Source organism: Lactuca saligna, chromosome 7, assembly GCF_052625555.1.
Source record: "Lactuca saligna cultivar CGN05327 chromosome 7, ASM5262555v1, whole genome shotgun sequence".
Lineage (NCBI taxonomy): Eukaryota > Viridiplantae > Streptophyta > Magnoliopsida > Asterales > Asteraceae > Lactuca > Lactuca saligna.
The window spans coordinates 4,891,320-5,035,498 of NC_136423.1; the positions used below are offsets into that span (position 1 = coordinate 4,891,320).

At 34.5% G+C, this 144,179-nt stretch overlaps 9 protein-coding genes, 1 long non-coding RNA gene, 6 other non-coding genes and 1 pseudogene across 19 annotated transcripts; 11 read left to right on the forward strand and 6 right to left on the reverse strand.

The window, feature by feature from the left end:
* Positions 1-35,117: 35,117 nt before the first annotated feature.
* LOC145005029 (uncharacterized) lies at positions 35,118-44,790 on the forward strand. The gene is made up of 4 exons (XR_013662490.1): positions 35,118-35,274; positions 42,728-42,799; positions 43,959-44,126; positions 44,215-44,790. It is a non-coding gene; the product is annotated as an uncharacterized LOC145005029 (long non-coding RNA).
* On the forward strand, positions 35,317-35,401 carry LOC145007829 (small nucleolar RNA Z199). The gene has a single exon (XR_013663191.1). It is a non-coding gene; the product is annotated as a small nucleolar RNA Z199 (small nucleolar RNA).
* LOC145007672 (small nucleolar RNA SNORD18) lies at positions 35,465-35,542 on the forward strand. Its single transcript, XR_013663045.1, has one exon. It is a non-coding gene; the product is annotated as a small nucleolar RNA SNORD18 (small nucleolar RNA).
* On the forward strand, positions 35,647-35,748 carry LOC145007830 (small nucleolar RNA R64/Z200 family). The gene has a single exon (XR_013663192.1). It is a non-coding gene; the product is annotated as a small nucleolar RNA R64/Z200 family (small nucleolar RNA).
* Positions 35,842-35,935, forward strand: LOC145007831 (small nucleolar RNA Z221/R21b). Its single transcript, XR_013663193.1, has one exon. It is a non-coding gene; the product is annotated as a small nucleolar RNA Z221/R21b (small nucleolar RNA).
* An 8,230-nt stretch (positions 44,791-53,020) lies between the features above and the next one.
* On the reverse strand, positions 53,021-55,703 carry LOC145006468 (uncharacterized). Of its 3 annotated transcripts, none has more exons than XM_078965548.1 (7): positions 55,456-55,703; positions 54,642-54,966; positions 54,128-54,221; positions 53,918-54,039; positions 53,607-53,765; positions 53,433-53,525; positions 53,021-53,299 (listed from the first exon to the last, which is right to left on the reverse strand). In XM_078965548.1, exons 2-7 carry the CDS (start codon positions 54,948-54,950, stop codon positions 53,270-53,272), a joined length of 807 nt encoding a protein of 268 aa, XP_078821674.1. In that variant the 5' UTR covers positions 54,951-54,966; positions 55,456-55,703; the 3' UTR covers positions 53,021-53,269. The 3 variants fall into 3 exon arrangements, with proteins under 3 accessions (XP_078821674.1, XP_078821676.1, XP_078821675.1); XM_078965550.1 differs by having other exon boundaries at positions 54,642-54,931; positions 55,456-55,701; XM_078965549.1 differs by lacking the exon at positions 55,456-55,703 and having other exon boundaries at positions 54,642-55,441.
* A 5,028-nt stretch (positions 55,704-60,731) lies between these two features.
* Positions 60,732-64,088, forward strand: DGD2 (digalactosyl diacylglycerol deficient 2). 2 transcript variants are annotated; one of them, XM_078963705.1, is made up of 6 exons: positions 60,738-60,887; positions 61,496-61,704; positions 61,800-62,182; positions 62,614-62,880; positions 63,040-63,389; positions 63,461-64,088. In XM_078963705.1, exons 3-6 carry the CDS (start codon positions 61,901-61,903, stop codon positions 63,951-63,953), a joined length of 1,392 nt encoding a protein of 463 aa, XP_078819831.1. In that variant the 5' UTR covers positions 60,738-60,887; positions 61,496-61,704; positions 61,800-61,900; the 3' UTR covers positions 63,954-64,088. The 2 variants fall into 2 exon arrangements, with proteins under 2 accessions (XP_078819830.1, XP_078819831.1); XM_078963704.1 differs by lacking the exon at positions 61,496-61,704 and having other exon boundaries at positions 60,732-60,887.
* Positions 64,089-64,348: 260 nt separating this feature from the next.
* LOC145004725 (elicitor-responsive protein 3-like) lies at positions 64,349-65,852 on the reverse strand. Its single transcript, XM_078963706.1, has 5 exons — positions 65,744-65,852; positions 65,574-65,639; positions 65,351-65,480; positions 64,695-64,809; positions 64,349-64,611 (listed from the first exon to the last, which is right to left on the reverse strand). Exons 1-5 carry the CDS (start codon positions 65,808-65,810, stop codon positions 64,546-64,548), a joined length of 444 nt encoding a protein of 147 aa, XP_078819832.1. The 5' UTR covers positions 65,811-65,852; the 3' UTR covers positions 64,349-64,545.
* A 503-nt stretch (positions 65,853-66,355) lies between these two features.
* Positions 66,356-66,778, reverse strand: LOC145004990 (umecyanin pseudogene; annotated as a pseudogene).
* Positions 66,779-72,110: 5,332 nt separating this feature from the next.
* On the forward strand, positions 72,111-73,199 carry LOC145004158 (uncharacterized). Its single transcript, XM_078963049.1, has 3 exons — positions 72,111-72,367; positions 72,740-72,886; positions 72,990-73,199. The coding sequence occupies exons 1-3, from the start codon at positions 72,158-72,160 to the stop codon at positions 73,131-73,133; spliced, it is 501 nt and encodes a 166-aa protein (XP_078819175.1). The 5' UTR covers positions 72,111-72,157; the 3' UTR covers positions 73,134-73,199.
* Positions 73,200-89,357: 16,158 nt separating this feature from the next.
* LOC145003761 (uncharacterized) lies at positions 89,358-90,655 on the forward strand. Its single transcript, XM_078962673.1, has 3 exons — positions 89,358-89,648; positions 89,936-90,082; positions 90,186-90,655. The coding sequence occupies exons 1-3, from the start codon at positions 89,439-89,441 to the stop codon at positions 90,327-90,329; spliced, it is 501 nt and encodes a 166-aa protein (XP_078818799.1). The 5' UTR covers positions 89,358-89,438; the 3' UTR covers positions 90,330-90,655.
* A 524-nt stretch (positions 90,656-91,179) lies between these two features.
* TRNAG-GCC (transfer RNA glycine (anticodon GCC)) lies at positions 91,180-91,250 on the forward strand. Its single transcript has one exon. It is a non-coding gene; the product is annotated as a tRNA-Gly (tRNA).
* Positions 91,251-95,575: 4,325 nt separating this feature from the next.
* On the forward strand, positions 95,576-95,646 carry TRNAG-GCC (transfer RNA glycine (anticodon GCC)). Its single transcript has one exon. It is a non-coding gene; the product is annotated as a tRNA-Gly (tRNA).
* An 832-nt stretch (positions 95,647-96,478) lies between these two features.
* LOC145005115 (E3 ubiquitin-protein ligase At1g63170-like) lies at positions 96,479-99,874 on the reverse strand. Its single transcript, XM_078964165.1, has 5 exons — positions 99,012-99,874; positions 98,784-98,903; positions 98,551-98,683; positions 97,129-97,293; positions 96,479-97,022 (listed from the first exon to the last, which is right to left on the reverse strand). Exons 1-5 carry the CDS (start codon positions 99,611-99,613, stop codon positions 96,846-96,848), a joined length of 1,197 nt encoding a protein of 398 aa, XP_078820291.1. The 5' UTR covers positions 99,614-99,874; the 3' UTR covers positions 96,479-96,845.
* A 27,931-nt stretch (positions 99,875-127,805) lies between these two features.
* Positions 127,806-130,517, forward strand: LOC145007157 (Tetratricopeptide repeat (TPR)-like superfamily protein). Its single transcript, XM_078966140.1, has one exon. It carries the CDS (start codon positions 127,961-127,963, stop codon positions 130,394-130,396), a length of 2,436 nt encoding a protein of 811 aa, XP_078822266.1. The 5' UTR covers positions 127,806-127,960; the 3' UTR covers positions 130,397-130,517.
* A 423-nt stretch (positions 130,518-130,940) lies between these two features.
* On the reverse strand, positions 130,941-135,129 carry LOC145007564 (shaggy-related protein kinase epsilon-like). The gene is made up of 12 exons (XM_078966476.1): positions 134,820-135,129; positions 133,778-133,966; positions 133,610-133,702; positions 133,170-133,502; positions 133,006-133,080; positions 132,856-132,912; positions 132,557-132,697; positions 132,391-132,441; positions 132,220-132,315; positions 132,013-132,096; positions 131,618-131,720; positions 130,941-131,451 (listed from the first exon to the last, which is right to left on the reverse strand). Exons 1-12 carry the CDS (start codon positions 134,877-134,879, stop codon positions 131,384-131,386), a joined length of 1,350 nt encoding a protein of 449 aa, XP_078822602.1. The 5' UTR covers positions 134,880-135,129; the 3' UTR covers positions 130,941-131,383.
* Positions 135,130-139,675: 4,546 nt separating this feature from the next.
* On the reverse strand, positions 139,676-143,688 carry LOC145005350 (putative pectin methyltransferase QUA3). The gene is made up of 7 exons (XM_078964428.1): positions 143,062-143,688; positions 141,991-142,194; positions 141,652-141,862; positions 141,325-141,586; positions 140,355-140,726; positions 140,172-140,267; positions 139,676-140,104 (listed from the first exon to the last, which is right to left on the reverse strand). Exons 1-7 carry the CDS (start codon positions 143,491-143,493, stop codon positions 139,882-139,884), a joined length of 1,800 nt encoding a protein of 599 aa, XP_078820554.1. The 5' UTR covers positions 143,494-143,688; the 3' UTR covers positions 139,676-139,881.
* Positions 143,689-144,179: the final 491 nt, after the last annotated feature.

Sequence of the window (144,179 nt, forward strand, 5' to 3'; positions counted from 1 at the left end):
GACAAGTCGACTCCATGAATCACCTCCATAGCCATCAAGCATGAAATCCCCATTACCCTTCAAGTCCAATCGCCTCCCAAAAATCCCGCTCCGCTAGTCTCCAAAAAATCTGCAATAATGCTCAAGAAACTAGAAAGTACCCGAAATGGTCATAAAAAATAACAAAAAAAAATATGCATAGAAATTAAGTAAAATGCGAATGAAATGTGCTAAAAAAACTATAAAAAGAAGTAAATAAAATGAAGCTATCAGTTATCACATGAGTTTAGCCTAACACAAGGAATCATGGATCATAGTCCACATTATAAAAATGAACGATTTACACAATCAATCCCTATTTATTTAATTAGTGTCTGTTGATCACAAAATTAATTCCAAACTAATTCTTGATAAATACTAATTAAATAATATAATTTCACATTGATATATTATAACTTATAATGTATTAATAAATCATAAATATCCTATTCACAAAATTCCAAATTGTTTCGGTGAAGTGCAACCCAAATGGACCATGCTAAATCGGGTCAAGTATATACCAAATATAGTTATGGACTTAGACACCTTATCCAACAGTCTCCCACTTGGATAAGTCTAATAACTATAGTTGCAAGTATGACTTCAGGAACCGGCCAACAATCATAGCTCTTAAAAACCTTGTTGAACTAAGACACGCTAGTTTAGAAAAGTGGTCATATAATCCTCTATTCTCAAGATACTAGCCAGACAAATACAGGGAACAACGGCATACTTATTGTCCAGCAGTTTGCTTCCCGATTTCTGATTTGTTTAACATAGAACTTAATCGTCACATCAATTAAATTATGATCGGGCCCGACACATAAGTCAAAACAAAATCATTGAGGGGCCCAAGACATCGTTTTTAATCATCCAATGACTAAAAGGAATGGATAAACTTCAAATCATATGTTTGTACTAACTATTCGCCAGATCATACACAACAGTACGTTTTATAACATCAAGTTACCGATGCATTTTCGTATTATCAATGCACAACCAACTTATAGTCAACAACTCCTATCTATTGGTTTGAAGACTTGTATGATATTATCGTCTCACGATTACTCGAGATGAATTCCATGAAGTGATACAAGTGAGCGTGGGTTTAATCCAATACTCAGAACTTATGAGCATTCAAGAATATTATAGCAATGTCTAAGAATTTCAGACAATCTACAAGCCAAATTCATGATAGTCTTGATTCAATACCTACTCCCAAAGTATGATCGACTGTGGATTGTTTGAATAATTTTTTTATTCTGGAAGTCAAAACATGCAAAATAGAAACAATAGTAACCAATTAACACAATATAGTAACTTTACTCATAAATAAACAACAACTTTTATTTAATGATCAAATGTCGATTATATTTTATCTATTACAAGTTTCAGAAAAATAGCTATCTAATCATTAAAACTTATATCGTCTTTCAGTCCGACGCGTCTCGCATGCTGCAAATGCTTAACCCTATCCAGTCCCTTCGTGAGGGGATTTGTTGGGTTCTCCTCTAAGTATACTCTTTTGCTACGAGGAGTCCTTCTTCTATCTTGTGTCTTATGAAGTGATATTTTTATGTCAATGTGTCTGGATCTACCATGATCCCTTGGTTCCTTGGCTAAGGCAACCGCACTGTTGCTGTCTCATAAAATCTCCATAGGCTCCTTTATAGATGGTACAAATCCGAGGTCTCCAATGAAGTTCTTCAGCCATATCACGTAACGACCCAAATTTCATGATCAAAAATTTCATTTTTGATTAAGTGATATGCACAACATTTGTATCAAAATATCAACCGATCATATCATTTAATAAAAGCATGTCTCGTATCTGAAAACCGAATCGTAAAAACATAATAATGTTAGAGTACAAATCCCAGAATAACTCATAATGAGGAAAACAAAGAGTGTGTGTATGATGTGCTGCTACCGCGCCAGCTCCTTCCCTTTCGCTGAAGAGGTACCTGAAACCAAAACTGTAAACTATAAGCACGAAGCTTACTGAGTTCCCCCATCGTACCACATACCATGCAATCACATAGCATACATACTGCCGAGCAATTCTGGGGTGCCCGACCTACCCGGTACGACCATTATAGGGTGCCGACCTACCCATGCGCCCATTATGGGGTGCCATCCTACCCATGCGGCCATTATGGGGTGCCTTCCTACCCATGTCAAGCCATTATGGGGTGCTGACCTACCCGTTGGTCCTAACAACCGACCCTCGGGGATTATTCCACCCCTTACTGCTACTATCACATATATCACAACATAAACATACTATCAGACATATCTGGGGCGTCCGACCTACCCTTCAGTCCTAACAACCGAACTTGGGGACTATTCCCCTCCTACTACCGCTATCACATATAACATATCATGCCAGCATATAAACATATCAGCACATATTATCAGACATATATGAGGTGTCTGACCTACCCTTCGGTCCTAACAACCGAACTCTACTACTATCACATATAACATATCATGCCAGCATATAACATATCAGGTAGTAGCAAACCTAGACAATGTCACAAAGACAATCATCTAACCATACAACTCCTACTGATGGGCCAACATTGTGGTCGTAGACCCACCGCTATTGGAAGGTAACTCACCTCGTAGTAGCTACTAATCTGTGTGGGAATCCTCTGACTGTTGCCGCTGCTGCTCCGGAAATCCTCCGGCTATAATTCCCACAAAACACTTAGTCATACACTGCTAACTGTTCTTAGGGTAAAATAACCATTTTACCCCTAACTAAATAAAAGTCAAAGTCAACTTCTAGTTGAACTGACTCGGCGAGTTGGCTAGCCAACTCGCCAAGTCCCTATCCTTCCATTTGTCCTTATACCCATCTCTACTCGTTGAGTTAGGCGATGACTAAACGAGTTTTCCTTCTAAATGAACATCGACTGAATCCTCATCCGACTCGCCGAGTTGTATGAACAACTCATCGAGTTTATCTTCAACTGATACATAGGTCCTATCCTTGACTCGCCGAGTTGTATGAACAACTCATTAAGTTCATCTTTATCCTTAAGAAGTTTGCCTTGGACTCGCCGATTCTGCTCATGCACTCACCGAGTCCCATGAACTTCCAGAATAATGGTTTAGTCCATAACGCTGGGTCACTCTCCGGGACCCCCCTTAAAACCTTTCCACACTCAACTGGGTCCTTATGACCCTCAACTGATATGGGGATAGAAACCTTGGACTCACCGAGTCCAAGAATGGACTCGTCGAGTTGGTCACATCCTCTCACTAAATCTTTGATTTCTGATGTACAACCCTTAATCAAAAGATAGATCTATGCTTCTACAATCGATCTAGCACGTAAAGTTACAACCTTTACATGCTTGCATGGGACTTTGAGCTCAAAAGGTCCTAAAACAAACTTTTACAATGCATGGGGACTTCTTTGAGTGCAAGAGTCACTCCTTTCTGCCTTGTAACCCCTCTAATGCCTATATCTGAAACATTAACCCCTAACCATGCTTGCAATCATGGTTGGTGACCAAAATGGCTTAGAAAAGTCCTAAAACTCCACACAATGGGATCTATCAAAAGAACAAACAAGGTATAGACTTTATACATTCCGAAGACTGCAAATGATGCTCAAAATCGGATCCTTATAGCCTTCTCTTGATCCTTCAAGCTTTTCCTTCCTTCCTTGGGTCACAAAAGCACCAAAATCACTCCAAATGCCTTAGATTGCTTCAATAACGGCTAGGGTTTGCTATGGGGGTCTTCTGGGAGCAAATGGGATGAAGGAGGCCGAGTTAAGGTGTTTAAATAGGGTGCAAACCCTCGGGTTATGGTTTTTGTCCAGACAAGGCCTACTCGCTGATTCCGGGACCCGACTCGTCGAGTCCACTGCTTAAACCCTGCATCTCATCCCGCTTCTACTCGGCGAGTTGGTCCTTTAACTCACCAAGTCCAAGGAGAAAATGCAAAAATATTAATAAAAGAATACATACCAAGAACCAAGTGCTACAAATCTCCCCTACTTATTTTAGACTTTGTCCTCGAAGTCTGTTGCTCGATCCTGAAATAGCTCGGGGTAATGTTCCATCATCTCGTCCCCCGGCTCCCAAGTCCACTTCGACCCCTTCCGGTGCTGCCATTGCACCTTCACGAGTTCCACTCTTTTGTTCCTCAAATCCTTCGACTTTCGGTCGAGGATTGCCACCGGTTGCTCAATGTAGTTCAGGCTGTCATCAACTTGAATGTCCTCCAAGGGTACCACTACTGAGGCGTCCACCAGGCACTTTCGCAGCTGACAAACATGGAAAGTGATGTGTATATGACTGAGTTCGGCTGACAAATCTAGCCTATACGCCACTTTGCCCACCCGGGTTATAACCCTGAACGGTCCAATGTACCTGGGGCCCAACTTGCCCCGCTTATTGAATCGGATAACGCCTTTCCATGGCGACACCTTCAGGAGAACCATATCCCCGACCTGAAACTCCAGGTCTAATCGGCGCTTATCGACACAACTTTTCTACCGACTCTGAGCAGTCTGAAGCCTGCTCCGAACCTGCTGAATCTTCTTTGTCGTCTTGAGCACTACCTCAGTGCTCCCCATTACCCTCTGGCTAACCTCGTGCCAACATACCGGGGTCCTGCACTTCCTCCTATATAGCATCTTGAAGGGAGGACGATCAATGCTCGCATGATAACTATTGTTATAGGAGAACTCTGTCAATGGAAGGTAGGTATCCCAACTACATCCGAAGTCTAATACGCATGCTCGCAGCATATCCTCCAGGATCTGGATGGTCCGCTCGCTCTAACCATCCGTCTGTGGGTGAAAGGCGGTGCTAAAATGCAGACGAGTACCCAACTCATCATGAAACTTCCTCCAAAACCTGGAAGTGAACCGCACATCCTTATCTGAAATCACAGAAACTGGCACACCGTGTCGCGCCAACACCTCCCGGATATAGATGTCGGCCAACTTCTCGACCGAGATTGTGACACTCGTCAATCTTGAGTCAAGTCAAATCATCAAGTCAAGACCAGTCAACTCGATTAAACCTTGTGTATTAGGGTTTGTGTTATGTTCATACTGTATAACTTGCTATATTAATGGGAAAACATCACTTGAGAAAAGTCTTGTGTTAAAAAATTCCTAAACCCTAGTTCTAATCAATGAACTAGAACGATAAAACAATGTTGCATACTCATCGGGAGTGTGTAAGATCCTTAAACAAGGCTTAACAGGGTTCACGAACCATACATTTCGATGCCGGACACTCACAACTATCCCACATGAAACCTCTCTCAATCGTTTCCACACTATCTCTCTCTATGTCAAACCTCTCCCAAATCTCTCCAAGTATGCGAAATCTCTCTCAAATATCTCTCTGTATTAGAAATCTCTCCAAGAATGTCAAATCTCTCCCAAATCCCTCTAAGTATGTGAAAACTCTCGCAAATATCTCTTTGTATGAGAAATCTCTCCAAGAATGTCAAATCTCTCCCAAATCTCTCCAAGTATGCGAAATCTCTCTCAAATATCTCTCTGTATTAGAAATCTCTCCAAGAATGTCAAATCTCTCCCAAATCCCTCTAAGTATGTGAAAACTCTCGCAAATATCTCTTTGTATGAGAAAATCTCTCCAAGAATGTCAAATCTCTCCCAAATCTCTCCAAGTATGCGAAATCTCTCCCGAATCTCTCTCAAATAGTTCCCATAACTTTTTAGAATCATTCGGGTCATTCCGACGCTTAACCGTGTCAAAAACAGCTTAAAACGGGGTGAAAACGAGAAAAATAGACATTAGGAACCGAAACCAAGAGAGAAGCTTCTTAGGACCCGAAGGTCCTCTTAGGGACTGAGAGCAAGAGGAGCCGCACCGAACCCTCCTGAGCCGAACCGAACCCTCCTGATGCCGAACCGAACCTTCCTGATGCCGAACCGAACCCTCCTGAGCCGAACCCGAAGGTACTGTTCACCACTTACCGAAACTGAACCCTGCTCAAGAGGAACCGAACCGAAAGTACTGTTCACCAACCGAACCGAAGGTACTGTTCACTACAGTACGTTCGGTTCTGACATTCTCGCCTCTTATTCCCGAACCGAACCCCACTGACCCTTCGGACCGAACCCTCGCCCATCGCTTCTCGCGTCTGACTCGCCCCTTTCGTTTCCCCTCTGTTCGTTTCCGGCTTCAGTCCTCAGCGTGGACCGGGTCTCGGCCTAGGGACCGAACCTCGGCCTAGGACCGAGAGGTCTCGCTGGGAACTCATTTTCTCCCGGTTTTCGCGTACTTTTGCGTTTAAGGCCCGTTTTTAATTATTTTAACGTGGGAATTTCACCCAAAATCATATTTTAACATAATAAACCCTAAATATTCACAATTTAATCATATTTTCATAAAAATCTTTATTTAAATAATGAAAGCAAGTGGGTAAAGTACAAAGAGGTGGAGTGTTGACTTTGCTTTACCTTATAACACAAGCAACCACTCCCACACCCACTCTATGACCAGCCACACCCCCCACCTTACCTAGGTCACATCAATGTCTTTTCCACTCAATTATCCCTCTTTCCCACGTTTTTGAGTGCTGAATATTCATCCTCTCTCCTCACTTCTCTCATTTGCTCTCATTTCACAAGAAGATCAAACTCTTTCCTCTCTCACTTTCTCTCTCTAGAAATTCGAGATTCAAGGGCTGATCTTGAGTTTTTCCTCCACATTTGGTAAGCATAATCCATTCTATTTATGATTATCTCAATTATTTCCACTCAAATCATGGATATCTTAGACAAACTCTCTCATAATTGTGTTAGATCTTCGAATCTTCAAGTGATTCTTCAAGTGTTCTTGGGTTGAACACTTATCTTCTTCAACACTTACCTACTGAAATCACTTAAGGTGAGTTCATACCCCTACATTTTCATGTTTTCTCAAGTTTCCAGGGGGGGAATACAAGTTAAAACACTAAGAACGTATTTAAATTTTTCTAACAGCCTTCATCAGAAAAGTTCAACTCCATTCACGGACTGTTTTGGGCATCTTAAACATTTTTGTTTTCAAAACTGTACAAGGTGCAAATAGTTCAAGTTTGTAGCTTTAAAATGACTACTTGCACATCTCCATACGATTTTTCTACAATTTATGGTGAATTTTACAAAACTGCCTATCATTTCAAACAACAATCCGGACCAGTCTGTGATTATGGACATTTTCACCCAAGTTGGAGGTCATTAAAAATCGTGATAAAAATTATGAGTAAACTAGATACATTTTGTGAACTCTCAGAATTTACGGATCTAGTTTTCGACTTCGTATGATTTTTCTATGATTTTTACAAAACTGGGCAGAATTGCTAAAGTTAGCCAACAGCATGTAAATATCATAACACTTTGTAATATGTTGAGCAAAGTGTATAATCATAAGTTCTAATATTTGAATGTGTTTCCTTGTTAGTTTATCATTGTGAACTGAAACTAAGTTATTCATATTAAATATTATTCATTCATTTAGAACACGTATTATGTAACTATAAAAAATATAGTTGGATAAATTCACAACACTAATACATTTCCATAAAAAGAATTCATACATACTATATACATTTTAGATAAACTATAATAGGTATAGTTTATGATACATCACTCAACACACTCGTACAAAAAGGGTACATTCATACAAGAAAGATTTATATCCACACACATTTCAAGTAAACTTGTTAACCTATGTTGTGAGACTCTCTCTCTCCCCGTACGTCCGAGTGCGGGATATAATTCCTGGTAGTTATAATCAAAATCTCCTTGAGGGAGAACGTGATACTTGTATATAGATCTATATTGGGTTTGACACCCCACACCTTGCTGCTAGCTACAGTGGGACCTGCAGGTCTACGGGTGACAAATGTCATTTCATTTTCGCGACGCCTGAAAAACGTTGTGGCAGGTTCACATAGTCACAGTATGATTATAGCGACTCACCTAGGGAGATAACAATTTATAAAGTTTACGGGGTTTCATAAAACCGAAGTAGGTTTTTAGGTTGATAAAGAAATTTACTTTCCATTTCATTTTAAACTCACGACATTTCTACTAAGAAATGATGATTTCTTATACATTTTTAGTCTTTGGTTATAAGGCTACATTTTTTTTGGATTTCAAGGAAAATATCGGATTTTTCTGACACAAACGCGACATTTACATGTGATAGACTTCTACTAAGTTTATTAATAAAAGCTTATGAACTCACCAACCTTTGTGTTGACACTTTTCAAACAACTCGTATTCTCAGGAAAACACTAAACAGGTAATCAAGTGCTTTTGAGGATGGGACGTTAAGACGTCAAACTTTTCATATTTTGTCAACATATTGTAATTGATTTTGAAACATGTAATTCATACAAGTGATGTAACTTTTTTTCAATTATATATATGTTGGTTGTGTTTGCTTAAATTACTATTGAAATTGTGGTTATGATACTACACATGAAGTCCTCCACCCCCGGACGTTTCCGCCATCCTTGGTTTGGGGGTGTGACAGATGCTCTCCTGAATCGGGATAAAATGGGCGCTCTTGATCAATCGATCAATGATGACCCAGATCGAATCCACTTCGCGCGCGGTCCAGGGAAGCTTAGTGATAAAATCCATCGTGATGTCTTCCAATTTCCACAACGGAATATCCAACGGCTGCATCTTACTGTGAGGTCTCTGATGCTCAGCCTTGACCTTTCTACAGTTCAAGCACCGCTCCACGAACCATGCCACATCTCGCTTCATGCAAGGCCACCAATAGTCCAGACGAAGATCACTAGACATCTCCGTCACCCCGGGATGAATGTAGAACTGATATTTGTGCGCATACTCCATCAAAACCTGGTGCACACCCCCGTGGTATGACACCCACACCCTACGGTGTAGTGTCAGTAATCCTCGACTGTCATAGTCGAAGGAGGAAACCTTCCCCACGATCCGCTCGCTCTTCCGATGTTCCTCCTTCATGGCCTCCTGCTGGGCCTCCCGAATCCGCTCCAACAACGGAGTCACCACTATCATCCACTGGTAGATATCCCTGATTGGCATTGCCTTGCGGCTAAGCGTGTCGGCCACCAAATTGGCCTTACCCGGGTGATAAAGGATCTCGCAATCGTAATCCTTTACCACGTCCATCCACCGACGCCGCCTCATGTTTACATTTGGTTGATCTATGAGGTACCTCAAACTCTTATGGTCTGTGTAGATGGTACAACGAATCCCATAGAGGTAATGACGCCAAATCTTGAGGTCGAATACGGAAACCCCCAACTCCAAATCATGTGTCGGGTAGTTCGCCTCGTGAGGCTTCAGCTGCCTCGACGCATAAACGATGACATGCCCTCTCTGCATCAATACTGCGCCCAAACCTAACATTGACGCATCGCAATACACAACAAAATCCTCCATGCCCTCTGGCAGAGCTAAGATTGGCGCCTCGCACAATCTCTATCTCAGTGTCTCGAACGCGGCCTGCTACTCAGGCCTCCAACGAAAGACCACGGCCTTCCTTGTTAGCCTGGTCAGAGGTACGACTATCTTGGAGAAATCCTAGATGAATCTCCGATAGTAGCCGGCTAATCCTAGGAAACTCCGAATCTCGGATGGAGACTTCGAAACCTCCCATTTCATTACGGCCTCCACTTTGGCTGGGTCCACTGAGATCCCATTCTGGTTGACGAGATGCCCAAGGAACTGCACCTCGCGCAACCAGAACTCACACTTGGAGAACTTAGCATACAGGTTATCCCTCCTCAAAGTCTCCAGAACCTCTTGCAGATGCTCCTCGTGCTCCTCCTGCATCTTGGAGTAAACCAAGATATCATCAATAAACACTATCACAGACCGGTCTAACAGCAGTCTACACATGCGGTTCATGAGGTCCACGAACGCGGCAGGAGCATTGGTGAGCTCGAAGGGCATCACCACAAACTCGTAGTGGCCATAGCGCGTCCGAAACACAGTCTTCTGTACATCCTCCTCTCTGATCCTCATCTGATGATATCCTGAACGTAGATCAATCTTGGAGAACCAAGATGCTCCCTGTAGTTGGTCAAAGAGGTCATCAATCCTCGGGAGTGGGTAACGGTTCTTCACCGCTACCTTGTTCAGCTCCCGGTAATCTATACACATCCGATGCGACCCGTCCTTCTTCCTCGCAAACAGAATCAGGGCTCCCCAGGGAGAGGTACTCAGACTAATGAATCCTTTGTCTAACAGCTCCTACAGCTGTGTAGACAACTACTGCATCTCAGGAGGAGCCAACCGATACAGTGCCTTGGCTATTGGAGTCGCACTAGGGACTAGGTCGATCCTGAATTCGACCTGCCTCTCCGGAGGTATACCTGGCAACTCCTCGGGGAATACATCTGTAAACTCTCGCACTACGGGCACATTGCCCACTGTTGCCTTACCTGCCTTCCAAGCGTCCATAACATAAGTGACATATACTGTGCAACCCTGCTGAAGGTAACGCCTAGCTCTCACTGCTGAACATACCGCTGGTCCTTGCTGTGGGCTCTCGCCCTGAACTACAAACTCTCCCCTACTTGGGATCCTGATCCGAACCAGCTGCTGCGTGCAATCTATCACTGCCCCATTGGGGCTCAACCAATCCATGTCTATAATCACCTTGTTCCCTCTCAACGGAATAGGAACCATGTCTACTAGATAATGCACCTCGAATAGTCTCAGCACACAGTCTCAGAATACCGTCGATGCTCGCACCGATCGGTCATCTTCAGTCTTTACCTCTAAAGGGCAATCCAACATGCTCGAAGACTCAAGAAACTTCTTGCTAAGCGTAAGAGAGATAAATGATCGGGTAGCCCCGAATCAAATAGTACCTGAACTGGGATACCGTTCACATGGAACAATCCTAAACAGGTCGCATACATAACATATCAAAATCACAACAACGCATCATAAAGCATAATGATAAGAAATCATACCCGTCACCACATCGGGTGCAGCGCGTGCCTCCTCGGTAGTCAACTTGAATGCCCAACTTCTCACCACTGGAGCCTCTGCCTTGCCCTGCCGGTCGTCAATGATCCACAGGGTTGCTGGAGTTGGCGCCTTCACTTGCATTAATGTTGTTGTCAACTGGGGGCAGTTGGCCTTCTTGTGGCCCCTCTGGTTGCAGTGGAAACATAGCAAATCAGACGTCTGAATAACCGGTGTAGGAGCAGTACAATCCCTGCTGAAATTCCCCGTCTTGCCGCACTTGTAGCAGCCCGATGATCCCAATCTACACGACCCCTCATGAAGCTTGCCGCATTTCCTGCAGTGGCCCGGTCCTGACTGGCCTTTCGGCCTACCGTATAATCCCTTGGGCTTCTTCCCCGAAGCCCCAGTCGTCTGACCCTCTTCTATCTTTCTTTTCCTGACATGCTCTAGATCAATCTCCCTCTCCCTTGCCCTGGCAATCATGGAATCCAGGGTAGGGCATGCTGAAAAACTAACATGCTCCCAAATATCGGCCCATAGCATGTCGTGGTAGCGGATCCTCCTCATATCCTCATCTCCCGCATACTGGGGCACCAACAATGCCCTCTCCCGGAACTTGGCGGTGATCTCCGCCACAGTCTCCGTACTCTGTCTCATGTCCAAAAACTCCCTGGACAGATGCTGAAGCTCTACAGCTGGCGCAAACTCTGCTCGGAACCGGGTCACAAAATCTGACCATGTCATAGCCTCAACAGTCGAGGCTCCCAGAGAGTCACCAACCGACTCCCACCAATCCCTAGCCCGGTCCCTCAAATACCCTGCTGCAAATCGTACCTTCGACCCCTCGGGGCAGAAGCTGGTCATTTGCGCGGACTCAATGTCCATAATCCATCATCTGGTAGCAATGGGGTCCTTCGCCCCGTGGAAATCTGGTGCACCACTGCCCCTGAAGTCCTTAAAAGACAGTGTGCGGGATCCTGACTGGACAGACGCCATATCACTCCTGAACGCCCTAAGGCGATCATCCATCAGCTCAAAACTCTTTTATATTAGCTTTTAGAATGACATTTTCCTTGTAAAAAAAATCTTTTAATCCCTTGGTTTGAGTCTAGACACCCCCGAAAGTGTGTCTGAATCCCTCAAACCAGGGCTATGATACCAACATGTAACGACCCAATTTTCACGACCAAAAATTTTATTTTTCATTAAGTGATTTGCACAACATTTGTATCAAAATATCAACCGATCATATCATTTAATAAAAGCATGTCTCATATCTGAAAACCGAATCGTAAAAACATAATAATGTCAGAGTACAAATCCCAGAATAACTCATAATGTGGAAAACAAAGAGTGTGTGTATGATGTGCCGCTACCGTGCCAGCTCCTTCCCCTTCGGTGAAGAGATACCTGAAACCAAAACTGTAAACTATAAGCACGAAGCTTAGTGAGTTCCACCATTGTACCAAGTACCATGCAATCACATAGCATACATACTATCGGGCAATTTTGGGGTGCCCGGCCTACCCGGTACGACCATTATGGGGTGCCGACCTACCCATGCGGCCATTATGGGGTGCCGTCCTACCCATGCGGCCATTATAGGGTGTCGTCCTATCCATGTCAAGCCATTATGGGGTGCTGACCTACCCGTTGGTCCTAAAAACCGACCCTCGAGGACTATTCCACCCTTTACTGCTACTATCACATATGTCACAACATAAACATACTATCAGACATATCTGGGGTGTCCGAACTACCCTTCGGTCCTAACAACCGAACTTGGGGACTATTCCCCTCCTACTACCGCTATCACATATAACATATCATGCCAGCATATAAACATATCAACACTTATTATAAGACATATCTGGGGTGTCTGACCTACCCATTGGTCCTAACAACCGAACTCTACTACTATCACATATAACATATCATGCCAACATATAACATATCAGGTAGTAGCAAACCTAGATGATATCACAAAGACAATCATCTAATCATACAACTCCTACTGGTGGGCCGACATTGTGGCCGTAGACCCACCGTTACTGGAAGGTAACTCACCTCGTAGTAGCTGCTAATATGTGTGGCAATCCTCTCGACTGCTGCCGTTGCTGCTCCAGAAATCCTCTGACTATAATTGATGGGTTTTGGTCCTAAGAACATCCTATGTGCTCATACAAACCCTAATGCTTGGATCTAGGTTTCTCTATTGTACATGCAAGTTATCCAAGACTATAAACCCTAATTCTAGCATTCAAATAATCATATTAGCCATAAGAATAAGTTTATAATGTTACCTTGATTGTTATGTAGCAATAACAATCCCAAATCTCCTTGAATTGACTTTAGAAAGCTTAGAGTCACAATTGTCACTCCTCTAATGGTTCACAAACACCATAAGTAAGAGGATGGAGGCTGCCCAAAACCGTCTAATAACCCTAGAGAAGTCATCACCACGTTTTTGGGTCATAAGGGTCTTATATATAGTAAGGCAATTAGGGTTATCTAACAAGGAAACCCTAATTTGGATGCTTAATCCCTAAGCAACCCATGGAGCCCTTTTCATAAGGCCTTGGACGATTTCATATGGGCTTCCCTATAGAATTCGTCCACCTTATAATATAAGGCAATCCATGGCCCAAATTATAATTATCTTATAATTACAATTCCATCCCCTTAAGTTTAATTAATCTCTTTTAGTCACAAAACTAATTACCAATTAATTATTGACTAATATTAATTATACAATATGATTTCTCCTTTAATATATTATTCTCATAATACATTAATAAATCATATTTAATCCTTTCTCTCCATAATTCATCCTATCAAGTTGCTTTGGTGAAGGCAACCCAAAAGGACCATGCACCATCGGGTCAAGTACATACCAAAATAGTTATGGACTTAGACACTAATCCAACAGTCTCCCACTTGGATAAGTCTAATAACTATTCTGCGTATGACTTCAGATCCTGATCTGCAATCGTAGCTTTCCAAAGCCGCTGTCAACTCTGATCCTATCAGATACGCGTGTCCTTAAGATAAGGGATCATATATTCATCCATTCTAGATATCGTCTGAGATATGATTTCTAATCATTCTCTTTGTACTATATCTCGATTTCCGATTTATGATGACTGACTAATTGAACAAATCAAATTAGCCCTAGCCCGGCCGAGCATTTACGTTTGTCATCACTAAACCATCGAGGGGCCCAAAGATATCGCTTTTATCCTACTTTGGATAAAAGGAACGGATAAACTTTGATACAATGCTTGCTTGCACTTACTCACCGAATCACACACAATAATATGTTTTATAACACCAAGTTACTAGTGTGTTTTCATATTATCAATATGCAACTGATTAGCAAGAGACAACTCACACATCTCGGTTTCAAGAATATAAGATGTTATCGTCTCACCAATCACTCGTGATACAATCCATGGAGTGATCCAAGTGAGCGTGGGTTTAATCCAATGCTCAAATTCATATTCATAAGCACTCATGAACGTTGCAACAAATGTTTGCTTATGTCTAATACTCTTTTAGACAATCCACACACCAATTCACTACAGTCTTCATTCATACCTACTTCCAACATATGAAGGACTGTGGCCCGTTCGAATAATTCGATTATTCTTAATAAACTCAATTATTCTGGAAGTCAAAACATGCAAAGTGAAACACAAAAATAATACTAATCCAATATGGCCTCAACCCTTTGAGTATAAATAAAACTCCTTTTATTTATCACCATATCGATTATTCATTATTTGTCGTTTCGGATAATCAACTTCTTACTTGAATTTCTACACTTATCCCATGCTCATAGCATGCACACAATGTTTACCTATGGTTCTTACTTTGTGAAATATATCAAATTGAACACATTTCCAATCATTCTCACTTCACAACTCCAGATCCTTTTTCATAAGTGAAAGAATATCAAATTCTTGCTACTTATAGAATATGTTAGATTCTAACATTCTATGCAACAATCCTTTCGTAATATCATTGCACCAAAATCACAAAGACTATTGCCAATGATATTACAAAATCTTCTATCGGAGATTGTTACAAGACAATTCCTTAGATATGGTGTCTGTCACTCAAAGTACATTCCTTTGAACATCCTTTTGCATAAAAGTTTATAATCTAGACATAGATTTTCAATATTTAATTCCCAATATGGACACGCTTCCATATTTTCCATATGACAACTCATTCTTAATAGAATCTTATCTATTCATAATAATGTCAATATGGTCCATCCAATACCATGCTTCGAACTACTCACAAGCAACCAATCCTCGTCGAACTTTGGATTGTCCTTTGATAGTTGTTTAATTATTTTAGTCAAAACCGATTCTAGTCCCTTTTCCCTCTAAATGCGCTAGACATTTTGAAAATTTTAGAATGGTCAAACATTAAAGCATTTGCAATCGATCCTATACCCGAAGCGTATGGGACACGATGCATAATGTTTTATTTGCTATGTTCTCCAAATTCGAATAGTGAAGAGGAATGCCATAATCATAATTGAAATATTAAGAACACACTATGTACCTTTGACTAAATTTATTAACATTTCTCAACCTAAGCCTTTAGATTTGAAATGAAGCATAATATTCTCTCCCTTAATTATAGCAAAACAACTTTACAACCCTTACCACTTTGCAAGGTATAACTCTTGTTTTCTATAATTAATATTGCCAACTTGCAATACTTTCCTTAATAATCATACAATCATAACTTTTATGCTCCCACTATCATGATGATTACTATAAAACATAACACTTATGCTCCCACTAGTTTCGACATGTATTCAAAACATCTTAACTTCCAGAAAAACAATACCTATTGAATTTCTTAAGTCCATGTTTCTAATACTTAATGCTTTTGATAATCTTTTATCAAGGCTTCTCGAACTTATACACCTTTGCCTTAGATAGTTCATATGTGTGTCTAAACAATTAAGACTAATTGCCAAACCTTACAATTCAAATCATGGAAAGGGATACCGTAACCATAATTGAATTCGAGAATACAATTTTACAATCACTATCTTCTTAAAATCTTTCTTAGTGAAAGCATTTCCTCACAATCATTTTCATGAAGGAGGAAATCTTATGACACTTAGATTTAAATGGTATATATGTTCCTATCCATGTGAATTTGTCAAAACCAAAGTTTACGACAAATTCAAACTCATATGGACCGAGGTTTCTTAATCTTGATTTCTTGCCTTATGGTAGCACAGCTGCCCACCACGTCTTCCAAGTAGTTAAGCAGCTCACATTTTTCCTATCAATGTACCTTTCATTGATCAAGGTGCCTTACCTTTTATGCATTCAAAATGAGAACTCATAGAACTCACATGCATAATTAACTCAATTGGAAACAACACAGAAACAAAATAATGTTAACACGATAGGTTGTAAGCCTCAACTCGTGTGCTAGTGATGATTGATAAGGTTTATTTGATTTGTTCTTGAAACCTTTCAAGACCATTAAGACTCTCACTGACTCCTTGACATATAAGATTCTCTTGTCAATAAACATTTGTTGACAACCAAATATTCAAGAGTTCATGTAGCTTTTATCAAAACACTTCACAAATTGGTCCTAGTTGGCATTTGTCTTATCCAAGACATCACAACTTTCCACATTTGATGAATGTTATAAACCTTCTTAATACTTGTCACTCATTGTCACAATCTTAACTTTAAGACTTGTTATTGGAACGAAGTATGATTGACCTTTTGATTTAATCATTTCTTCAATTCTTAATTCCTCTTCTTAAACATACAATTGTACTAATACTTACTTAGAGGATCAATTTAGATATGGCTCTTAATCATAAAGGCCTATCATAAAGCATAAAAGCTACTCTCCCTTCTTCTTAGAATGGAGAAACTTTTATCTTTCTGCCTACTTGATTCTTCTTATTCGTTCTACTATTGATCTAAACCCTTTAATCAATTCAGAATTACACTTAATCTTGTAGGTGTAATCATATTTACTAAGCCTTTAGTAAATCACGACGAATATCTTTGTTACTCTTATGGTGAACTTGATCAGCACACAACTTTGTGTACTCGATCTCCTAGTCCTTCACTTGACACTTTGTCAACGAATTTGTCTAATTTCCAAATATGAAATTTCTCATTCATCATGCAACCAAGTTGCATGATTCCAAATTTCAATCCAATTGAAATTTGGGCGATGAGAAACTCTCCCTATTTGGTAAATTCTCGACATTTCCATAAATAACATAACTAAGAATCATATCCATTCGTTGTAGAAGTATGCAAACATCAATTTTCATAACGATTTCATTGCAAGGAAGTAAATAAATAAATAAGTCAAACAAAATTTATTTTATTTATAAAAGCAACGGAAAAAACATTTGTCCTTACAATGCAAAATCTATTGAAAACTATGTAAAAGGAAATTTTCTAACAACTCTATCATAATTATCTAATCTCAAAATTCAATCTTCAAGTCCATGCGATCGAGATCCATCTCTTGTGATTAGATTCATCTTGCTCTCTTATCAAACTTCCTTTCTTTTCACCGATCCTGTAAAACATTCAAATGCAATCTTATCACATCATGTATTAAGAATCAATGAATAGGAACTTAACGGAGTTAGATAGTGGATTTTACCTGAAGCGTAGTCATACTTTTGACTCTCCCATCTCTTAGATCTCTTGGAGCAGACTTCTATCAAACGCCCTTTCTCTTGGCAGCAAACGCAAGTCGCTTCTCTTAGAACGTCGTCGGAAGCATGATCGGTTGACTCTCCCAACAAATACGCTCCATTGCTTCGCCAAATCATTTCTGATTCAACAGCAATGAGCATGTAAGTTAGGTCAATGAGGTTGTCGTCATGATCCATCATATAATACTTTCTTTTGAACTCATTATATGATTCAGGAAGTGACTACAAAACCCAATTTACAGCTAACTCATTCGGGAATGACACACCCAACATTATCAACCTATCAATGTGTGATTTCATTCCTAGAACGTGGGCACACACGGGTTTACCATCTTCATGTTTCATTTCCAATAGGGCTTTAGTGATATTGAACCTTTCAAATCTTCGATCTTGTGGGTTAGGGAGAACAAATGGAGGAGGAGGAGGAAGTGAAGCATGATTTCTTGTTCCTCGATCGAATCGTGGAATATCATCTTCATGTGGAATGCTTGTTCCACGGGATTTAAGAAGACCATAGTTGTCGAACTTTGACATCTACAAAACGGGAGAAAACAAATTCAAGTTAGTTGATCGATTGAGTCCTTAGTAAATCACCCAAATGAGATACTAAGGCTAGGACCCAACACAATACGCTACAAGCTAGAAAAGGGATGCTGTAATCTAGTTGCAGAATATTTGAAGGTAAGTGAATGACGATTCACTAATTTCCACAATGAAAAACGAAAAAGAAATTTAAGTTTTAAATCTATGAAAACTCCTAGATCCTTTGAGATTCATTGAACATTTCAATGGCATGTTTAAATCTCGATATGCCCCTCTTGTTTGTGATTGGTATGCCGAGGATCACAAAACGGGTGTGAATAACCATGCAAACTTACATGGTGCCCTCACATGTTACAGTCACCCATTCGATGTGCCGGTAAACCACACATGCTCCACCGAACTATGACAAACATTGACTCACCCTTTTCTACCTTTGCTTGGAACTATTTAGTGTGCCGGTAAACCACACACGCTCCACTAACATCTTCGCAAGGGCACAAAGTGTAATTTCATGGAATTGCATCAATTCACTTTGCCTAAGTAACTAAGATTGGGAATTTGAAAAACATTTAGTTACTTTTGTATTTCATTATACTTATAATGGAAGGTTTCGTCCTATCCTACCCATTCGGCTAACGACCCTCCACTAGTTAAGAGTGTGGTGGGTAAGAGTGGATACCCATTCAATCGCCATTTTATAGGCAATTTCCTTAAACACCCCTTATAGATCAGCTTCGTGAATGAGGCCTACTAACGGTAGGATTGACTTTTACTCATACATATATATAATGTTAGACTTTTAATGTTATATATAGTATAGGGTGCATTTTACACTTTTAAAATATTAGGTGATCAAATTTAACAATTATGCTTTTAATTCAATTAAATTGTAAACCTAAACTTTTATGGATTTATTAAACTTCTTTTAATTATACACCTTAATTAATTAATAAAACCATAAGGGTGTGATTTGAACTTTTCAAAACATTACTAGGGTTTTAGAATTTAACATTCCTAATTAAACTTTTAATCAACTTTTAAATTCCAAAACTTGAGGGTAAGTTTTGAAACATTTCAAAACATTAGGGTTTAGAATTTAAAAATATATCACAATTAAACAATTAATCAAAATTTAAATTCCAAAACTTGAGGGCAAGTATTGAAACATTTTTCAAAACATTAGGGTTTTAACTATTTAAATTTCAAAACTTCAAAACTTTTAGGTTCAAATTTAAACTATAAAACCTAAAGGGGAAAATATGAAACTTTTCATAACAACAAGGATCAAATGAAAAATAATTCAAATTAACATTAAATCACATAATTATCCATATTTGATTTATTTAATGATTTTTTGCAAGACAATTTATCAATTTACTCAAAATAATTAATCAATTATCACATAAGGAAACAATTATCTTATTAATTGATAAATATCTTCAATTAGATCAAAATTATAGTCAAATATATCATATAATCGGATTAATATTGATCTATTATGATAAGGTAACTATCCATAAGCAAAAACAGCAAGAAAACCCGAGATACCCTGCATCTGACGAGTTGACTCGTCGAGTCAGGCTTGAACTCGTCGAGTCTCCATGGACTCGGCGAGTTCAGTTATGGACTCGGCAAGTTCAGTTATGGACTCGGCAAGTCCAGCCTCCAAAACACCAAAAAAACGAATTTTTTTGAACATGTAATGCATCAATACAATTGAAACCAAGCTAGTCTCTGATACCACTGATGGGTTTTGGTCCTAAGAACATCCTATGTGCTCATACAAACCCTAATGCTTGGATCTAGGTTTCTCTATTGTACATGCAAGTTATCCAAGCCTATAAACCCTAATTCTAGCATTCAAATAATCATATTAGCCATAAGAATAAGTTTATAATGTTACCTTGATTGTTATGTAGCAATAACAATCCCAAATCTCCTTGAATTGACTTTAGAAAGCTTAGAGTCACAATTGTCACTCCTCTAATGGTTCACAAACACCATAAGTAAGAGGATGAAAAGGAGAGAGGATGGAGGCTGCCCAAAACCATCTAATAACCCTAGAGAAGTCATCACCACGTTTTTGGGTCATAAGGGTCTTATATATAGTAAGGCAATTAGGGTTATCTAACAAGGAAACCCTAATTTGGATGCTTAAGCCCTAAGCAACCCATGGAGCCCTTTTCATAAGGCCTTGGACGATTTCATATGGGCTTCCCCATAGAATTCATCCACCTTATAATATAAGGCAATCCATGGCCCAAATTATAATTATCTTATAATTACAATTCCATCCCCTTAAGTTTAATTAATCTCTTTTAGTCACAAAACTAATTACCAATTAATTATTGACTAATATTAATTAAACAATATGATTTCTCCTTTAATATATTATTCTCATAATACATTAATAAATCATATTTAATCCTTTATCTCCATAATTCATCCTATCAAGTTGCTTTGGTGAAGGCAACCCAAAAGGACCATGCACCATCGGGTCAAGTACATACCAAAATAGTTATGGACTTAGACACTAATCCAACAGTCTCCCACTTGGATAAGTCTAATAACTATTATGCGTATGACTTCAAATCCTGATCTGCAATCTATCAAAAGAACAAACAAGGTATAGACTTTATACATTCTGAAGACTGCAAATGATGCTCAAAATCGGATCCTTCTAGCCTCCTCTTGATCCTTCAAGCTTTTACTTCCTTCCTTGGGTCACAAAAGCACCAAAATCACTCCAAATGCATTAGATTGCTTCACTAACGGCTAAGGTTTTCTTTGGGGGTCTTCTGGGAGCAAATGGGGCGAATGAGGCCGAGTTAAGGTGTTTAAATAGGGTGCAAAGCCTCGGGTTAGGGTTTTTGTCCACACAAGTCTTACTCGCAGAGTTCGGGACACGATTCGTTGAGTCCACTGCTTAAACCCCGCGTCTCATCCCGCTTCTACTCGGCGAGTTGGTCCTTCAACTCGCCAATTCCAAGGCTAAAATGCAAAAATATTAATAAAAGAATACGTACCAAAAACCAGGTGCTACATATCGCCTCCTCCGTTGCTTCGCTTGCTGCTATGTACTCTAATTCACACGTCGATTCAACTACAGTCTCCTGCTTGGAACTTTTCCAAGTAACTGCTCCTTCATTCACGGTAAATACCCATACCGAATGAGAGCGGAAATTATCTTTGTCGGTCTGGAAATTGGCTTCACTATACCCTGTCACTCTTAAGTCATCACTCCCACAGAGGATAAGACCCAGTCCTTAGTCCTTCGCAGGTAGTTGAAAATATTCTTTACCACAGTCCAGTAAGCCTTACCAGGGTTCCCCTGATATCTACTGACCATGCTCAAAGCAAAGGCCACATCAGGACGAGTACAAGTCATTGCATACATGATCGAGCCAACTACAAAAGCATATGGTAATCGATTCATCTCAACTATCTCAGCCTCTGTACGTAGACTCTGAGTCCTACTCAGTTTGGCATTGCTTTGGATTGGTAAGTCACCTTTCTTGGAATTTTTCATGTTAAACCTCTTCAACACCTTGCCCAAGTAGGTACTTTGACTAAGTCCAACTAGTCTTTTACTCCTATCTTTCAATATCCTTATCCCTATGATATAGGTAGCTTCTCCAAGGTCCTTCGTAGCAAAACACTTCCCAAGCCAGAATTTCACCTCCTACAAGGTTGGGATCTCATTTCTAATGAGCAATATGTCATCCACGTATAGTACCAAAAAACTAACTATACTCCCACTAGCTCTGACATATACACATGACTCATCCTAGCTTCTCGAAAAACCAAACTCTTTGACTTTCTCATCGAAACAAAGATTCCATCTACGAGATGCTTGTTTTAATCCATAAAATGGATTTCTCAAGCTTACATGCTTTATTAGGGTACTTTTCATTAACAAAACCCTCTAGTTGATTCATGTAAACATCCTCAGCTAACTTTCCATTAAGGAAAGTGGTTTTGACATCCATTTGCCATATTTCATAATCATGAAATGTAGTTATGACTAGCATAACCCTAATAGACTTAATCTTAGCTATTGGTGAGAAGGTCGCATCATAGGCAACTCCTAGAGTCTGAGTAAATCCCTTCATAACCATTCATGCCTTACATTTGTGTACTTTCCCATCCATGTCGGTTTTCTTCTTGAAGATCCATTTGCACCTGACTATCTTATGACCCGATACATTGTCAACCAAGTTCCAAACTTGATTGTCATACATGGGCTGAATATCATTGTCGATAGCCTCTTTCCACTTTGCAGGTTTATGTCCTTCCATGACTTCCTTATAACTCATAAATGTATCATCTTCTATAGTAATATGGAAACCATAAAACTCAGGTGTATTCCTAACTCTTGTGGAACACCTCAGAGGTACATATTCGTCAATCGGCTTAACAAGAGTTTCCTCCTCAGGTTGATCGCTAGTGTTTGAGGTTCCTTCACTACTTGATTCTTGAAGCTCTTCAAGGTCAATTTTCCTCCCATTGTTTCCTTAGCTTATGAATTCTCTCTCACGAAAGAGTCCTCTCCTCACAACAAAGACAACATTATCACTCGGTCTATAGAAGAGATAACCAAAGGATTTATATGGGTAGCCGATGAAAATACACTGCTCACTCCGAGGTTCGAGCTTTTTCATGAGTCTCGCGTCTCACGAAAGCCTCGCAACCCCAAACCTTGATGTGTGCTAATGAGGGAACCTTCCATGTCCACATCTCGTAAAGTGTATTGGCAACCTTCTTGGTAGGGACTCGATTAAGGATATGGGCAGTAGTCTCTGAGACATACCCCCCAAAATGAGATAGGTAGCGAAGCTCGACTCATCATGGAACAAACCATGTTCAACAAAGTTCGATTGCGCCTCTCAGCCACACCATTAAGTCGTGGTGTCCTATGAGGTGTCAATTGTGAAACACTTCCACGTTCCTTAAGATAGTCTAGGAAATCGATACTAAGATACTCTCCGTCTCAATCGGATCATAGCATTTTTATCTTCTTGTCCAGCTGATTATCCACTTCTTTCTTAAACTCTTTGAATCTTTCAAAGGTTTATGAGTTATATTTGGTTAAGTGGACATAACCATATCTATTGTAATCATCAGTAAAAGTCACATGGAAGCGGTTAGCATCCTTTGTGGCGATTCTGAAGGGTCCACACACATATGTGTGTATGAGGTCCAAGAAACCTTCATCCCAGACACAAGAACCTGTGAAGGGTGACTTATTTATATTTCCAAGCAAACAAGATCCGCAACTACCATCTGACCTTAAGTCAAATGATTCAAAGACTCCAGCCTTTTGGAGTTGGCCTATGCGTTTCTCTTTGACATGTCCAAGACGACAATGTCACGAGGATGATTTATCCAAACTAGTGGAAGAATCAATATGCAATATATTATTTCCTAAGTTGTCTACAACCATCACAGTTCATATACACCATTACAAGGCAATGCTTTAAAATAAAATACATCATTATGAAAAGCACTAATTGTACCACTTTCATTATCAATGAAAAACTAAAACCTTGTTTGTACAAACCATGAAAATAAATCATATTTCTCGCCATTTCATATGAGTAACAACATTTATTCAAATCTAATTTCAACCCACTACAAAGCAATAAAGAATAAACTCCAATCTTGGTGACAGGTGAAAGTTTCATATTCCTCATGACTAAGTTTATCTTCCCGTGTTCCACATCCTCACTTCTTTTTAGTCCTTGCAAATCAGAACAAATATGGATGTCACAGCCTGTACCAAGGAACCAAGAGTTAGTATGTGGTGAGTTATTAGACAATATAGTGTAAATACATGCATGGGTGGGTTTTACTTTCCCATCATTAACATCCTGCGACTACTTAGAGTAGCTTCACTTCTAGTGCCCCTTATCATGAAAATAAAAGCTCTCTGCTTCTTTTGGGTTGGAGGAGGGAGTAGCAGGACCGAATTTAGTATTGCTTGAAGAGGACCCATCAAGAGACTTTCCCTTGTGACCCTTGGAAGGGGTCTTCCTCTTATTTCCCTTGCCTTACATGATTGCCAGAACCAAGGCAGTAGTATGAGTGGTAACAACATTCTTACATTTGAGACTACTTTCAGTATTCCTCAATAGTCCCTGAATTTTGCTAAGTGTGACCTCATATTTGTTCATATGATAGGTCATGTGGAACTGATCATAACATGGAGGTAAGGAGTGAGAATAATATTTGTATCCAACTCCTCATAAAAGTCACATTTAACTTAAGCAAACGGTCCACAAATATTTGCATTTTCTGCAAGTGGGTCGTGATGGACTCTTCATCCTTCATTTTAGTTGTTATCATGGAGGTGATGATTTCATACCTCTCTTGACGTGCATTTTGATGGTATTTTTCCATCAGGTCTTGGTGCATCTCAAAAGGGTAGAAGTCCTCATAGGACTTTTTGAGTTATGTTGTCATAGTCGCCAACATGATACAAGATACCTTAGTGGCATATTTCTCATGGGTAGTGTACTTAACAATCTCCTCGAGAGTATCGGAAGACTCATCGATGACCTTAAGCTCCTTGTCAAGGAAATATTCCTTGTCCTCATAGAGCGTGACCATCCTGATGTTCCTAATCCAATCATTGAAATTAGTTCCATCGAAGATGACTCTTCCACAAAGGTTCATGAGAGAGAAGGAGCCGGTAGGGTGTGAGCCAGAAGAATTGTTGGAAGACATCTGAAAAAAGAAGAAATACTATAGTCCTTAATATAACAACCAAAATGAAATATTAAGGCTAGGACCCAACATAATATTTTACAATTTGGAAGAGGTATGCCGTAATCCAAGTTGCAAAATATTTGAAGGTAGGTAAGTGACGATTTACCAATTTCCACCATGAAAAATGAAATTGATTATTAGGTTTTAGATGAATTGAAATTCTTAGATTATTTTGAGAGTCATTGAACTTTTCAACAGCATGTTTAAATCTCGATTATGCCCTTCTAGTTTATGACTGGGATACCGAGGATCACAAACAATGTGTGAATAACCATGCAAATATACTTGGTACTCTTAATGTTATTTATGACCTAATCAATGTGTCAGTAACTACACACGCTCCATCGATCTATGACAAACATTAAGCTACCCTTTGCCACCCTTACTAGTCCATGTTACTGTGTTGGTTAACCACACACGCTCCACTAACGACTTGGTACGGTGCAAAGTATAATTTCATGGGTTAGCATCAATTTCACATTTTCCTTAAATAACTAAGATTGAGAATTTATAAAACATTTAGTTACTTTATAATTATCATCACACTTAATGAGAATTAATGTCATATCCTACCCATTCAACTAACGACCCTCCACCAGTCAAGGACGCGATGAATGACAGTAGACACCCATTAAACCACCATTTTATAGGCAGTAACGTTATACTCCCCCCCCTCTTATATATATATATATATATATATATATATATATATATATATATATATAACTTATAATATTATAATAGTATAAGGGTTGAATTTTAAACTTTTAAAATTTTAAGGTTTGGAATTAAAGTATTAATGTGTGTGACTTTACAGATTCCAAAACTTGAGGGCATGTTTTGAAACTCTTCAAAACTTTTCAACTTCATAACATATGAGTTTAATGGTTTTTAAAATGAGATTTTTCGTTTTTCTATAACCTAATATTTTTAATGATTCATTTAAATGAAAAACTTTTGGAATTCCATAACTTGAAGACAAGTTATGGAGTCCATTAAAGTCATCAATTAAACTAACAATCATGTTTAAGTTCTCGATTAAACTCATATGAACAAGACAATTCAAATCAAACAAATTTCATGTAATTAGACTAATCATATAAATTAATACAAAACATTAAATTTTGACAATTATCTTTTTAATTGGATAAGCATGATCATTACCACATCAAAAATAGGTTTATAAGTTGAAAAATAGTTTAGGGTAATGATCCTAGTCCAAATCCAACCTTAAAACTCGAAAATCTGCACTCAGGGGCTCCAACTCGTCGAGTGTATGAACAAACTCGACGAGTTGGCCTGTTTTGTGAAGGGACTCGACAAGTCCCCCAGTGGATTCAACAAGTCCACTGTCCAGACAGCAAAATTTTGATTTTTAAGGCATTTATAAACAAGTAGCATCAACCATAATTGAAAACAAGTCTAGGTTTTGATACCACTGAAGGGTTTTGAGCATTCTAACACTCCTAAGGTGGACATGCAACCCTAAATATCTTGGATCTATGTTTTCTCTGTTATACATGCAAACTTTCAATTTCCAAGGTACTGCCCTAACTAGCATACAAAAACTTTGATACTTGGGTAATAAAACAAGTTAGATAACATACCTTTTATTGTAGCTTGTTGCTTGGAGATTTAAAAGCCTAACACCAATAATGTGAATGCCTCAACTGGAATCACAAATCACCACTAACATTTAAAAGAACTTGCGAGGAGATAATATGCACTCAAAATCGGCTAGCACTCTTACAAGGACCCTAGGTGCCGATTTCTTAACCCAAAGGGATTCTTATATAGTGTAGCTACATTAGGGTTGCACCATGTAAACCCTAATGTGAATGACTTTCCACATTCCTCATGCTCCATGGGTTTTAATGTCACACCCCCAAACCGAAACAACGTTAACGTTCGGGGATAGAGGACGTCATGTATAGCATCACAACAATTGCATCATAGTAATCAAAGTAAACACAACCATTAGATTGAATATATATATATATATATATATATATATATATATATAATATTTACATCAGTTTAATTCATAATTTATATACATCAAAAGTATAGCGAGATTTAAAAGACGTGACTCTATACGCTCCGTCTTCTCAAAAGCATGCAGAAGTACTTGTTTACTAATTTCCTGAGAATACAAGTGGTTTTGAAAGAGTATCAACATTAAGTTGGTGAGTTCATAAACATGTTTTTGATATGAAAACCCATTAATGAATCCGTGAAAGCGTTTGTATGTTTCCAAGAAAATCCAATATTTCATTTAGTAATAAAAAACAGTCTTGAACCCTAAGACCAATTGTAAGTTTGTTGTTGAAATTCGTATTTGTGTGTGAAAGTATTAGCACGTATGCTTGGTTACCACCAACTATTTTGTATGAAAACCCTGGCTAACACCAATATGTATAGTATGTTATATTACTTAAAATATAACCATGAGTTGAAATCCCTGGAATTTTGCAGTTGTAGTATGTGGTAGTTCTATTAATGAAAATAAAAACTATTGAAGAATGAAACCCCGTAAAAAAAAGGTTAGTTTATATTGCTGTCAATTCACATAACCATGCTTGATATGACCTTGTGACCTCTACGACGTTCTTCAGGCGTCGGACGTTATGACATTTGTCACCACAAGCATGTCTGCCTAACTGTAGCTAGCAGTTTAGGTGTGGGATTGTGAATCCTGAATAGATCTATTCACAAATCTCATGATCTCCCTCTAGGAGACACTGGTTATACTATGATAGGATTTAGCCCACGCCCCGAAGGGTACAATTGAAGTAATGTATCATAACCCTGTATTAACTAGTTTACGTATAATGTAGTTTTCTCTTGTACTTGGAACTGTATATATGTCTTGTATACGAAAAATAGAATTGTATACCATAAACTAGTTCTACCATAGTTTATATATTTGTTATGATGTACGGTTCTTGAAATTGTAAAGTTGTGTATTGAATTCCCAAACTATACCTATTATAGTTTTGTACATGTGTTCTCATTGTACGAATTGTTTTGAAAACCTTGCAATTACCAATGTATATTGAAAACTACCCTCATGCTCAACATGTTACATAAGGGATACAAATATCAAAGTATTGTTATGAAATTTAATTATTTCTCAATTGGTATCAATTGCTAAGGTTCTTAAATCCGTTTGAGATCATTTGTATAAAAACACGAATCCTAGTGTTTTACTTGTATTCTCTCCCCTTGAAAACGTTAAAAACAGTATAATGTTGGGGTATGAACTCACAGTTGGTTGTGTGTAGGTGCCGGACCGTAAGACTGGACTGATGACCCTCAAGTTGTTGTACACAGAATTAATGGAATCCTAATAATAATTAAACGCGTATTTCAAGAAAATAAAATTTCAAAACTTCTTAAAATGGAAAAAGAGGAGAGTGCAATGCGCGTGATCGGTCGAGCCAAGTAAGTAGTTCCCCAATATGTTAGCCATGCTATACTGATGTATGAGTTATGATAATTGTATGAATCTTGTTATGTGTATGCTTTCAAAATTGTATACTGTTAGGGTATTATAGCCTCAAAATGAGTGATTTGGCCTTATTTCATGTTCCTTGTCTGGTTGTGGTCTTAGGGTAGAGTCTGTTATTTGAAAGTCTATTTGATCCTATTTTGTGTATAATTTGCATGCATAAGGTAACCTTTTATGATTAAGTTCTTGTTTGATATGGAGGGAGAAATTTTAGGATATCTTAGGATCTGAGTTATGTGGTAGCCTATAAGATATGATTTGTTCTTGGACGAATTAGAGTTATCAGGTAGAGCCTTGAGGAAGGTACATGTAGGCGTGGAAGGTACTATTGGGACCGTACTACTGAAAGCACAGGACTGGTACCCGAACCAATATTATATCTGGAAGCTCTAAGGATAACTTGTGTGGGAGGATCCCCTATTTGGACATCCTGATCATTATGTTTTATGGTATTGCAATGTAGTATGGTGGTGACACGGTTTGGAGCAGGGGGTTTAGGATCAGGATCAGGATCCGGGTCTGGGTCGGATGACACTACCGAACCCATTGATGAGAGGTTGCGCGAGCTTATTGCAACTGAGGTTACGAGGGGCATCATTGACGTTACCCCAATGATTTTTGGGACGATCAAGGAAGGGATGATGGAGATTTTGGAGGTGAGGCTCAAGTTATTCAGAGCCGAGTTAGTTACGGGCCAGGTCGGGGCCCGAACTCCCTCGTTCCGGGAGTTCAAGGCGTGTGGGGCGCCAAAGTTCTTCGGGGTCAGGGACCCCATTTTATTCGACGCTGGGTGACAGACATAGACAACGCCCAACGTACAAGTTCTTGCCATGATGCGGAAAAAGTGGGCTTTGTGTAAAATGTCACTATCCCAGAATCATCCACAAAGTCTTGAAATTGGTGTGTACAATCAAGCCAGTGCCTTCCCGTGATCCTGAGAAGTACCTAAAACACATAACACGGTAAGCATGAAGCTTAGTGAGTTCCCCAAAATACCACACATATCTCATTAGCCTCTCATTCCTATACTCAAATCACACCCTCCCGTCAATGTGTTTCAGTGGGACCCTCTAGTCTCACAGCTCAGATGGACCCTCTGGCTCGAACTCGGTAAGCTCAGAATAACACAACACTAAACACAACACATGATACATATATCATAATACTCAGTATAAGCACGTAAGACCCTCTGGTCATACAAAATTACCACTTTAGGTAAACTATAGTGAGAAGATTCACCTCGTAAGCAAGCAAGTAAATACTCTCATACACGAATCTCGAACTAGCATCCGCCTAATCACGTAAGATAATTATCTATAATTAACATTTAAATCACGACTCTAAATAAACTAAATTATCTTCTCTCTCAAACTCTTGAAATGAGTAAAAGACCATTTTCTATGCTCACCCTAATGACCATTACAACCAATGTTGCTTAAAGCTTAAGGCATCCTCAAAGTTGTCATACCATTGTATCTTTGTACACGAACCAATTAACTACTAATTAACTACTTACAAGTACAAAACAAACATCATATCACTATTACAACCAATATTGCTTCAAGCTTAAGCCATCCTAAAGTTCCAATAGACCTTATGGTTAAGTAACTTGCATTTATAAGGAATCTAAGTCCATGTCTAGGTGATCTCACTATGTGCTTAAAATGAATATATTATATATTTTACAAACAACAGACACATAATTAAAATCGAAAATATTACTTTATCATTTTTGAAAGGATGTAATTCAAACTAACTATATTAAAATACGGTTAATTTCGTAAAAAAATATATTAATTTTATGGTTGTACGGTTAAACGGCTTCCTTTTTACAAAAAAAAAAAACATGTATTTAAAAAAATACTTTATTTTGTTCGATTATCCGTTTTACTGGCTAATTTCCAGTAATATACAAGTTCATTTTGATGATTGCTCGGTTTATTTATTTTATTTTTCTACAAAAAATAAACATATATTTTTCTTAATCTGATTAAAAAAAACTATAACTTTACTTAATTACAAAGGGTTCAATAAAAGTTTTTCCTACTTCATTATATGGCTATATATAACATCAAAAAAAAGTTATGTGACAATGTTTTTATTTTAAAATGATAGAAGTAAATATATATGACTGATATTCTTTGATGAAAATGGTTGAAAGTATACTTTATGTGGGATGATACTGAAGATTTTAATCACTTAAGGTTGACATATATAGTTCTTGTCAGTTCAATTGGTCTGACTGATCATCCTTCAAATGAGTCCAATAAACAAAAACAAACGGGGTAATGATTGTATATGGGAGACCGATAAATTTAAAATAAAATGGTAGTTGTTGTGTTTGAGATTAGATGAATATCCATGATAATAAAACGATTGTAATAGTGAGACAGTAGTACAAGAAAATTTAACAAAAATATCATAAAGTTTTTTTGTGTTCATAGAATAAAACGTGAATGTTATAGGAGATATAAGATTGGAGTGACACCAATAATCTCACTAAGAGACATATTATACTTGTTTATGTTATATGGTGTATTCATCATTAACAATTGTGGAAATGCACACAAAATCTTCGATGATGTCAGATGAACAAAAAAATCCATCAACACAATGGTCCTATCATATGTCCGAAACAAATACATATATATCCTTTTAGATTCAAAATTTCGAATACATTTTGCATCTGATTTTAATCTGTACATTTTTCTGTTCGGTATTTGTTTCGCTCATTATAAACAAATTTTATTGTATTTACATTATATTCATTTCAATTCGTCAACACCGAAAAAACACATGGATGGACATCATTATTTGTCATTTTTGCCACCATAACAACCTCCTTTTAATCAATTGATCTGCGAATGAATAACCCTCCATGCAAGATGATGATTATGTTCACCAGTAACAACGTTCAAGTTCCAAAGATTATAAATATTACAATAATTTGCAACCAATTCAAAATGAAAAATTATTTTTTTGTCATTATATTTGTGCTAGATGTATTCACACCTCTATATACGACCACTTAAATCAACAATGAATTTATTTGACTATGAAATAGAAGACAATCAGGAAACAAGTTGTGGTGTTAAACATTTTACACCGCAAAAAATACATACTTCGTGTTATATTGTTATTTATCATCGATATCAACGCCAACTCAAAAGAAATTAAACTACGTATATGGGAAAATATTTATAATGATTTGACGTAAAGTAGTTTGCAAGAACATAGTGAATTTTATTTCGAAACTTATAGAGATTCACAATCGTAACAAGCCTATATGAAAAAAATATTAAAATAATAATCTCAATGATAGTGATTTAAAAGGGTAATATATTTTTCGATTTGTACACATTTGGTCACTGAATTTTTTTTTTCGTCCACATTTACCCCTTCAACTTATTAAACTGTACACATTCAATCTTTATGATCGGTTACTGCAGGTTAGCCGGTAAAAATGATTTAATAGTGTAATATATTTCTCATTTTGTACACATTTAGTCCTTAATATTTTTGTACACATTTAGTCCTTACTATTTTTTGTTTCAAAATAAGTGATTTTTGTTTTTGTACACATTCAGTACTTATGAATGTTTTCTTTAGGTTTTTCTCATGACATCTTACGTGGGACAATTATTGATGAAGTGTGTAGGGTTATTGATGTTTATGCGTAATGTATCATTTTCACAACAAAAAGTTTTCATTCTTAAACAAGACAAAACTCCTTAATTATAAATTCACTGTTAAGAAAAAAACGTTTATTCAAAAATACATTTATCGAAAATCAGAGTAATATAAGAAACATATAATCCTCAATATTGTTGATGAGTGTGTACAGTCATGCATTCTCCTTCCCACGACCAACGATAGAACCTGAAAGCATAAACAACTGAGTAAACACAAAGTTTAGTGAGTTTCCCCCAAAATACCCGATACAACAAACAAACGTATTATCATGCATAACAAACTCACACTCATCAGACTGGAACACCTTGGCCCAATCAGTCATCGGGATAGAATGCCAACATGCAACATATCCAATCAGTCATCAGACTGGAATACACAGGGTTTGTTGGCATGTCGCCTTAACCCAAACGCTATTCTCAAGTCTCTGTGCCTATAACTTATAGCCGATCTGCACCATGTATCTTGGTCTACAACATATAGCAGGACCACCTCAACCTATCCCACCACCATATGGCTATCCCACATAAGATGCCGTAAGAAAAACCTAAAGAAATCATTCGTAAGTACTGTATGAATACAAAGAAAAATGACTTATTTTGCAACAAAAAAATTTTAAGGACTAAATGTGTACAAAAATATTAAGGACTAAATGTGTATAAAGTGAGAAATATATTACCCTATCAAGTCATTTTTGCTGGTTAACTTGGATTAGCCGGTCATAGGGACTAAATGTGTACAGTTTAACAAGTTGAAGGGGTAAATATGGACGAAAAAAAACCCAGTGACTAAATGTGTATAAATCGAAAAATATATTACCCTTTTAAGTCATTATCCCTAATCTTAATATATAAAACTAGTTAACATCTCTTGTTATTTTTATCTATAATGATGTTGTGGTTTTTGTGATTATTCATCGGGAAATCTCCAAAAAAATTTAAGTCTTAGTATTTTAGTATAGTTTATGAAAAAATTCAAATTTTATTTGACAATTTTTTTTTATTACATAAAAAATTCAAATTAACTATTTTTATCGGTAAACTTTTTTTTTGGCACAATTTATGAAATTTTTTCGATTTTTTACTCGGATTCTTTTTTTTTTCACTAAAAATCTGATTTTTTCTTGGTTCAAACTACAAATAGGAATAAACGTCATTAAACTCTTCAAACTAAGGAAGTAAGGATCAATGTCTTCTTTAACTAGTTATTTTACCCAAAAACAATGACGTTATCATCATTTTGAACTCATCATCGTCCATATTATCTATTTCTCACACATTTTTATGTCAGAAGTATTATAAGATATTCAAATTATGCATTTGAACACTTTATTATAATCTATCTAAAAGTAGGTTAAATCATTGATCGATCATAAACCAATCAATACAGTAGTAGATTAAGTGAGGTTGTACAAATTATAGAAAAGGGCATACGTTTTATCCTTAAATCTTAAGCATATATCAACAATTATTCCATAAATCAATTACTTCACGTGTCTACAAGTTTAAAGTTTGGAACTCCAAAACACCAAGACTGTAAGGAACACAATGTTCTTCTATCGGTTTACTTATATGATCGCTTTTGGTTCGACATATCAATGTTTAAAATGAAGTTGTATTTAGACGACATACAAATATATAAAATTGTGATTTTATATTATGTTAAGTGATGCAATGATTAACTTGCTTTCGACATTGTTTGTAAAAAAACTAAAATGTCTTTTTTTAGTTTACATCATAAAAAATATTCTTGAAAGTGTAACAAATGATAAAAACAATGATTTTTTTTAAAACCAAAAGCTTCTAGATATTTTTATAAAAAAAGTAAAAGAGTTGAAGTAAATTAAAATTTCCAACTTTTTTAAAAACTAGACCAAACTAATGAGACTTTGGAGATAATTAGAACAAAGTAATTTACTGGTAAAAAAGATCTGATTTGGATTTTTTATCTGATAATGACAATTTTTTTATTAACAAAATAAAATTTAAAATGTTTTTATAGATTGTACAAAAATATTAAGAATTTGCTGAAGATTTGGTTATCCCATTCATAAAACTAGGGGTGAGCAAAAACCGAACCGACTAAAGAAAAACCGACAAAACCGCAATAAACCGCAACCGAAAAACCGAAACCAATGCAAAAACCAATGGTGCGGATTTAATTTTTGCAAAAACCGAAGGTCAACGGTGCGGTGCGGTTTCTATACTAAAAACCGGTCCACCAAAACCGAACCGCACCACAAGCGTGTATAGTAATAATCAATCAATGTATATTATATATATGCTATTTAAAATACTTATAAACGATAATATATTTATTAGATGTTTAGTTTGTGTTTGTGTAAAACTATATGAGGTGCAAAATAAATGTTCTATTGTTAGTCAAACGGATTGCATGTAATAAGCTTGTAACAAATTAAGTCAAAATCAACGGACTTTCATTTATTAATTAGTTTGTGAGAGTAGTCACAAGTTGTATTTTAAGCGATTTATAATTTTTTATTATGTAATTTTGTTTTGAGTTGAAAATGAATGGTTTTAAAAAAACAGCACAATACAAGCTTACATGCACATGGTTTTCAGTTCTTACAACTTTAAAAAACCGCACTAAAAAACATAAAAAAACTGCACCAAATTTATAACACGGTTTAAAACCGAAACCGCATTTAAAAAACGAAAAACCGAACCATTGCAAAACCGCACCCAACGGTTTTAAGAATGCAAAAACCGTACCATGCGGTTTGCGGTTCGGTTTGGTCTAAAAACCGCACCAAGCTCACCCCTACATAAAACTCGTCGTATTAATCTATTACGCTTTATCACTCTAAAAAATAAAATTGGTTCAAATGCAACAGGTTACAGTGGGCCAGAAGCCCAGTCTAACTTATCAACAGGGTCTAGGGTTTCTTTCATTCACAGTTTTACACCATAAACCATACGTTTCCTCTATAAAACCTACCACCGGCGTTTTCATCTTTCATCAGCTCATACAGTGTTTTAGGGTTTATCAAGACACCCGCGGCAAAGCGTGCTCTACTGTCTACAGGTAATCTGGATGTTTTTAGATAGATATTATTCTTGTTCTGTTCGTCAAGTGATGAGAGAAATAACTGCAACAAAATGATCGAATTATGTGTTCGTGATTACTTATAGTATTTAAGTCTCTGATGTTGAGCAATTGATTAGATTTGTGCTTATGATCTTATTCATATTTACGTTCATCGTTCGTGTAATTGGAGATATGATGATCAATTCATTGGTCCGTGTTTCTGAATTTACCGTGACCGACAACTTATTAACCAAACTCTGATCTCCATTCTCCATATTCGATCTTATTTCCTTTTCTCATTACTTTGGGCGTATTTTTATTGTTTTGGCTTTTCAAAATCCAGTGTGTTATGTCTGTTTTGTTAAAATTTATCTGCTTTGATGATCTATGAAACCAATCACATGTCAGACTTCAGAGATTCCTTTAAATAAAGGAATCAATGAGATTTAAGTTCATAAGTCTGAGCAGTTGTGTGTAAAATTTGGAAGTACTTTGATTTAAAAGCTAACTTCAACGTATTCCGAGTTGTATTTTGTTTGTGCAAAGGTTTGATTGATAGATAGAGGGCAGTGATGATAAACTAGGAAAGTCATGCACCACTCTGATATTCATTGTGATCGACAAACTTTCTCATTACCCATGTTTTGTATCTGAGCCCATTCTTTTATTCTAAACTAAAATATCATCCTATTTTTGTTTGATAAATGATATTTTCCTTTTTACTTTTTTGTTGACTGTGATTGAACAAGAGAGGATCCAGATGATGGGATTTCTCTAAGGAGATATCAAACCATGATGCGGACCGTATGGCTTTAACTAGCATTTGGGGATAAATTTTTGGTTTCTGATGGTCCTTCTCTTTATCATCAAACATGACTTAAACCATTCAGTGACGAAACAAACAACCATTAATGACAGCTTATAAACAAAGTATGAGTTTCAAATCATTAAACCTTGAAAAACATAAATATATAAAAGCTAGTTTAAACAAACATTAGCAGTAATTTTAAGGCCCATTTGATTGAAAAAGTTCTTTCTGGTAAGAAATCCTGACTGAATAAGAAATCATATTGTTTGATTCAACATCTATTGGATATGTTGATTAATGACAAATAATGATTTTACCCTCATTCCAAACCAACATCCTAAAACATTAATATTTAGAAAGATACTTATCACCAAACAATTTTAATTTAAAAAATATTAATATTAATATTTATGTTGAATGCGTTTAAAAAACAATTAAAACATCAATGTTGCAGGAGGAGATGGCATATATACTAACAAGCAACCTTCAAATATAAATTAAAAAACAAATAAAAAACGAAAGTAATCAATTAAAAACTAATAAAAGGAGAACCTAACAAAAACAATTAACCACCTAGAGGTACTTTACTTAAAATTCAAAAAGCATTACCTCTTCTTCTTTATAAATCATAAAGAACAAAATTGTAAAAATGGTTCCTATGCAAATTTTTGGGGTTTTAGTCAAAACAGTGATTTTTTTGGATTGGTGGTCCTTTTAAAGTAGTTTGCTTGTGATTTTTGGGGTTTTATATGTTTATTTCTATTTAATTTAAGGTTTTATTAATAAAAAATATGGGACCCACCTCTCTCTCTCTCTCTCTCCAAACACACACAACCCCTAAAATACCGTTGGATTCATGCTTTGCCTTCTCCACTGCTATGCCGTCGATCATTGGAACCAAAATGCTATTTCTTCACCTGCTTCCCCTTCTTTTTGTATTCGGTCTTCAGAACCTCACCACCACTAACATCCCTCCACAACCTCCACCGTTGCACCGTCCTGATGTGGGTGGGGAACTCATCAACTCTGTAACAGGAACAACAACGGAGCACCATCGTCCTACGTATTTCTCCTTTGACGTGGCTCATCCATCTATAAGAATAGGAGATGTTTCTGAAGTAGCTTCTTTTCCAATCTACACGGTGGAACCCGATAATAACTCCATTGATATTGAATCTGTACATGATTGTGACTGGATGAACAAGAAATCAGATACAAGACCTACATCACATAAAAAGAAAAAACCTCTGTGAAAACTTAGAAGATGAAAACTCGGAATGATCGAGAAATCTGAAACCGATTCCAAACTCAAACTTTTTAAACGGGATGATTTGGAGACAATCTACACACATATAATGGAAAACAACATGTTAAGAACTTAGGAAATCTGATTTCAATTGAAAAATTCCACCGGAGCAATTGTGCCTTTGCTCTACGTACCGCCGACCACGGTGGCGTGTGGTAATTGTTCTTGGTTGTTTTGGCTTGATTTCGACAAAAAAACGGGAAGGATAACTTGTGGATCTCAAATTAAAATAGATGGATCAATGAGGGATCTTGTTGGAGGTTGAAAACAGTCATGAAATAGGGGAAACTTCCGGTGGGTTTTTCACGAGATTCACTTAGCGATTAGGGGTGTCGACGAGTTGTTTTCGACCGATAGTGGGTGCAGCTAGAAATGATGCTCTCCAGAGGTATTTAGGTTTGTCTGTTGTCGAGAAAGAAGGAAGAAGTAGGACTGCAACGGAGGCCAACAACCTCTGGTTGCTGCTTTGTTTTTTAAGGGAGAGAGAGAGAGAGAGAGAGAGAGAGAGAGGGAGAGGTGGGACCTTTTTTATCTTTTTAATTGTTAAAATAAGTAAATAAATATTAAATTTTAAGAATAATGAAAGAAAAATGAAAAATAAATACCCCAAGGGTATTATAGTTATTTCAATTTTCGGAGGAACCATTTTCACATACAAACCATTCCAAAAGGACTATGAAACCAAAAAAATCACTGTTTGGACTAAAACACAAAAATTTGCATACCACAGGGACCATTTTTGCAATTTTGTCCAAACAGTCACAATCAAACCAAAGATGGTTGGAGTCTAGGGAGACAAACTTTAACAACGGAGGAGATGTGGTGTATTGGTGTGCTAAAATACCCCTGCTCAGAAAATGTCATAAATACCCCTGCTTAGAAAATATCATAAATAAAATATACATATAATATTTTTGTACCTAAAATACCCCTACTCAAAAAATGTCATAAATAAAAAAACAAATCAACAATACATCAAATTTCCAGCAATTGGTACTTCAAACAAAAATAGAACTTCTAACACTTAAAACCAAATTTCCAGCAACTAATACTTCAAACAACTTCAAACAGGGAAGCAAAATTGGAACAAAAGTGGTAACAATGGAATTGTGATATAAGCAATTAAAGGAATTGTAGAATAGGAGTACAAAAATATGGAATATATAATCAATTGAATGTATTAGAAGCATTAATCATAACATCAGAAGTCAGAAACTAAATTGAAGAGGTGAAGCACAGTTTTTTTTTTTTTTTTTTTTTTTTTCCGATCGATGTGCCAATCTCCAAATCGGTGATCCAAACACCAAATTAGCGATCCCAAATGTAAATTTGGCACTACCAATTAGACCAATTTCGATCAGTAAAAACATGTTCCAGCTATCAATTTTGCCATTTTATAAAATGTTACCTGATGAGAAACCTTCGATCGGTGCTTGCTGGTGTTGCGAGAGAAGAAAGGAGTTGAAAGGAGGCGCTTCGTTAGGGGGAAGGGTATGCGTGGAATTTTTTCTTCTTTTCCCCAGTCAGCCGAATTTGATTTCCTTTTCGGGTCAGATGCATCTTTCCGAGTCAGATCGATGAAAATTGTTTATCAAACACATTTTGTTGACCGAGTCAGCAAAAAAGGTCCGAGCCAACTCGGTCAGCCCAATATCAAACAGGGCCTAAGTTAGGAAAATATGCACTATTATGATATTCTTTTAGTTTTTACCTATCTTGATTTTGATCGAATAAAGAATATATGCGGCCCTATAAAAATATATTTTAGTTTTTAGGTCTCCTTTAGAAATTTTTATAATCCATTATTTTAAGGCACATAATTGTTGGTTATTTTTTAAAACTTAGGGGGTGTTTGGCTAACTTTTTTAAAACAACTTATTAGGAACTATAATTTAAAAAGTGTTTGGATAAAAATAATTTATTCCGGTGAAACCTTAATAAGTTATTTTTTCATAAGTTACCCCTTAGTTTATCTTTTAAATTGGTAAAATAAGTCTTTGTTTGGTCTAGTCGTATTTGTAGAATTAAACTTTTCTAGAACTAGTGTCAATTTAAGGTTTATCAACCATAAATCTTGCAAACACGATGAACCTGAAAAAGTCTTATCACCTATATAAAAACATGGGGTTTATACTAGTGAATCTATGATGGTTAGTGTAAATGTTATGACCCTATTTCATTAAGATTCTATGAACTTAGAATGTATAATTCTGTCTTACTTCATGTTCCTTGTTTGGTTGTGGGCTTAAGATGGGGTCACTCATTTGATTCCCTTTGCGATTTTAATGATATACGACTAGTTCACACCTAGCGATTATAAACAAAATGGTAGGACTTATGTTACAAGTTTCGTCATAAAATTTGTTTGAGCATTCATGGTGCTATTACGTACTGACCACAACACGAAGCAGTCGTAGTAGTAACAACAGAGATAAAATAGAGTAATGAACCGAACTGATAAAACAATGTTGCATACTCATTGGGAGTGTGTAAGATCCTTAAACATGACTAAATGGGACTTACGAACCTTGCGTTGCGTAGCCAAGCACTTAAAGGGGTCACAAAAGAAGCCTCTCCCAATCTCTTTCACTCTATCTCTCTCTATTAAAAATCTCTCTCAAAAGTTTCTTTAACTTTTAGTAATCATTCGGGTCTCCAAACCTTTAACCGGGTCAAAAACCGCTTAAAATGGGGTATAAACGGGTAAAATAGACTTAAGGATCCGAAAGCCCTCTTAAGGGACAGAGCCCTCTTAGGGCCGAAGGTCCCTATAGGGACCGAACTACTGAAGAACCGAGACCCCAAGGACCAAACCCAAAGTCCCAAGAACCGAACCTGCTTGCCAGACCGAGCCTCACAAGGACTGAACCCGAAGGTCCCTTCGGACCGAACCTTGCCTGAGCACCGAACCCTACCTTCGCCTTCGCCTCTTACCTCTTTCGCTCCGTTTCACTTTCGGGCCCAACAACATTAGGACTGAACCTTGTCCCAAAACCAAGAGGTCTCGCAGGTAGGCAAATTTCACCCGGTTTTCGACTACGACTTCATTTTAAACTCGTTTTTCATCATTTTAGCGTGAGATTTTCACCCAAAACTTTGTTTTAACATATAAGGCTCTATATTTATTAACTAATCACGTTTTTGGGGATAAATCTTATCCAAGAAGAGTGGGTGAAGTACAAGAGGTGGAGTGTTGACTTTTCTTTAGTTTATGACACAAACAACCATCCATACCCACTCTATGACCAACCCACACCCCTTCCCACCATTTCTAGTGACTTCATAGTCCTTTCACCAAAAGATCAAACACTTTTCTCTCAACTCTTCTCTCTCAATTTCGAGATTTCCAAGGCATTTTCCAAGGCCTTCCTTCTACTTTTGATCTTCGAATCTTCTAGCAACATTCTAAGTTTTCTTTAGTTGAATACTTCCTTTCTTCAACATCTATCCACTGAAATCACACAAGGTGAGTTTATACCCCTTATATTTTCATGTTTTCTTAAGTTTTATGGGGGAAATACAAGTTAAAACACCAAAAACACAACTAAACTTTTCTAACAACTTTCATCAGGAAAGTTTAACTCCATTCATCGACTGTTTTGGTCAACCTAAACATTTTAGATTTCAAAACTACATTAGATGCAATAAGTTTAGGTTTATACCTTTAAAATGAATATGGACAATTCACACAAGTTAGAGACATCTAACAATCATGATAAAGTTTATGAACAAACTAAACACATTTTCTAAACTCTTAGAGTTTACGGATTTAGTTTTTGACTTCGTATGATTTTTCTGGGATTTTTTCAAAACAGTACAGAAATGTTAAAAACAAATTGACAACTTACAACTTTCATTCACACCTTGTAACTTGTTGAGCAAGGTGTGTATCATTATGTGATTATATATTATTATTACATTATGTGTCATTTTGTCTTAGTATGTAGACATAAATCAGAAAACAAATGGTTTTACTATATTATGTATGGTGAAATAATAAATTGTCATAAACAAAGTTTACATCCGTTACATACAAACATTTGGTAAAACATGACAAGGATAGTACTAATTCAATACATGTGAATGATAGTACATATTATTTACCTTATCTTGTAGATACGAATCATATACCAAGGTTTGCCACTACTACTAGTAGTTACAATAAATTATAATAAGTGTACACTACCAACAAATACGCTAACTATAGTAGGTATAGTTAGGTTGCATTACATTACAAACAATTTGAATAAATTATAATATGCATAATTCATGTTCACTATCACTACCACTATTTGGTGAATTATGATATGATTAGTTTATGTTCACTTCCACCACCACTTTTGGATAAACTATAATATGCATAATTCATGTTCATTATTACTGCCTCTATTTGGTGAATAATGATATGTATAGTTTATATTCACTTCCACCACCACTTTTGGATAAGCTATAATATGCATAATTCATGTTTACTATCACTACCACTATTTGGTGAATTATGATATGTATAGTTTATGTCCACTACCACCACTTGATGAACTATGATAGGCACAGTCTCGGTCTTTGGTTTTTAAGACTACATTCTATCTAGAATTGTTAGTTTTCAGCCATAATTATTAAGGGTATATGCTAGAGTTATATAGAATTTAGTCGTGATCGACTTAGAATTGGTGGGTCCGCTTTATTTCCTGTTCCTTGTTTGGTTGTGTGCCTAGAGCAGACCCATTACATTCGACGGTTTATTTAACTTTAATTTTATATAACTTATATACACTTGGAGATTATGGAAGGAAATTATTGGGAATTCTAGGATGCACAATTTTATAACATGGAAACTTACAACACACTTTTCAAGGAAAATATTGGATTTTCTGGAATCCCTTTACCGCTTTTACAAGAAAAACAATTTATTTCTCAATTAAAACTCTTATGAACTCATCCGTTTTAGTCAAAGTAGTCAACAGGTTTAACAAGGTAAGCTACCAAACAATGAACTCACCAAATTCACTACAATGGCTTGATCTCGATGATAATTGTTTATGACATGGTGTTGTTACAGAAGATATATAGCATGAAGCTCCCATGACCACTTAATATTATAGAATGGAAACCTGAAATCAAATCATGCCATAAAGTTTTACTCGTGATGAAACTCTAAAAGCCATTGATATGAACCAAGTATGTTGATTAAGTTTTATGAAATCAAATCAATATAGTTGTTTCTTACCTTTTTAGTATTTGGTTTCACTACAACCACTATTATTACCATGTCAATTGCTTTCTACTACCTTGATATTCATTTTCACTAATTTGGTTCTTTGTATATTTTACCAAAGGGGTGTTGGTTATTGCAAATTTGGTTGGAGCAAGTATGATTCTCTTTTAGGGCGTGTTCGTCAACATTTGTGGTAAGTAATTGCTTTAGTGGATGTTATAAAACATCATGGTGAAGGGTACATGTTATTGTTGGGAATGCAAAAAAAAAAAAAACTCTTATCGTGTTTTATTCATTTAACTTTGAGTTATATACAAACAACATCTGATAAGAGCATTGGAACTAATGTACTTATGTGCAGCATGCATGCCATGTAGCAAAGCCATTGGTTGATATTTATTAGGATACATTCATGATGTTGAAAATAATTCCAATACTAAACCTGATGTGCATGTATGTGCATTGAACACATTAAATGCATTAAAATGTTTGGTAAAAGCTAGCCCATGACATACTATCCCTGGAATAATGTATTGTGGGCTAGCCTATAGTGGATTTGATGTGTTCAATGCTTCACATTAGGGTCAATATCGCAATCATGTTCAACATAATGAATGTATTATGATAAATATTCACTAATGGATTTGCTTGGTGACATGTATGATAAACATAGGTATATTAGTTCCCATGCTCTTATCAAACGTTGCAGGTATATAACACAAAGTTAAATGAAGAAAACATTATAAGAATTTATTTGTGTAATTTACTAAAATCCGAAAAGAATAGAATGAAACACTACCCAAGTGTATTTCTTGGATGTAACTTTTAAAGAAATAGGATATGGCATGGCAACAACAAATGTTGCTAATGTTGTTGAGGAGCTTGCTGAAAAAATCAAATTGTCAACATATTCAAGTTTTAGTTTATACGAGTCTTGCAAAGTTGTTATAGCCTCTAAATCACCATAACCTAAAAATGGTATTCATTTTATTTTGAGTAATTTACTAAAATGGTCCCTTTGATTTCTAACATTTTTTTGCCCTATAATTGAATCCCTTTTTAGTTTTGGTTGTTATTTCAAGGTTTCATATTGATTTTGGTCCCTAACACCTTGGAATAAGAACCAAAACTGAAAAAAATATTCAATTTCGGACTTAACACCTATAGTCACTTTACTTGAAACAACGAGAAAGAAACATTTCAAAAACCATAAATATTGACTAAACTGCAAGATAACCTTTATGGGAACAAAAATGAAAAATCAGTTATATACCAGAACCAAAAATGTAACTTACTCTAAATTCTTATACGTTCGAACATAGTAATTTGACAAATGGTTTTGGTGTCAATAGAGGAGTATATTGGATTAGATGACAAGTACAATGGAGATCTTTTGGCAGTTTTGAGTCAAAGGATTGAAGTAAAGGAGAAATTTCACAACACAAATTAACTTTTAAAAAAATTACGAGTCAGATGATGCCATTGCAGACCCAATGTTTGTTCAGTCTTCATAGATTCAGGTACGTGTTATGCAATTACAACATGATTAGTGTATTACTATTTTTTGTTCTTTTAAATATATGTATTCTTACATAAGTTATTTGGCAGTTACAATATGGTTATATCTTGGGCAGTGTTGTAAAAATCTTGACTAGGATCCGATTAATCCATATGCGCTACTTGACTGACTAGAGGGTGCCAACAATTAATCAATGCAGACACAATGAGTGAATTGGTAGAAAACGATGAAATGTTAACACTTTGAAAAGTTTTATCTCAATAGAAACTATTTTACGAATGATTACTGTTGTATTAATCATATTAACCTATTTTGTTATTATATTAGTGGTATTTACGAACCTTGTAATGATATTAGTCATATTTTTTTTTTAAATTAAACAAATTAGCAATTAATGGTCTCTGATTAATCCTTGTTTAGCCGATTAATCCCTTAGCCCCATCCCATCAACTAGCAAACGTCGAACATTTTTTACAACATTGATCTTGGGTAACTATTCGGTTGGAAATAACAATGTTGCTCGGTTGTCAGCATTGCAAATATTGGTTGAAACAGGATTTGTTACTAAACCAGAGACATGCGTGTTAGTTATCTATCTGTTTCTTTAAATTTTCTAATTTTATTGTATTCATTCAGACATTTTAAGAATCTTTAAGTTTTGTGCACTTTTTGGAGTGAATCTACCAAAACAAATTGCAATAAATTTTGCTAAAAGTGACAGGGAATTAGATGTACCTGGTCGTTATTGGTATGTGGTAAGACCTGAGCATCAATACAATGCAGTTTTGAAGATCCTACTAGTGAAAATATTTCATTATAATTGTGACATCCCGAATTTTACTACCAATTAAAACCTTTTTATTGTATGCTCATTTAAAATAGAGTATTGTTTTATTAGTGCGAAATTTATCCCAAAACATTATTGATGTGAGCTAAAATCAATATCAAAGCATTTCCGTAGAAACGTTTTTATTAATATTTTAAAAACTTTGGATGTCATAACTTATATAGGAAACATAAGCATAAGTCATCTCACAAACCCTACAGGGCGGTCCAGACGGGGCAACCCGAGCGACCACCCAGGGCCCAAAGTGTGTAAGGGGATGGAACTAGCATTAACCTATGGTATGACAATTGGCATGCAGGTGGCCCTTTGATTAACATTATCCCGACATATGAGAGGAACCTTCATGGACTCTCAAGTGAGCTCACCTTGCAACAGTTTTGCAGTAATCCTAGTTCGTGGTGGCCTTGGGGATGGGACTTGTGGTTTCCTAATCTCCAACTTCAGGGTATCCCTAATCTTCAACACAACAAAGACGATGAGGTTTATTGGCGGGATCTTGAAGGAAGGAATGTTAAGTTCTCTCCTACTCAAGTTTGGCAGGATATTAGAATAATTAGCCCGGTTGTTCCTTGGTATAAGGTGGTTTAGTTTAAGCTTAACATTCCAAGCCATGCTTTTATTTTCTGGCTAGCCATACACGACAGATTGATGACTCATGAGCGAATGAATATATGACAAAATTCGGCAAATCTGTAGTGTCTGTTTTGCAAGATGGTACCTGACTCGACATCTTGTTTATTCTTTGAGTGTCAGTATTCAAGAGAGGTTTGGAACAAAGTGTGTAATGTGTGTAACATCCAAATCCCGGACTTCAGATTGAAACAAATTATTGAGTATCAAATTCCTCGCCTTCGGAAAAATCACATCCAAGTAGATATTGAGAGACTTACTCTGGCTGCGACGATATACTTTATATGGAAGGAAAAGAACTCACGCTATCATAATGGCAATAGAATTCCCCACGCTAAACTTGCTAATGAAGTCTTCAACAATTTGAAAGCTCGTTTATGTGGAGTTTCTCTTAAATGGTCTATCCCGGTGGAAGAAGTGTTTAAAAATTAGAAAATCCCAAGGCCTAGCAACTGGCCTCCAATCAATAATAGTGATCATGTTGCTTAATAACGCTTATGGGAGGAGGGGCTTGTGCGACTTTCTGGTCTTTTGGCTTATGGGAATTATGAGTATTAGTATTTGTCTGTGTAATTTTCTTACTTATGTTACAGTTCGAGGACTAACTAATGACTTGTCTTCCTATTAGGGTGGTTCCCTTTGTATCTTGTAATGTATAAGTTTTTTTTTTCCTTAATGCATATACTGGAGGCTTTTCCTCTTTTCATAAACAAATACGCATAAACTTGTCTTTACAGGTCTTACAACAACTTATTATACTAATGGCCTAAATTCCTCGAATCTCTCAGTAGATTCATACATCACTTTCCTTTAACATTCGTACCACTACCTGTGATACAAAGAAAATGAGTGGGTCAGGCCTGGGAGCCTGGTAAGCACATAAGATTTTCAACCCACAATAATATATTTAAATCTTTTAAATATATAATTCACACCAAATAATTAAGCCGATTACCCATTCTTGTTACTCTCACTCATGATCCTAAAATGATGATCTCGAGGGAACTGTCCTAAAGGATCACTTTAAGTGATGAGTAAACAATACTACTTTAGGGATTCCATAGAAATATATACCAAAAAGGAAACCATGAAAAGGATAGAGTACCCGAATGAACATTCTTTCATTTTCCTTGAAAATCATGATCATGAACACCTACATGTGGCGAGCTTGTAGTGTTCCACCAGACTCTCTATAATAATCGGTGGTCGTTATCTATACTCTATTAGATGACTAGTTTCTAGTTGTAAAATAGTACAATATATGGCCTCTCACCCTTCTTTTATTTCTTTCTCAACCCTTTTCTACTCAATATTTTATAAGTATAAATACGTATACGATTAAATCAAGTAAAAATCATATTATTTCATCTAACACATATATCATGAACACAAATAATAAGCACATATAGCATGTAATTATCTAAATACTTTATATTTATGTGTAAGATGAAAGTAACTATGTACCCACTTGTTAAAGTGGATGACTTGTGATTAGGGCAACGCTTTGCCTAACACCTTCACTTTTCCTTTCAAAAGACCTAGATGTGGATATCACTAAGTCTTAGTCTTTGTTTCATAATTGTCATGACTATAATAACGATAGTCTAGATTCTTCAACGATCCCGATGAATATTGATATATAGCTAATAAGGAATAACCTGGTAAGATCATATCGGAGGTAGGGAAATTTCATATTTGATAAGGAACCGTAATTTTGAGAGAAAGAGATCTAAGTGTGGGAGCAAATGAGCCAAATTGCAGCCTTTATATAGAATTTCGGGAGACACACCATGCCCTATGATGACATCGTTTCTCTGCTTTGTAGCCATGTGTCACATTTTTTATGGTTCGCATCGCCCCTTCTAGAAGCGCGCATCAAAATTTAATCTTTTTCCAAAAATTGTATCTTTCTCATACGAGCTCTATTTTTTATGTTTATTATATCCACACCTAGCTATCGACGACTACTACAACTTTTATTTAGACTTCATCGATCAATTATCACTTTATTTTTAAAGTTAGATTTTTATAAGCTAAGATTGTTAAAAATCGTATAAAAATCATAACTCTTTCATACAAATTCCTTTCTTGACTGTCTTTATATCGACAGATTCCTATTCACGAGATCTCCAACTCTCATTTTGATTGTTTTGGCTAACAATAAACCGATTTTAGTTTCAATTTTTATGTCCACACTGTTGCGCTGAAACTTCGAAAAATCATAATTTCCTCATATTAACTCAGATTTTGACGTCCTCTATATGCATGCTCTAGCTTTTATGATTACTAAAAAATCCATTTAGATTACTTAAGCTAATAAGCAATCAATCTCCGATTCACTATTTACGACATACTTTGTCGTATAGAGTTGAACGAGAAACTTTAACGAATCATAACTTCTTCATAGGAAATCAGATTTAAGTATTCCTTATATCCCTGAGATCATCATCATGACTACGTCAACTTTCATCAAGACTATTTATCCTAATTAATATCTTATTTTTTAAAAAAATTTTATTTTAACCCTATTTATTAACTTTTAAAATACGTTTTTACACTGATATTATATACACACAATATCCATCCAATTAACATATAAACACATTTATTCAAATAGTTCTCTTTCATTTATTCATAAAAGGTTACAATCGTCGAACGACATAATTTGATCTTTTATAACTAATGCCTAGCGAGAAACGCGGACGTTATAATAATCAATTCCTTCATCTGCTTGTATAGGAAAATCTAACAAAAAATAGATGCAAGACAACAATTTTTTTAGGATCATAAGGATGCTTCCATATGGGTATTCGACTTTCTTTAGTGTTGGCAATAATGATGACCCCATTGGACTATTACCTGAAAAAATCATACATGATACTTGGGTTTAATAAACGTGGGGTAAGTAATAATTTTCATTCCGAATAAAATGTGGTTATATATAATTTTCCTATTATATATATATATATATATATATATATATATATATATATATATATATATATATATATATATATATATATATATATATATATATATATATATATATATATATATACACACCGTATACACAATTTTTTGTTTTTGCATAGATAGGTTCACTTTTTTCACTCAGTTCCAAAAGAATATATACACTCTACTGCATTAAGAGAAATAATGCAATTGGGTAGCAGTAAAACTGCTATGTTTTTCAAGACGAGAGTTGTTGTCATCTTGCATGTATTTAAGTTTGAAATTAAACAAGTTTGACCAAATCCCCCAAATGCAGATGTTGGTGTACAAAATTTGTCAAAAGCTATTGAAGAATGTGAAAAAACTATAAAGCAAGTGAGTAATTTGGTTTCTTTATTAATGGAGTATATTCCCTATGTTTTGAAATGTTACTGAAGTCATCTTTAAGTTTTCACTTTGTTGCAGATGTAGTCCCTCTGACAACAAATGAAAACTTAAGACGAGGTAGAGAAGATTTCAAAAAATGAACCAAATTTTCAACTTTGAGTAAAACATAAGGACTGAAATTGAAATTTAGTTTTATTAATATATTGGTAATTTACTTGCTATTTATTTAATATGGTAACTTAGCTCTATCAGAAGAATTAAATGAGAAACAAAAGAAGGAAATGAACATGCAAGAATAAATGAAGACATTAAAAAAAATGTGGAGATCAGAAAAGAAAATTGTGAATGAACTATCATATGATTATAATACGATTAGATATTTATGTGAAGAAAAAGAATATACTCTTCAGGTAATCATTATTAAGTTTAAAAATCATATTTTTAGGATTATATTTCTTGAATTTAATTTTGAGTTATTTTTTTAGGCTGTATTAATTGAGAAGCAAAACATGTAAGCAAGGCTTTCACAACTTAAGTAAAGGGGGTTGGAAAATAATACCAAAAAGGAATTAATGGGGAACTACTGTTAGAGAGATCCCATACAATTGTTAAATCTAATGTTTTTTTTTATAATAAGAGGAACTACTGTTAGGGAGACCCCATACAATTGACTAACTCTACTTTAACTTTTGCAATAAAAACCCAATTTGTCTTAATGGACTTGTTTTGCATAGAAAACTACCAAATCAAGTAAAAATGACTAGCCTCTATAAAACGAATGAGTGTATGTTGGTCGTTACACTCACATAGACTAATCTCTCAAGCCCCTACCTACACATACATTCTCCAATGATTTTACAAACACCGTTCTACACTCTAAGTAAGAGAAGAAAAACAAAGAATCAACTACAAAAAGTGAATTTGATCGGGCACTTTGACACCAAAACCTTTAACTCCTTTTTATAGGTTTGAGACTACTTAACATTTCAACCTTCTACAAATATGGGACAAAAAATATTCTTCCATATTAGCCATTATCTCAACTAGTTTTTCTTGATTTTGGGACCCCAATAGTTAGGCCATGAGCTCCTTCTCTTCAAACAAAAGTTGCAACCAATTAGATAATGTTATTTTTGGGTTTCTTTAATGTGGTTTAGTTAAATTCGTTGTATATTTTATTTATTATTTCATTAATTTTATATTACTCCTACTTACTATCCTAATGATAAGATGATGAAAACAATGCTTTGTTGATCCAAATAACTTTTGAATTCTTTATTCTCTTTATTTGTTCTATAAATAGTCTTGAATGTAATCTAGCTTGTTAAATGATATATATATATATATATATATATATATATATATATATATATATATATATATATATATATATATATATATGTATATATATATATTTCATTATTATTTAATTTCATTCTTTTTTATATGCATAACAAACAATATGTATTATTACTTAATCCTTTAACACAAAGCATCCACACATTTAAATGGAATAATAATAACGATAAATTTCATCACCCCATCCATTCATTTAATTCTATCTAACTAAACAGACTCTTAGTCTTACTATTATGTCATTATGTTATATTTTTTCAAGTGTCGTTGATAGCATCCTAATTGATTTTGTGCATGTGTTAGGTTTCTAAAATTTGGCTTATCTATGTTCTGGATTTTTATTAACAGCTTAAATTTTTTTGAAATTAGTCGGTGGCTAAAACTAATTACATAGAATTGGCAAATAAAGGATTTTAGAGCCAATTGCTCCAACTAACGTTAATTTTAGTATTCCTACTTTTTTTGGAAACGAAAAATCATTAAACAGAAGCGTACACGCATATTTCAACGAGCATTCCGGATTCGAGCTCCTTTGCAGGGCAAACCCAGCCCCCATAGAGGTTTTCAGGAAAAATTTCCCCACATGTGGCACAAGTTTAAGAGGCACCCAAATTGAGTATTCCTACTAACAAACCACAAATACGAATAATCAATTATACTATCAAACATCACTTGACATAACATAAGTTTATCTCAAAAATAAAAAAATTCATTCTGAAATCACCAAAGAACCCACAACCCAGCAACTATAATAAATCTTTTAGCTGGTTGAAGTCGACTATCATCACTCCAATCAAAATTTTCCTCATCTACCCACACAAACACCTTGCACCATGTGGAGGAAGCCAACCTACAATTCCAAAGATTCAATTTTAGTAAGTAGATGACATTAAAAGATTCAATTTTAGTAACTAATTGTATGCACATGTAAATAGTGAGCAGATGACATTAAAATATTTGATTTTAGTAAGTGTTATATTATGTATTGTTCAAATTAATTATAATGTTACATTAACTAAATATCTAAATTTAATCATAATTATTTTTTAGTTAATATAAACGACAAAAATATTTTCAAAGGCATATTATCACTAATATGTTAACTATATAATTTTATTCCGCGTAACGCGCGGATATTTGCTTAGCCTATCATATAACATAGGCAAATTTACTTGTACCAAATTGATTTTGAAACTTCCAATACAAATCAATAGTTTTCTACTTTATAAGTACTTATGATTTCAAATTTAAAGTAATTGATTACTACAACTCATTTTTTTTTTACTTATAGTTATTAATTGGTGATGACTTTTTATTTTTCTCTAATTTATACACATTGTAGCTATATTTATAGTAAATAAGTAGGTTTTGCGCACCAAAAAATTTATATGTTTGATGAGATTTGTAATTTAAATATGAATAGTTAAAAAAACAAGGTAATTGCAATGTGGATATTTCTTGGGATAATATTGTTTCTATACATTAAATGCATGTTGATATATATATATATATATATATATATATATATATATATATATATATATATATATATATATATATATATATATATATATATATATTATGATTTTTAAGTGTTTAATATCACTCAAAAATCTCTTAATAATAATTAAACACTCAAAGGTTTTATAACTTATATAATATATTTAATAAACATTTAAAGAATAGTTTGTTGTAAAAGTGACAATTTTTTTAGTAGACACAAATACAAATTCACAAATAAAACAAGCTTAAAGATTTGTGTTGGTTTGAGGCCTTTTGACAATTTCTCTAGCCATTGTTATTATGTTAAAACTTTTAATTTGTAAGTTTGTTATATACTAATTTTTTTTATTTTTTTATTTTTATTGGTGTTAATATTTTTTTAATACAATCGTTGTATGTTGTGGTTGAATGGTTAATATAAATTATATTAGATATATTCAAGTTTCTTTTAAAATGTAAATTGTCTAATTTATCATTTTAATTATAGTATATGTATAACGCTTTAATAATAATTAGTGGTTCTTAGAAAGTCTTTTTTAGCTTATGATAAATGATTTTAAAATTAATGAGCAATAAATGTAAATAATTATTATATCAAATTATAAATTACATAACGTTTCCTAAAATAAATGATATTTTAAATAAACATTATAATCGAAATTAAAAGATGATCGTATAAGTAAAAATTTAAATTAATCGATCATAATAATTATTAAAAATAACACTAAATCGATAATTGTATTTAATTTAATTTATGAGCAAGCAACAATAGAAACCACTGAATGATATCGTTCAAAATAGTTGAGATTTTAAATATAAAATTAGTGGAAAAACTATTATGTTAAAATTAATGTCAATAGCATAATCATTTTAAATATATAAATTTTCAATATTTTAACAACAAAATTTTGATATACGCAATGTGTGGGAGTTCGTCTAGTTAATTAAAAAAGAAGTTGAAATTTTTTGTAGGTTTTAAATGAATATAGTTAGAGTATTTTGATCTTTATTATATTAGATAGATATAGATATATAGATACACATTTGAGTGAAAAACTTAGATTATTTACAACAGAGATATTTAAAAGTGTAAGTAACTGGATTATGGCTTTGAAGAATGAGTTCTCACATGCAAAGAAAAATATGATAAATGATTGGGGAATTCAGTGAACGTAAATACATATTTATAAAGAAATAATTTTTGAAAGCGCTGATTCAAATAGATGTAACTATAAACCATCAAATTAAATAAAATGTTGAATTATACATCATCAAAGTAAAACAAAGAGACTCCCTTTTCCCAATAGATCTAATTCTTTTATTTCATTATAAATGAATCATACATCATCAAGTTTAATTCTACGCTCTACCAACACACTTCCAAAAAATCTGAGCCCTAGAATTCACAAGAAACCCCTTTTTCTATTTCTCCAATCTTTCGCCTACCTGCTTTCATAATCATGGATAGCTTAAGTCTTTTCTACAATCCCCTCCAGTTTCTGGTAATTTAGAGCCAGAACAAACAAAAATAACATTACCAAATTTGTTTTTGTTTCAAGTCATATATTTGTGTACAAATATACTACTATTACTATTTTCTTTAGAAGGGTAAATAAATAAAAAAAAAGGTACCTTGATAGATTTGCTGAGCTGGTCCACTTTGTTTATTATGACATCTGTACGATTCAACCCTCTCTGTTCTTGTAAAGGAGGTCGAGGTGAATTCTTCCAAGTGGCAAAAAAAAAAAAACAAATATTAATTGGTTTTTAAACACTATAAAATTACATAATTAGTGGATTGATTACCTTCCAATTTCTTGATGCTGATCTTAAAAAATTTGATCCATCTGTAAAAGATCTGGATCTCATCTGAGCTGGACTTTCTGGTTCACTACCATGTCTCCAACTCCTACCACTACCACCATCTTGCATTTGTATAACCTTTGAAGCCTCTTTTACTATCACCTAAAAACCATGGCATTCATTCAACTTTTAAAATGATATGTAGCGTGAAATTTACTTTTTTCAGAAAAGTAAGGGTAAAATAGCCATTTAATCTCTCTCTCACCAAGACAGACATCGTGTTACCTATGCAGCCACTTAATGGGAAAAAATACCTTTCTTAAAAGTTGAGGATTAGAAACGCCTTGAATTTGTAATTCATCAACATAAGCAGCTTTCCCTTGTGCTACGCTTTCAAGTCTAAAGGTATGGATTCCAAACATGGCTTGCAAGCAACCTAGTAAGAAATTACATAATTGCCATGCTGAATAAGTCATAAAACAAGTGAGGTGAGATGGGAGTTTAGGGTAATGTAATACTAGTACCTTGTTCAATAATGATATCTATTGCTCGAGCAAGGGGTATACGCCTTTCGGAATTTACAACCCCCCAAAAAGGTATAAACGATGGTCTTGACACCTTTAAAAATTAAAACCAAACTCTCCTTAACATCTATCTACCCTCCATATAAATCAAAGGCTTACTTTTTTTCTATATTATAATAGCATCCGACTTTCATTATTTTCGATCACCTCTTTGCAATTTTTATTGCTTTCTTAAAAAGGCAACGTACTTTGAGAAATCTATTAAGTTATAATATTCTACTTTCAAATTTTCTTATTGTTATAAATTTATTATTCTATGAAAAGTATACCCAATTGCATTAGTGAAAATTGCTTTGTATGTGGATGAAAGTAGGATGCTATATGTAAACTACTTAGAAATACAATGTTGTAATAGAAAGAAATGAAATGAGGAATGAAAGTGTGTGGTTATTTTTTGCACTAACAGCCTTAGATGAAAATCTGAAATTTCGAGTGTAGCTTTTCAAAGTACTACCTTGTAAACTACTTCAGAAGGAGTAACATAGAGTTGTCGTGAAGATATGTCTTTTGAGAGCACATAACATCTCATGGGAAGATAAAGCAGCATGATGACACCAACTCCCCAAGCTAAAACCAAGATCAGTGATATGGAAATCCATATAATAGTGTCATACATTACAATACTTGAAGCAAATTCTTCAAAAGAGGCAGAATATAGTATCTCCCATGATTCATCACCATTCAGTTCAGACAAAGGGTCAGCAAGAGGTAATTCCTTTGAAGACCCCACCCTTGGCAGCCCATCTGTATGACCCAAGAACATCCTTCAAGCCAAGAATCTAAATATTGTAGATGGTGTTAGCCACCAATTGATACAAAGACTTATCACTTATGCTCACAATCCACCAATCATCTCAAAATTCGATAATTCAAATCTATGACCAAAAACTCATATAATTTGTAGTAATAAGCAATTACCGTATCTCTTCTTATACCAACTAAAAGGGGTGTGAAGTTACTATCCCTAATTCTCTCTCAATGATAGGATCCCTAACAGCCCAATCTATTGTCAACGTATCTAATACTTGTATTACTCAATAGTAAGCTAAATCCAAATCAAATACCACGCAATTCCACTAATAAAATGATGCCCAACTCAACACAAGATCATTATGTTCATCAACGAATTTCATCGATAACAACAGCGACTTTCATCCGATTTATCAGTTCAATCAGTTAAATGAACAACAAACCGACACCGCAGTGTCTAACTATGTGTAAAATCCATATAAAACAGTGAGCAAGAAGGTAACGAATCAATCATTTACCTGAAAAAATTTCGGGTATATCGATAGTTTGCAACGAGACGTTTCGACCATCTACGAAGGTTTTGAATGATTTGAATCAAAGAATTTGTGGTAACAGAAGTTTATTGTTCATGTGGGGCCCTATATTGTAGTATGATTTGAGGTTCGATAGAAATGGGGTTAAAGTAGGCTTCAAAAGAGGTGAAATACTGAGCTTGAGGAATCCATCTTTGAGAAAAATCTAAGCTTTGATGTGGGCGATTAAATCGAAAATATCCATTAAAATAACAGAAATTAAATTTCTTCCTACTTATATTTTGGAATGGTGTTAACTTTATCAATTATGATACATTAAGAGAAAAAATAAAAAAAATATATATTTAATTTCTCTTAAACTAAAATCTGCCAATCAAAATTGTGCAAAACGAATCAGATTTGATTAAAAAAAATAGGTTAATTTACCAAATATTTTATATTAATTATTTTCGTTGATTTGTAGTTTAAGATTATTTAACAGTAACATGATTTTTTTTTTCTAATATATACCCTAAACATTAATTATAATATTTTTTTTGTTCGGAACGGCATAATTATAAGAAATATTAATAATTAAATCTAAAATGCATTAATTAAGGAAAATATTTTTTATAATTAATGCATTTCATATTTAATTTTGTCTATATTTTATATGGTTTTTTTCTTAACGGCAAATAATATATATTCCTAAATTACTCCTAAATATATCTATGTTTAAGACGAAATTGAACCCTTAATCTCAAAAAAAAAAATGACAACACCTGATACCGCTGAGATAGAAGAACTTTCGTAAATTTTATATAGTTAATATTTTTGTTATGAATACTCTTAGTCACATGTTATAAAATCTTTTTTTTTTTTTTTTTAAATCTCACATATCTCCAAATCTACATCTACAATCATAATAAAAGACTCTTTTGAAATGCCGCGTGTCATTTCTACAGCTTCTTCCAGCTTTATACATCTTGAAATTAACTTTTTCCCGCCCATGCAATAATTCTTGAATACCTTAAAATCGGGAGTTAAATTTTGAAACAATCTATCGTATCACAACAAATCATGAATCTAATGCCTTAAAATCAGGAAAAAAAATTAGAAACAATCATTAACCTTTGTCTCTTCTATTTCCCGTTCAGAATACGCTCTTCTCCACATATCTTAACTTAATTTTTATGGTGCTTTATTTTATGTGTAATTTTATTATGCTGCATTGTTTCTCCTTCCGGTCATCATTAAGTCACCAAAATCTACTCTAATTTCTTCTTCGTTATTTCTTAAATCTAGGTGTTTCAAGGTTTAATTTCTTCAATAATTAGGTAAATCTCACAGTGTTCCCATAGCTACTGGTTCCCCTCTTCAGTTTTATTACTGTTAGATTTATCATAAATTTACTTGAATGTAAGTAACAAAGCTCTTCTTAAACGATTTGTTAGCTACATATTTTGGCTTTAAGTTTAACATGTGGAATTTGAAGTTTTCGTCGGCTTATTATGTGCATCCATTATTCAATCTATTCTAATTTGATATAATATCGAATGTAGGGATATAAAGGAACAAGTGCAGATACGAAGATCTCTTTTTTAGCAGAAGAATCAGTTCCAGGTCACCACAATGATTCAAAAAAAAATCTGATTTTTGGCTGATAACGATTCTGCTCCTCGTGGGTAACATCTCATTCGTTGTAGTGTTATTTAATGTAAATGTTTCATGAATTATGCCCCAATTTGTTAATTTTTTTTTTCTTTTACCCATCATTGCCTCCATACATGACTTATGCGTTTTGGCTCTTTTAAGGATAAAATTTTCTACTCCTGCTCTCATACCAAAGTAAGTCCTATTCTTAACGATTTATGGTTTCGTTTAGAAAGTTCCTCAAAAAAACAAGCTGGAAAGGAAAGATGTTACGGTGTTTGATTAATAAAAGGTGTAGGAAAGGAAAGAGAATCTCTAAATACATAAAAGTCAGGAACAAAATAGGAATGGGGGTATAATGGTAAACTTAATTGGTTACACTATAACTGAAGTTATTGGGTTGTGTGTACTTTTTGCTATAAACAATTGTACATATGGATAACTCTTTCACAATATCTATCTTTGTTTGTTGTTATGTCTGTTTGTACTGTGCAAATGTCATATATGTGAAACGTGATAATTACCATATTTGACATACTTTACCTCTAATAATAACGTAGTTTCCTCATGGTGCTTTTTTGATATTATAAATGGTCAACATTTGGACCAAAAAGAGGAGGACTTCCATATGTCAGCCCACAAATAGAAGGTTAAACGGTACTCTAAAATCCAACATAAATAATAGAGAAACAACAACAACAACCATAACCCCAAAATTAAACAAGATGGCACCAGGGGCATTTTGGTCCAGCCTTGAAAAAGGACAAAAATAACATATTATAAGTCATCAAATGAACCTTTTAATGAAAGAATACTCAAACTCATAGCAAAATTTGCCTAACCAGATAAGTTATTTCTTCAAAATTTCATGATTTTAAGCAAAATTTGTCTAAAATAAGGGATATTTGTCCATGATACACGTATTTGTTTATGAGTTGTGGTGACAGTAGACTTTTTGCCATTTTAGATTATATCAACTTGCAAAATTTGTGTAACAAGGCTCATGAGCATAAATTGATTTCTTACCTGGTGATATTTAAACCAAGTCAATAAGACCAACATCAACTGTTACTAACATCCATTGCTTATAAAAAATCAACATCATGTTTTTTTTTCATCTTTTGAAAATTGCTTATTTTATAATATAGTACACTATTTTTTGATTCAATCGAAATGTCAAATATTTCTGCAAATATACAAGCATAATCTACAGTGTTTTTATAATATTTTTAAAATTTTAAAACCGTTAATCCTTCCTTTAAATAAAATAGTATCAGATTGCATTATAAAAGGGCTAATATTCAAACCAAAAATTATGAAAATTTAAAACGATTAATATTTCCGTCCATAGTTGCATGAAATATTATATAGAATTTTTTGTTTGTAGTTGTATTATTAAATACATTTTGTGTCTTATCATATAAAATACTTATATCAACCGTGTAACACACGGGTTATAACCTAGTTTACTAATAATCAAAGGATTCAAAAATCTTATTTTCTTAGCATTTTATCATTTAATGGTCAAAGGGTTAAAAAATGGTCCACTTAATAAATCCATTTGTCCACGTGAAGTACAAAACATTTGTAATTATCGTTCAAGTTAATAAATATACATTTCAACTGAATAAATCAATTATTAAATGTAAATATCACTTCTCATTAAAAAAAAAAAAAAAAAAACCTCTAGTTTTTGTGTTTACTTTATTGTGCATCTTTTTCCCATAAAAAAACATGTTTACATAAGTCACGGTTATGTTTGAGCTTCTCTTTTGAATGAATAATTGTATTTAAGTAAACTTGTACCTATTATAAATATCATTGAATTTTTAAATTTCTTACTATTTTATTATGAAATTCAAATTGAAACACCAATATTCATTTTATCAGCATATATTCATTTGAAATTCATTTTATAAAAGAAAATATCATTTTTGTGCAAAAACTCTCTTATAGTGTTTCTTGTCAAAAGATTCATAATTAATAAGCTTAAAAGAAGATAATAATCATCATATCATACGATAAGCTAAGCATACCACTAGTCCACTACATAGATGTCACCTTCTTGAATCTCCAAATTTCTTTGACGACTCCAATCACTAAGTTACATGAATACATATCAAAATATCTGTTAGGCATTGTGAACGCCTAGTGAATAACAACAAAATTTCACATCTTTAAAGTAAAAAGGAATAACATAATCCCTTGATAATGAAAAATTCCCAAAATCGTGTGAAAACTATTAAATCTTTAGATTTTGAAATTGAATAACATTTAACTCAATCATACTCTTTCAAACGTCATAAATATTTAAAATGATCAAGCTATTTAAAACACCTTATATCTTAAAGATATTTTAAATCTTTAAATATCCTTTAATCATAAAACATTTTAAATCTTTTGAACTCTTAAGTAATAATACTCTTAAAACATTTAAAGTATAAATATCATTTTTTCCATTTAGACGCTTGACCCTGAAATCTTAAACACATCCTTAATCGTAAGTAAAACGTCTTAAACCATAAAACTCTTTATTGAATCTTGTCCAAAACAAAACTCTTTATCCTTTTCTTTTGAAAACCCTTTGGTAGATAACAATCATAAAAATTTCACAAATAGGTGCAATGTATTATGCTTTTATCCCTAATATTTGTCTATCTCTTAGTCCTTTTTTTCACACGTTCTCTTTATTATCTTTGGTTCTCTTTTGCAATGGAGTTGTAGGACACACTGATCTTTCGACCAAATTATATAAATGCACAATCAACATAAGGAAATCTTTCGCCCCAGACCTCATATATGTTTGGATCGACACTGAAAGCCGGATATAATCTTTGACAAAATTAAACATCAGTGAGCTCGTGAACAATTTTTCTTTTTTACTTGAATTGACCTCTCCGTGTCATTCAATCACACACATATCATGAGCTATAAAAAATAGGGGTGTGCACTAAACCGAACAAATCGTCCGCACCGTATAATGCGGTTTAGAACTTTTTTTTTGGTACAGAAACCAACTTGTTTTTGAGTTTTTTGCAAAAAATTTCTAGTTTATAGTTTTATATCTCAAAAAATCAAAATATTTTTTAAATTTTTCAAAAGTTGTAAAATGTAGCAACTCATCAAACCGCACTTAAATCGTACAAACAGCACCGCATAACGCAGTTTTGAACTTCTAAGGTGCGGTTTGCAGTTTCAAAAAAACTCAAACCGCATATGCGATTTGACTTTAAACCGCACCAAACATACCCCTAATAAAAACTCAAATATTAACACGATTTCTTTTCAATTTAAATTTAGCAAATAAATAGATAAATACTTAAATATATAAAATAGCAATATAATTGTATTTATTTATATACCATCTTTTTGTTTATTTAGTATAATATTATACTTTTAATTTTTTATATTAAGGAATGAATTTAAAAAAAAAAAAATATATCTTGTGATGCATCATTGTCAAGTTTTTGATTTTTTGTTATTATAATATTATATCATATAACTCAATAATGTGGAATTGTGGATTCTTGACTTAACCATTTTTTTTCGTTTTTTTGTTATTATAATATTATATTATATAACTCAATAATGTAGAAATTAGAATTATGGATTCTTGATTTAACCATTTTTTTTTCAATAAATGGAAGGAAATTCTATTTTGAATATTCGCATCTTTTGCTTTAACATCTCATTAAGCGTTGATTGTTCCCGTTTCTTCCTTCGTCTTCTTCATCAAGCTGCGTACAGTTTTCTTGTTTACCAACCAGCCTTGTTTCCCGTAAGAGGTACGCTTTTATCTCACTTGTAACACACCGTTTCTTTCATGATTGGATCTTCTTTTCCGATTTAATTTCATTTACTCTGCTGTTCTTGATTCCATTTTATTTATATGGTTGATTGCTTATTCGTGCCCTCATATGTTAGTTCATCATTAAAACAAAGGCAAGAACGAGTTTTTTCTGAAGCATAAAAACGTTATTTTAATTTGCATATGGAGTCATTTGTTCGAATATTTTATCGCAATTTGTTGCAGACTGATAAATTTTCTCCTATTTTAATTTTGGAATTCTATGCTCTTAAATCAGGACTATTGTTTATGATTCCGGCTTAAACATAAGTAAACTTCAAGTTGATTCTGTGTTTTCGAATGTTTATATGATGCAAAAACGAAGGGTTTTTAGGGTTTTCCATATGATCCATAAATCCTGAATTTGTTCCCCTCATGCTTATTATTAAACTTTAGCTTCAGTTCTGTAAAAGGAGATAACCAGAATACTTTGTTATTTTATCTTTAGTCTCTTATTAGAAGTTTTTGAGATTAATTGTTGTGTAGACATGAAAAGTTACAGGCTTCTTTGTAAGTGCTATTATTTACACTGCTGTTTTTAATCAGATTTATTGATGCCATCAAATGTTAAGTCAAAAGGAGTTATTCTGATGAAAAAAGCCGGTTCTTTATACTTTATTTCCAATTCATGTCGACTGATTTGTACAAGTTTTTTGATCACATCATTTGTTACATACAAGCACGATAACTTTCTCCCTACTTTTGAAATTTGATGTCTGTAAAGTGAGACAATTGTTCATGATTCCAGCTTATCTGTAAGTATTTTTGAAATTTGTGTCTGTATGTGGACTTTGGAATATGCTGCAAAAAGTTATAAATGTTTTTGTTTGATTGTTACTCTGTGATGCAGTTAAAATAAGCAATTTATCAGTTTTGGACGTGTTCTACAATCCCATATACAACATCTAGAACCTAAAACCTATTGATAGTATATAAAGTCAATGAATATACATGGATAAAAAAGAGCATATCGCTATATTTACCACAGCAAGCCTTCCATGGATGACTGGAACGTCTGTTAATCCTCTATTCCGTGCTGCATATCTTGCAAAAGATGGACACAGAAAGGTTACTTTGGTCATTCCATGGCTATCTAAGAATGATCAAGAATATCTATACCCTGACAAGATAACTTTTGATACACCCAAAGAACAAGAGAAATATGTCCGTGAATGGATTGAAAAAAGGACCGATCTTTTGTGTACTTTTGATATACGTTTTTATCCTGGGAAGGTAAATTGTGCAAAGAGTTTTTTTTTTCCATGAAAATTAAAAAATAGCCCCTTTGGTTTGCAATTCTGATTGGTTTTAGTCCAAAAATGTATAATATATATATATTCAAAAATGGTCCTTAGTAGCATGTTTTGTTCTGGTTTTGGTACCTGACTTTAACAACACTGTTAGTTTAAGTCGGTTAAATCCTTGTAAAAATGACAGGAAGGGTAAAATAGTCATTTTGTACATACTTGATGGATCATAATTAACGGTGTTAACCCCAAGGACCAAAACCGAAACCAGTATGAAAGCTGTCAAGAAGGACTATTTATTAAAACGATTCCTTTTTGGACCAAAACCAAAGAAAATTGCAAACCTCAGGGTACCATGTTTGGAGTTTGCTCTAAAATTTGAAACTAATTTGAGTAAATACTTATTGATTTTTGAAGTTTTCTAGAAGTAAAAGAAGCATCCTTGCTCTTGGGGACATAACAGAGAGCATTCCGGATTCAGAATCAGATATTGCTGTTCTTGAGGAACCCGAGCATTTGACATGGTATCACCATGGTAAAAGATGGAAGATTAAATTCCGCCTTGTTATAGGAATTGTTCACACAAATTATTTGGAGTATGTCAAAAGAGAGAAAAATGGACGTGCCTATGCATTTCTTCTCAAATACATGAATAGATGGGTGGTCGATATATATTGTCACAAGGTAATTTACTACTGGAAAAACATAGTTTCTCACGTTCTTGCATAGATCTCACATTAACGTTGATGAATATTATGAAAATTGTTTGTTGGAAGAAAAGAAACAAACCTTTATGTATACAATGACTGTTTCTTGATGACATATCAAAAATCTTTGTGGCAGGTGATACGGTTATCTGGTGCTACACAGGATCTCCCAAGATCAATTATCTGCAATGTTCATGGTGTTAACCCTAAGTTTCTTGAAATTGGGATGAAAAAGAGAGAAGAACAGAAACTTGGAAACCAGGCGTTTTCAAAAGGTGCATATTTTATTGGGAAAATGGTGTGGAGTAAAGGCTACAAGGAGCTGCTTGAGCTTCTTGGTGATCATCAAAAGGAACTTGATGGACTTGAAGTTGATTTATTTGGCACGGGCGAAGACTCTGTTCAGATTCAACAAGCTGCTGAGAAATTGAATTTAACCATTAGGGTTAATCCCGGACGTGATCATGCAGACCCTTTGTTTCACGAGTAAGTAAAATGACCATTTTACCCTTTTTGATTTTGTTTCTTTAAATTATTGAATCTGACTGCTATGACAGTTACAAAGTGTTCATGAACCCAAGCACAACCGACGTGGTCTGCACAACAACAGCAGAAGCATTGGCCATGGGCAAAATCGTCATTTGCGCAGATCACGTCTCGAACGAATTCTTCAAGCAGTTTCCCAATTGCCGAACCTTCAAGGACGGGGACAGTTTCGTCAAAGTGACACGCCAGGCGCTGACCGAACAACCTGCCCCACTGACCGATTCACAAATGCATGAGCTCTCGTGGGATGCTGCAACCACAAGATTTCTGAATTGTGCAGAGCTAAACATGGCGCCCGAAAAGAAACCCAAAAAATCAGATTCCAAAACCAGTTTTATGACATCATCATTGAGTTTTAATAGGAATCTTGAAGACGCGTCTGCTTTTATGCATTTTGTAGGGACCGGGTTCGTGAGCCCTGTCCCGAATGAAGAACAACGTAAAGAGCTCGGATTGACCACTCCGAGTAAAAAAGACGGATTTACCCTTTGGAAAGGTGCATAATAAAGTTGTTTATGTATGTCTTGCTCGTTTGTTCTTGACTTGCATCTCTTTATTCGTTTACGTTGAATTGTTATTTATTAGTGATCTTGTAATTTACAATTCATTGTGTGATAACTTGTATTTATCTTTTTGACCTTTTGATTGTAATGTGATTAGCAATTTAGGATGTAATTTGAAAGCTAATGTCCGTTAATAATAGACTTTAACATGACATGACAGAGCATGACTGTCTTATACTAGGTTTGGCATTGGACTTACAAAATTGGAAATGGAAAAAATGCTATTTTTTAAATCCCACTCAAAGCAAAATGCGGCAATTTCTTATTTGAGCAAAATACATAATACATGAATACCCTTTTTATCATTTAGATGGGTGCAATTTTTGTGTCATTGGTTTTAGTCAATAGGCTGTATAGACTTGTCTTTAACATAGTAATATACAAGTTGCATAAAATTCAAGAGCAAAATGTCTTACATGATGGTTTTTGTATTGTACCTTTATATACTTACATATGGTTTTTAACATTGAATTAATGAAACAAATTACATTTCTGACGGAAGATCACAACCACAATCACAATTTTCTGCATGATCAATCATGGCTTGATTGCTTCCAACCACCCATATTCCCATCTGTTGGATCAAAACCTCGACTTCTCTGAAACATTAAAAAAAAAAAAAATGGTTCATTATTTGCTCATGTGAATGCTACAATATCTGCAAGTAAAGAACAACATGAACCTGGGCTGTAAAGTTAAGGCCAACTCTAATCTCTCCACAGTATGCATCGTCCTTCATTACATTATATGATTTTGCTGGGATGTCTCCATCATGAAACAAGGCATCCAACGAGATACTAAACAAGTTCACAACATCACACATTCAATCCGGTTTTTCATGCCCAATTTGTAACACAAGACATAACATGCCTTTAACATTCATTGAACTAAGGCAGAACTAACAAAAATTTGCCCAAAAAAATAGAATAGGGCCTTGCACTCGACCTCAAACCCCTAGGAGTGTGCAGAAAACCCAAACTTTAAATTTTATAATTGTTATTATTATTATTATGTTTTTTTTGTCATATGTTAATATCTCATGAGTTTTGATACTTGTCATTTTATGGTATTTTTAAAATAAATATTTTCCACTTGTCAATTTTTGATTTTTTTTTTAATAATTAAAATAATATCTATATATGTAAAGTATTAAATATCATATATATGATATTAAATTGCAATAAATACATTTTTTCATTTCTTATTTTAAACTTATACATTAAAAAATATTTTCTGTTTATTTTAATTTAATGTTTAATCTTTTTTTAAAATCAACTCGTGTAATACATGAATCTCACATCTAATATGTAAATAAATGAAAGAATATATGCAACTTACCTAGCATGGCCAACAAGATCATCTGCATTACCGGTATCGCTATCCATTATTTTGATCTTTAAATCCGCTGTCTCTTTACTCGAAACATCAAACAAAAATGTCTCGTTCCATTCAGGGTTAGATCCTTTACCTACATATTATTAACATATATGTATGTTTTTTATATATATTTTAAACATTCGTTCTGGTATATCACAAAAACCTATAAAAAAAAAATACGTGCCTGATGCAACATTGCTTTTCTTTTCCTGACTCCTGTACGTTATAATAACATATGGGTCCATGTTGCCTGCAACAAATTAATCAACTTATATATACTCTTCTTTTATAATTAAACGATCCCTATAAATTAACATGCAAATTTAAATTAATCTGTTATTTGAAAGGGCTTACATAGGACATCCGCGTTCTCCAGGCCTTTGGCGCTTACAACAAGAACTTCAAGCGTTCCTTCTGGCATGATTAATGGTAAGATAACAAGATTTCGATTTTTTTTGGGAGTTTTTCTCCTCTATGAAAGACTGCTTCAAAATTCAAATATATATATTTATCTGTGTTGTATTATTGAAGGTCGTGAGACATATTCGGTGGTTTTAGAAGTGAAAAAAAGAGAGGATAAATTTTTTTCAATTTACTATTTTAAATGAAAAACCTCATAAAATCTAGGAGTGTAGCTAGGGTCACATTTTAGAAATTTATTGATATAAAATGATAAATTTTCTTTGGCTGTGTCTGGTTTTGCAAAAAACAGAGCTTTATTCTGGTTTTGATTATATTGAGATTAAAATGACAAATTTAGCCACTGTATTTTTCATTTAATTTAATTAATTATAATTATTAAAAATGATACAGGAGCCATCTTCTTCTTAACTTCACCACCATTAGAGAATCATATTTTATCCATATTTTTATTGTATCCATCATCAACGCCTAGTAACAACGATATGAAAATGTATAATTGTTGAAGTAGAACTTCCTCGTATTAATTCAATAACACATATAAAATCAATGCGGCAACAATGCAGACGAGTTGTTAGCTGTGGGGGTAACCCTAATCGCTAATTTCTGATGGGAATTGCAATGTGGGCCTATAGTGCAGATGTAAAAATGGTTGCCAAGGCTGTTTATGGTGAATCTAGCGGGGCTGGTGGTATGGAGCGAGATGGGGTTTCCGGCGTCGCAGTTCTGATACGCCTCCTTCGTCACTTCTGCAACAGTATGAGATCCGTTGGCGAAATTAAAGATAAGCGCGTCATTGAATGTGAAGACATTGTGCAGCGACCAAATAATGTAGAAGTCATCATTTGGTGGCACGATCCACCCGAAGGAATCGCCGACGACATGCTCTCTTGCCGCCGATTGATGGAACTCCATTGATGCAACCACCATTGCCATAAGCAGAAGCAAGATTGACTTTAGTTTAGCCATTTTTGATCGTTTTTGTGTTCGTATTCTCAGGTTGCCCCAAAATGTTAGACTATTTTGTAGATTAAAGCTTGTCTGATGCCATGGGAAAGTAAGTTTTGGGTATATTTATAGGGATGTAAAAGTTGTAGGTATTTATTGCAAAATTTAATGTTGGTGTTATTAATGTTTGATTTTCGAGATGAAAAAAATACTTACTATCTTTAAAATACTGTTACATGTGTAAAGATATTATACAATACTCTTACCAATATAATCACTAATATATATATATATATATATATATATATATATATATATATATATATATATATATATATATATATATATATATATATATATATATATACTTACTATCTTTAAAATACGGTTACATGTGTAAAGATATTATACAATACTCTAACCAATATAATCATATATATATATGGAAAAGTGAATATACCCTTAAGGGTATATAAGCTTAGGTACCCAAACTCACAATATTACTTCGTTTTGTATCATATATATATATTTAATTGTCCAATGTTCTTCTAATTCAACTTTTAACTTGATTTAATTCCAAGATTTATATAAATTTTATACTTATCTTCCTCTTACATAATTTTAATTTTCAACCATAATATATAAAGCCTACTAGGTGTCCGACATAAAGATGTGATGTAAGAGAAAGATAATAGTGAAATTTCGAAAATCTTGAAAGTAAATCAAGTTAGGGTTGAAGTTTAAGAACATTATAATATATATCAAACAAAATGATGTATTATGATGGGTTAGAGTACCTATCCTTATATACCCTTAAGGGTATATTCACTTTTCTCATATATATATATATATATATATATATATATATATATATATATATATACACACACACACACACACACACACTAGTTTATAACCCGTGGGAACCACGGTTATAAAATTAATCAAACTTTTATAGTAAAAACTTAAAATTATTAATAAGTTATTTTAAATAAATTATTAATTTATGAGATATTTTTATTAGTTATGTGAAATTATAAACACTGATTCAAATAAATATATAAAATTAATTTTTGATATATATTAGATATTTTTTATCTGTGAATTAATGAAAACAATAATTTAAAATTTAAAATTTAAAATTTAAAATTTAAAATAGAATCATATCAATGATGAGGTCTAATAAATTTAAAATGAAAAACTAATAAATTGACAAGTGGCAACACATTAATTAAAATGTCTAATATGATGACACATAACAAAATAGTTATTCTTTTATTAGTGTATATATATATATATATATATATATATATATATATATATATATATATATATATATATATATATATATATATATAGGTTCAGGTTTATTTGATACCATTCTAATTTTTTGTGGGATCGTGAGACCAAATCTAAAAATAATTTTAAAATGCAAAATAAATAGAAAAATCCAAAAATTCTTTTTTTTTTTTAAATATTATTTTCGGAACTTCAATTAACTAAAAAAAATCTCATTTTTTTTTAAAAAATACGTGAAATATTGTAATAGAATATTACACTGACATATTCTAAAAAATAATTTTAAAATGCGAAATAAATGGAAAAATCTAAAAATTCTTTTTTTAAATATTATTTTCAGAACTTGAATTAACTAAATAAAATAAAAATAATTCAAAAAAAAATCTTTTTTTTTTTGAAAAATACGTGAAATATTCTAATAGAATATTACACTGTACATATTCTAAATAATAATTTTAAAATGTAAAATAAATGGTAAAATCCAAATATTTTTTTTTTTAAATATTATTTTCGGAACTTGAATTAACTAAAAAAAATAAAAAAAATACGTCTCACGGTCTCAAAAAATAGATCGTCTAACATGAACTTAACCCTATATATATATATATATATATATATATATATATATATATATATTCAAGCCAATGGGTGTGGCCACAATTTGATACACAACACAAGTTTTTCGTGTATGAGTTTTGGAAATTCATGTTTTGTGTCTAATTGTGTGGACATGAATTTTAAATTCGTGTTTCGTGTCTTACACGTGTTAAACCAGTTTACTTGTTTAAATATGAACAAGCGACACATATAAACATGTATAAACACACGACACAACATATATACATGAATTAAATCCGCATAATGTAATGATTTCTGTGTTTTCGTATAACACGGTAAAAATGTGTTTATCCGTGCGTATCGTGTAAATTTGTGTTTGACAGATATACATGATACACACACAAATTGTCATTTATGCCTCACACTTTATTGTTTAGGCCATTCATTATATTTTGCAACGCCACATGGTTGCGATGAGGTGATAGGATGCACACCACCTCTGTCTTGACGTGGCACCGTACAATGTGGTGAAATGTGGTTTACAGCACATAAAGGAATGCTCGTTTGCCCTATCATGTGTCTTTCTTTCTATTATTTTTTATATCTCTTTCTTGTCTTTATATCAATTAAAATTTTTTTTTAAATAATTAATAAAAAAAAAATATGGTGATATAGAGTGGTGAATATTTTATAATGGTATTGTGTGAATGTAATGATGACGTGTCATCAAATTTGATGTAATGATGTTGTGAGTATATCTAAGAATCGTTTGAAATAACCTTATATAAAGTGTGTTTGCTCGTTGACCCCTTAAAAGTGGACCACTTAAGAGTGTTTTCCTTTCCTTTTCCCCCTGAATTCAATTTTATAAATACCAAACACAATCAATTTTTCAACATCATAATGTGACGAAATGGATTTATCTAAAAACTGGTTCAATCAGACTGGTTAAACCGTTAAAAAAACATTTTTTATAAGCATATATATTGAATCTTTAAAAAAAACATAGAACAACCAATTTAGAATTAAAAATGCACTCCGACTAATCACTTTTAATTCATTAGTTGAGATATAAAACCGTTAACCACAAAATTATTTCAAAGGATTCACTCATTTTACTATTTATAAGACATCATCTCCTATTTATTTCTTATTTAGTAAAGTACAACGGATTATGCATATCAATGTTATATTCCTTATATCTATGGATGCAGTGGAGTTTCTTAGTAAAGTACAATGGATCATGTATAACAATGTTATATCCCCTAGATCTATGGATGTAGTCTTCAAAAAAATTGGTTTTACCATACAAAAAGGCTTAGGGGCTGTTTGGCAGGATTTGAATTTTTAAGAGGTCTGAATTTCTAAGAGGGTCTGAAACTTTAAGATATGAATTTTTAACATGTTGTTTGGTTAGAACCTCTGAATTTTTGTGCTGAATTATAAAATGACCATTTTACCCTTTTTTTGTTGTTGAATTCAAAGTTTATATTTATAAAATAACCAAATCAACTTCTTACATAATTATAAAAAAATATAAACACAATACAAAATCCAAATTAAATAAAAATCAAATCAAACATAAATATTTGACAAAAATCAAATCAAACAATACTCTAATATAAAGAGGTGAAGGTATGATGTTATAATAAATAAATCAATAAAAGTACATTGCTAGTTCATGTATTTAATACTTACAAAAACATTCTTACAATATCTATGAAAACAACTTGAACTCTATGCTTATATGGATCACATTACATGTATACAACCCTATTCATTCTTTGTGTTCCAAATCAATGATATGTTGTTAGCTACTGGTGATTGTCTTGAACCCTTCTTCACCAACAATATCCCACTGTATAAGCATCCTTTAAAGAACAATATGTTTTTCAAACTTGATTTTTTAAAGTTCACAGATCAAATATACAGTTTCATTCACCAAACATATGTATCTTTGTTGTCTATTTTAGATTCCCCAAACAATTGGCTGTTTTATCATCTTCTATCTTAAGATTTCAAACAATAATCATATTTTCTTGAACCTTGATACTAGTAATTACAAGTTTTATGAAATTTTATCATCTTCTATGTAATATAAACAATTTGAGACACAAATCTTGAAACAAATACATGTATCCTATGACGACCCAATGTATCCTATGACGACCTAGTATAGGATCGGGCATGAAATACAAAGAAAATCAAAACAATCGGGCATGAAATACAGATAAAATCAAAACAGAGTACTGGTAATCGAGTTCTAGGGCAAAAAAGAGAAAAAAAGAAAAAAAAAAACTATATATTTCTAAGAATCGGTTTTCATGTACCTGCCAAAGAGAAACAAGTTTGTGTCTTTGTGATAGTCGATTATCAGAATCTGTAATTTTAACCAATAAAATATCACCCCATATTAATCAATAAGAAACTTGCATAATCAATCAATCGATTATCGGAAGTTAGAGCTCTGATTAAAATCAAAGGAATTGTTCATAAAGGAAGAACGATAAGCGCACCTGCAATCATCAGAGCTGGAGGCGGAGCTGCTGCAGGCGAAGGTTGCGTCGAGGTGTAGTCGGAGGTTGTGTCTTAGAGAGATGTAGTCGGAGGTTGCGTCGAGGTGTAGTCGGGGAGCAGCTTCGCGGACGAATCAGGTTGTGAAGGGAAGAAGAATCGCACAAAGGGGGAGGAGAAGAGGATGCGTGTTTTGGTGAAGGGTCGATGTTAGGGTATATTGGGAACGCGTCTTTTTTGTTTAAATTGAGATGATGTTTAAGATCTGAAAAATTAAGAGGTATTTAGAGTTTTAAGAGGTAAAAATTAAGAGGCAAACAAACAATCTTAATCTAAATTTTTAAGACATTGCCTCTTAATTTTTACAATTAAAAGGTAAACAAACAGCTTCTTAGTGGTGCAACTTGTTGCTCGTTTATCTTCCTATTTGTTGTAGAATGATAACTAATATGAGCCTATTAAAAAATATATAATAATAATACTGTGTTACGTTTGTTAAAATTACTATCGAATAAATTAATGATGCGTTATTATTAGTTAGAATAACTATACGTTATAAATATATGTTCTTCAATTAAATAATGTTTGTCCAGCTATAGTCTTTTAATTTTTTTATGCCAGTCTTAAGTTTTTTAGGTATACAATTTCTACTAAATATTGAAAATTTAGGTGGATAAAAAAAAAAAAAAAAAAAAAAAAAAAAAAAAAAAAAAAACCTACCGAATACTAAAATTGCCATGTGAGCAGCTACTTTATAAATGATTATATAGTGTCTTGAAAAAAATGGTTAGATTTTATAGATATTGATACATTTTTAGAGTATTTTGAAAGTAAGAAAACATTGTTGATCACTTGATTGCCATTACAAACATCCAATTATGTTAAGCATATTTTATATAAGGACAATCACAGCATAGCTTTAAAATTTAAAGGACTGAAATTGCACATTAAACATCCAATTATGTTGATCACCGTAGGTTGGTTGATACAAATCTGATCAAGAAAGAGCAATAAATCATTTGGGGGGAAATGGCGGCAACCGTCGTATCGAAAGAGATGCCTCCGGAAACCGTCGCAAAGGTCACTGGATTCTTCATGAGCGTCGGCGGTGGCTCCGTAGTTCCAGAGAAGTATGAAGGCGAGCGAGTCCACCCCGATTTGATCCGAAGCCTGCTTAAAGTTCAACACATCCATCGTGGCCGGCTAACCTGCATCCTCACCGTCAAACCATACGTTTGCGTAATTTATCTCCGTCCCTCTATCTCTCTCTCTCCCCCTCTATCTGTGACTACAGTTCTTTCATAACGATTTATTTCCCTCCCTCAATGTTTCTATTTATTTCTGTAGTTTGTGGTTATTGGTACATTCGAATTTACTCGAACTATAGATCGAGTTCACACGATCGTTGGAATCTAACTTAAAAAGAGTGACATTAAGTTCGAAAATTCAGTCGAAATCTCGATTTAGTTCCTCTATAATGGTGGAATCTCAATCATCAATTCAGTTCATATGAATAGTCGAATTTAACCTAATAGAGTGATCTTAACTTCCAAACTCGTGTTGAAATTTGGGTTTATGTTGCTGTAATGTCATGTTCATTGTTTCTGGCAGAACGCTTATAACACTTTACATGGAGGAGCAGTTGGATCAATAGCAGAGATTGTGGCCATAGCTTGTGCTAGAACTGTTGTCCACAAAGATAAAGAGCTTTTTCTTGGTGAATTGAGCGTCTCTTATCTAGCTGCTGCTGTGAACCAAGTATGTGTTTGATCCAATTAAAGCTGTTGTGATTATCATAAGATGAGAGTATTGAGTATTGATATGATATTGAAATGCAAATTGTTTGTATATGAACAAACAGGCAGAAGTGATGATTGATGCATCTGTGATAAGGAGTGGAAGGAATTTGACAGTAGTTGCTATAGAGTTCAAGCTAAAGGATAAGGAAATATTGACTTACTTGTGTCGTGCTACCTTCTATAACATGCCTGTTGCAAGCCTATGAGGAATATTATACAATTATTACAGATTAATTGTACTAAATATCTCAATTATGTGTTTTATTTCATCATTTTATTGTGTTTTAAGTTATTGAAACATAAAAATCAAATTTATTATACATCAGGAACTACTAGTAACTCAATTTATAATATAATACAAGTAACAAATATTACAGTTAAATGTCATCTTTCAATTAAATAAACTAAAAATACAATGTGAATGGTTTCAAATGCTTGTGGCGGGTTTCATCTTCATGCTCTTTTGTAGAAGAATAGTACCCTACCACCATACTTAGCTGATGCATTCTAGTTTTCAAAGTTCAGCATAAAGAATCATTTTGTTCAACACAAAAGTTTTGGTAAAAGAAGTACTAAATTCAGATAAGATAAGACTGGGATCAAACTTATGGAAGAAGAGATGATGATGATAGTTCGTCAATGCATAGAGAATTCAAGATAAAGCCCAAAAATTGAGAAACACCCAGAGAATATATGGATTTCAATGATGATGATCAGATTGAAGTCAAACTTCTGCAAGAACAGAGAATGAAAGCTCCATTTGAGCTCAACGATTTGAACAGGAATTGGTTGCGTTATAAATGATTGTTGCAAGAAGCAATAAAGAACAATCAAAAACAAAAGTATAATTGTGTGGAAATCCTTGCGGGAAAAACCACATGGCACAACAATGACTAGAAAGGCTTTTTTTTATAGCCACGTGCAAACAAAGATGTGTGTGTGTGTGTGTGTGTTGGGGGGGTGGGGGTGATCTGTGACAATGGATGAATGAGTGTTATAATTATCAAACATCCGTGACCAAATTTTAGTTTGGATTAGGAACGATCTTCAGGGGTCATATTGTGGTTTTACCTGTTGAATGTCCACCTACACGATGAGGAAGATCTATCAATGTTTTAATGCATTCTAGTACCAAGAAAATCATAATAGTGACGTTTCTCCCATAATTATGACCCCTAACTCTTCTCGTTAACCAAGAAGCCATCAAAGGGACAAACTTTGCAAGAAACAAAATAGTTGAACGAAAAGGTGTTATAATTAGCAAACATTTGGGACTAAATTTAATTTACGTTGGGGATAATTGTCAAGGGTCATATTGGGGTTTTTTCTGTTGAAGGTTCACTTACACGATGAAGAATATATATCAACATTTTAAAGCATTCTAGCACCAAGAAAATTTTAATAGAGACCTTTATCCCCTAACAATGACCCTTAACTCCTCTTGTTAACTAAGAAGCTACCTAAGGGTTTAATTGGTGTCATTGTAATAAAGAACCAGTAAGCTATAGCTTAAGTTCTATTTATAAATAATCAAACCAAAGATTAAGAAGCACAATAATAGAATATGACATTTCCACATAAAGTTTTTGTTGACTTTGGAGGTTTAGAAATGTATTTTATTTTGAGTTTTTAATATATTAAGTGGTTATCGTTTACGCTTCGAATCACCATCAAATGAGTACAAGGAAAAAAGTCAAATACAAAGGATGAGTGTTTTATCTAGGATTAAAAGAGCTTTCAATCTAAAAACGTCACTGAAACCTTCTTTTTGAACCGTTCTGAAACCTGCTTTATGGCATCTTAGATCCTTCCGAATGAGAAAGGAAGAATAAGGGGGAGAAAAGGGAAGAAGTGAGTAAATTGAAGATCTTCGATGAGGAGATTGATGGCGGCAAGGATGTTTGATTATGCAACTAAGAAAGATAGATGTTGAACAAGAAGACCGATAGAGAAGCTAAAGGGTCAATGTGAGAGGGTGGAAAACCATGTCAGCCTTTAAGTTCAATCAACTACTAAATTGGCAACCACATGGTGTAACGCCTGCAATTTCGGGCTAGACATTTAAGATATAATAAATAATCTTAGCTAAATTTCGAAATTTCACGATAAACACCCAACACAGATATGTGCATCATAAAAAGTGAATCAGAGATAGGTTGCTTATTATCGTAACTAAACGAAATGAAAGTTGTAGTATTCATAAAAGCGAAAACATACATATATTAAGAACGCCTAAATCTGACTTCATATGAGAAAGTTATGATTTTTCGAAGTTTCAGTATACCAGTGTACGGCACATGAATCGAAATTTAAATTTGTTGAGTGTTAGTCAAAACAATTTAAACGAGAGTTGAAGATCTCGTAAATATGAACTCGTCGATATAAAAACAGTCAAGAATGAAGTTCGTATGAAAGAGTTGTGATTTTCGCACGAACTTTAACAATCTAATCTCTATTAAAATATGAACTTATTATGGAGTAAGAATTAGTTGTTGTGATCTAAAGGAAAGTTGTAGAACTCGTTGAGAGGATTTTGGGATATAAAGAACGTTGAAAACGGAGTTCGTATGTGAAAGTTATGGTCATCCAAGATGTGCAAAAATTACTTAGCCTGATGGCGTGGCAGTTGGTGGAGGCGCCATGTGGCCATGTTATGTTGTTTCATTCTCTGTGAGACAAGGTGACGTGGCACCATGAGATTGAGACACGTGGCAGCTTCTGGAAGATGGGGATGAAGATGAACCAACGCATGACATGTGGCAAAAAGCAGATGGAACCGTATCACCCATAAGCAAGACACGACTCATTATTTCCTCACATTTTACTCCAGTTACTCTTGGAGCCTCCTACCCCACAAGTCTGGTTTTACTAAATAATTGGAGCACTTTAGCGAGGCTCTAAGGTATCTAGGAGCCCGACGAAGAGGAGCTTTCGGGTTAGAGTTCTGCCCGCGTAATTACCCGGTTTTTGCTAAAAATCTTGTAAGTTAAGTTGCACTTATCATGTTTCAAGTGTAACTTATATTTATATTTATAGTCGTTATAATGAATCTATAAATAAGATTTATTAGTGATTATAAGGCATAATACCTATTGATCTACTTACGGTAGTGATGTCTAGGCTAGATCTAGTGAGGTGTTTTACAGTGAGATTTCCAAACAGTATACTCTGTATACCTACGGACCATACCTTCAATATGGTCTTACATGGTTGACCTTACTTGGTAGATCTTGATGTAGAGATTTAGATTAGTGGGGAATGAGACTATCATTAGTCACTAGGAATATAAGACTAAGACTTAGTGATATTCATACCTAGGTCTTTCAAAAGGAAAAGATAAGTTGTTAGGTGAACCTCTGCCCAAATCACAAGTCATCCACTTTCAACAAGTGAGTGCATAATTACTTTCATTTTACACATATATATGAAGTATTTAGATCATTAAATGCTATACGTGCTAATTATCTGTGACTAGGATGTTCTATGTTAGATGAAACAACAAGAGATGATTTGTATCTGATATTAACCATATATGTATTTTTGTACTTATAATATATTGGCTAGTAAAGGGTAATGAGAGATGAAAATGATGATAAGATGCCATGACTTCTATAAATACGATGAGAGATGAAATTGATGCTAGGATGCCACGACTTTTGTATTACTAATGTATTAACGATGAAGTCATCTAACAAAGTATAGATGACGATCACGTATTATTCTAGATAGTCCGTTGGAACACAGGCAAGTTCACAACTTGTAGGTGATGAACTATGATCGGTCTATATTTATAACATAATGAATTGTATTGAATATGTTGAATTTATGTGTGATTGCCCAAGAATGGCACTACTTTGATGGAATGTTGAAAATTATGTGCAGGTAATCATATATGACTAAAAGTGAGTGGAACCTGCAAGAAAAACGCGCAAAAAGGAGGCTACCAAACTGTTAGATTAGGTGTCTAAACCCATAACTATTTTTGGTATGTACTTGATTTGATTATGAGCATGGTCATTTTGGGTTGCCTTCACTCATGCAACTTGATAGGATGACAAGTGGAGAGAAAGTAGCATTTATTATATGAATAATAAGTTGGTACTCAGAATGGTTTTATTAATATAGTATAAGATTAATATATTATTTGGATATCATATTGTTTAATTAGTATTGATCAGAAATTAATTTGGAATTAAAAGAGACTGATTAAATGAATGGAGATTGATGTTGCAAAGAGATTCTAAGAGAACCTTAGTCGGAATCCTTCCATCTCCAAGTCATCTTGTTGCATAGAGTGTTTGTGACTCCATTAGAGGTGCAACAATTAGGACACTAAGCATTCAAGGTCAAGGATTGTTCTTGTTATTACAATATACCAAGCAAGGTAATGTTCTAACCCTAATTTATGTATGATTTTCAACATTGTATGCTAGTCCATAGGGTTATTGCTTTGGCGTTTATATATGCATGTTCAATAGAGAAAAACCTAGATCCAAAGCATTAGGGTTGCATGTACCCATAGAATTGTTGTAGTGCTCAAAACCCATCACAGACATGGGAGATGAATTGCTAAATTAATGAAGGAAAATGTTGTTGGGAGTTTTGACCACTCATCAATGTTTTGATCATATCTCATGCTTTATGACAGGGCCTTCCTTGATGCGTGTCGTCTTCCTTTATGACAAGGTCTTCCTTGATACGTATTACTTGTCATAACTATGCGTCATAAATGCGCATTGTAAATAGACGACGCGCAAAAGCGTGTCGTCTCTCGTTGTGATAGGGCCTTCCTTGACATGCATGTGCGCGTTGTCTGAGCGTTTTACGACACGCATTGTGCGTCGTAAAATGTTGTTTTTCTAGTAGTGAATAGATCATGAGATGAGGGTGAGAGGTGAATAATGAGAGAAGCCTTTACCCAAGCGTTGGCCTCGTCATCTTGCAGAGTATGGATGACAACCACAGACTATTCTAGACAGTCCGGTAGAACACTAGTAGGCTTGCAACCTGTAGGTGTTGTAAACGAGACGTTCATCCGGTGTACTCTAAAAAACCATTGACATGTATTTCGAGTGGACTCTCAAAAATAATATTGTCAAAAAAACAAGATAAACCCTGGAGATTATGGACTTAGTGCCTGTTATGTAAACCCTGACGACTACGGATTTATTTCCTGTTATATAAACCCTAACGGCAATAGACTTCCTGCTTATTCCTTAGGGAAATCCTTAGGAATAAATAATGAGGAGTAAATGATTCATAGATAAGATACTTAAGGATAAAGAAGATAATGGGGATGGGTAAATGGGTTAATTGTTTGATGATGAAACACAATAACTATATTATTATGGGTTGAAAACCCTATGTTCTCACCAGGTTTCCCAACTCGACCCACTCAGTTTATTTGTATCACAGGTGTCGATATGAAGCTACATTACACCGAGAGATTAAGGAGATATATATCACTAGTGTAAATGGATATAAGGTATGTTTATGCCTATGTTTCTATATAGACGATGACATCCTAATGTTTTAAAATGAATAAAATACATTTCTTTGGAAATACTTTGATAACGTACTTGTCATGTTTTACTGGGAAAAAAATCCACAATATTTTTCTTTAAAAGGATACTCTAATTTTCAAATAAAGTATAAACAAATCAGTTTTTTCTAGCCGTGTATTTGGGGATGTCACAGTCGAGTAGTAGCTCAATTGGAATATACAAGCGCAACTGGGAGCATGATGTGTGCCACACATTACACTCGACATATTATCAATCCAAGGATGGAGCACTAGAACATAGTGGGTAAAGTACTAGGATACATGAAAACGTCAAATACTCTTGAGTTGACATACTCATCTTCTCTCAGAATACTTAGAAGGTTATTTTGATGCTACATGAATAGATCACACCAATAACTCAAAATCTACAAGTAGTTGGATTTATGTCGCATCCCATATTTCGAGGCCAAAAATTTTGTTTTTAAATTAAGTAAATCATAAAATGCGTTACCAAAACATTATCAATATTACATCATTTATATAAACATAACTCATGTCTCAAAAACCATATCATCAGGAACAATGAAAATCAGAGTACAATCCCAGAAAAAATCTGATACGGAAACCATGTGTGTGATGCGCTGCTACCCCGCTGGCTCCTTCCCCTTAGATGAAGAGGTACCTGAAATCAAAACTGAAACTGTAAGCACGAAGCTTAGTGAGTTTCCCCGTCATACCACATACCATAAAACATCATCGGTATCTTACAACCGGTATCTGCCATTGGTATCTTTCAACCGGTAACCATCATCAGTATCTTTCAACCGGTACACGCCATCGAGATCTTTCAACCGGTAACTGGGGACTATTTCACCCCCTAGAACTAACATACAGTAACAAGATATAATCATACAGTCAGACATAACTGGGTACTGCCCTACCCTTCGATCTTAAAGACTGATATCAGGGATAAACAATCCCTTCTACACACATAGCATATCACACAGGCATATCTCATGACCAAACATGTAACCATACCAAGATAATTATCACAAAGACAACCATCTACCAAATACCCCTGTTGGTGAGCCAGCATTGTGGCCGTAGACCCACCCCTATTGGAAGGTAACTCACCTCGATGTCATGTAGTGTCTGAACTGTCCTCTTCGTGAAGATCGACTCTCCTCGACTCCTCACTCCCTACATGACAACCCTTCTAAGTCAATAAATAAAACATACAACCTTAACCAGGGTCAACCCAAGTCCAGTCAAAGTCAACATTCAATTGACCTGACTCGCCGACTTGGCCTATCAACTCGTCGAGTCCATGCTCCTCTATCTCGATACAAACCCCGAGTCAACTCGTCGAATCTAGCAAGAACTCAATGGGTTCTCCTTCGATAATAACATCGGGACCATCTTCATCTGGCTCATCGAGTTCATTTTTGAACTCGCCGAGTTCATCTCCCTCATAAGAACTTGTCAAGTCTACAACTTGTCGAGTTGTATGAGCAACTCGTCGAGTCCATCTTCAAAGGTTGGGAGATTGCCTTGGACTCGCCGAGTCTGCCCAATCCACTCGCCGAGTCCCATGAGATCCAGGTCCTTTTTTGAGTCTTAAACAACCAAGGGACCTCCTTCCTAAAAACTAATCCATCCTCAGAAAGGATTTGGTGTTTAATGCTCATTGACTCACCGAGTTCCAAGAACAACTCGCCAAGTCCAACCTTGACCATTACTATACATTCAATTTAAATGGGATCTAACACACCAAAACCATAGATCTGGCCTCCTAATGTCCGTTTTATACATAAAGTTCCAAGCTTAATGCACATGCTTGGGGTTTTTAGCTCAAAAGTCCATATAAAGTGCTCTACAATGTGCATGGGGCTCTCATGGCCCTAAAGTTGGCACTTTTATGCCATAAGACCCCTCTTAAGGCCCAGATCTGAGGTTAATCCTCACTCAACCCCTCAAAATCCAAAAATGGCTTAGAAAGCCATAAAAATCCCAATTCCAAAGATGAAGAAGGACATAGATAAGTCAAGACAGAGGCATTTACCTTGATGAAGCTGAAAATAGGGTAAAATCTCTGGATCTACAAGTCCCAACTTGAAATCCTAAGCTTCCTCCTTCCTTCTAAGCTCCACAAACCAACCAAGAACACCAAAATGGCCTTAACACACACACACACACAAACGGCTAGGGTGTCGATATGCAGCTTTAGGGGAGTGATAGGGACAAGGGAGGCTGAGTTAAGGTGTTTATATAGGGTGCAAACCCTCAGATTTAGGGTTTTACTCTCCAAGCATCTACTCGCCGAGTCAGTCACCCAACTCGTCGAGTAGGTCACCTAAAATGTCTGCGAGTCACGATCCTACTCGACGAGTTGATCCTCTAACTCGTCGAGTTCTAGAGAAAAAAACACAAACTACTTGAATAAAAAGGCATACCAGGAATCAGGTGTTACATATGTCGTAGTTGGTGTTTTTATTTCTTAGGCGAGCAAGAAAGAAAAATGCAAAGATCATTCAATTATGTGAGCTAATCTAATTTCCTTAGCAAGAACATGCAAAGAGGCGAAGTGGATTAGTGATCTACTATTGGATATATATATATTTTGAATACTTCAATTCCATCTATATTTATGTATTGTGACAGTGAGGTCAGACTGTCTATAGTATACAATACAATATATAATGGGAAGTCAAGAAATGCATATATGGGACATAGTATTATGAGAAAATTAAATGAGAGTGGTACTATCAAATTTGGAAGATCCACTTACGAAATCTCTGGCAAGAGATTTGGTTACATCTACCACGAGAGCATGGGTCTAAAACCACATTAGAATTGTTTAGTGATGGAAAACCACGTTGACATTAACGATTGTTAAGATGACAATAACAATTGAAGGTACTATCATTAATGATATATCCATGTGAGGCATGATAGTACGTCATTCCCGAGAATGAGGTTTACTAACAATCTTAACAAGGTTTTAGAGACATCTAAGCAACGAAGATATTGTAAAAATTTGTCTATATAATCTAGAGGTTGTGTTACCTCAAATAAAGATAAGTGTTTTATCTTTAAAAGGGTCATGCAAATAATTTTAGTTCTTAGTCATATTAACGCTCACTGAGAACGCAAAGATAGAAGTTAATGTGTAGGGGGTAAACTCGGGTCATAACAAGGCTCTTGGTTTAAACCTATAAGGATGGCATTGAATCGGTTTCATGTTTTTTTTCCACATAAACAAGGGTTTAATCTCCGTGACACCCAAGTGACATCATATGTCATAGTTAAAGGAAAATTTGCAAATTGGTGGGAGATTGTTGGAAATTATAAAGGATAATGCAGGTTGGTATTTTTCCTTCACTATTAGAAAAACAACCTTTTACGACGCGCAATGCGCTTCGTAAAATGCTCAGACAAAACGGAAATGCGTGTCAAGGAAGGCCTTGTCATAAAGAAAGATTACACGCTTTTGCGTGTCGTCTATTTACAGCGTCATTTATGACGCACAATTATGAACGCATTTACGACGCTCATTTGTACTTGACGACATGCAATGTGTATCAAGGAAGGCCCTGTCATAAAGGAAGACAACACACATTTGCGTGTCGTAACCTTACGACGCGCGTTTAGGACACGCATTGTGTATGATTTAAGCCCCTGTCATAAATGAAGATGACACACATTTGTGTGTCATAAACTTCAGCAACCATTTACGATATGCATATACGACGTGCTTTTACGATACTTATTTACACATAATACAAAAAAAAGCAAATATATACCATAACAATCAAGTTGATCCAATAACATCATGTCAAAACATTGTAATACGTTGATATTAAGGGGATATGATTGTACATTGTTATTAAGAAATTTTCCCTAACTTATAACCTAATACTACATTTGTGGCACACTTCCTCCAATGAAAAATGTTGCAAGAGGTTTACTGCTTACTTCACGGTTTCTTCCTTATCTTCGTTTAACTTCTTTTCCTGCTCAACACACATAAATGTTGATTAGATTCATGTTGTGTTTATTAATATTCGGTTTTTATGATTCCCAATAGGACGTATATATGAATGGATAGTAGGGGATTATATAATCTTAATTTATATAACAAATAGGAAAAAATGAATAAAGAAACAAAAAGGTAAGTATAAGAGTTAACTGAAATTTGCACTCTAACTCTCATATCAACCGTAAACAGAAAGTAAAGCATAAGTTGTCCTTTCTCACATTTACCCATTCTTCATTTGTTTTGCTTAGTATATTACTTTCATCTTTGTGGCCTTTGAATCTCATTAAGGAAAATAATTTGTGGATCATGTCTTTTACTGATTGAAAGAAAGTGTAATTGACTACAGTCTATAAGATTATAAGTTTAGGATACACAATAGATGGCCACATGTGGTAGAAATAGCTCTTCCTTCTAGCTCCCTCCAGCATGCGTTACAGTGTATATGATGATCTTCAGATGATTTGATGTTCCTTAGTCCTTAATAATACCTAATGTTAAAGATCACCATTTGAATATGAGAAGTTTGCTATTTTTCTATGCATAGTAGAAGGCTCAAGGAAAACCAAAAACAGTAACTATAGCTATGAACAAAGCTAAATATCAATTGTGATTACCATCAAAGATGACAACCTAGAAGCCATATGCACACTAATCTGAGCATATTAGAATACGGGAGTCAACAAGATGACTACATTGTATTTTGGGAGATATATAATAAACCTTAGTTAGAATAAATAATAACACACTACACTTGTAAATTATTGAACTAAAAAGATGAAAAAGAAAGAAATAGAAATGACATACAAATACATAGCCTGCATTTTAGGAACATGTTGTTTTAAATAAGAGTTGACCAAATCTGCAGGGATGTTTCCGGTCAAAAACAGGTCAATGGTTTGACTTGGAAAACTTTCAAGAACATGCATTGAGAATTCCAAAACAAGCATAGGGTCCGACCCACATAGAGGCTACAAAATACACAATACAAAAGTTTATAAAAGTAGTCAAAATAAGTGACTTCTTTCACTATCAAAAGAAGAAAACATTTAATCAAATAGTTTGCGGGAATTATGTTACCCTCGAATTTACTTTGAGAGAAACTAGCGAGTCCTGGGGGGTGTGTGTGTGGAGAAATACAAATACAAAATTAAAAATTAAAAAGATTGGAAGAAAATCACAAAACTTAAGCTTAATAAGTAAAGGAAGCTCACCTGCATGTAGAAAGTATTGAAATTGTTGTATCCATTCCTGCAGTAAGGAAAGATATATCTTTTTAGTTAAAACATGAATTTTAAGCTAATATTGAAACAACATACTTTCACAAGTGATATAAATAAAGGTAAAAAAATTATACGAAGTACATTTTATAATGTGGAGCATCCCTATCCAATGCTTCACTTGCTCAGAAGAGTGCCATTCAGCAAATGCTTCACCAGAACGTTGCTGCCCATTTGATAATCCCTCTAATGATCTGCTAACCCCAGACTCCTCACTTGAACTCCCTGCTATTTTACCACTCACAATTCCTTAAACCCTCCACCAATTTTCCTTAAAATCACAAATGCAACCACATAATCAAACTCAGTAATCAGAACACTAGTCCCTATAGTGGGTTACAACACTGAGATAAAGATTGGAAACATCAAAAAAATCGCTAATATCATAGATTTTGATTTGATGAAAGGAATTCTATCAGGAAGATTTCTTCATTCGATGAAAGGAATGGAATATATATATATATATATATATATATATATATATATATATATCATTATTAAATAAAAAAACCTTATTTTTTAGAAAGCGTGTACAACGCGTGAGCATGCCTCAAGGAAACGCATATGGCAACGGTTGAAGACAATCAATCGTCGCTTTAGACAAGACGTTTCAAAGAGAAAGGTACATCTTTTCTCAACCGCTTTCTTTCAGGGTCCTATTTCCGAATTCCATCCGCACAACAGAACGAAACAACTTACCACTGTGCCGATGCAAATCCTTTTTCTCTGTGTAAACCATGTTTTTCTCAGGCCTCCTATTTCAATTTCACGTTGTTTATTGGCCGCCACGTCAGCCACCTTTTGAATGGCGCCATGGCATCAACATCGATTCACAATGTCTTCCTATGTGTATATGTTTGATGCTCGAGATTGTGTGCGCCACCGCTTCCCTTCACATTGATATTGCCGATGTTCCCTATGATGCTAGACAATTCTCTGATTCCCCTCTATACGACCTCTCCCCTTTTCATCTCATATCAAGGCAAAATCAATTTTACTTTGCTGGCTTCGATTTCCTACAATTTATTGGTTCTTGCTTCTCTTCTACATCCTATCACGACATGTTTTCCTTTGATGTTTACAATCGGCCCATTTGTTACTTAATCGGTGATGAATAGCATCCACGTCCACCAGTGCGCTGATAATTTACTATACCCTCCTCGTTTTCCTTTCAATTTAGGGCTCTGTTCTAAATCATTCTCGGTATTTGATGTTGTTTGTTAACCAATACACCACTAATTCTCTTCTCTCATTCTCTATTTGTCTGTTTTTGGGTTTTGTTGTTTCTCTATGTAACCCTTTCTCCACCAACTCTCTAACCCTAACTTCCTCCACCACTTATTACGACACCAGGTAGAATTACAACTTTCTTTTTTCTAATTGTATCTTTATTCTTCGATCGTGTTCTAGAAATTAATCTTAGTAGCTTTGATTTTAAATTAACTGATTATGTAATTATATGGATTTAGAGCAAATTAGAAATGATGCAATTACTAATTTTTATTGGTGACGAAATTCCTAAATCAAAGAAAATTGAAGCATTAAATTAGAACCATTTTAATTGGCTTTCATTCACATCTTGAGTGGACATTTAGGGCTAACAAACCTTTCATTATTTGCATTTAATGAATAGTTTCCATTTGCAGCTTTAACTTTCATTTAATCGTTGAATGTGAATGAAAACTATGAAGATTTCATGATTTACTGATGTTTATGTTTCATTTAGTCTTGATTTTGTTCCAATTTAATATTGATGTAGTTTTTTTTCCGGTTTAAAATGCTTCTCCAGTTACTCTATTTATCTCACAGGCTAAGGGTTACACCTCCCATGAAGGTTTAGCTCTATTTATGCCACCAATATATATTTGCTGATTGAACATTTACTTTTTCCTTGTTTTATTCCTTGTTATTAGGATGTTTAATCGTTTTTTCTCCATCAAGTAAAAAAATACCCATATATAGCTTACTGGGTTATGGGGTTGTTTCATTTTTACTTAATGGGTTGAACAGGTTAAGAACTAAATCCATAAAGCTACATATGGTTGTTTCTTTTAGCAATGTGTTCTTGTGAATCTCTAGCAATGTGTTCTTGTGAATATTTGGGACATGTATCTTTATAGTTTTATGTCTCCTTTAATGCAAACATCTTCAATAGACTATGTTTCAATAAAATATTGCATGAATGTATATTTTTAACTCCATTTCACTATGCTATTTTACTATCTAATTTCGTTAGTATTTTTTTTTTTGATAAAATGGTGATCAGTATGATGAGCGAAACACATTTCAAAAAATAGTCTGTCCATGCCTGGTTGATAAATTTTCCATAGTTGCCTGCTCAACTATAATATAATATCATAATGTTATTTATTTACAAGAATCACAACGAAGAAATTAAATTTATACAAAAATGTGGGTTTGTGTTAGTGCTGCTTATATCCAAAGGTTTAGTGTCTCTCAATCTCCTTATGCAAAAATAAGTTGCAGAGATTTAGGTGTTGTTTGATTTTCTGAAGCAAAAATTCATAAAGTCTGCGGACCACCTCTGCAACCCTCTGCAGTAGAAGAGGTGGACCAAACGGCTGCAGACTATAATAAGAAGCGTGTTTGTTTTTTTAACATCTGCATACTGCTGCAGATATTAAAAAATTAAAATAAACTAATTTTATAAACCGAAAATAGCTTTTTAATACGTAAAATTTAATAATGTATAACATTTCGGTAAAAGTTAATGATATTTCAGTAAAAAAGAATGATATTTCAACTAAAAATAAAGATATTTTAGTAAAACATAATGATATTTCATCAAGAAATTATCATTATTGAATATAAAAAAATGAAAAATAAAATCAATATGAAAAAACGAAAAAAAAAATAGAAAAAAATGTGAAATAAAATTTTAATAACATATAATCAAAATTTCAGCAATAAAAAAAGAAGAAGAAGATGTTGTAGAGGTTAGAAGAGGCAGTACAAGTGCTGCACCAAACAGAGCCTGCGCAGAGGTTTTTGACTCAGAAGACTTCTAAAAAACAAACAGCTGCGAGATGAAAAGTGTTGCGCGTGTGCTGCGCCGTGCAGCAGTAAGAGGTTTGAAGAGGTTTTTTTCCAAAAAACAAACAGCACCTTACTAATGACGGTTTCATACTGGTTGGCAACACACCAACGCCCAATTTTTTAATACTTTAAATAGTAATATGTCATTGTATCATAAATTTTATATCTTTATATTGTCTTATATCGCTAATTTTGCAGGTTATTTTCACACGTGAATCAAATATTGTTGGATGAACACGTGGCAAGTGGATGTGGGTTCTAAAATCGGAGACTCTTAACAGCTTTTTCAAGCTCATAAATGTCCCAGGTGGTTGTCAATATGTTTAACTGTACACTCTACTTGGGTAAAATACAAAAAAGTACTATGCACTTTCATCAAGTTATCGATTAGGCACTAAACTATTATTAATATAATAGTAAAGATTTTTATTGCATTTGGCGCAAGTACTGGAATGTGGCAAATCATGTAACCTCAATTTACTACCATCCATATAGAACTTATTTAAAAAAAAAGTATAAACGGATGATTACACTGTTATACTTCTTATATGTTGTTTTATGCAACTAACTTTACTTTGGTTCAAAGTAACCTTGGTATGAATACATGTAGCATTTATTTTATCTTTTTTGCTCATCACTGGCTATCAATGTTGTGCTATGTCATAAAGCCATTTCATATCTACCAAGAAAGACCTGATCAGTCTAATATTTATTCTCCATTAATGTTATTAATGCTTGTTATAGTTTATTTACATATAATAGAAACCTACTTTCAGTTGCTTACTCATAATAGCAACCTACTTAGATTTTTTAATTGATAATAGACATGTATTTTGTTTTCATATGAAACAGTGTACTTACATTTACGATATTGATTAGTCAATCGCACTTTATAAAATCCACCGAATTATATATTGCACCTCAAATTTTTAGAATGCCCAAATTACCCTCCATGGGTTGTGCTTTGCACGAGCCACAAACATATATATATATATATATATATATATATATATATATATATATATATATATATATATATATATATATATATAGGACCTAGGGCTTATAAGGATGACAAAAAATCACGAGTAACAAACGCTATGAGGGATTTGAAGTCATAATGCCATAAATCACCGACTCTAGGATAGAAGTAGCTAGAGGAGGTATGATACTGGGGAGGGTCAATGGTGGAGTGTTGGAGATGGTAGGCAGAGGTAGGTTTGTCTCAAGGAAAATGGGATGGAAGCGGGAAAGAAAGTGTGTGATGAGAGGAGAAACCGGGTAAAGCAAAGAAGAAATATGGCGATGATCGTTATCATCGCCATCGTGAGGCATTTGATCACGAAAGCAATAGCAATTCTGCTATGAAGATGAAGGCCCTAGGGGTTTTTCTTGTTTATTGAAAGAGGTCTCGGGGGGGGGGGGGGGGGGGGGTTTATTTTTTGGGATCCAATAGACGGGTGAAATCCCGCCGTTAAAATGCATGTTTCATTAAAAAATTATAAAACGACACTCTTAGATGACACACATTTTATGAAAGACGCCCTCTGCATTTTTTTTTTTTTTTTCTTTTTTGACACTAATTTTAGGGCAACGCACGTGTCCTCTATCCTTCAAATTTTGCAAAACTGTCATTTTTTTAGGGCACGCACAAATGCGTGTCATCTATCAGCGTGTGTCATTGTTTGCACGTCATTAAAGAGTTAGTAGTGCTTTATCCTTCATTGGTGGGGGAACAAACTAGGCCTAACAATTTGGTTGGGTTCGGGTTTGCGGGTCACGGGTTGGGGGGTGGTGGGTCATAAAACATAAACTCAACTCAACCCATATAACCCTTTTAAGTATATGGTTTTGCGGGTTCACAAGTTAATGGGTCAAACCAAACCCATATAACTCGTTTAATGGACAAGAGTTTCTTTGGCCTCTGAGCAGTCTTACACGAGTCGACATCAACAACTATGAGGTTGGTTTTACTTTACCATTCCGTATTTTAATTTCGTCCAATAACATAACAATCTTTCTTTTACATTTCTTATAATCAGATTTGATTGCACATGATTGATCTAGTTTCAGGATGAAACTTGGTAACTATAATAATAATCATTGGATTTATTATCTGCAACTATCAACATAGAATTTTCAATATTATTTTTGTCGATTTGATTGTTTGACGATTTAAAATACAATAGATAAAAACTTACTACTGTATATAAGATGTTGGTGGCTTTTGAAAAGAAAATATTGATTACAGGAATACCAAGAAAATAAAAGTGAAGCGATTTGGGGCATATGAAAACCATAAGAAGATAAACAGGTATAAAGACAATTCTTTTGAGACTTTAAATATTTATCTTTACAATTACTACAATCCCTAAAAGTATGTTATAACGAGTTTTTAAACTCACATTATGAAATTTGCTTTCACACCTTTTGTATTTTTGTTTTACTTTGTGTTATGAAACATTTTTTCTTATGTATCGGTGTGACTGATTTTCTATTTTTTATCGTATTTTGGGGCCATGACATTGACGGATGGTTTAAAATATGAAAAACTGGAACGGCACATCAGATAAAAGTAAAGGATTTGGTGGTAGACGCAAATCTGTCAAGCAAGAGGGAAAATCCATTTGGGGAAATGGCGGCAAGCGTCGCATCTAGAGAGATGCCTTCGGAAACCGTCGCAAAGGTCAACGGAATCATCACAAGCGCCGGCGATAGCTTCGTACTTCCGGCGAAGTACGAAGGTGAGGGAGTCCACTCCGATTTGATCCGCAGCCTGCTCAAAGTTCAACATATCCATCGCGGCCGTGTAACCTGCATCTTCACCGTCAAACCATACGTTTGCGTAATTTCTCTATCTTTCTCTAGCTGTGATTTCACTTCTTCCGTGAAATTTTCTGTTTGCGTTATTATTCTATTCGATAACCTAGAATTTTGTTTATGGAATTTCCTTCTGTAATTTGTGGTTACTTTTACACGTTCAAGTTTGGTCAAAGTATAGATCAAGATCATAGTTGATACGATTATACTCACTTCCAAAACCCTTTTGAAATCCCAACTTTAGCTGCTCTATATAGTTCTGGAATCTCTTCAAATCACTTATCTGTGTAAAGGGTGTTTGGCACTGTGCAGAACAGGTATAACACTTTACATGGAGGAGCAGTCGGATCAATAGCAGAGATTGTGGCCATAGCTTGTGCAAGAACTGTTGTCCACAAAGATAAAGAGCTTTTTCTTGGTGAATTGAGCGTCTCGTATCTAGCTGCTGCTGTGAACCAAGTATGTGTTTGATCCGATTAAAGCTGTTGTGATTATCATGAGATGAGAGTATTGAGTGTTGATATGATATTGAAATCCAAATTGTTTGTATATGAGCAAACAGGCAGAAGTGATGATTGATGCATCTGTGATAAGGAGTGGAAGGAATTTGACAGTAGTTGCTATAGAGTTCAAGCTAAAGGATAAGGAAATATCGACTTACTTGTGTCGTGCTACCTTCTATAACATGCCTGTTGCAAGCCTATGAGGAATGTTACACGTACGTTCTTTTATAATAAGGTTTTCTATATAGCCTTGTACAAACAAAGAGGATGGAGGGAATCTATAACAATGGATGTGTGAGCGTGTGAAAATACCAAAATGCCCTCATGTTACATGTGCAAGGCATATGAGGAGGAGTTGAATGGAAGCCACATAACGGCAGTTGGTGTTGGGGTGAGGGATGAAGAGTGCAAATCTAGTTTGGATTAGGGACAATCTTTGTAAGAAACAAAACCTTTGAACTAAAGGTATTATAATTAGCAAACATGTACTTTTTAGTCCAACTATAATACATAGACAAAATTACATAAATTGTTTTACAAAAGTCAAAAGCTCAGTCCTTAACTTTTTGCCTTTTCCAATATATATTTTTTTCTTTTTATTTATTTACAACAAGATCACAAGAGGTCAAGATACTATCAATAAAATCAAATTAAATATGGCTGTTAGTACTAATGATGCTTGGTGATGTTTCTTTCCATTGGGACAAAACCAAAATGGCTATTAGTACTAATCATGCTTCTCCATTTATATGATATGATCGCTTTTACATCGTCTTCTGAGAAAATAAGAAGATTGAGCATAAGCAGAACCAAGTACGTGGAGATCTTTTTTTTCTTTATTCTTTTTTTCATATATTAGTGTTTCATTAGATTCGTCCGTTTAAAAAAAAAAATGGTTAGTGTTCTCAATAATGTATTCGAATGTGTATGAAATATGCCAAACACTGATAAGAAACTAAAAGATTCGTGAATGAAAACTTGAAATTCATTTTTCAAAGACAACTAACGACATGTAACATAATGTTAGGAAATTAGCGAGCTAGTAACACAAAAGCACCAGTGGTCTAGTGGTAGAATAGTACCCTGCCACGGTACAGACCCGGGTTCGATTCCCGGCTGGTGCATATCAAGCTATGATGACAAGCCGTTTCTGATGGCGGGGTCCATCAGGTAATCATGGAATTCTTACATGATAAAAAGGCACTTCTGAGCTTAATTTTTTATAACACCCGTTTTTGTGTAGTTATTTTCGCTCACTTCACATAACATGGTAGAATGGTAATTTTTGAAATGAATGTGTAAAACCTATCTTCGTGCCTTCCTTCAATTTTTATACATAATTATGTTCAACTAATGGTACAGTTAACTGACAAATTTTTTGAAAGTTGATAATTAAGTTAAAAAAAATAGTTGGAACCATGCGATAGTACTTGATATGGAATCAAAAATATCAAATGTTGGTTTTTAAATAACTTGTTTAATTAAATAGTTAAAAAAAAAAAAACAAATCTTTTTATGGAACAACTAAATTTTATTAAAAGACTGTCAAGAATTTAGAGCAAAAAAAAAAAAGAGTAAATTACACGAATCTTCCCCGACCCAAGTATCAAATTGCACGTTCAATCTCTATTTTTGAAAATTAACCCAGACCGTCCCTCATGTATTTAAATACTACCCGCCCAATCCCTATTATCGTTAAACGTTAGTTTTCTCCGTTTGGGTGCATCACTTGCCTTGCACGCAGGGATATTTTCGCCATTTCATCTTGTGTGCCCCTATTAGAGTCATTGCGCCTCCCCTGCTATCATTTATCTTCGTTGGTCTTCTTCCCCATTACTTTTCCCCCTTTTTCTCCAACCAACAAAAATAGCAGTTAGATGCAATTATGGAGCTGAAGCTATGATTCATACCTCATGGAGCAAGAACAACCTTGGAAAACGTTACTATGCTTGTTCTAACCCGGTTAATTTCGATTTCTTGATAAATCTAACCTAATCTCCTAATTTCTCCTATTTTCTGTAAATTTTAGCATTGTTAAATGTTTCTACACTTATTTTGCAGGCTCGTGATTGAAAATTCATTGGTTGGGTGGTGGAGGATCAGAAATGTGTTTGTATGAACATTAGGATGAAGCTTGAACAACAAAATCTGAAACTGAAGTTGTATCTAGCTATTAGTTGGTTTCTGTTTGTGTCAATTCTAGTGTACAACGTGTAGGATAAGTTATCAAATATGTTTACCTTTTAGTTATACAAACTCAAGTTGGATGTATCAGTTTGCATGTTAATGAAAATTGGGTGTTCTTTTGGTAATTGCCAAACATGTATTCATACCAAAGTATTCATACCAAAACAACAATTTATATCATACCATTAAGTATTCATACCAAAACAATAATTTATATCATACCATTAAGTCATCAAACCATTACAAACATGGATTCATACATTAACAACCTAATTAATCATTAAGTCATTCAAACCATTACAAAAATTCATCAAGTCAACATAGTTTGAAGTACATCACCATCATAGTTAAAGAAGTAGCACAACATTAGTTCAAACTGAAATTACAAACCCAAAAGGCATGAAAGAACATTGTTTCAAGTACATAAAAAGCGTTAGCCAGCCAAAAGACAAGAAAGTAATACACAAACACTAAACCATCTGACTTTTTCCATTGTTCACAACACTTGAGTTCTGTCCCACACCAACATTTTGTCCCACATCACTACCACTGGCCTGTAATCCTCCCACTGCCTTCTCCTTGCAGCTCCTACCATTATGCCCAACATTTGCACACCTTGAATACCTAACTATTATGGTCCCTATAGCACTATCATCTTCAGTAGCAGATCTTCTTCTTTTCTTTTTTGGCCTACCAATAGGCACATGATGTTTTGGTGGTAGTAACTTTGTTGGACAAGGACTTTTTGCCTATATCATCCTCCCTTTAATTGGATCAATTTTAAAGGCATACATCTATTGCCATGTCTTCAACGCGTATGTTGGGTGAACCCATGTTTCAGGTATCCCAAGATTCTCATTATTTCTCCTCATATCCCATATAGCTGCAATTGTGTGCTTGCATGGTATGCTAGTGACCTCCCACTTGTTACATGAGCATGTATGTTGTGTTATGTCAACTGCACATTGGTCCACACCTTCACCACCTGTAACCTGATACTTCTAATTTCCACAAAACACAGCCCTATACTCTGCAGCTTCACCTTTGATCTTCTCTAGAGTCTTGGTAGCTGTAGGAGTTAGTGGGCCATAACATTTGTCAATTGTCTTTTGGAGAATCCAAGTATGAAGTATCCAACAGTCAAATATCTCAACACCCTTGCAAACAAATCATTATTTGCACCAAATATTATTGCACTGTTTCTCATGCAAATAAATGAATGTGTTGCCATGAAGGCAAACACATAGTTAAAAAAATCATGTGTAACGTTTGAATGACATCAGGATAGAGAGTTTTTTTGTGGGAAAGGCACTTATTAACATTGTTACTCCAGTCAAATGTACAAACATCCTTGCAAACTAGAGTTATATGAACAACGAGGAAAGACAAGTTGTCAGGAATTTGCGGTTTTAACCTTTAACAAAATTTTGGTTTGTTTATACTGCAAACTTGCAACTTTTTTTTTTTTTGGTTTTACCATTTTAACAAGCTCAACTGGTCACTTGCATACGCCACGTGTATGCTGAGTGGGAATTGTATGAACAACGAGAAAAGACAATTTATCAGGAATTTGTGATTTTACCCTTTGACAGAATTTTGATTTGTTTATACCACAAACTTGCAATTTTTTTTCGGTTTTACCCTTTTAACAAGTTCAACCAGTCACCCTTTGACAGAATTTGCGATTTTAACAAGTTCAACCAGTCACCCGCATGCGTGCCCCATGTGTGTGTTGAGTGGGCATTGTTATATGAACAACGAGAAAAGGTTTACCCTTTTAACAAGTTCAATCGGTCACCTGCATATGCCACATGTGTGATGAGTGGGCATCGTTGTATGAACAATGAGAAAAGACAATTTGTTAGGAATTTGCGGTTTTACCCTTTGACAAATTTTGATCCGTTTATACCACAAACTTACAATTTTTTTACGGTTTTACCCTTTTAACAAGTTCAACCGGTCACCCGCATGTGTGCTGAGTGGGCATGGTTATATGAACAACAAGAAAAGACAGTTTGTTAGAAATTTACGGTTTTACCATTTGATAAAATTTTGGTTCATTTATACCGCAAACTTATAATTTTTTTCGGTTTTACCCTTTTAACAAGTTCAACCAGTCACCTGCATACGTGGCATGATACGTGTGTGCTGAGTGGGCGGTAGACACGTCACATAGGCGGATCATTTTTATTATATTAAATATTCACAAAATCATAAGGAAATGGAGTGCATAGGATTCGAACCTCCCACTAACAATGTAGGGTGCTTCCCGCTGAGCTAAATTGCTTGTTATGTTTCTTTACCTAAACAAATAATATATGTTGTGAATAATAATAAAACATTTTAGATGACAAGAATTTCGTATATATATTTATTAAACGATTAAATATCATATGTACCCGACTTAAACTTTAAATATCATATTTGTCCTTATTAATGCTTTAAAATATCAAATTTGTCCAAATCTATTTTTTTAATATTTTTATTATTTAATAACCTTTTTCTATAATTTAAAATCATTATAATTGTAAAAAACATTGTATGGACAATAATGTCATTACCATCTAAATGGCTTGGCAATTAAACACGATCGTAACCGTGACCCTCTTCCTTCCCCTGTTGCACCTTTCTTCTTGCAAACAACTATTCACACTAGGTAATTGTAATTCGTCCATATTCCTATTTGCCCTCTCTCCATTTCAATTCATGTTTTTGATGAATTTTTATTAAGCTAATATGCAACAGGTAATTATGTTTACTATTATTTATGTTTGTGTTTGATCATAGTGTAAAATATTCCTGTGATTTAGTATGGAAGGGTGTTATGGACCATTTAGTTATTTTTTTTAGTTTTAATGGTTTAAAATTATAAAAAAAATGATTATTAAATAATAAAAATTATTAAAAATTTGATTTGGGCAAATTTTATATTTTAAAACATTAAGAATGATAAATATGATATTTAGAGTTTAGGTTTGATATATTAACTTTTTTTCTAAAAATAAAAATGGATAATGATCATGGTGTTTTTTTTAATACGAGTGGTTTTTTTAGAAAAAAAATGAATAAAACCAACAATAGAGGTGATAATGGATGCAAAAATATATATCCAAACGATGAATTTTTTTAACAAAAAAGAAAATTAAATAGTTAATAATTATATGAAAATTTTCTTTGCTTTAAATTGTTTGAAATAAAATAACGATGTACTCCTATAATATACTAATAGTTTTAAAATATAATTTGAGGAGACGATTGCAAAGCACCAGTGGTCTAGTGGTAGAATAGTACCCTGCCACGGTACAGACCCGGGTTCGATTCCCGGCTGGTGCATATTAAGCTATGATGACAAGCCGTTGCTGATGGATGGTCCCATCAGTCTCACATGAATCTCATGTAAAGTGGCGCTTTCTGAGCTTTCTTCTTTTTCTTTTACAATTTTAACATCCCATGTTTTGGATATTTTATAATTTTATCCACTTGTTTTTTCCATTGCCTTTTTCTTTTCGATCCAACAAAAATCAAACCCAAAATTTTGATGTTCTTCCTTTTGCGTCCTATTCTTTAACAGAAGCAATGCTGTATAGTAAAATAAGTAAATTTCTTTAGTAAACATTTAACTCCATGATACTTATAATACAATTTACAAATATAATACTTATAAACATGTAGTCTATTTTTATAATTTTATGTGGTCTTTATATCATGTACATACCATAATCGTGATAATTGCTACTTACAGCTAAATTGTGAATACTTTTCTTTTGACTCATTCACATGGAAATTACACAACTAATAACATAAACGTTCTTTTTGGAGGTGGACCCATTTTGAAATTTGAATCCCAAATGTTTCAACTTATTTATTTAATTTTTCTTCCGATTTCTCTCTTATATTTTTTCCTACTTCAAAATTTAAATCCTTGGATTGGTTTTTTCTACTTCAGAACTTTATAAAGGTGATTCACGTCTTTGTCGATATTAAAGACATTTTATTTTATAAAATAAAGTTTTTTTATGTTTACTTAATTATATATGTTCAATCCACTTTACGGTTGGTTTTTATCGATATTTATGGTTGTTGCTGTCAACAATTGGGCCAACACAACACACTAGCAATCAAACAAGAAAACTTAAAACACCACCCACTAAAAACATAAAGAAAATTTAAACTAGAAACGAATAATCTTTATTGTAAATTGCAATCAAACTCTGTACTTTCTACATCGAAATCCCATAGTTTCTCCACATAGTATAGACTACAACCAATATGCAAAAGCCACACTCAAGAACCTACACATAACAATATAATGCATAGAGTACAACTCATAATGCACGTTGTACAAACACCAGCGATGAACTAAACTATACCTTACAAGTTACAACATGCACATGTATGTCACTTTACATCTCCAAGTAAAATATGCCAAAATGGGAAGATTTTTTGTATTAAAAATTTACACTAATATGTATTTTTATCACATAGGAATGAGATCGTTTTTAAGGATGAAAGAAAAAGGTTTATTATATTTTTTATACTTCATCACTGCCACTTTGGTTGGTGTTCTTTAGTATATTGAATTTGCAAAGAGGACAGGTGGCATTAATGTACAGCCATTTATCGATGCACGGGGCATGAAAATGGTGACAACACGGGAGCTCACGGAGTTCGGTTCCATCATCATACGAACAAAGGCAAATGCAACATTCCTGTAAAAAAAAAAAAAAAAAAAAAAAAGTCATAAATATTACTGGACTGGACATGCTTTTTAGGGCTATTTATGTCTTTTCACAGAGATAATCAATCTTGACTTACGGCATCTTCCTCGGATAAAGCGCGTTCAACGGGGGAATCGGTGTCGCATTCTATCATTATTCCACCGTAACCTTTTTGAATCTCCCCATTTTGTTTCTCGAAATCATCAATTCTTTTAAATTTGTATTTAGGGAGTCGTTCAATGTCATCCTTGGTTGCACCCTCCTATTTCAAAATTCAAATTAATAAAATTACTTTGGGAAATATGAAACTTGTTTATTGTGTATTTATCACTTAGATTCATGGTAAGCTTCGATAACATAATTTTAAAGATACTGTTATAAGTAGTTTTGCACTATTTTTAAGCCTGTTCAACAATATAAGCAGCTTGCTGTCACATTTTATCACAAACTCTGTTTTTTGTGCTTAAATTCATACTACACTTCAATAACATAACTATAAAGATACAGAACTTAATTTTGCACTATTTTATTAAGTTTGTTCATTGTGTGCAAACAATTCTACAAAAACATAAATGATTTGTTGTCACTTTACCATTCCAGTTTCTGACCTTCTATCACAAACGGATATGCTTTTCAGTTATTTTTCGTGCTCAAATTCATACTTAACTTCAATAACAGTTAACATAGATTTAAAGATATTAGAATTAGTTCCACACAACTGTAAGTTAGTTTATTCTGTGAGAACAGTGCTACAAGTTTGTGACATATCACAAAGGAATATGTTTATCGGTTTTTGGTGCTTAAATTCATTAGTAAATTGCAACAACATAATAAAGTTTACTATGTAGTATGTTTATCAGTTTTTTTTTGTGCTTAAATTTATATTACACTTATATAACATAGTTCTAAAGATATTAGTTTTGCACTTTTGCACTAACTTAAATTTGTTTATTGTGTGAAAGGAGTTCTACAATAACATGAATGACTTGCTACCAGTCGAATTTGTGACCTTTTATCACTAAAAAGAAAGCTTATCACTTTTTTTGGTGCTTTAATTAAACTTCTTTAAAAATATTAAAACTAGTCTTGTACTAATGTACTATTTAAAGTTTGTTTGCTTAGTCAGAATGCGTGAAAACAGTGTTATAACAATTAACAGCATGAAAGACTTGTCAATCGAGTTTGTGACTTATCACAAAGGGGTATGGTCATCGGTTCTTTTAGGTATTAAATTCATAGTAAATGTAATATAACATAACTTTATAGATACTGAAATTAGTTTTGCACTATTTCAGGTTTCTTTATTGTGTGAAAACAATGCCACAACAACATGAAAAGACTTGTTTCCAATTGCGTTTGTGAACTTCTATCAGACAAGAGTATCGTTATCAGTTTTTCCAGTGCTTAAATTCATAGTAAACTTTATTAATATAACTCTAATGATATAACACAGATTCTTGTACTATTTTAAGAATGTTTATTGTGTGATAACAGAAACAGCGCTAAAACAAGAAATTACCTGATCAGCCACTGCATACAAGATGGCAATAATACAAGGTAGACAGCAGCAAACAGCAATTCCAACAACACATGCCACAGCAACGCAGATGACCACAAAAAACACATCAAATGCCAAGAATGTAATACACAACCTGAAAAAGAAGCCATGTATAAATCATCACGAAGAAAAGAAAACATTAATTTTAAACACTGAACTTTATTTGGATGAAAAAGGAAAAGAAAAAGGCAAACCAGTATAATTGAGGTGCATTCAGAGTAAGATGTTGACCACCGGAAGACACCCAATAGAATCCAACAATCCACCAAATGAACGAAAACATTGTATTAGCAGACTCCAAATGCTTTGCCACACTGCCACAGGTAAATGTAATGAACTTGAAGTGTTATGCAAGAAGTAACTCATAGAAAACTGGTGTTTGTGTTTCTTAAACATAATGAAAACTTGGTTGAAGATTGTACCTGGTATCATCATCATTCTGCAAACTATTTGATGGAAAATCTGCATTCTCCCCTTCATCGCTCCCTGAGCTAGAAGAGTTGGAACTCGAATTTGAAATTCGATTTCCGTTATTAACTTCCGATCTCAAATTGCCACCATAATCCGATGAACGTTGCTGGTATCTGTGCTTGTACTCAACACACACACAAATCATATGAAGCAAACACTGGCACGCGTATCCAACAATCCAAAGCCTCAAAGGTCTCTTTGGATTCTCCTTTCGGCTCATAATCAGTACAGAAATCGAAACAACAATAAACGCAAGATTCCAAATTAGGTCTAGGATCACAATCGGGCGTGAGTAAGCCCAATCGGTCTGCCGTTCTTCGATTTGCTCAGCCGCCGATTCCCTCACACGCATCGACGGCTCACGGAGCATCCGTCGGCTACTTGCGCGACGGAGGAATCTCGCGGCGCCACGGAGGGAGGGAGTGCCTCTGGCGAATTGGCGGCTGCGGAAGATGCCATCGGAAGTTGGGCTGAGCAACGGCGTCGAATCGATGGTGGTGGAGGTGTCTTCGGAGGAAGATGACGGAGATTGAGATGGCATCGTGGTCGACATGGTGAAATTGACAGAAAGGGTTATCGATTGGATCGATGGATCGAGTAACGGAGATTGTAGAAAAACCCCAGTTGTAGTTAGAAAGTTATCGATGAGGACAGTTGGTTGATGAAACGGACGGCCATGGATTGGGTTGTTGGGTGAAATGGGGCACGGCGGTTGATTGGAGAGTTGGAAGAATACCTCTCAATGTGTCATGGATTGGAGGTGGTGCATCACAGTTTCGCTTATTCCAATAATCACTAAAAATTATTACAAGGAAATTGGTTTGTTAATCATAAAAACTTATATATATAAAAGATTATATTGGTTTTTAATGACTCAAGATAATAAATTTCGTCTACTGTATATAGTCGGTTGCTTTTTTTTTTTTTTAATGGGATGATTACTTATAAAGTAAGATAGTTTAAGTTTTGTTTATCTAATATTGAATTTATTATGTTATAATCCGTGGAAACCACGGGTGGTATGCTTATAATTATTATATAGATAAAAAGGAATATTGTTAATAAAATTTAAAGTCATCCAGGAACATTGAAGCATAACCAAGAGCCATCATCGAGAGTAACATCCTATTTTTGCTCCACAAATGAAAATAGCATGCTATTTTTGGTTTAAAAATAAAAATGGAATGTTATTTTTGCCTAAAAAATAAAAATAACGTGTTATTTTTAACTTAGAAATGAAACCATACTCTTTTTTATATCAAAAATGAAAGCATCATGCGGTTTCTACCATTATAGTTAACAACTTCTTTGTAAACAATACACCATCTCTTCTCATAAAATATAGTACAGTAAAATTAGAAAAATATTCCAACAGGAAATAAACTACTCTATCTTTTGGTATACAAATCAACTAAATGTATTAAAAGAGCACAAAAGTAAATTGAAAGAAACTTGGGTTTCCAAACCTCGGTCTTTCACTCAATGGTTACCCGATTAAATCTTGGATCACATCTTAGAACTACAAAACACATTTTGTTGAATCCTACAAAAGTTGCAAATTCACACAATAAGGGTAAAAGCAATTAGAGAAGATAATTAATATTTCAAATCATAAAGCTTGTTGTTTTAGAGAACTATAAAAAAGTTGCTCTATGTAAAAAAAAAAAAAAAAAAAAAAAAAAAAAAAAAATCTTATTCCTAAATATAACAATTAGGGAACTATAGAAAGTTTCTTAAAGTGTGAAGTTTTGGTTCGAAATTGAATTCACTAAATGTAATAACTATAGAAAGTTTCTTAAAATGTTTGATAGGCCATAATTAAAAAGTTAAAAAAATCCATGGTTTTATTTTTCTTAATAAAGACAATAAAAAATCCAAACTATAATGTTAAATGATCTTATGAAGCATAGGTAATATTTATAAAAGAAACAAATAATACAATATAAATTAGTTAAAGGGTAGCAATGTAAAAAAAATGAGGTCTTAACTCTTAATAGTAATAATAGATAAAGACACCATCCGGCTTGTAACTTCTTAACCCAACTGTTTAAACAAAAAGTTATCATTACATCTTTAAGAAACAACATTAGATTTAAAAAAAAATATTGCAAGAAAGACTTAGACAAAACCTCTAGGTACAGAAACCGGTTGGACTTGGCCAAAAGAATCATTTTCATTTTAGTATCTAGACGTTGAGTAGCCTAGGATGCAACCAATATCAAAGTCCAACATTCTTCCCAAATGGTTTCATTATAGACGAACACCATGATTCAGACACCGAATATAATAGTTAGATTATACCAGAAAAGATTAATTAGATTAGCTGCCCCTTATTCTATCTTGAACAAATGACGATTATGGTGTTGTTTTAATCTCTCATTTGAATAATGAATGCATAATTGCTCGATGCTATTTACCTAGAAATGTCAAAAAAAAAAAAGGCTCATTGTTTAACTATAAAAAATCTACAAAAAGGAGAAATGAAAATAAACCAGGTAAAAAACCTACATCAAATCAACCACTGGTTCAAAGTTAAGGTTCAATATGATGTTTTCATCTTTAACAACATATCTTTCAACTATACCCTGTAAAAATGACTTATTTATCTTTTATTTGTTGAAAATATATTCGATTATTAAATTCAAAGTGATTTAAAAGAAGGGTGAATTTACATGAGAAGTAGCACAAGTGACCACCAACGATTCTATGAGAATGTTGACTCCTGGGGCAGGTCCTTCTAAATATAACACAACTCGGTCAGGTTTCTCGGGCAACACAAATGTACCCTCTAACTTCTCCCACCTCTCTTTGGAAACAGAAGTCCTAAAATAAAAAAGGTTACTCTTCTAACAACTCCTGAAATTTAAATCATATATACAGTGGCCCACAAGTGACTGAAATATGCATTTACCTTATGATTTGCATATACTTTGTTTCTGATCCATGATATTCAAGTTTAAGGGTGGCGATGACATCAACTTGGCCATGGCCATGGCCATGGAGATGGAGATGTGGATGTTCAACCGAAACTCCAACATGTGCAATTAGTGTGTAAGTTAAACCTGGTGCAATTAGATGTGACACTGCTGCTAGCCATGTTCCAGTCCGTCGATTTCTGTAAATTAAGCAATGTTAGTCATTGTGGAATCAGATCACTTCAAAAATGAACACATACCTATAACAGATGGATTGTGAGAAAGGGGTGGGGGAGAAAAGCCACAAAAAAACTCATAAACCAATAATGAAAGTAGGCGATATCTTTGAGGAATTAACACAAACACCTGGTGGGCGAAACTGATGGCTAATGGGTTCTTCATAGCTTTATTGTTTTCAATCTCTTATAAAAATTAAGCACATTTATTAAGAAACTGAAACGGCCTAATGTGAAATTTAAAATCAAAAAGAGGTTTACCTGCGATCTGTGGAGCTTTGTGTGATCTTTAATAAAAAATCTAAAAGTGCAATTTTTAATAAAAAAAAAACTATAAGAATGTTGATTATTCTGATTTTTAGATAGAGTACCATTTCAATTGATCAACCTGAACCATAGTGTATGGTAGATTTAATTGCAAAAAACATTAAATTTGTCTAGTTTTGTTAAAATTTAAATCTTCTCATACATTTGCACTTAGTTATTGATGATTATCCTGTGTCATCATCTTCATCAACACAAATCTGAGATGGGGTAAAATTCTTCTTTTCAAGCTTATAGATAAAAATGAGCACAAATGAAATAAATTCACAGACAACTGATGATTATCCTGTGTCACCTTCGTGATTGTCTTCATGAAGCTCTTTAAAGCCTAGAACTCTGCAATTGAAGGAAGCAATGGTTGTAGACATATATACAAATAGTTGGTGGGAAAACCCCTAAAAAATTAAAAAAAAATCAGCTTACATCACTGAAACTAATTAGAACTGATACAAATCACAAAAATAAAGAAATGGGAAAGGAGGAAAGAAGAGACATACATGAAAGGAAATGGAAAGAACTGCGACAACCTTACCACTACAGTTGCAAAGATGAAATATCAATTAAGAGGTATCCCATCTCTAGTTTCTTAAAGCGAAAAAACATCGTGATCACAATAAAAGAAACGATTGTTTACCTCGTTCAGTCTTCACATTCAAAAACCCTAAGGTTGAAGAACATAATGGTGGAGATGAGGTTTATAATCATGATGTATTGAGAGTAAGTCAAGGATTTGAAGCCAAATGGATTACTGAGTCCTGATTTTATGGGATTGATGGAAGATTTTGACTGATATACGGAATCAAGGGGATATCATATGGCCGGATCTAGCGGACAATGAATTTTAAAGGGCCGAAGGGTATTTTTGGAACTTCAGTTAAAAGCAATTGGCAGGATAAAACGATTTTAGGGGCTAATAGAATGCCACCTGGAAAAATTGCTTTTATTTATTAGATTAGGGATTTAGACCGTTCATATTATATTTTTATGATTGGTTGGTTTAGATGATATAATTTAGGTTTTGTTCATACTTAGTATTTAAGTTTTTTGTACTATTTATATTACATCCTTATATGTTTATTTAGATTTTTCACATTATATTCTTAGGAATTCGTTTTTTTTTTGTTACCATTGAACAATATTTCTACTAAGTTCTTACGAAATGAGTTTTAGTTTGAATCGGTTCTATTGAATATTTCATCTTCTTTAAATTGTTATAACTCTTTCTTTTGAAGTCGGGATACTTGTAAACCCGTAGCTTGATGTGCGTACTTCATTTTAAACCATATAAACACTTTATTTTGTTACATATTGATTTAGTTATAGAACCTGTAACATATGGTGTCGAACCTAAGTTTATGTTGTTTCAACGTTGAGTTTACTGTTTGTACTTCATTTTAGACTATATACACATTTTATTTCTTTATAAATTGGGTTAGTTTTTGTTGGTTGATGTGGTATATTATAATTATTTGGGCTCAAAGTAATAACTAGTTGTACAAACTCCGTAAAAACACGTACTAGTTCCAATCGAGTATTTGACCGAAAACTAGGGTCGGCATCAGCGTAGTTAACTAGTCCAGTTATCGATTCTCATTATTGGTGTAAAACGGTCTGGTTCCAAACCGAGTTTAGATCGCTTCCTCACCCTAATTCCAACTAAGCATTATTGCCTTGGTCAGCATTTACATGACCAACTACCTAATATTACATATATTCATCAAATAGCAAGTTTGGTCCCAAAAAGATTGGAGTATTTTGTTAGTGATATGAATAAACTGTTGGTGAAATGGTTAAAGATTTTTAAGGATAATATAGTTTAGGTTTGTTCGAATTTAGTACCTTATGTATTTTTTTTCCATATATTATCATTAAACTGTTTGTATTGTTCACATTACATCCTTATGACGGGCTTAAACATATATCAATCGGTCAGAAGGATGTAATATAAACAATCCAAACAAGTTTAATGGTAATATGTGGACAAAAAGTAACTTAAACAACTAAGGCCATGTTTGATATGCATCTGACCGAGTCAGGTCAGACATTTTTGGCTGACTCGGTCAGACGAAAGGTGTTTGATAGACAAAATCTTGACGTCTGAATCGGAAAGCAAGGTCCGACCGAGAAAGAAGTTGGGAGATGGCTGACCCAAAAAGAAAGTGAGGGTTTCCAATAGTACCCTTGGCTTGGATAAAAATCATAGCTAATGAAGGTTACAAGATTAGAACTTAGGTCTCCCTTGTAAAAGGGATGGTGTTTACCAGCAAGCTGAATGAGTTTTTGTGTTTTATTTCTAAAATAATATATTTAATGTCTATTATGCTGGAAGTTTTTTATACATTATTATTATTATTATTATTATTATTATTATTATTATTATTATCAATGTCTATTATTATTATTATTATTATTATTATTATTATTATTATTATTATTATCAATGTCTATTATTATTATTATTATTATTATTATTATTATTATTATTATTATTATAATTGTTGTTGTTGTTGTTGTTATTATTATTATTATTATTATTATTATTATTATTATTATTATCTTCATATTACATAGAAACGTGTAGAGTATCGGGGTAAAATGGTCATTTTGCACCAGTCAACACATTCAGTCAGATTTTCAATCAAACAGTATGATTTCTTACTCAGTCAGAATTTCTTACTGAGACAGACCTTTCTCAGTCAGCACTTTCTCGATCAGCAACTATCAAACGGGGCCTAAATGTGAACAATGTCTAAAATATATTACCCTTATATGTCATAATCCTTTTATGTATATATGTATCATTATTGAAATTGTTTGTCGTGTTTAAAAACATCATTATAACCGATTATTATAGACTTAGTCGCCTAGCCAGCAAACATGAATGTGTAGGTCAAAACACTTGAAACTACACATTCAATAACACGCTTAAGAAAATACACCCAAATTCTTGTTAAAATCTAGGTTTAATACAAAAAAAAAAAAAAAAAAAAAAAGTCTAGTCTCGTGAAACGTCATGTCACGCATTGTCATGCGTCATATCTGACAACACATCATAAGGCTTATTGAAATGGCGGAGTAGCACATTACGTCATGCGTCGTATCTAACGACATCATCATAAGACTTATTGAAACGGCGGAGTAGCGCATTACGTCATAGCGCCTTTTAGAACACTAATTACATGTCACAAAGATGTAACTTAATGCAAAATTACATTTTATGTGTTATCATAAATAATTTCATTTTGTATCATCATAAATAATTTCATTTTAACCTAATGCAATATTATCGTAAGTCGTTATGCCTCACGCCATAACGACTAAATGAGTGCATGAGGAATATTTTGAGGTCAAACCATAAAGTCATTAAAAATCAATATTAATTTTTAGTTTTTTATATTGTCATCAACAAAATTACATTTTCAACTTTTATCAAATTTATGTTTTAAAATAAACATTTTTTAATTTTTGATAGACAATAGTTACATTTTATGTGTTATCATAAATAATTTTATTTTAATGTTATTATCATCAAACATTCAAACGAAAAATAGATGAGGACCTTTTGGACTATTTTGATGAGTTTTTATGTAGATGATGTGACTTCCAAATTTGATGGTTCTTTTGGACTATTTAAAACTTTTGAAAACTACATGAGATGCACATTTTTTCATTATAAATTAAAACTTTTTTTTTGTCTAAAATAATTAAGCAAATTGTTGAATGTCAAACCATTAAATGAATAAGTGGTATAAATTGTTAAATACCTTTTTACGGAAGGTATATTAGAATCGTTTTCATACGATGTAAAAAGTAGTTAAATATATCGATATTTATAATTATACCTTCACATTGAGAATACCAACGTCTTATCTTGTCACAACAAACGTCAATGAGCGACCATATTAGTATATCAATAACTTATACATGATATCAGGAAGATTAGTAGTCAATATATTGAAACACATCTTAGAGAATCATGCCCTTGCTTATTTTTTTATTAACAATATTACGAAGCTAGTCATGTTAATTAGAAATTACACATTTAAGGATAGATAAATTGTCATCAAATTTAGATATTGTGTATGAGATGCATGCCTTCCAAACAAACTTCCCACTTAACAATTTCTTCCTCTCTTAGATCTTAAATTCATAAGCAAATTCTGACAACGAAACCATAATATGCATTCGGGAACATATGTTTGATGGCAATATCATTAGAATTGGCTATTTGAGATATGATGACTAGATTTCAAGCCTCCCAAAGGTGTTTCTTCATCCTCATTAAGAACTAGGACCAGGATTCACTAGTTTGTGTTATTTGTACTCCATGTGTTATCGGCAAGAGTTGGTTGTTTCCGTCAATGGACACTACTAAGAGCATAATGCATGTGGACTATTACATAAATAGGAAAGTGCACTCAATCATTTTAACACTAGAGCTCCAGCGATTTCAAAATTCTCGTCGTTGAAATTTTCGGTAAGTGATTTCTCGTCTGTTCTCCTCAATTGGAGTTCATGTCTTGATTGAATGGGATTGAAAAATAAGGATGAAGGCTAGCAATGGAAAATTAGGAGTCATCAAATTCGATTTGATGAACAGTATGAGAAAAGCTCTGGTGTTGGATACATGAAATCGAATTTAAAGAATATTGATAATCTATATGTTAATGTGTATGTTACGAATTTCCCAGATACAATAACTGTGAATGATCTTTCGCAACCTTGTGATCGACATGGTGCGGTGGTTGATGTGTATATTAACCGAAATCTCTCAAAGATCGGGAAACGAATTGTGTTTGTTAGATTCCTTAAGTAAAAGGAGTACAAACATGTTGTGGAAGATTTGAGGACGAGCGCGAGGGGTGTTGGCACTATCTAGGTGATAGAGGATCGTTTAAGGAAGAGTGCTCACTTCTTATCTATTAGTGAGAACTCTTCTATAGAGAAGTTGGTCGAGATTTATGTTAGCGATGTGGTGGCTCGGCATGGGTTGTCGACATTTATTTTGTCTGACTGGGATGTACACTTTACTTTCAGATTCTAGAAGAGATTTCATGAAGAATTGGGTACCCGACTGCACTTCAGTACCGCGTACCATCCACAGACGGAAGGACAGAGTGAGCGGATGATTCAGACGCTTGAGGATATGTTTGTGCTTGTTTTATTGATTTTGGTGGGATTTGGGACTCCTATCTTCCATTGGTTGAGTTCACATATAACAACAACCATTATGCCTGTATTTGTATGCTCTCGTTCGAGCTCCTTTATGGTCGGATATGTCAGACTTCTATTTGTTGGGGCGAGGTAGGACGGAGGGTCATGGGGAGCACGGAGGTCGTGCTGAGGACGAATGAGCTTATACAACAGGTACAATAGAGGCTATTGACAGCGCAGAGCCTTCAGAAGAGTTATGCGGATCGGTGACGCTCTGAGTTAGAGTTTCAGGTGGGGGATCTAGTGCTCCAGAGGCTTTAAGTTATCTTTTCATGCATATTAAGACATCTAGATTGATAAAAATGCTTGTTTGATTCTTCCTTTTTTACTCATGCATGAGTAAAGTAGATTAGAATGGATGAAATGATGCTTTGAGCCTCTTCTAGACGTGAAATGGCTTAAAGCCCACGACTTTATGGATTAAGAGGCTTTAAATTAGTCAAGTCTATAGTTGGGATGGTTGTCTTAACGGATTAAGACGTCAAATGATGGATTTGGAGATTTGTGGAGTACAACGTGTATACTCCTGACTACGCGCGACGTAGTTTGATTTTCCCCCGATGCATGCTGATCCAGTTGTACGCCTAACATAAAGTGCGGTACACCCAGTGTACTCATCGGATGTTGATTTTTGTTGACTTTGACCATTGGTCAAATTTTAGGTTTTTGGGACCAAGGGAAGGGCAAAATGGTCCTTTTCCCTTAGTAGGTTTGGTCATGGGATTTGGACTTGTGAGTGGTTTTGGACCTTAATTATTAATTAGGATTAATCATTTTGTGACTATGAGGAGTTTAGATCCGGTAGTTCGGGTGCTAGGTTTTTTATGTCATTAGTATCAGGTGAGTCTCCTCACTTACTCTTATCTGTATGGTAGGGTTGTTATATTATGATGACCAGCTGGGTCTATTTATTATGTTATGTTATGATATGATAGCTATATGTGACTGAGGCTGCTAATAAACAACCAAGGTTGCTGATAACCCTTCGAGCGTGTAGTCAGCTCACCTAGAGTGTTGATAGCCCTAGGGTTTTGGATAACCCATAATTGCTTATTTATGTTGTATTATATGTGGTATCTTGGAGAAATCACTAATCTTTGTGCGTACAATAGTTGATTTATATGTGACAGGTACTTTGCAGGACCGAGAGAAGGCGAATGTCTGATTATACACATGCACTGGGGAATTTACTATTGGGACATGTTTTTATGTACTCTGATAATTATGATACTTGTTGCTTTAGGATGATCCTGTATTTGATAACTTGGTTGTGAAACTATTTTTTTTTTTGGTAATTTAAAAATGAAAATTTTGGTCTAAAATTCGAGGTGTTACAATTTGGTATCAGAGCCCTGGTTTGAGGGATTTTGATGAACCTTTGGGTGATTCCAAACTCAAAATAAGGGTTTGAATTGTAACATCCCAAAAATACGTGCCAAAAATTTCGTTTTTAATTAAGCGATTTGAAAAAGCGTTTGTAATAAAATATCACATGATCATAATATCTGATAAACATATCTCGTGGTCGTAGACCTAAAACATAAAACATGAAAATGTCAGAGTACAAAATCCCAGAATGACTCTTGGTGCAGAAATCAAAAGAGCGTGTGTGATGCGCCGCTACCGCGTCAGTTCCTTCCCCTTTACAGAAGAGGTACCTTAAACAACAACTGAAAACCATAAGCACGAAGCTTAGTGAGTCCCCCCACTGTACCACATACCATATAATCACATATCATACATACTGTCAGGCAATTCTGGGGTGCCCGGCCTACCCGGTACTGCCATTCTGGGGTGCCGACTACCCGTGTCAAGCCATTCTGGGGTGCTGACTACCCATGTCAAGCCGTTCTAGGGTGCTGACTACCCTTCGGTCCTAACAACCGAACCTCGGGGACTGGTCCCCTCCTACTACCTCTACCGCATATAACATAACAAGCTAGCATGCAAACATACCATCACACACTGTCAGACGTATCTGGGGTGTCTGACTACCCATCGGTCCTAACAATCGAACTTTACTACTATCACATACAACATATCATGCTAGCATATAACATATCAGGTCGTAACAAACCTAGATGATATCACAAAGAAAATCATCTATCATACGTCTCCTACTGGTGGGCCAGCATTGTGGCCTTAAACACACCGCTACTGGAAGGTAACTCACCTCGAAAAGTAGCTGCTGAAGTCTGCTTGTTGAGCGCCTGACTGCTAAATCGCAAATCCTCTAGTTATAAACCATAAACATAGGTTAGACACCCATAAATACCCTTAGGTCAAAAGACTGGCCCTCCCTTGGTCCAAGGTCAACTCCATGGTCAAAGTCAATGTCCATTTGACTGGACTCGCCGATTCATGGCATAGACTCACCGAGTCCTTCTCCTATTAACCCGACCCTAAGCGACCAGTCCTTCTTCCCACTCACTGAATCACCCTTAACTCATTACTTGGGGCGATTGAAACGACTCGCGACCGGGCTCGCCAAGTTTGAAGAACAACTCGTCGAGTTCCAGGCAATCTTCATAGGACTCGTCGAGTTGTTCATCCAACTCGCCGAGTCTAAGGCCATCTTCATGGAACTCCCCGAGTTCCTCCTTGGGACTCGCCGAGTCCCTATGACCCATTTCCCATACAGACCAATTATGAGACATGCAACGCTTCCAAACCATAGATCCATGTTCCTTGAGCATGCTTATAATGTAAAGTTGCAAACTTTACGTGCATGAATGGCCCTATAAGCTCAAAAGGCCAAAATCAAACTCTTTAAGAGGTCATAGACTCAATGGATACCTCAATCACTTCAACCACATGAACTTTATGCTTCTAATACGTCCAATAAGTCTAGATCTGAAGTCCTTTCGGATCATTAAGCACAACACATGGAGTTTGGTGTTTTAGCGCTTGAAAACCACCAAATTAGGACAAAATGGTAACTAATGACCTAAAGATCAAGGTAGAGACTTTTCTACCTGAATGGAAGCTTCTCCCTGAGTAGATTTTGGATCTACCCCTTTCCTTGCACTCTTCAACCACCTCTTTCTTCTTCTAAGCTCCAAACCTTCTTCACAAAGCCAAAAGCACTCTTAAGAACAATATGGGGGCTAGGGTCTCGCTTCTACTGCTCTCTGGAAGTGTTAGGGACAAAGGAGGCAAAGTTTGAGCGTTTAAATAGGGTGCAAACACCCAGATTAGGGTTTTTGCCCAAACAGGGTCTACTCGCCGAGTCCGGGGACTGACTCGCCGAGTTCAAGGTCCAATTCCCGCGCCTTATCCCACTCCTACTCGGCGAGTTGGCCCATTAACTCGGCGAGTCCAAGGCAAAATGCATTATTTTAAAAATGTAAATAGCAAGGAGTACGTACCGGGAACCAGGTGCTACATGAACATTTTTAAGAACTTAACAAGAAACGAATACTTTTACAGGAGGAAAAAACCCAGAGAAGTAGTGTGTACAATCGACCAGCGCTCGAGCGACAGTTTCCCAAAATACCTCAAGTTACATTTTTAGTAGTGCAGAGTAGACATGTTTATATTATGAGTTGATAGGATTGCATGCTAGTTGTGGTTATGATAAGAAGTTTTGTAGAGTTAGTTTGAAAATGTTGTCTGATTTATGATGCCTTAGCCTAGGAGTTCATCCCTTATGAGATCGAATCTGTCTTTATTATTTGTTTGGTGTATGCTGCATAATTGTACATAGTTAGGATTTTATCGCCTTAGAATGTCTGATTTAGCCTTTCTTCATGTTCCTTTTTTGGTTGTGGATTTGAGGCAAGATCATTTATTCAAATGTCTATCGATTCTTGTACTATGTACAATTGGCATACATGAAGATCCCATGAGGCAGAACAGTACCGAGAGCAATCTAGAGCTAGTGTCTAGACGTATGGTATTGGTTCTCATGAACTAGTAGGGAGAGTCCATAGCTGATCTGAGGAGGTAGAGTTATTGGGGTCTCGAGGGTATGACCCAAGACAAATACGGATTGGTGTGGAAGGTAGTATTGGGCTCGTACTACTAAAAGAACTGGACCCGTATGCGGCTCGAGGAATAACCTTGAGGGAATAAAGAGCTTGTAGGGATGTGAGTGTTGGTATATGTGTTTTATCATGTTGTTGATAATTTTCTTATGCATTTAAGAATGGTGATTACCCGAGGTTCAGCCTCCAGTGACCTTGAGAGGCCGAGTGCCAGTGATGATGAGATCCGCAGGATTGTTGCCGCAGATGTGGCCGCAACAATTTGAGAGGCTATCCCAAAGATGTTTGGGTCTGTTAAGACCATGTTGATTGAGAACTTTGATGAGTGTTATGTCGTTATCACTAAGGTTGTTGCTTTCGTAGCCACCACATCTCTTGCTATTGCGAGACCGTAGGGGGTGATTTTGTGGTATCGGGAGTTCACCAAAATGAAGCCACCCGAGATTGATGGGACCCAAGATCTTATTGATGTTATGAGATGGATTTATGACGTTGAGGGATGTTTCTATACCTACTCCTGTCCGGAGAATTTGAGGGTTCGATTCGCATTAAACCTGCTTTGCTTGAGGGTGAAGGACTAGTGGAAGTTTGTGACAGTTAACTACATGCTTGCAGAGCATGTTGCGATGACTTGGGAGAGGTCTACTGTGATGTTCAGAGATGAGTTTGTACCCATAGTTGAGCAGGAAAGGTTAGCCTAGGAGTTCCTTTCTCTCAAGCAGAAGATAGAGACGGTGACTAAGATCACCAGGATGTTTCATGAGAGGGATTTGTTCTGCCCTAAGCAAGTATCCACATAGCAGGCCTCCAACGACCTACCACTTCCTGATTCCATGCATGTTGTGGCCTTCTGTGACATCCCCATTTTCACGGCCAGAAAAGACTGGTTTTGTTTATGCTTGTTTAAAAATCATAGTAACATTTTAAAGAAAAGTGTTGCGGGATTTGATCCCAAAAGAAAGTATGATGAAGATTTATCAAATCATTTCCAAAGAAATGTATTTCATTAAAAACCTCGGGATTTCATGTTCGATACAGATCAAAAGCATAAACAATACAATATAAGCCTTATAACATTTGTTCATATCTACAAGCCTATAGTCTGTAATCCCTCATCCAAACATCACATCTATGCTCTAGTGCCACTACCTGAAATACAAGAAACTGAGTGGTTCAGGCTTAGGAGTCTGGTGAGCATATAGGCTTGGGAGTCCAAGATACTCCAAGGAATGTTTAGCCACATTTTTGGTAGCCTTAGGGGTCATTTTATACTTGTGTGGGCTGCTAGCATTTCAGGTGAAACCCTAATTCTCTGCTTACGCCTTAAGCAACCCATGGAGTCCCTTTAAAAATCCCTTGGATGAAATCCATATGGGGTTCCCATAGATTTCGTCCAATGCCCTTTCCATTAGGAATCCATAGCCCACAATGCAATTATCTTATAATTACAATATTAGTCCCCTAAGTTTAATTAATCTCTTTTAGTCACAAAATTAATTCTTAATTAATTCCTGATTAATAGTAATTAAACCATATGATTTCTCTCTTAATATATTAATAAATCATAATTAATCCTCTTTGTCCTTAATTCATCCTATCAGTTGCTATGGTGAAGGCAACCCAAAAGGACCATGTTCACAATCGGGTCAAGTACATATCAAAATAGTTATGGGCTTAGACACCTAATCCAAAAACAAAACTATACCCTAACTGACCATTAGTGAATGTTACGGCTCCACCGTAGTCTTACATCACTTTCATCCCAACTGAACATTAGTGAATGTTATGGCTCCTCTGTAGTCTTACAACACTTTCACCCTTGCTTCTGCCATGGGTACCTGGATGGTTCTCCCCCACTTAGATTCTACTAAGTCCGCTCGACACATGATAATTGAAGGATTCCCAATCCTCATTACGTTTCAATTTTCACCTTGCTGACAACCGGTGCTTACCAAAGCTAGCACACCAAAATATCCCTGCTCAAACAGCACACTTCCTGAAATCCAGCTAACACCTCTTGTATCCCAACAACATCAATGACCTTAAAACGTTTAAAAAAATGATATCACACCCAGATCTCATAGTCCAACGAATGGATAGTCTAACCAAACCTCAGCTACAACTCTGTCTTCCCTTGGCAATCCTAATGGCTCTTCCAAACATAAATACCAAGGCTACTGAAAACTAGTCATAACTCCCTCGTTCAAGCCCTTGAACCAACCCCGAAAATAACTGGATCAGGTGCACTCACTGCTCCTCCTTGATCGTCAGACAGTCGATCTCCTTGTTGTCCACCTGAACACAACGAAAATATAATGGGCTTGCTCCCTATGGGAAATCCCTAAAGGCGTGGCCAAACCTGCTACACCCGAAGCAACCCCGATCACTGAACAGATTCCAACAACGACTCGGATCAATCACGGTACATGCAGAATCCGCTCCGCAAGATACATCCGTATGAAGATCTCTCAATGATTCCTCGACATGTTGAATGGCGTCTAACAACACTTGCTAACCCAGAAAATGGAAGAAATCTGACCCGAGATCCAACTTATCACAATTCCCAATCAATACGAATACCCGATATCCAGTGGATATGGCCGAAGATAGCATATCCGCAAACATCTGAAGGAATCCTGACCACCTCCTCCTGTGATACCTCGACCACCCTGAGAACATGATTTAACACCTTATTTTGTTCCTAATGACAATCCAAACCCTTGGAATGAAACTTCATTATGCAGTTTCTGCAAGCATTGCACTGGATCCAACCATGCTGGCCTCTCAAAAGCTTATCCAAACTCTTGGGTCTCCGCCCAAGACCCTCCAACAAATTCACCTAACTTGAACCTCTCTCATTTAGGTGCTCCTAATCAATCTTCCATCCTCGGCTCTGAGATCCATATCATTCAGGGTCTCGCACCCTGACACCCTCACTAGCTCAATCACCAATGGATGAACTACAGTAGCTGGAGCAACCTCTACTCTAAACCGACTATAAAATATTCCTGATACATAGTTTCAAATCCCAAAGCGCAATAAATTGCACAATCAACCCTTGCCTCCTGATACAAGAGATCCAAGGTGAACTTGAAATCTTAGCAGTCCTTCCGCTAACTGGCTCACCACCGGAGCCAGAACCAAACCCTGGTCCTTCCCCTTGCGTACTCATCCACATTTTGCAGAACAACTATCCCTACGGTCCAATCATAACCAATAATTCTCCTTCCCAACTTCTTAGATTCTCCGATACTTTCCCCAATTCGAGTGTGGATCCTATGCTTTCAGTAGTACGGGCCCAATACTAACTTCCACACCTATCTATACTTTCCTCCATAATCATCCTGGATCCTCTAAGTCACCTACTCCTATGATGTACTAAATGTCTTCCAAGCAACAATACAATATCTACCAAAGCATCTCCTAGGATCCCAACCTCACCCTGCCCCTCAGCTGCTGAAAGATTCCCATTAATGTCAACTAGCTACCTCATGAATATAGCCACATGTAGTAGAGATCTGATAATCCTTCAAGTAAAAGTCTCATCCCTAAAACGGTTGGACTCATACAAGAGTTGTGCAATAGGGTCAAGTCCATCACTCTGAGATTATCCATTTTGTGCTACACGTGACTTAGCATATTCACTTAATAGCTAACTTACATTAATAAGAGTCCTACAAAGCACAAAGCAAGCAACATTCAGGTAATCGATAATCTAACCTGTATACACTAGACAAGTTGGTCTATCCACACATACATCCCGCAAGCAGGTAAAACTTGTCGCTGACCTCATCCTAGGCTTTCCCTAGGGTAGTCTCCGCCTCATGAACTATCATAAAACATTCGGCTCACATACCACCACTCATGTTGTCCCCATCCATCCATCCTCGCTGCCGGCTGCCTTATGCATGCAAATTATACACAAAACATGATCTAAGAGACTATCGAATAGTAGACTCTACCCTAAGACCACATGAAATAAGGTCAAATCAGCTATTCTAAGGCTATAAGATCCTAACCATATACAATTTTCAAAACATACACATTGTTGTTACAAATACCAATTATCATTCTCATTCCAACATGACATCTAGTATCCTTATGGCTACAAGCACCACATATCAGGCTAACCTATTGCTGACTACTCAGCACTAGCATGCAAGTCTACCAGCTCATACAACATATACAGGCATCTCCCCTAGCCCTAACTAGCATGTGATTCACAGATTCATAATCAAATCATAACATATAACAAATGTGGGTATTCATGGGAAACTTACTTTGCTCGACTGATTGCATGCACCACACCCTTTCTTGTCTTATAAATTTTAATTATTTCCTTAAAACAATTTTCTTTTGAAAACTTAACAAATCCTCAGTTTGAGATCAGACACACCCGAAAATATGTCTAAATCCCTCAAACCAAGGCTCTGATACCAACATGTAACGACCCAAAAATTAAGGGAAAAAGTTTCATTTTTAGTATATCTAAAACATTGATACCATTTATCCCAAACACTTCAAATCATCATTAAGTAAAACATTTATCAGAGTTCATCCCAAAATCATTCTTTGCAAAATTCATATATGTGTGCATTGCGATCAATCCGAGCCCTTCCTTTCCAAAACGATGATACCTGAAACCAAAAACAAACTTGTAAGCACGAAGCTTAGTGAGTCCGCCAGAGCATACCCCACACACAATCCATATAACAAATATCATATTACCTGTAAAAGCTACCTCTACCACATAATACATATCATTTATCTATAAAAGCTACATCTACCACATATCACATATCAATTAGCTATACAAGCTACCACTACCACATAATACATATCAATTAGCTATAAAAGCTATCTCTACCATTATCTGCAAAGGCAATCTCTACCCTTAGTCGTAAAGACTATCTCTACCATTAGCTGCAAAAGCTATCTCTACCCTTAGCCGTAAAGGCTATCTCTACCATTAGTCGTAAAGGCTATCTCTACTATTAGCCACAAAGGCTACCTCTACCATTAACTGTAAAAGCTATCTCTACCACATATCACTGCATAAATATGCCACACACCTCTACACAACAAGTATACCAATTATCATAAAATGGGCCAGCTTTGTGCCTTAGACCCATTAGTATGGTGAGAAAACTCACCTCACACTGCAGAAGCTTCCCGCATGAATTCCTTAGTTGTTGCCCTGCCAGCTTCCCGAGTTGTCACTACCAATAAATATACCCAATTAGCAATTAGGTCCCATACCATAATCCTTAATCCATGCATGGGGTAAAATTACCATTCTACCCCTGGTCCAGTATGATCCAAAACTAAGGCCCAAACCCAAAAACAAAAGCCCGAAACTATAATGTCCAAAATCCTTTAATGGACCAATTTCCAAATTATGCTCAAAACCATAATGGGCCTCCACAAGTAAATATCAATCCTAAAACCTAATGGCCTAACAGGTCCCTAAAACACAAGGTCCATTGCTTGGCCCAACCCGAGGCCCAAAACACACCAAACCCATAACTGATGAGTATGTGGGCGTACTCTTCGGTACGCTAAGAGTATTGGTTGAATGGAGTGTACGTTGCGCATAATTGTAGGTACACCCAACGTACTCCTCTGTTAAGCCCCTTTTCCATTAAGTGCTTAATACTCTACTCCAGAAACTACAATTATAGATCCAAGTCCTCTTCAACGTCTTCAACCATAAAGTTGCTTACTTAATGGCTTTGCATGACCCACATAAGCTTAAACTCCAAAAATGATAATCTAATTCCATGGAAATGGTCTTAACTCATGAATGAACCCATTTAGACCTCCTAGATGGCAACATTTTGCCTTAGGGACTCATTTAACACTGAGAGTGGCAACTCTAAGCCTAAGAGTCGGATTTCAACCATAAAGTTTCATCCTTGGGACCAAAATGAACTAAAACTCACAATGATAGATCTAAGAGATGAATGATCAAGATCAAAGCTTTATACCTTCATCAAGCTGAGAATGAGTCCCAAATGCAGATCCACAAGCTCCTCATTGATTCCTATCTTTGCAACAAGTTCCATCTTCTTGAAATGCACCAAAAACCACCCAAAATGCACCCACAACACTCTTGGATGAAGCTACTAGTCAAAATTAGGGTTTAAGGCTCTGAGAATGAAAGGGAGGCGCACCCCCTCAGACTTAAGGTGCTTTAAATAGTGATCCAACCCTAAAAATTAGGGTTTTGGAGATCATGGACGAACGTTGGGCGTAATCCCTGTACATGGGCGTACGTCTTTAGCACCCGCGATTTCTTACCCAACACTACGTTGGGCGTACCCATCATATGTTGGGAGTACTCACCTGGCTGCCACCTTGCATGCATAGGCTGAAATGCAAACTTTTCCATTTAGGGACCAATTCTGCCAACAACTTCGAAGTACTATAACTCATTCGTTTTAAGTCCGTTTCCGACGAACTTTATATCCGCAAAAAGGTGGCATGAAACCCTATGCTCCTAGCTACAATCCAAGCCTTAGAACTTTTCAAATAAAAACCGAGACCCATAAAAGACGAAATCATCATATTACACTTATACCCTTGGCCTCTGAAGACACAATCGAACACTTTCAAAACCGGGTGTTACAACTTGTAACTCCATAAAATTCATGAAAATTTTAAACTTTTAAAACAACCCACAAAACATCATTGTTTATAATTTAGTTTTCAAAACATGTTTAATATCAGAGTTTTCCCAAAATCATGAATTTAAACATGAGGAGGTGCATGATCATGCTTTCACCTTCCCACAATCATCTAAGGTACCTGAAACATAACCCAAAACTGTAAGCCAATGCTTAGTAAGCTTTCCCCCAAAGTACCAACACGTATAACATTAACAAAAAGCATGCATACAAAGCCTTTAGCATGACTGGACCGTCTTACAGGCCTTCAACCGATCTGGACCGCTCTCCGGGACTTCGGCCTAACTGGACCGCCTCGCAGGGCCTATAATCTATCTGGTCCGCCTCGAGTGTCTTGGCCTTCAGCACAAAGTAGGACCGCCTCAATGTAACCAACCATGACATGTCGACATACACATAATTAATAAACATTTAACCAGCCATCAAACAAATAGATAGATTCACTGATCACAATCGCATGCTAACACCCTAACTACCAGGGTACAGATTTAACAGACCATTACAATACACTTCATACGATAAACCAGGATAACAATCCAAAGTACCGACCTTGGTGCCTTCGACCTGAAAGTACATTAAGGAAAACTCACCTCGCATCTGAACAGGAATGATGAGGCCCGACTCCGAATCTCAACTCTCTACACAATACCCATATCCACCAAGTTTGACTTTGAGGGCATTTAGGGTATTTTGGGATTTTGGTGAAGCTCGGATTACACCCTGCATAATAGGCTGATAAGTTCTTTCCACATTAAGCTCTAAACTCATAAAGGCAAGTCATCAAGTGCTTAGATCTAATCCTAATGAATGTTCTGAATCATAAATTTGATGACTTTATGCCCATGCATGGCCTTAGGGTGTACCAACTTAAACCCAAAATCCTTTGCATGGAAAAAAAATAGTAGTCAAGAATCCAATTTTATGACTAAACAACCTCAGAACAACAAAAACTAGTCTTCCTAAGGTCTGAAGTAACTTCTACTTACAAAAGATAAAGCTTTGGGACAGAATATTAAGAAAAGAAAGATCTAATGAGATCTACCATATAGATGAGCAAGATTTGAACTTTATAACTCATGAAGTTGAGAAATATAATAAAGACACTTGATCTCAACAACTCTTCAAGCTCAACTTTCTCCTTCTTCGAAGTATACAAAAACACACCAAAAAGGCTCAAAGATTTCTCTAAGGAACTATGTTTTCGATATTTAAGCTCAAGGGGGTGGAAACTAGTGGTAAGGGATGCTTAAAGGGCACAAGGTCCTTTAAATAGGGATTAAACCCTCAAATCTAGGGTTTGGGGTTTGAATGAGTACGCCTAGCGTACACATCAATACGCCCAATGTACTGGATGAAACTCATGCCCCTCTTAAAAGGTTTACGCTCATCGTACCCATTGGGTACGCCCCACATAAGGACTGAAATTGTAAAACTTTTATACATTTGAGCCATAAATAAAATACCTGGAAACACGGGTGTTACAATTGAACTATAGATATTTGTTAGTTATGATTCACATTATGGTTTTAACCTTCTTATACAGTACAGGTTGATGTGTTGTGCGAGAGAATTTATTCTTTTAAGTGGAGTTATGTAAGATAATTTATAAAACTATTAATCCATGTCAACATGTAATTTTGACCATTTCGCCGATGATGCTTGGGAGTTTGTCAATGCAGATAAAACGTATAATTTCGTAGGCCATGTCTAACATTTTCGCAGGTGATTATTTCATAGTTAGCATTTTTTGTCCACGTTTGACCATTTACCTTGTTTTTTGTCCACATTCAGTCATTATAACCGGCTACTATATGTTAAACCGGAAAAATGACTTAATATGGTAATATATTTTCTAGTTTGTACACATTTAGTCCTTAATGTTTTGTACACATTTAGTCCTTATGACTGGTTTCTTCAGATTTTGCTCACGACATCCTGCATTGGACAATCATTAACGATGTTTTCTCATAAGTGGTTTGTCATTCACTTATATCCATAACCTAATTCACAAATCGGTCAAATAATATTGGCACCCTAGTTTTCTCCAAACAGAAGATGTCTCCGGATTCGGTTTCATCTATATCCATAGCAGACAATGTGATTATTTCATTATTTGTGATTGCTTCCCCTCAACTTGAATTTTCACTTCCAAGACAAAAAAACACTTTAGCAAAAAGTTTAATCTATCTCTATAGCAAACAACAAGATTCTTTGTGATTGCTTCCTCCCAACTTGAATTTGCACTTCTAAGACAAATAATCTCGTTTTCTCATATGGAGATAGATGAAACTGAAGTCAAAGACATCTCCTGCTTGGAGAAAACTAGGGTACTATATTATTCGATCGCTTCATGAGTTAGATTACTGATATAAGTGAAGGACGAGTCACGTATGAAAAATACATCATTAATGATTTTCTCACGTAGGATGTCGTGAGCAAATCTGAAGACACCGGTCATAAGGACTAAATTTGTACAAAAACATTAAAGACTAAATGTGTATAAACTGAAAATTATATTACCCTGTTATGTAGTTTTCTTTTCGACTTAACATGGAGTAATCGGTAATAAGGACTAAATGTGTACAAAAAAACAAGTTAAAATGGTAAAATATTGACAAAAATAAAAATAAAAAAAAAACCTCAGTGGCCAAATGTATTCAAATAAAATATATATATATTACATTTCTAATTCGTTATCCATTTTTTTAAGGAAGAATTTCATATATGCCCTTCTTAAACATCAAAATATCATATTTACCCAACATAATTTCTAAATATCATATTTACCCTTCATAAACTTTCTAAATATCATATTTACCCTTCATAAAATTTCAAAATATCATATATGTCCTTTTTAAACATCAAAATATCAATATGCCCTTTTTAAATATCAAAATATCGTATATATACTTTTTAAACATCAAAATATCAATGATAATATCTACAATATCCTCCATCTACAAAATAATAATAATCAACAACAACAAAAACTAAACAATCAAAATATACATTCCATAGAAAGAGTTAACAATGAATCTTTTTGTCTGTCAAGAGGCCGGCATTCCAACAATTTACAAGTTCACATTCCATTATCATAAACGTAAGGATAATATTGTTAAATTTCTTAATTATTATAATAATTCTAAGATATAAAAATGATTATAAAATATTGAAAACATTATAAAAAATGATTTGGGAAAATATGATATTTTGAAGGTTTATGAAGGATAAATATGATATTGAGAAATTAAACTGGGCAAATATGATATTTTGAAGTTTAAGAGGGGCATATATGAAATTCTTCATTTTTTTAAATAGGCAATAATTTTCTAAATTTTAAATAATAATAATAATAATAATAATAATAATAATAACTTATTATGATTAGATATATTTTTTTGTCTCAATATTTAAGGGCATAACGAGCGATATATGTCGCTGCCAAATATATCAAGAGTTGTCGCAGTTACCTTTACAGATGACATGTCACACCTAATATGTCATTGATAATGTTTTGTTTGAACTCTCTTATCCTTATATCTTTTGATATAGTTTGAAACAAATGTTTTGTATATAATGCGCACAAATAGTGTTGTGTTTACGACACTTCGTCGAGAAATAGCATATATATATAATAATAATAATAATAATAATAATAATGAAATTTTTGGTAGGAATGTAACAAATTTTTTGTATATATATTTTTTAGAAATAAACAAAACGAATCATTAAATGATTTAAGAGTAAGATGATTTATAAGATTTTTTTTTTCTCGAAAAACACATTCATGATTCATTTTTAAGTAACAAGAACAAGTTTATTTTTATTATAATTTTAGTGAATATGAGAAAAATCATTGTAAATATTAATCATTAATATGTTTTTTCGGATTTTTTTATGAATCATATTATTTTTATTAATTTATGTAATATATATATATATATATATATATATATATATATATATATATATATATATATTAATTATATAAATTATTGTAATATGTGGCTTGATAAAGGATGTCCCATTATAACTATAAATAGAAACATAAAACATATTATAACTATAAATAGAAACATAAAACATGGAATGAATAAAAAACTTTAGTTAAAAGTTTATGTTATGAACTAGGATTACAGACATGAACTACAACATGCTTATGTGGTAGTTCTATTATGTATTACTCATTACAAACACAACAAAAAACAAACATATGATTAAAATCAAAATTATTAATCTAAGCAATTGTTACTAATAGACAAAATAACTAAGGGATGAATATAAAAAAGATAATAACTTGAAATGGTAACGAATTTTTAATTTTGTTACATTTAGTCATTGAATATTTTTTCATGTTTAATTTACTACTGATTTACTAGAAAGTTGTTTATATTTTACCTATATGATCAGTTGTAACTTGTCATAAAAGTAAAATATGAATAATTCAAATACTTTCTGAATAAATCAAGTAGTGATTAAATATTAAAAAAAATCCAAAGTTCGTTGCTTTTCAAAGTGATTATCCTCATTTATATTTACAATTTTTTGGAAAAGAAAATACAAATATTATATACTAAAATGCTCTAAAATAGGGATAATGACTTAGGAGGGTAACTACCTATTAGCGTTGCATATTGGCAACTTGTTTTTTTTGTACCTATTAAACCAACTAACTTGTTTTAACCGTTTACATTATAACAATATTACCGTCTAACCTCCATTTTAACTGGTAAATGCAATTAATTCATTTAAATGAAAAGGAAAAGAAAATACGTGGCTCCAGAAGATTATACATGACATGTTATGTGTCTATTTACACCTCACTTATTATATAGAGGGTGTTTGTCGTTGAATCCCTAGATCGACAATAGCTTCTTCTTCTGCTTCATCTGCTTCTTCCAAACGAAATGTCGAACTCCAAGCTGACCATCCATGTAAGTGCGACATGCCATCTCGTGTGAAGATTTCAAGAACACCCGACAATCTAGGAAGAAAATTTCGAGTTTGTCAAAATTCTTTGGTAAATATGTTTTATTTATTCAACCCGGAACTGAATATTCTTCTTCATCTTCTCTTTAATTTAATTTTTTTATCCTTTCATGAAGAGTGCAAGAACTCCAAGAAGTAATTTCTGGGAATGGCTGGAAGACGATGAGTACCAACTACAAAAGAACAATGATTTGGGACAAATCTACAACCTAACATTCAAGCTTGGAAATTTGGAAAACAAAATTAGTTATTGCAGGAAGAAGTTGGAAGAAGAGAAGAACTCTGATTTGGTTTTCAGATAAGAACTGGACAAAGTGAAGTGGAAGTTGTTTACTCATAAAGCTGCATTGTTTGTGTTATTTTTCTTGTATGTTAAACATGTATTTTTTAAAGTTTGATGTGTTCTTTGTATCCTGTTTGATGTACTCTTGTTTGATGTATTCTTCTTTGATGTGTTCTGACTAAATCATGTACTTCATGAAGTTTTGTATGCAAATAAAGTTATGACTAAAGTTTGATGTTTAATACTTGATGTATTAAGACAGTAAACATGTAATGTATACAAACACATAAATAAACATGTATTAAGATAGTAAACATGTAACTTGGGAGTTTGATGTATTAAGACAGTAAACATGTAATGTATACAAACACATAAATAAACATGTACTTAAATTAGGGGATAATGACTTGGGAGGGTAAACATGTACTTAAATTAACATGTACTTAAAGTACCAAAATATTCCCAAACATACAGGACCCAAGATGTAAAGTATCAAAATATTCCAAAAGATGTGCCAAGTTTGTCCTATTATGCCAAACGATATTACAAGACCCAAGATTCCAAAACATGTAAAATAAAACAACACATTGAATTCAAATCTCCAGTGGGTGGTCAGTACTGCTTCCTTCATTCCTCCTTATGTTCTTCCTTATCTGAATCTTTGTGATTCTTTCTGAAGTTTTTCTTGTCCTCTTCCTAACTTGATTTTCTGCATTGTGTTGAATTTCCTGTTCCACATTATCTTGAACTTCAATTTCATGTTCCACTTCAATGTTAGCTTGAATCTCATCTTCTATGTTAGCATCAACTTCAACTTCTGGTACCAAGTCAACTTCAAGAACATCAACGTCAATGTTAGCATCAACTTGAATGTCATCTTGAATCTCCCCTACAAGGTTATCTTAAACTAAAGGAACATCAACTTCAACTTCAGGTACCACATAAACTTCAGGAACATCAACTTCAGCTTCCACATCAGGTTCAAGAACATCAACTTCAGGAACATTAGCTTCCACATCACTCTCACTTTCAAAGTCACTATCACTTTCACTTTCAAACATGACAACATGTTCCACTTCCAATTCAGCTTCAAGGTCTACTTTACCTGTAAAAGGGAAAAATTCAGAAATAGCACACAAGTATAATATATTAGATAATTTAACACCATACCTTGTTACTTAGGTTTCTTTTTGTTAGAACCTGAAGTAGGTGGTGCATCACTTGGTCTTTGAGGACATGCTGATCTGTTATCTCCTCTTTCCCTACAAATGGTACATCTCATGATCATTCCCTTTTTTGAGATTGTATGCCTTGTTCCCTTAGCTTCTCTCTCAACCTGATCCTTTTTCCTTTTCATTGTTGGTCTTCCAAGTAGTTTTTTTTTAGGGGGAAATGGTTTGGTGTAATCCACTTCAGGCCACATAGCACTACAGTTTAGTGGCCTAATGTTATACCTATAACAACCTGCATACATTGATGTAGTAAACCATTCTGACACATACTCCTCAGGGTCCTTATTGAGGCTTGAAATGGCAGCATATCCATGCACACAGGGATACCCTGCTAACTGCCATGCCCTGCATCCACATTGCCTAGTATTCAGGTCTACATCATACCCTTCAGTCCCCACCCTCACCTCAAATTGCATATACCCAGAAGGTACCACTTGCCAAAACCTATCCATAATCATATACAAATTAGAAAATATTAAAAATGACAAACATATAAGCAATAAGAATTTACCTTTGTGTTTCCTTGTGCTTATTCAACTTCAACCTTATGGAAGGACATATGCTTAAATCCCAAGATTGATCCTTGGCCTTGTATATACACAACCTTTCCATTACATAAATCCGGATTTCTTTTAACATGGTAATAAGTGGTTTCTTCATAGCAACTTCAATCACAGAGTGAAAACTTTCAGAAACACCATTTTCATATGCATCGCAACTCTTATCAACCTGAAAAAAATGCTTTACATCATGTTTTACGGTCCCTTTCCATCAAATGTTCATAAGCCAGTGGCTCCAGTTTCTTGATTTGATTCATATTGTATTCAAATTTTTGTGGAACTGTAGATCCAACAGCTCTCCAAAACAGTTTCTTAAACATTTGCCCCTTAAATCTTTTTTGGAAATTAGCACATATGTGCCTGGAACCCTTTCCTTCACAGCTTCAACTAATCCCTATAATCAAAACATAAACAACATAAGCAAAAACATATTAAGTATCTAAAATAAGTATGGAAAATAACAATAATTGAAGTGTGAACATTACTTTGTGTTGGTCTGATATTATGGTTAGTCCATGCCCAACTCACATTCCAATGTCATCAATTAGAAGATCAAGAAACCACTTCCATGATTCTTTATTTTCTACTGCAACCACAACCCATGCAACAGGATATATGTGGTTGTTTGCATCCCTCCCAATGGTTGCAAGCAACTGACCTCTGCATATGCCCTTTAAGAAACAACCATCTACTCCAATTACCCTCTTACAACCCTCCATCCATCCATCCTTCAAACCCTTTAAACACACATAAAACTTTGAGAAGTATGTTTCTCCATCAGGCATCACATCCACCTCCATCTTAACTGTTGATCCAGGATTTGTCCTTTTTAGCTCTTATCCATAACTCCATGTTTTAGCATAATGCTCTATTAAAGTACCTTCTATCTGCTGAAATGCATATTTCCTAGCATTTCTGCATTGTCCAACACTAGCTATCAGGTTAGACCTTTTACTGACCTTAGATTTCAATTTCCTAATGCTCATCTTTGGTTTCTGTAATATATCATTCATGAAATGAGTTCCAATCCATTTGTAGCTTACAATGGACCCAAATTTGAACACTCTTGCACAATTATGCCTATCAATTAATGACTTAATCTGAAAAGACCTCTCATTCTTCATCCAGGTTGCCCACAACCTAAAGGGACAACTCTTACTCTTCTTGTTCTTCTTATATTTACAACATTTTGCCAACAGCTTTTGATGATCATTTTTTTCAAACCATAAGTCATACCCATTCTTGACAGCATAGTTGGTTAGACAAAGCTTCAATTCAAGAGGGTTGGCAGACTTCATACCTAAAACTGGGACCATTTTATCCCATTCTTGCTTCTCATCAAAGACAGGGAACACAACCTCATCATCTTTATCACTATCTTCATCATTATCAGCATCATTTACTTCTTCTTGATTACTATTGAGAATGGGTTTACCACACAACTTGTTCAAGAATTCATCATCATCTGTTTTGTCAAATGTATGCACCTCTTCATCAGGTTCATGCTCACATTCCCTTATATCTGAAATTTGTGACTCTGTATCATCATCTTCTATTACATCAGACAGCTCATCACCTGTTAACAACTCCTTATCGGCCCAGTCAAGAATGGGTTCGTTTTCGTGGTCAATGTACACATTCATCCTTAGCTCCTGCTTATCCATGTAACCATCTTCAATAAACTCAAAATAGTCAACATCATTTTCGATTCTTCTGATACCCTCTGCCAATCTTTCATGAGTACTACAATAGTACAAGTTCTCACAGCTTCGTCTTGTCAGCTTTGAAACCCACAACACAAATTTTCTATAGTTCATGCCACCAAAATCCACATCACGAACTGACATTCTCATAGGGTCTAAGTACACTAACGGGTTTGGTGCAAACATGCCGTTGAAGTGAAAATCTATAGTGAGATACTTACTGTTAGATGCTTCCATTGTAGTGAGATACGCATCGTTAGACGATTTCAAGTCCCAACTTCAGTTCCTACTGCTTCGATCGACCGAATTATGAGAAAACTTAAGTAACCAGGATCGATTTGGGGAATGATTTGGGAGTAGTTGTTAAGATTAAGAACCCTAAATAAATTAGATCGATACACCTAGAACCTATTTAAATGAAGTCGAATATAGACAAAGGGTGAAATAGCCACGTCATAAGCCACGTATTTTCTTTTCCTTTTCATTTAAATGAATTAAATGCATTTACCGGTTAAAATGAAAAAAAAAAAAAAAAAAAAAATTACCAATATGTGAAAAACGCCTATTAGTTACCTCCTAATTCTTGGTACTTTTTTTTTTTTTTTTTTTTTTTTTTTTTTTGACAAACCGATTTTAAGCGTTTTTGCGAAACAATTATTCTTTGTCTATTCAAAATTTCGATTTGTGTTCTTTCTTGTGCGGGGGAATTTTATCCGAAAGATTTAAATTTGGAGCGGCGTCATCTGCTATTTTCAAGTATAAACTCATATACATGTTTATTCCACACAAAGCTTGGCATCATCGACATGTATGTGTAGAATCCGCGCGGAGCTTTTACAAAGCTGCTACTTCACGCATACCCATAACAGAACCTGTTTACTACTCGAATCAGAAGCTGAATGAGCTCTGGAAATCAGGTCGAATCAATGAAGCACAACACCTGTTCGATGAAATGCCTGAGAAAGATGAGTTTACTTGGAATACCATGATTGCTGGTTACGGAAATTCAGGGAAAGTAAATGAGGCACAAAAGTTATTCCATGATACTCCAAATAAGAGTTCCGTTACATGGTCTTCACTAATTTCCGGTTATTGTAATTTGGGATACGAATATGAATCATTGAGTCTGTTTTCCCAAATGCAGTGTTTAGGGTATAAACCGAGTCAGTTTACATTAGGGAGTGTTCTTCGAATGTGTTCGATATACCGATTGTTATCAAGAGGAGAGCAGGTTCACGGGTATGCAATCAAGACTCAGTTTGATGCTAATGTTTTTGTTGTTACTGGACTTGTTGACATGTATGCACAATGCAGACAGATGTCTAAAGCTAAATATTTGTTCAAATCGATGACTTATGGAAAGAATCATGTCACATGGACTGCAATGATCACTGGATTTTCGCGAAACCAAGATCAAATAGGAGCTATTGAGTGTTTTCGTGATATGAGAGCTGAAGGAGTTGAACCAAACCAATATACTTTTCCTAGTGTTTTAACCGCTTGTGGTGATAGCTTGGCTTTTAAATTCGGTTTACAGGTCCATGGTTGCATTGTGAAGGGTGGTTTTAGTGGTAATGTGTTTGTAGAAAGTGCGTTAGTAAACATGTATGCAAAATGTGGGAGTTTTGATAATGCTAGAATCGCATTAGATTCAATGGAGGTTGATGATGTTGTTTCTTTGAACGCCATGATTTCGGGCTGTGTAAGGCAAGGTTTTAAACAAGATGCGCTTTTTTTATTCAAGAAAATGCACACCAAGAACATGAAAATCGATGATTTCACTTACCCATCTGTGCTAAACTGTTTTGCCTCCTTACTCGACCCCAATACTTCAAATTCTTCAAAATCCATACATTGTTTGGCTATGAAAACGGGATTTGAAGGATACATTCTCATAGGCAATGCTCTTGTTGACATGTATGCCAAACAAGGTGAGTTACAATGTGCACACAACGTGTTTGATAAAATGCCTGAAAGGGATGTGGTCTCATGGACTTCATTGATGACTGGCTATGCTTGCAATAATACCCATGAAGAATCTCTAAAATTATTCTGTGAAATGAGAATTTCCGGGATCAAACCGGATCAAGTTGTAATAGCCAACATCTTGAGTTCATGTGCAGAATTAACTGTTCTTGATTTCGGACGACAAGTTCAAGCCGATTTCATCAAATCAGGTTTTCATTCATCTTTATCAGTCGATAACTCTCTTGTTTCATTCTACACAGACTGTGGTTCCATAGAAGAAGCCAACAAAGTCTTCAATTCAATGAATACAAAAAATGTGATAACATGGACTGCGATAATCAAGGGGTATGCTAAAAACGGTAAATCAACCGAATCTTTAAAGTTCTACAATGAAATGATAAAGAATGGAATAAAACCAGATTTCATAACTTTCATTGAGATACTATTCGCATGTAGTCACGCCGGATTCGTGGATCAAGCCCGGGAATACTTTGACTCGATGATGAAAATTTACCAAATTACCCCTGGCCCGGATCACTATGCGTGTATGATCGATCTACTAAGTCGATCCGGGAAGATAGATGAGGCTGAAAAGCTTTTAAATGAAATGGTAATCGAACCCGATGCAACGGTTTTAAAAGCATTGCTTTCGGGGTGTAGGGTCCACGGAAAAGTCGAGCTTGCGGAAAAGACGGCGAATACCCTTTTTGAATTGGCACCTCATGATGCTGTCCCGTACATTGTGCTTTCTAATTTGTACTCTTCAATGGGTAAATGGGAAGAATCCGCAAGGATTCGGAGGTTAATGAAAGCTAGAGGGGTAAATAAGGAACCGGGGAAAAGTTGGATGGAAATTAATAGTAAAGTTTATACATTTATGTCGGAAGATAGAAGGCATGAAAAGTGGGATGCTATTTATGGAAAGATTGATGAGGTTATGATGGCGATTAAAGAAGCGGGTTATGTTGCGGATATGAATTTTGCATTGCATAATATTGATGAAGAAGGTAAAGAGTTGGGTCTTGCTTATCATAGTGAGAAGTTGGCTGTGGCTTTTGGGCTTTTGGAGTTGCCACATGAAAGGGAGATAAGGATTTTTAAGAATTTGCGGGTATGTGGTGATTGTCATACTGCCATGAAGTTCATATCGAGTGTTTATGGGCGGGTTATAATTTTGAGGGATTCGAATCGGTTTCATCATTTTAAAGATGGAGTTTGTTCCTGTGGAGATTATTGGTAAGCAAAGATGAAGTTTGTGTTGTAGCAGTTTTTTTATAAATATTCATTTGATTGATTTAATGATATTGTTGGTTTAACATAATGTTGACTTAATTGTGTAAATAACCGTTGGAATACATTTTTAGTTTTGCATCTAAAAAGTGATTAGATCATGCTGATTCATCCAAGTAGGTTTTTCACCTAAAGCAAATTTACTACCTATATTTTTATTTTGCTATACATTACAACTTAAAATAAACTTGAAAAAAATATACCATAAAACTATAATTAAGTTACAATTTTTTATGTTTTCATCTTTCGTTATTCGGGTATGGATAATTACACTCGATTAAAAACCAATATTCTTGTTTGATATTTTTTAGAGTTGGATATACATACGTATTTGATTAATTTGATACCTGTATGTTTAGACCTTCTCTAATTCGTATTCATTAATAACTTATTAAATTAAATGTAGGTTGAGATTTAATGATTAATTTGGATGTGACGTGTCAAAAGAGAGCAACAATAAACAGAAAGGAAAAAAAAAAAAAAAAAAGAAGACAAAATCCAATGTTACAAGATTTATTTGCATGTTTGTGCAGTGTCAAGAATAATTACTATATAACCATTAGCATCAGCACAAGGATGAAGGAGCACACATAACATAAGATAATGAAACTAAGAAATAAAAAAATGAAATTGATTAGAAATAAATTCTTCATGTTGTAAGCAACCAACCCATCATGAATCGAACTTTAGCTACACCATATCGTTGTTGTTAAGAGTCATATATAAAATATATTTATATAAACCAGACCCGACCTGACCTGACCTCCATTTGCACCCTTTGATCGAGGCCGATAACTTGATTAGATATTGTGTTGTAGTGTAGCAGCAAAAGACAGAAAGAGAAAAGTATAATTAATTAATGACTATGTTTTTTTTTATGGGCAATTAGTATGTATTCAAAAACCCAATTTTTTTTGGAACGCCTTTTATCACATTTTTATTTTCTGGCATGTGCATGTTCGGGTATCAACCGTTGAAGTAGTTCGGGTGATGCGTGAGCAAGCTCTGTAAATCAAACATTTATATAAGTATTTGTCAGTATAACTTGTAAAATTCAAATAAAAAATTAAATATATATATATATATATATATATATATATATATATATATATATATATATATATATATATATATATATATATATATATATATATCTAGTGTATTTTTGTACCTTGTGGTGTGAAGTTAAAAAGGGGAGGGAGAGGATCGCCATTTGGTAGAGTCGTGGTCGGATCCCTTAAGTTGTCAAAGAACGGGTGAGTGCACGCCTCCAACTGTACACAAAACAAAACGCATATAAGTATCCCTTGTTTTTCTCAACATTTAGAGTAATTTACAATTTTGGTCCTTGAGTATAAATGATTTTTGTAATTTTGGTTTCAAAAACAAAAACCACTCCTAATTTTGGTCCTTAATTTGTCCCTAAGTAAAACTAAATTTCACAATTGGGGCCCAAAAAGTTTCCACTTGCAATTTTTAAGTAAAATGAAGCTGATTTTAAATAATGATCGGATAAAACTTTTTAAGACCAAAACTAAAAAACCAGTTACACTAGATTTGACTTACAGCTGTACAACGCAGCTTTGGTGAGTATTGTAGCAGGCGAGAGACAAGATCGACTGCTTCGGATGGCATGCGCTTGTAAAATATCTGATAAAAAGCATCCCCAAAAAGTAAATTTTTGTTATCATTTCTAAAATATAAAAACAAGTATTAATGTTAATATGATTTGATTGAATTTGTTTAGTATAAAGATTATATCTATGAACAGACCTTATGCCATGGATGAGCCTTGATTTGTGGGAATTTAAACTCGGTGTAGTGAGGATTCATACACTTGATTTCCTCACGTGTTGGGGTTCCCAAAATCTATAAAAAAACAAAATGGTTGTTAAAAATGAGTTTCAAATATAAAATTTATCAGACAGAAGAGAAGTTTGGTACCTTGATTATCTCTACCAGCTGATCCACACCACTTTCACCAGGGAAAAGAGGCTGCAATGCATATTTTGATTTATTTGTATGTATTAGAGCAAGTGTGATAATGGAATTTAGTGAATTAGAAATAATTAATTATATAAAAAACATCAAATAACTTGTTAGGCGGTACCTGTCCGAGGAGCAGCTCAGCCAAAACACAACCAGCAGACCACATGTCAATTGCATTGGTGTATTCTGTTGCTCCAAAGATCAATTCTGGAGCTCTGTAATATCTTGAGCAAATGTATGAAATATTTGGTTCACCAGGTACCTGCATTCCCACAATAAAAACTCAATACCTCACATCATCATCATCATCATCATCATCATCATATTAAATGGAATGGAACGGGTGACGGAATTGCCCATTCCATTCCTGATTCCATCGTAATAACAAACTACCCAAGAGAAGAGAGTTTGTAAACTTACCAACATTTTTGCACTCCCGAAATCACATAGTTTCAGCTGATGAGTTTGTGGATTAACCTGGAAAAAGCAAAAGGGTTATTATAATTATTATTAACAAACTTAACACATCACCAATACGATGAATGCAAATAAGCAAGTTTCCATTCTTACCAATAAGTTTTGTGGCTTAATATCACGATGGCATACACCAATCACATTATGAATGTAGTTAAGCGAACGACAGATCTGATCAACAAAGACAAAGACAGATATAAAATGAGATTACAAGATTAATTAAGTTTAATCAAAAGAGATTAGTAAGAGAGTGAGCTGACCTGATATGTGTACAATTGTACATACAACATAGGCATGTGTTGATTCATCCTAACATAATGCCTTGACATCCTGTAGACTGTTTCAGGTACATATTCCAATACAACATTCAAATACACTTCATTTTTGTCGGTTGTTGAATAGAAACAATTTTTCAGCGGAACAACGTTTGGATGTTCCAATAAACGCATGATTTGTAGCTCTCTGTTCTTGTATCTTTTATCCTGTAGCACTTTCTTTATAGCAACAGCTTCCCCTGTTTCAAGACATTTGGCTTGAAAGACCACACCAAATGAACCGGTACCCACAACCCTCTCAGCTATGTAAGACAAAGTCTGCATCACCACAAAAAATAAAATTATATCATCAGTCATACTGTTTAAATTATTATTCTTCCAGCAAACCACCCCTGAAGCTGAAGTGATGTAAATCAGATGGATACCTGTTTTGGTTTTCCATTTCGACCACCAATTGAAGTGACAATGATTTGACCTGTTTCAGTACCATTACCATTTACAAGAGTCGCCTCAAAATCCTGCTCACAAATCACCATTCATGAGCATCAACATGTCAAATTCAACACTAGAAATATTATGATTGTATTTATTACCTTGTCATCAGCATTATCTTCCATAATTTTCATTCCATTCATTTCTTTTGGGAGCTTGTCATAGTCGGATTTCCCAGGTCTAGCAAATGATGCGCTGGCAGACATCTTTACAGATCTAGCACTCCCAGGCTGCTCTAAACTCCCAAAATCTGACTCACCCTTCACCCTTTTAAAGTTAGGATCTCCACCCTACAAAACCATCAAGTTCAACTCCATCAGTAAGATCATATTAATATGTATATTCAATAAAGGAAAGCATCTGTATGATGTATCTCAGAAATAATAATAATGTGCCCAATGATTTTGACATCCTCCTAATCAAACAATAATGATGTTGTTGATGATTATTATTATTATGATACTATTTTATTACTATTATATTGATAGCCAGCGAGAACACACAACAGCTCAAACTAAGTCAAAAGAACACAATAAACAAATAAGCTATTTCCGTGAAACTACTTCAATATGACTGGAAATGAATGGATCAAAAACCAACACAATCAAGAAATTTTAGCTTTTATCAATAAAACAACAAAAACCATCAAAAAACGAAGTTTATTGGAAAAGGATCTTGAAAAACAAATAAATCTAGAAAATATTTAGCTTTCATCAATAAATGGATAAAATAAAAACTAATGGATCTTCAAAACCTTTTTATCTTCATTGATCAAAAACAAAGGAACTAAAATATATTTGAAACGTTTGTTTAGTTTCCAATAATAAAAAGGTAAGAAAACAAGGCATAATCGAAACTTTCTCTTACATCTAAGTAATCGAAGTCAAGCAAAACGATAAAACGTGGAGTAACCGAAACGGAAAAGCGACCAGATTCAATGATCTTCCGAAAATGAAAGACATTCATTATCATTTACATGAAAATTAGTTGAATGTGACTCAACAATTGGATTCAGAGAACAAAACGAAGAAACGATATTTCAAAAGAAAACATTAGCTTCCATCGATCGAAAAGCAAAAAAGCCAAGATAACACGAAATTCTTCAATTCTGATAAAATTCACATCAAGTCATTAGAAACTTACGGTATCCGAAACAGAAGTACGACCAGAGGCGATACTCTTCAAACGACGCATCACATTCATTATGCTTGATTAAATCGTAACCCTAAATTCTCCCTTCTCTCCGGATCTCACAACACTTATCCAAACCCTTCTTCAACAAAACAAAACCAAAATCAACTAATGGAGGAGGAATCTGCGACACAACACGCAATCCTCCTCCACCTTCCTATTCTTCTCTCTGAATGTATTGCTCTCCCTCTCTCTCTTTTTCTCTCTCTAAAGACAATCCCTTTCTCTCTCTATATCTCTCTTAAAATTCTCCATCTCTCTCTAAAACTGTTTTTCCTGGTCAAAGGTCAAACCTGAAAAAGCCCAATCATTCATTCTTTGCCTCATTTCGTACACCAGTCAAACTTTCATTCTCAACCATCCATGTCATCATGATTTCATGATCTACGGCTGACAAACCACGCAACTCTGCATACTAAACGACAACTTTTTCACTCTAATTACTGAACTACCCTTATTAAAAAACGCTTCCAGATAAAAGATTGATAATTTTAAAATGTTGTACAGCTATTAATGCGTGTTTTACAAGTGAATTTGGAGTGTCAGTTTGGATTACAAAAGTTTTTTTCTGGACAATGAATTTATTTAAATTAGATGATTCGCCGAACTACAATTTTGTCCACAAACTTTTTTGTTGGCAGTTAGAAAAGTCGAGAGATTTGAACCTAGCAACCCATTTGTTATAACTTTATTACAACATAGTCCATATGTTATAAAAAAAAAAAAAAATCATATTGAAAAATTGTTCAAATGACCCGAGATTCAGCGAATCCTACCGATTTATGTGTTTGCCCTTGTTGAATGGAACCCATCACATTCCGGAAAAACATTCTCGATTTCATGGAAAAAAGAACTAAAACATCGACGAAACGAATAATAGATTTGTACTTCGCTAAGTATATCGTTAATCATACTAGTTTTGCGTATTTTGTTGTATGTTTGTACTTTATTAACTTATATTGTCATGAATTTAATGGAAAGTAATATCACATTTGTTTGAAGTTCTAATAAAGAGTAAAGTCCTAAGTTCCAAATACACTTTGGTGTTATCTATCACATAATAGGTTAGGGATGAGAAATTGGGCCGAAAACCCGAACCGAACCGAGAACCGAACCGAACCGAACCGAACCGAATTAGACCCGAATAAACAATTCGATTCGGTTTTCGGGTATCTATATAAGGCTTATTCGGTTTTCGGGTTATTCGGTCCGGGTTACCCGAATAAGGGGTTATTCGGTCCAAAAAACCGAACCGAATATGAAGAGTCTTTTTTTCCCTTGCGGCCTTGCGTGAGTCGATTTAGTGTTTAATTTGTTTCTTTAAAAAGTTTGTTATGAAATCATAAGCTACAAAAGTCATAAAAAATACAATATTTATTCGGTTATTCGGGTTATTCAACTTCTTAATCATCTTGTACATGTTATTTGGGTTATTCGGGTTATATATTTATAGATAGATTTTTGAGTGTTTTGGATGTTTAATATTTAGTGTTTAATTTGTTTCTTTAAAAGATTTGTTATGAAATCATAAGCTACAAAACTAATGCAAAATATTTGGGTTATTCGACTACAAAATCATTTTGTACATGTTATTCGGGTTATATACTTATGAAATCATAAGCTTCAAAAGTAATTCAAAATATTCGGGTTATTCGACTACAAGTGTTATTCGGGTTATTCGACTACAAAATATCCGGCTTATTCGGGTTATTTGACTCCTTAATCATCTTGCACATGTTATTTTGGTTATTCGGGCCGGAACTGAACCGAACCGAATAATATCCGAACCGAACCGAACCCGTATTGCTTATTTGGTTCGGTTTTCGGTTCATACAATTTGCTTTATTCGGTTTTCGGTTTATTCGGTTCGGTTCGGTTCGGCTCGGTTCCGACCCGAATAACATCCCTATAATAGGTAATGTATTTTTTAAGAGAAAATGACAAAAGTAGTCATTTATACTAATTACATTACAAAAATAGCCAAAAAAATCAAAATTACAAAAAATAGCCTACAATTTCGCAGATGGAAATGTCCCATCTGCGAAATTTCTTTACTGTTATATAGCAATACTTTATTCTATTAGTTAATCAATTGATTTACTACTAATATATATATGAGTATTGTTATATGAGTTAGCTAATGAATATAATTGAGATATATTATAAAGTATTGCTATATAACAGTAAAGAAATTTCAGTCTAAAATGTCGGATTCTTGGCCACCTTAGTTTGAAATGTCTGATTTTCGATCAACTTATGTCCAACTTTATACATAATGATGATAGTGTGAAACAAGTTTGTACTAAAAAATGAGATGTTCCAAATATGATAGCCATTTTTCAAAATTAATAAAAGTTTGTCATTTCGGTTTAACAAATCATTCATAATTATCATTTTTGTCATTATCCTTATATTATGGTGATGTCATTTAGGTTATTAGGTATATCTAAATTTTATTAAAATAAGAGAAAAATATAAGATTTTTCTTTGTGTTTTGTTGTTTTTGATGAATTCAGTAAAAAAGGAGATAATTCAACTTATATCAAACGGTCAAAATAAAGAATTTTCTATAGATTTAGCCCCTTAAATAATATACATTTAATTTCCTCATTAAATTGCCCACTTGCCTCTTGCGTAAGGGATAACCTTTTATTCTTCTTATTATTCTCTCTATCCTTCTCTGAGATGATGTGTATTATCATAATTTTGAAATATCATGACACCCTATTATCTTGATCCTTCATTTATGGTTTTCTTTACATATCTAGCTTAATTGATCCAGTTCTAAAACCTTTAAGGCTTAAGCCAAAATAGAAAATTCTTTCATCGCTTCTACACTTCCTTCCTTAAAGGTGTTAACAATGTGCTCTTTTAGGCCAAGCAATCATACGTTTGATGCTCGGAGGAACTATAGTAATTTGTTGTACTTCTATAAACTAGCAATGGATAAGTTATATATATCACAACGAAAAAAAAAACATTAACTTTCTTTCTTGCTTGCTTTTATTGTTAATAATCGATACCCCGCCATGTTCACCATTGAACTCCATCATGGTGGGAAGTTCACAAAATTTTAAGGAATTAGATACATTTAAGGACAAGTGCAACACATGATTTGGTATATATCAATTCGTTATTTGTCCACGGGCTGGACATAGTAATGGTAGAACTTGGTTACTTGGGACCACACTCATATACTACCAATTTTATTTTCCCCACTATGACTTGGACCTTGGACTTAGAGCATTAGGCAACGAAATTGATATGCTCAACCTTGAAAAATATAATGGTATCCTTAAAAAAATGTGTACACATAACCTCAAACACGTTGGAAGCTTTTAAGGATGATATGGAAGTTATGCTTAACCATCAAGAAGAGAATTTCGAGGTGATGATGTTATCATAGAAAAAGTGGTACCATGGAGACATAAGGAGACTTAAAACCTCAATGATGCTATATAGAAAAGAAGCAATTAGAGAATTTTGAAAGAACCTAGAAACTATACACAGGAGTGAGGTAAAGTAATCCCAAGTGGCATATCCTCAAGGATTGGAGATAACTTTTACACGAAATGGTGCATAAAGAAAGAATAATTAGTTTGAGAAAAGAAAGGAAAAGATGATAATGTCGGAGAATGAACAGAAGATTAGAAATATTTTTCAAAGGGTAATAAGAAAATAACATACAAGGAGTACTACTATTGTTATCATTGCGAAAAGGAAGGCCACATGATTTTCGAAAAACAGAATATATATAGGAGAAGAAATGATTTTCGAACATAAAATGTATTGATGTTTTTATACCATCAAAAATATAATAAATAAACCAAAGACCTTTTGTTCAAGTGGTATCAAGATGCGTAGAAATGTGTCTATCGCCATTTGAGGATTTAAATCCTGTCATTGACTAACGTGTAAAATTAAGAGTATGATTAAAGAAAGTTTTATTTGAGAATGGAAATCACATCACTTTAAATGGAGCGGGGGTTTATTGTTTTGGAAAATGATAATGTAGTTATAATATGGTAATTTTCGAAGATGGTTGGCAGATCAGGTTTTTTCTAGAATATGTGGCTATTATAGGGTGGTTGAAGTGAATATTTTCAAGATATATATATATTTTATATGAGAAGTACCTTTCAAATTACATGTTTTATACGTCATCTAGATGTTTTATGCATAAACTATGTATGATGATTGCTTTCATTTATTTTAGGCAAATACCTTTTTCAAAGCAAATAGTGGCAAACTTTAAGAGCACTTTTGTGGTACAAAGCTATACACAAGCAATCTCAAGGGTCAACAAAATAAAATCATTGACAGTTGTAAGAATCTCCTTAAGCCTGTTTTAACAGTTTAAACGAGCTGTGTAACTATTTAAAATAAATAATTTTGAATAAAACGACTCAAAAGGTTGTACAGTGTACACATCATAATTCACTTTTGGACAACTTTCAATCAATTTAACCCATTTCCTCAATTTAAACAAATTACCACCACCCATTTTAATATAAAAACAAACTTTAAATGAAGAACAGGCAAGATAGCTACATCTATTGATGCATAGAAATTTTCAATACATAAATTGATATACGCTCCTTTTTGAATTAATTAAGTTATGGACAACCGTATATAGTTGTTTCTTTTTTATTTAATCCGAACAGTATGACTTGAATACTTGATGGGTTCAGCCAAAAAAAAAACATGACTTAATGTATTTAGACACTAACCCTTTACCTATTTGCCCTTCTTTCCTTTCCTCTCAACTCCCCTCATGTTAAAATTGATGAATATTTTGAAACTTGATGTTTGGAATATAGGGGTAAAATGGTCATTTAGCCTCATTTAAAAGGTTTATAGGTAAAAGAAAATCCCACTAGATAACTTACACATAAAGCCATAGATAATCGCACCGTTTGATGCACGAAAAAGTTTCTATAATTTATAACATACACATCAAGAAAGAGTATACCAAAAAGAACCTTTGTTTACCTAATATAATATATATCGCGTATCATTGGGAAGATGAAGATAATGTCCAAAGTAGTTTTGTAGCAACTAAGACTCTTTCATTTGTGTGTGATTCGGGTTCTGTATTATGTATTGTAGATTCCCATCTTATGGAACGTGCAACACGATCCAATTTTTGAATCATTTCGGGTGAATCACGAGCCACAAATGTTCCTTCAGGCCGTAATAACCGGTCTATTTCAACCATCACATCTAAAATATTACATCTGCAACCAAGGGTATTTTAGACATTTCACATACGATAAGTTGAAAAAGGCAAAAAAAATATAATACCTTTTCTTGCCAGTGAGTGGATCCTTTATGAGTGACTCAATTGAAGCCATATGGATGAAGTCATAAGTCCTTGGGTAACTTGAGAAAGGCTCACACCTAAAGGAACAACAAAAATTGAAGTTAAATTATAAAGTGTGTGGGTATTTGTTAAAAATGACCAAAATAACCTCCCGTTATACTGACCAATCATGATAAACGCCTATGAGGCCTCGGTCAAATATAACACCAAGAGTTGAGGGCTTGTTGTGAGGAACAACATTCATGACCCACACAGGATCAGATATGAGTGCAGCAGCAAAACCACCAAAATATGCATCCATGTCCATCACATTTCTCACAGCTTCACTCCCAATCTTCAAGTTCAATGTCTTTTTGTAGTACAAAACCCTCCTTTCCCATATACGCGTATCGGATTCAAACTCCTCATTTCCGTTTTTACCCCATGCCCTTGATGGAGTTTTTGTTAGTCTGAGGGGCCATTTCGGAATTTCACCAACCGCAAGTTTTCCACCCACTGAAGATAGCCGACTCACACATCGTTTTAACTTGAAGTACCTACACAAACAACATGTTTTAGGGGTTGTTTCTTTTTTTTTCCCCATTAAGCTCTCAATGGGTAATGATAAAGTGTTGTATACATAAGGTCTATGTCAATAAACCGTTTGAATGACCATATTGCCCTAACATTCCAAAAAAGAAAAAAGGGTAAATAGGTAAAGAGTTAGTGACTTAATACATTAAACCAGGTTGTTGGCGTAACCCGTTAAGTCATTATGTCTAGATTAAGTAGAAAAGAAACAACCATATATAACCATCAAGATTAAGTGCTCAAACCATTAAGCTCAGAGAGTAAAAAAGAAACAACCCCTAACTCTTTACTTATTTGCCCTTCTTTTTTTCCCTCCCAACTTCTCGATGAATATTGTGAAATTTGCTTTTTGGAATGTAAAGGTAAAACTAAAATTGTTTGTTTAATCTCTTTTAGACGGTTTATTCAGTCTAGAAAAGAAACAGACCTTATGTATACAACACTTTATCCAGACAGACATCATTACCCATTCAGCTACTTTACCCATACAGAACTTAATGCAGAGAGAAAAAAAAAAAAAAAAAAGAAACTAAGTAACCAACATGCATATGTATATTAAGTTACCATGCATAGCTCGGGTCATCAGACTTATCACACAATTCAAAACCACTTTGATTTTGGGTCTGTATACAAGAGTTATCCACAGGCTTCTTCCAAATAGCAGTGTTTGCATTAACAACAACCGACTCATAACACAATGCTTTAGCCACTGTCTGTAGCTCTTCCCATTCTCTATCTAATCCATGCCATTGTACAGGTGGGCCCGAGATTATCAGATACCCTCCTGGCCGTAGCAACCGATCAACTTCAATAAAATACGTAGCATCTGCAAGGGGAAAAGTTGCAATGTTCATAAAGTGAAGGGGGTATTTTGGAAGTGTATATACTTACTGTATGCGGTGAATGGGATTAAGCAACGGGAGCAGTGGATCAAGTCGAATGAGAATGCTGGAAATGGGAGTCTGCGGGTCCCGAGCATCAGAACAAAAGCGGGAATTCCTCTTTCCAATGCGAATTGGATTTGTGATTTGTGTGAGTCTCTTGGAGCAAAAGAGACTGTTAAAAGGTCTTCTGCTAATAGGTATCCTCCAAAACTAGCAACCTACAATCATTTCACCAATTTGTCCAATCGGTTTTCCAAAGTACAATGTTGTGATATCAGAAAATGAAAAGTAGCTTCAAAGCTCATTGATATTTCAGCCCTCCAAAAAAGAAAACAACAAATCTTACCCCACATCCCATATCAAGAACAGTCCTGAGGGTCCCACCAGAAATAGGAATATAATGTTCAAGTTGCTCGATATATTTTACAGCTCCATCTGGAAACATAGTGCCACCCCCGGGAAATATGAAGTGTGCACCTTCTTTTTTCATCCATCCCTGATGACCTTTCCTGTCTGCTAACTTATTATATGGCATGTTTTCATGCCATATCTACAATCAAAGAAAAAAAAAAGTATATAAGTTGTAATTTTATACGCAGTCAAACTATAACACTTTTGGAGTTTAACTATATGATAACATAAACTATATAGACGAAAAGGTTGAATGCAAGAAATAGGTATTAATGTATTCATAAACTATTTACCATGGTTTATTAAATGAGTGAGGGAAAGGAGTGAGATATAAAAGGAAAAAAGAAAGAATCAAATTATGCTTGGAATCATGGAGACTATTCGTTATCCAGAAATTTTCCCTTCCCTGTTGTTGTAATTATTTATTTTCCAACAATCTTTATATAAAATAACACTCAAAATCCTTGAATTCAAACATGGGATTCTTTTGGTTTTAGATAACTTCTTCATCTAGTGAATTTGAATATTTACGGAAAACATAAAGTCTCAGTAAGTGGATCTAGCAAGATAAACGTGTGTTGCATTTTTAAGGGGTAAAATAGTAGGCATTTTTGTAATCAATGACAGTGGTTGACATCACCATTAAACTCACCACTCTTCTCCATTTTTAAGTGAGATAATATCATCATAAAAAGAAAGAGTGCCAACTAATCACATGTATACTCTATAAAAAAAAAATAACAAGATGAGTTCGATGGTAACTCTTTGTGAATTAATCACATGAATACTTCATTAAAACAAATGTTCTATGTCACCACTCACCGCCACATTCTAAGTGTTTCTTAAACTAAAATTGAAAATGTCTCTCTGCAGAATGTCTTTTCAGCTACATACAAATCAATTCCTTTGTAGAATTACTAAACTTCAAATGTGAATCCAAGATACCAAAATGCCAATAGCAATATCATCATAAAGTTAGAGACACTAAAGAATAAGTAAAAATCACCTTGTACAAACTAGTAGGCCACTGAATCGGAATGTTATAGCCTACAGGCGGAGGGATCAAGCACAACGGCCGCTCTTCCGGCGGCGGACAATGTCTTTCCCGGTAAGAATTCATCTCCCTGCTAAGTAATCTGTTCCGGGTAGGATCTTCACAGGGCATGTAATCAACAGCATCAGCAGAACATGATTGAAGCGTAAGGTTTCGTCCGGATTCAATCAGGGCAATCAGGTGGTGTCGTCGTTTGGCACCGGTGGTGGAGGTGATGAGAGCTTGGCTGCCGGTGGCGGCGATGGAATCTCCAAGAGGTGTAAGAACAAGAACTAAGAAAAGGAAGATGGCAGCGAAGAAGACGAGAGATACGAAGTCCAGGAACCGCCATTGTCGGGCCTGGGTGATGTGGTGCTTTGATGAGGTGAGATCGAAATTACCCATATCATAAAAGATTCAAAAATACGATTTTTAGATATTACAAATTAAGATCTGATTGTAAGAATTTGATGTGTACAAGGGTTTTGTGTGAATTTAGATATGTTTGTTGGAACTTGGAGCAGAGTGAAGAAGATCAGGCGACCATGGACGAGTGTTTTTTAAGCCTATTGTTTTTTTAAAGATCCCCTCACTCTTGTTTACAGATCGTCTGGTAAAATCAAAATAAATTTATAACTTGGTAAATATATACCGAATAACAACTTTTTATTAATTTTATAATAAATAAATTGCAGAAAATCATTATAGTTTAATAAAATTTGATATGGATATTGTATTATTTTTTTACTATAAATTTCTAATATTTACAAATGTTATTGTTAGAAAATTCTTATTATTTTGGTCTTTTTATGAAAAAAAAAAAATCTTATTATTTTGACATAATTTATGGAAAATTTCTAAATGTTATTTTTTTTAACAAACAAATATCGAGTACTAGAAAAAAAAACCAAATCAATATTTTTATCTGATTTCACATATTTTAACTAGTCATCATGACTTTCCCATTAAAAAGATAGGGATTTTTTCGTTCATTTGACAAAATATTAGGATTTTTCTAATGACAACCTAATATAATAATATGTAAATTTTTATCCAAAACAACCTATTCGTTGATGTGTATCCCTTCGTTT

Bases quoted from the DNA above. Each gene is read 5' to 3' on its own strand.
- LOC145006468 (XM_078965548.1), bottom strand. From the start codon at position 54,950: ATGTTCTTGGGTCATACAGATGGGCTGCCAAGGGTGGGGTCTTCAAAG. The intron at 54,222-54,641 runs GTAGTACTTTGA...TAATTTTTAAAG, and splicing joins CTTCTGAAGTAGTTTACAAG to GTGTCAAGACCATCGTTTAT. The intron at 53,526-53,606 runs GTAATCAATCCA...GCCACTTGGAAG, and splicing joins CAGCATCAAGAAATTGGAAG to AATTCACCTCGACCTCCTTT.
- DGD2 (XM_078963704.1), top strand. From the start codon at position 61,901: ATGGATAAAAAAGAGCATATCGCTATATTTACCACAGCAAGCCTTCCA. The intron at 62,881-63,039 runs GTAATTTACTAC...TCTTTGTGGCAG, and splicing joins TCGATATATATTGTCACAAG to GTGATACGGTTATCTGGTGC. The intron at 63,390-63,460 runs GTAAGTAAAATG...CTGCTATGACAG, and splicing joins GCAGACCCTTTGTTTCACGA to TTACAAAGTGTTCATGAACC.
- LOC145004725 (XM_078963706.1), bottom strand. From the start codon at position 65,810: ATGCCAGAAGGAACGCTTGAAGTTCTTGTTGTAAGCGCCAAAGGCCTG. The intron at 65,640-65,743 runs GTAAGCCCTTTC...AATTTGTTGCAG, and splicing joins GGAGAACGCGGATGTCCTAT to GCAACATGGACCCATATGTT. The intron at 64,810-65,350 runs GTAAGTTGCATA...GAACTTGTTTAG, and splicing joins GATCTTGTTGGCCATGCTAG to TATCTCGTTGGATGCCTTGT.
- LOC145004158 (XM_078963049.1), top strand. From the start codon at position 72,158: ATGGCGGCAACCGTCGTATCGAAAGAGATGCCTCCGGAAACCGTCGCA. The intron at 72,368-72,739 runs GTAATTTATCTC...TGTTTCTGGCAG, and splicing joins CCGTCAAACCATACGTTTGC to AACGCTTATAACACTTTACA. The intron at 72,887-72,989 runs GTATGTGTTTGA...ATGAACAAACAG, and splicing joins TAGCTGCTGCTGTGAACCAA to GCAGAAGTGATGATTGATGC.
- LOC145003761 (XM_078962673.1), top strand. From the start codon at position 89,439: ATGGCGGCAAGCGTCGCATCTAGAGAGATGCCTTCGGAAACCGTCGCA. The intron at 89,649-89,935 runs GTAATTTCTCTA...GGCACTGTGCAG, and splicing joins CCGTCAAACCATACGTTTGC to AACAGGTATAACACTTTACA. The intron at 90,083-90,185 runs GTATGTGTTTGA...ATGAGCAAACAG, and splicing joins TAGCTGCTGCTGTGAACCAA to GCAGAAGTGATGATTGATGC.
- LOC145005115 (XM_078964165.1), bottom strand. From the start codon at position 99,613: ATGTCGACCACGATGCCATCTCAATCTCCGTCATCTTCCTCCGAAGAC. The intron at 98,904-99,011 runs GTACAATCTTCA...TACCTGTGGCAG, and splicing joins CAGAATGATGATGATACCAG to TGTGGCAAAGCATTTGGAGT. The intron at 97,294-98,550 runs GTAATTTCTTGT...ATTTTGAAATAG, and splicing joins TGTATGCAGTGGCTGATCAG to GAGGGTGCAACCAAGGATGA.
- LOC145007157 (XM_078966140.1), top strand. From the start codon at position 127,961: ATGTTTATTCCACACAAAGCTTGGCATCATCGACATGTATGTGTAGAA.
- LOC145007564 (XM_078966476.1), bottom strand. From the start codon at position 134,879: ATGAATGTGATGCGTCGTTTGAAGAGTATCGCCTCTGGTCGTACTTCT. The intron at 133,703-133,777 runs GTAATAAATACA...ATTTGTGAGCAG, and splicing joins AAGATAATGCTGATGACAAG to GATTTTGAGGCGACTCTTGT. The intron at 132,913-133,005 runs GTAAGAATGGAA...TGCTTTTTCCAG, and splicing joins TTAAGCCACAAAACTTATTG to GTTAATCCACAAACTCATCA.
- LOC145005350 (XM_078964428.1), bottom strand. From the start codon at position 143,493: ATGGGTAATTTCGATCTCACCTCATCAAAGCACCACATCACCCAGGCC. The intron at 141,863-141,990 runs GTAAGATTTGTT...AAATGATTGTAG, and splicing joins TTCTTGATATGGGATGTGGG to GTTGCTAGTTTTGGAGGATA. The intron at 140,727-141,324 runs GTAACTTAATAT...TTGTTTGTGTAG, and splicing joins GATGACCCGAGCTATGCATG to GTACTTCAAGTTAAAACGAT.